At 44.6% G+C, this 130924-nt stretch overlaps 5 protein-coding genes across 8 annotated transcripts; 3 read left to right on the forward strand and 2 right to left on the reverse strand.

Moving 5' to 3' along the window:
- Nucleotides 1-20029: 20029 nt before the first annotated feature.
- On the reverse strand, nucleotides 20030-40884 carry si:ch211-194b1.1 (protein Wiz). Its single transcript, XM_038991485.1, has 17 exons — nucleotides 40709-40884; nucleotides 39866-40063; nucleotides 39530-39713; nucleotides 39123-39198; nucleotides 37180-37328; nucleotides 35430-37082; nucleotides 33500-33943; nucleotides 32946-33323; nucleotides 29803-29922; nucleotides 27417-27926; nucleotides 26876-27319; nucleotides 26246-26737; nucleotides 25569-26111; nucleotides 25147-25361; nucleotides 24053-24344; nucleotides 23792-23957; nucleotides 20030-23475 (listed from the first exon to the last, which is right to left on the reverse strand). Exons 2-17 carry the CDS (start codon nucleotides 39989-39991, stop codon nucleotides 23100-23102), a joined length of 6168 nt encoding a protein of 2055 aa, XP_038847413.1. The 5' UTR covers nucleotides 39992-40063; nucleotides 40709-40884; the 3' UTR covers nucleotides 20030-23099.
- An 895-nt stretch (nucleotides 40885-41779) lies between these two features.
- Nucleotides 41780-46786, reverse strand: LOC120046335 (N-acetylmuramoyl-L-alanine amidase-like). Its single transcript, XM_038991487.1, has 5 exons — nucleotides 46489-46786; nucleotides 45383-46228; nucleotides 44946-45162; nucleotides 42252-42546; nucleotides 41780-41831 (listed from the first exon to the last, which is right to left on the reverse strand). The coding sequence occupies exons 1-5, from the start codon at nucleotides 46598-46600 to the stop codon at nucleotides 41817-41819; spliced, it is 1485 nt and encodes a 494-aa protein (XP_038847415.1). The 5' UTR covers nucleotides 46601-46786; the 3' UTR covers nucleotides 41780-41816.
- A 481-nt stretch (nucleotides 46787-47267) lies between these two features.
- Nucleotides 47268-49366, forward strand: LOC120046336 (trafficking protein particle complex subunit 5-like). Of its 4 annotated transcripts, none has more exons than XM_038991489.1 (4): nucleotides 47281-47336; nucleotides 47647-47780; nucleotides 48034-48321; nucleotides 48446-49366. In XM_038991489.1, the coding sequence occupies exons 3-4, from the start codon at nucleotides 48052-48054 to the stop codon at nucleotides 48740-48742; spliced, it is 567 nt and encodes a 188-aa protein (XP_038847417.1). In that variant the 5' UTR covers nucleotides 47281-47336; nucleotides 47647-47780; nucleotides 48034-48051; the 3' UTR covers nucleotides 48743-49366. The 4 variants fall into 4 exon arrangements, with proteins under 4 accessions (XP_038847416.1, XP_038847417.1, XP_038847419.1 ...); XM_038991491.1 differs by having other exon boundaries at nucleotides 48049-48321; XM_038991488.1 differs by lacking the exon at nucleotides 47647-47780 and having other exon boundaries at nucleotides 47268-47336.
- A 650-nt stretch (nucleotides 49367-50016) lies between these two features.
- Nucleotides 50017-69242, forward strand: mcoln1b (mucolipin TRP cation channel 1b). Its single transcript, XM_038991492.1, has 14 exons — nucleotides 50017-50172; nucleotides 60969-61207; nucleotides 61302-61463; nucleotides 61663-61819; nucleotides 62782-62863; nucleotides 63127-63223; nucleotides 63771-63870; nucleotides 64020-64126; nucleotides 66046-66195; nucleotides 66328-66429; nucleotides 66579-66701; nucleotides 66835-67041; nucleotides 67275-67413; nucleotides 67508-69242. The coding sequence occupies exons 1-13, from the start codon at nucleotides 50133-50135 to the stop codon at nucleotides 67404-67406; spliced, it is 1698 nt and encodes a 565-aa protein (XP_038847420.1). The 5' UTR covers nucleotides 50017-50132; the 3' UTR covers nucleotides 67407-67413; nucleotides 67508-69242.
- Nucleotides 69243-72786: 3544 nt separating this feature from the next.
- Nucleotides 72787-102415, forward strand: wu:fb95e10 (mucin-19). Its single transcript, XM_038991493.1, has 6 exons — nucleotides 72787-72982; nucleotides 73065-73132; nucleotides 86876-87592; nucleotides 87956-88043; nucleotides 97622-97848; nucleotides 98048-102415. The coding sequence occupies exons 3-6, from the start codon at nucleotides 86971-86973 to the stop codon at nucleotides 101410-101412; spliced, it is 4302 nt and encodes a 1433-aa protein (XP_038847421.1). The 5' UTR covers nucleotides 72787-72982; nucleotides 73065-73132; nucleotides 86876-86970; the 3' UTR covers nucleotides 101413-102415.
- Nucleotides 102416-130924: the final 28509 nt, after the last annotated feature.

A 130924-nucleotide genomic window follows, 5' to 3' on the forward strand; every position in this document is an offset into this window, starting at 1 on the left:
AATCCACTTGAAAGTTGTGGCATATCAAGAAGTTGATTAAACAGCATGATCATTACACAGGTGCACCTTGTGCTGGGGACAATAAAAGGCCACTCTAAAGTGTGTAGTTTTGTCACACAACACAATGCCACAGATGTCTCAAGTTTTGAGGGAGCGTGCAATTGGCATGTTGACTGCAGGAATGTTCACCAGAGCTGTTGCCAGATAATTCAATCTTAATTTCTCTACCATAAGCAGCCTCCAACGTTGTTTTAGAGAATTTGCCAGAACGTCCAACCGGCCTCAAAACCGCAGACCACGTGTAACCACTCCAGACCAGGACCTCCACATCCGGGCTTCTTTACCTGCGGGATCGTCTGAGACCAGCCACCCGGACAGCTGATGAAGCTGAGAGGTATTTTTGTGTGGCAAAATGTATTCTGATTGGCTGGGCCTGGCTCTCAAGTGAGTGGGCCTGCCCAGTCATGTGAAATCCGTAGATCAGGGTCTAATGTATCTATTTCAGTCGACTGATTTCCTTATATGAACTATAACTCAGCAAAATCTTTCAAATTGTTGTATGTTGTGTTTATATTTTTGTTCAGTATACAAGGGAGGCAACATCAATCATATTAAGTCTACTTGTTCACTCTACACTTTTGACCCTATTCATGCCATATTGTTGATGGTGTTCTCAGCAATTGTTTAGATTTTTTTTTTTTTAAACCTGATGAACAGACACAACAGTCAGACATAACATGACCTTGACCTGGCCCCAACTACACCCAGTCTTATATACCCGTGTAACACTCTTCAGATAAAAATGTTTATGTTAGTGTCTGATTTGCTCATCCAAGAGAATGACATTTATCATGCCTCCTCCGACATGCATCCGTGTTCCTTGATTCAGCAGGAATGCAGTGTGAAAGCTGTCTGGCATTTGGAACAGTCTGATATTCATAGTGGGGAAAAGGATGAAAGAGGAGAGGTACTTACAGGGATATTTGTCCATTATACAAAATAATTCACGAGCTGAGAGCTGTGAGAATGGTAAGAAAGCACAGACGTGAAGGGAGAGCTAACTTCAGTCCAGAACTTAATTCCATGTCAGATTCCTATCCTAGAGCTGACATGCATTGGTCAGTAGACTCAGCACGGGAGAGACTGTGTTCCCAGACCCTTTGACCTCAAGAACATTATGTCCTCGTTATCTTATGAAGTACCATATTGAGGAATCCCACTGAGCCGTTCTGTCACGACTTCCACCGAAGGTGGCTCCTCTCCCTGTTCTGGTGGCGCTCGGCGGTCGTCGTCGCCGGTCTACTTGCTGCCACCGATCCCTTTTCTTTTTCGTTTGGTTTTGTCTGTCTTGTTGTGCATCTGTGTATAGTTTAGGTGATTAGTGGGGTACTTAATCTCGCCCTACCCTCTTGTTTTTGTGCGGGATTGTTCGTGTAGCTGTCATTTTGTTTGGGTTGCGTTTTGGTTTGTTCTGTTGAACAGGTGTTTTTTTCCGGGACTGCGTTCCTGTTGTTTTGTGGCTACTGTTGTGGTCCTGTTCCTGTTCTTTGGACTTGTTAATAAAACGCCCTTTTCTTGCAATTCGCTCTCTCCTGCGCCTGACTCCACACCCACCTCTCCTAGGGAGAAATGGACAGAATCCCGCACCCAACCAAGAGGGCAGTGCGAGATTAAGTACCCCACTAATCACCTAAACTATACACAGGTGCACAACAAGACAGACAAAACCAAACGAAAAAGAAAAGGGATCGGTGGCAGCAAGTAGACCGGCGACGACGACCGCCGAGCGCCACCAGAACAGGGAGAGGAGCCACCTTCGGTGGAAGTCGTGACACGTTCCTTGGATGATTATCATCTTTAAGGTATGTTATACAATCATAAGAGAAAACCTCAACTACACAAGAGAGAGGAATATAGAGGGTTATAGAACAGCCTGGATTTGGTTTTGTTTTCTCTTGTTTAAGTGACAGGTGTAATTATAAAGTATAGCTCAATATTAGTTGAGAATAATTAATTCCAAGCTATGTCTCTTTGTAGATCGCACATTTGACATCTTGTGAAATTCACCACTATACATTTTTTTCTCTGTTGATGTGGAACCAATCAGTGTTGTCAGTGTTTCTTTGTACCGTATGCCAGCCTCTCTCTGGTCATGGTACTCAACAATAGGTCCAGTTGGGAACCCAAGAAGTGCCCCAGGGGTCCTAAGATCTGTGATGTCCGGTCAAAGACAAATGCATTTCCTGTTTTTCCCTCACTCCTCTTGGTTGTTTGAAATTACAATGGAAAGTCTTTGCTCCTCGGATTAGAAACAAATGTCATTGTGAGGCCGAGGATCAAGGTAAGGAGGTCCCAAGGCACGAAGCGTGTCCTGAAACGGATTCATTTATTGAAACATTTGGATTATCAGTATAGACATATAATCCCCCTGAACCTTGGTTTAACGGTTGCGTGCGAGAAAATGGGACCGAGGATGAGAAGATTATTCCTTCAAAATGGCTGGAATTGTTAATACATAACAACTTGTTGAATAGCTAGATAAATTGTGTTCAATAATTTTGCATTATTACAATGTCTTGACTTTCATTTTAAAGCAAAATGTCTAGTCTCTTGGATAAAGCCAGTCAGAGGAAAACAGCTATGTTTAGAACAGTTTGGCCAGAGGTTTATTGAAGCAGTACTCCTTCTGCATCTACTGTCATTATTAGTCATTTCAATAATATTATAAGAAAGATTACACAAAAGCTAGGTAAGTCATCATATAAAAAGGGCTCTAGTTAACAACTGTATACTAGTCTGAGATTTGGATTCAGATAACTCAGAAACATTTCATTGATGCAGATGTTCGCAAAATCAATCCGAGTATTTTTTTTAAACAACTCAATAACAATATAAAAACACTTGATAAAGTATTCCTTAGAGAAAGAGGTCTATCTGTCAGCTATCCCAGAGGATCTTCAGTCATAGCAGAGAGAGCTGAAAATACACCTGCAGCCAAGTCATGAAATTAATAAATCACTGTGGATTAAAACATGTCTGGTATCAAATGTCTGATGGCTTGCGTGTGAGAGAAGACACCAGAGACCAGCTTATCCCATGACATCCATCATACAACCCCAGATCCAGCTGAGACCCAGCAAATCATTTTTGTCTTCTCTAGTGGACATCAGTTCTTGGTCCGTATCTTGGAGGCCATACAAGCCACTGTATTAAGTCCTGTTGTCCCTTTGAGAGGACTCTGGGATTCTGGGCTTTTCAATTATATCACATATGTGGGGGTGTGACCTTGACAACTGTATCTTGCTGGTTCTTAAAAAAATGTCTGCAGTCAAAATGTTCACATTTTATGGACATTTTAAAAGAAGTGTGTATAATTATTAATTATAATTTTTGTGAGTTTGATACTCAAATTGTTTCTAGTAAGTGAATATCTCAGGAATAGTTAAGTGAGTTGTCAGGACTCTGTAATAATTTTGTCACATTAAATAAGAGCTAAATAAGAGCTTATCAAGAAATGTCCTCTGTAGTGGACACCCGCATGCCGCAACTATGTATTTCGCCTACTATAGCCATTGACTGTAATGTAGATTTTTATATATTTACGTCCTAATGACCACAACAGAAGACAATTTTGCATTTACAATAAAAGATAAATAACAATATTGTTTTGTTTTTTCTTTCTTGGTAACATGTTTTTTTCCACCCCAAACACTTGTGTTATGTAAAAAAAAATGTTTAAAAAAAACCTCTGTTTCACCTTTTCCTGTGATTGTCTCCACCCCCTCCAGGTGTCGCTTATTTTCCCCAGTGTATTTATCCCTGTGTTTCCTGTCTCTCTGTGCCAGTTCATCTTGTATGTTTAGTTAAGTCAACCAGCATGTTTTTCCCATACTCCTTTAGCTATTCTCTTTTTCTAGTCCTCCTGGTTTTGACCCTTGCCTGTTTCTGGACTATGTACCCGTCTGCCTGACCATTCTGCCTGCCTTGACCACAAGCCTGTCTGCCACTCTGTACCTCCTGGACTCTGATCTGGTTTTGACCTTTTGCCTGTCCACGACCATTCTCTTGCCTACTCCTCTGGATTATTAAACATTGTAAGACTCCAACCATCTGCCTTCTGTGTCTGCATCTAGGTCTCGCCTTGTGTCTTGATACTCGGGAGGGTATAATAACTACATAGTAAGCTCTATTTCATCTAAACTCAGCAAAAAAAGAAACTTTCCTTTTTCAGGACCCTGTCTTTCAAAGACAATTCGTAAAAATCCAAATAACTTCACAGATCTTCATTGTAAAGGGTTTAAACACTGTTTCCTTGCATGTTCAATGAACCATAAACAATTAATGAACATGCACCTGTGGAACGGTCGTTAAGACACTAACAGCTTACAGATGGTAGGCAATTAAGGTCACAGTTATGAAAACTTAGGACACTAAAGAGGCCTTTTTACTGACTCTGAAAAACACCAAAAGAAAGATGCCCAGGGTCCATGCTCATCTGCATGAACGTGCCTTAGGCATGCTGCAAGGAGGCATGAGGACTGCAGATGTGGCCAGGGCAATAAATTGCAATGTCCGTACTGTGAGACGCCTAAGACAGCGCTACAAGGAGGCAGGACGGACAGCTGATCGCCGTCACAGTGGAAGACCACGTGTAACAACACCTACACAGCATCGGTACATCCGAACATCACACCTGCGGGACAAGTACAGGATGGCAACAACAACTGCTCGAGTTACACCAGGAACGCACAATCCCTCCATCAGTGCTCAGACTCTCCGCAATAGGGTGAGAGAGACTGGACTGAGGGCTTGTAGGTCTGTTGTAAGGCAGGTCCTCACCAGACATCACCGGCAACAACATCGCATATGGGCACAAACCCACCGTCGCTGGACCAGACAGGACTGGCAAAAAGTGCTCTTCACTGACAAGTCGCGGTTTTGTCTCACGGATTCGCGTTTACCGTCGAAGGAATGAGCGTTACACTGAGGCCTGTACTCTGGAGTGGGATCGATTTGGAGGTGGAGGGTCCGTCATGGTCTTGGGCGGTGTGTCACAGCATCATCAGACTGAGCTTGTTGTCATTGCAGGCAATCTCAACAATGTGCGTTACAGGGGAGACATAATCCTCCCTCATGTGTTACCCTTCCTGCAGGCTCATCCTGACATGACCCTCCAGCATGAAAATGCCACCAGCCATACTGCTCATTCTGTGCGTGATTTCCTGCAAGACAGGAATGTCAGTGTTCTGCCATGGCCAGCGAAGAGCCCGGATCTCAATCCCATTGAGCACGTCTGGGACCTGTTGGATCAGAGGGTGAGGGCTAGGGCCATTCCCCCCAGAAATATCAGGGAACTTGCAGGTGCCTTGGTGGAAGAGTGGCGTAACATCTCACAGCAAGTACTGGCAAATCTGGTGCAGTCCATAAGGAAGAGATGCACTGCAGTCCTTAATGCAGCTGGTGGCCACACCAGATACTGACTGTTACTTTTGATTTTGACCCCCCCCTTTGTTCAGGGACACATTATTCCTTTTCTGTTAGTCACATGTCTGTGGAACTTGTTCAGTTTATATCTGAGTTGTTGAATCTTATGTTCATACAAATATTTACACGTTAAGTTTGCTGAAAATAAACACAGTTGACAGTGAGAGGACGTTTCTTTTTTTGCTGAGTTTACATGGTTAGCTTAAAGTGGGAATTATAGGTCATATTTAATGAATTGTGTACATTTATAAAACACTGTCTCTGACATGTGCAAACAGATAGCGACCTCAGACAATCTGCTGTGCATTCAGTTCACTGATAGGGTTTGCTATTTTAACAAGGGACAAAGTAGAGTCACAAGCAGACCTTGTGTAGGTATCAGGTAGCAGTCGCGTGCAATGGCATAGGCTAGGCCTTTATAGTTTCTGCTTCAAATGTACCTAGCAGATTGTCTTTTCTTATGTTCTGCCTTTCAAATAGTTCACATCTCTTATCGGAGTTTGAGATGGTATCAGTTTTCTGCCGTTCCTCCATTCACAGTAAACAGGCTATAACATCTCAGATGTCCTCAAACATAATAGGGCTATATTCACATAGCTTGATTCAAGCATTGCTTTGTTCCATCCAGTCAATGGGAAAGTACACATGAGGACAACCCAGCTGGCACATAACGTTCTGAGAAGCATTTCTTAGAGCTTGGTGAGAGTATGGCTGTCCTATAGTTATTTTCCATACAACCTTGCCAGAATTTTCGGGTAATGGTGCAGGATAGTTGCTTGACTTAGGAACAATCTCAGCACATTTAAGGAACTTGACAAAAAAACATTATTTTCTTGGTATTTAATTACTTTAACAGAACATTTCCAAAAAGGTCAAAGATTTTATTTCAATTTTGGTAATGTTCCAGGAATGTTCTCCAACTGGTTTTACGTTGGGAATGTTCTCAATAGTTCAGAGAATGTAAAGAAACAACTTCTGTGGGAATTTCAATTCTTTAGCATAACCTTTCCTACAGGTTTTCTCATGGTTCTATGTAAAGTCATGTTCTCAAACTGTTCCGAGAATGTTAAGAAAACTTTCCATAAAAACTTCAAGAAAATGTTAGTAACATTCAGAGAACGTTCTAAGAATGTTATTTAAAAACATATACATTCCATTCTCAGCATCAACAAAACTCTCTCTATCCTCTAACTTGTTAAATAAAATAAAAAATCTAATCAAATCAAATTTTACTGGTCACATACACATATTTAGCAGATGTTATTGCGGGTGTAGCGAAATGCAATTGGCCACTAATTGGCCACACCTGATCTTAATGAGTGCTTGTTTCGTTTGAAATGGGGTCTGTTTAAATAGACAAAAATGAACAGCTTTTAATGCATAAAAAAACATGACATGCTAGCTCCATCCTAGTGGCCCAGAGGACTAAGTCCATGGAGAGAAAACAGAAGATTATAGGTTTGAACTTCACCGATGCTGTCTCACAATATAAAATGTGTTTGAATGATTAATGTATAAGGAAATGAATTTCTGTATGTCCTATCTGTGCTTGGAATTCAGAAAAGTTCATCCAAAATAAGCTAGCAGTGTTATTGAAAAAAAAACTCCAAATAACCAATAATTTCCTCTCTCAGTGTTAATAAAACCTCCCAGGAAAACTTGTAATTTTACATTTAGCAGACACACTTATCCAAAGCCACTTACAGTAGTGAGAGCATACATTTTCAAGGAACCAGAGTAAAACATTCTCAGAACCTCCCTGCAACCTAAAGAAACGTTCCCAGAACAGGCAAAATTGTAACTTCTGTTCTCAGAACATTTAAAAAAACGTTCTGGTTTACAGGTCAGGAAACCTATGGCTTCGTTCCCACAATCAATGTGAAATCAAAAACATACGTTCCCACAACTTCCAAGGAACCAAATGTGCTAGCTGGGAATGCTGCCTTCTGCACCAACACAGAATGCATTTGTAATTTTCTGGGAGACGCTCTATGAAACATAGAAACAGGAATTGATCTAAAAATAAGTCTGATCACAAGGGCTTTTTACGCATTTGGCATGATTAACATTTAGTTGTTTATGTAGTATCATGCATACAAAAATGTTCTTTACTATGTGTCAACTCACAAATGACATCCTGTAATATATTTATGTATATTTCAACATTTACAAAATGTTATATAATTCTTTGTTTACAAAAATGCTGAATTTTTGATAAATACAATAGAAGACAGATTTATGAGTAAGGTGTGGCGTCAAATACAGAGTAATCTGTCTGACAGATACAGTGACTTCATGTGGTATATGGATGTCAGTCAGATTGATTGATCAGGTTGGTACTGCATTTCCAACAATTCAAAGCAAGGCCCTTGACCTTAGTCACCGTCTGTTTGTGCGGGTGGCTGGATAGCCCTGTTGTTTACCCATCCTGGATATGAAACGTATCCAGGAATGAATCTAAAATAAATCTGATCACATGGGCTTTTTACGCATTTGGCAAGTTGAATTATTCATTGTGTTGTTTATGTATCATGTATACAAACGTTTTCTCTAGTATGTGTCAACTGACAAATTACATCCTGTAATATATTTATTCATAAGTGAACATTTGCGTATGTTAGATAATTGCGTATGCGTATGTTAGATAATTTCCAAGGAAGGCCCCTGACCTTAGTGTCATCATCTGTTTGCGCGGGTGGCTGAGTCCTGTTGTTTACCCATCCTGTCTCCACAGAACGTAGAACAATATTCCTGGTTGTTGTTACACCACCTTGCTGTTTTGGCTGCTTCTTTGTTTGGTTGAACCCATTATATTAATTGCAGGGTTAGTGACCCTTTTATTTTCCTCTGAAACATCTACAGTCCACATCCCATGGGTTCCATCTGTCAGAGTTTCACACTACATCTGGTGGGAAACGCATCCCTCAACACAGAAATTTGAAAGGAAAGTTGACACGAGTGTCACCAAAAAATGGGAGCCTGAAGTAACAAAGCAATATTTCATGTAAACAAAAACCAAGTATGTATAAAAATGCTTTCCATCCTTACTAAATGTTTAGTTTTTCATGACTAAATTAATCTTGACAAAATAATGACTCTATTAAGATGTTGTTATTATAAACACGGAAAACCATATGCCAACAAACTATCTAAGAGACTGGGAAGGAAACCAGAGGGTTGAGATTTAAGTACTTGTTCACACACCATAAAACATGGCCAATAGTAACCAACCAGGGACAGTAGCTACAAGTTTGTGATGTCCACCACTTTCAGCACCACTTTCCACCTCTCCACAGTAACCCCAGCAGTGGATATCAAATCAAATCAAACTTTATTTCTGACATGCGGCGAATACAACAAGTGTAGACAACAAATGTTTACTTACAAGCCCTTAACCAACAGTGCAGTTCAATAAGAGTGAAGGAAATATTTACCAAGTAAACTAGTTAAAAATCCTAAAAAGTAACACTATAACATAACAATAACGAGGCTATATTCAGGGGGTACCGGTACCGAGTCAGTGTGCGGGGGTACAGGTTAGTTGAAGTAATTTGTACATGTAGGTAACAGTGAAATGACTATGCAGATAATAAACAGCGAGTAGCAGCAGTGTACAAAACAAATAAGGGGGGGGGTCAATGTAAAAGTCCAGTTGCCATTTGATTAATTGTTCAGCAGTCTTATGGCTTGGGGGTAGAAGCTGTTAAGGAGCCTTTTGGTCCTAGACTTGGCACTCCGGTATCGCTTGCAGTGCAGTAGCAGAGAAAACAGTCTATGACTTGGGTGACTGGGGTCTCTGACAATTTTATGGGCTTTCCTCTGACACCGCCTATTATATAGGTCCTGGATGGCAGGAAGCTTAGCCCCAGTGATGTACTGGGCCGTACGCACTACCCTTTGTAACGCCTTACGGTCAGATGCCGAGCAGTTGCCACACCAGGCGGTGATGCAACCGGTCAGGATGCTCTCGATTGTGTAGCTGTAGAACTTGGGGACCCATGGGGACCCATGCCAAATCTTTTCAGTCTCCTGAGAGGAAAAGTTTTTGTACTGCCCTCTTCACGACTGTCTTGGTGTGTTTGGACCATAACCTCTAGAAGAGCTTCAATGCCATTCAACTCTCCTTCCGTGGCCTCCAACTGCTCTTAAAAGCAAGTAAAACTAAATGCATGCTCTTCATCCGACCGCTGCCCACACCTGCCCGACCGTCCAGCATCACTACTCTGGACGGTTCTGACTTAGAATATGTGGACAACTACAAATACCTAGGTGTCTGGTTAGACTGTAAACTCTCCTTCCAGACTCACATTAAGCATCTCCAATACAAAATTAAATCTAGAATCAGCTTCCTATTTCACAACAAAGCATCCTTCACTCATGCTGCCAAACATACCTTCGTAAAACTGACTATGCTACCGATCCTTGACTTCCGCGATGTCATTTACAAAATAGCCTCCAACACTCTACTCAACAAATTGGATGCAGTCTATCACAGTGCCATCCGTTTTGTCACCAAAGCCCCATATACTACCCACCACTGCGACCTGTATGCTCTCGTTGGCTGGCCCTCGCTTCATATTCAAACCCACTGGCTCCAGGTCATCTATAAGTCTCTGCTAGGTAAAGCCCTGCCTTATCTCAGCTCACTGGTCACCATAGCAGCACCCACCCAGCAGGTATATTTCACTGGTCACCCCCAAAGCCAATTCCTCCTTTGGCTGCCTTTCCTTCCAATTCCCTGCTGCCAATGACTGGAACGAATTGCAAAAATCAGTGAAGCTGGAGACTCATATCTCCCTCACTAACTTTAAGCACCAGATCAATGCACCTGTACATTGCCCATCTGTAAATAGCCCATCCAACTACCTCATCCTCATACTGTTATTTATTTTTGCTCCTTTGCACCCCAGTATCTCTACTTGCACATTCATGTGTAACTCTGTGTTGTTGTTTGTGTCGAACTGCTTTGCTTTATCCTGACCAGGTCGCAGTTGTAAATGAGAACTTGTTCTCAACTAGCCTACCTGGTTAAATAAAGATGAAATTAAAAAATAAAACAAATAAAAATTGTTTGTTGGTGATGTGGACACCAAGGAACTTGAAACTCCGACCCGCTCCACTACAGCCCTGTTGATGTTAATGAGGGCCTGTTCAGCCCACCTTTTCCTGGAATCCACGACCAGCTCCTTTGTCTTGCTCACATTGAGGGAGAAGTTGTTGTCCTGGCACCACACTGAAAGGTCTCTGTCATCGTTGTTGGTGATCAGAACAACCACTGTTGTGTCGTCAGCAAACATAATGATGGTGTTGGAGTCGTGTTTGGCCATGCAGTCGTGGGTGCACAGGGAGTACAGGAAGGGACAAAGTACACACCCCTGAGGGCCCCAGTGTTGAGGATCAGCATGGCAGACGTGTTGTTGCCTACCCTTACCACCTGGGGGGCGGCCCGTCAGGAAGTCCAAGATCCAGTTGCAGAGGGAGGTGTTTAGTCCCAGGGTCCTTAGCTTAGTGATGAGCTTCGTGGACACTATGGTGTTGAACGCTGAGCTGTAGTCAATGAACAGCATTCTCACATAGGTGTTTGTCCAGGTGGGAAAGGGCAGTGTGGAGTGCGATTGAGATTGCGATTGCGTCATCTCTGGATCTGTTGGGGCGGAATGTGTCGAGGGTATCCGGGAGGATGGTGTTGATGTGCGCCATGACCAGCCTTTCAAAGCACTTCATGGCTACCAACGTGAGTGCTATGGGGCGGTAATCATTTAGGCAGGTTTCCTTCGCTTCCTTGGGCACAGGGACAATGGTGGTCTGTTTGAAACATTTAGGTATTACAGACTCAGTCAGGGAGAGGTTGAAAATGTCAGTGAAGACACTTGCCAGTTGGTCCGCGCATGCTTTGAGTGTACATCCTTGTAATCCATCTGGCCCCGCGACTTTGTGAATGTTGACCTGTTTAAAGGTCTTGCTCACATTGGCTACTGAGAGCGTTATCATACAGTCATCCAGAACAGCTGGTTCTCTCATGCATGCTTCAGTGTTGCTTGCCTCGAAGCAGGCATAAAAGGCATTTAGCTTGTCTGGTAGGCTCGCGTCACTGGGAAGCTTGCGTCTGGGTTTCCCTTTGTAGTCCTTAATAGTTTTCAAGCCATGCCACATCCAACGAGCGTCAGAGCCAGTGTAGTAGGATTCAATCTTAATCCTGTATTGACACTTTGCTTGTTTGATGGTTGGTCTGAGGGCATAGTGGAATTTCTTATAAGCGTCCGGATTAGTGTCCCGCTCATTGAAAGCAGCAGCTCTAGCCTTTAGCTCGATACGGATGTTGCCTGTAATCCATGGCTTCTGGTTGGGATATGTACGTAAGGTCACTGTGGGGACAATTTTGTTGGATGCACTCCACTTAGGTGGTATACTCCTCAGTGCCATTGGATATATCCGGGAACATATTCCAGTCTGTGCTAGCAAAACAGTCCTGTAGCGTAGCATCCGTGTCATCTGTGTCACGTTCTGACCTTAGTTCTTTTGTTATTTCTTTGTTTTAGTATGGTCAGGGAACCGGCGTTTCGAAGGAACATGGCTGGCTAGGAAGCCCGAGAGGCAGCCCCAAAAGTTTCTTGGGGGGGGGCACAGGGGGAGTGTGGCTAAGCCAGGTAGGAGACCTGAGCCAACTCCCCGTGCTTACCTTGGAGATAGAGGGACCGGGCAGGCACCGTGTTATGCCGTGAGGCGCACAGTGTCCCCGGTGAGCAGGCATAGCCCGGTGCGATACATAGCAGCACCTCGTATCGGCCGGGCTAGAGTGGGCATCGAGCCAGGTGCCATGAAGCCGGCTCAACGCATCTGGTCTCCAGTACGTCTCCTCGGGCCGGGGTACATGGCACCAGCCCTACGCATGGTGTCCCCGGTTCGCCAGCACAACCCAGTGTGGCCTATTCCACCTCGCCACACTGGCTTGGCTACGGGGAGCATTCAGCCAGGTAGGGTTGGGCAGGTTCTGTGTTCAAGACCTGCAGTGTGCCTCCATGGTCCGGTCTATCCGGTGCCACCTCCACGCACCAGCCCTCCGGTGGCAGCCCCACGCACCAGGCTGTCTCTCTGTCTCCTCACTACAGGTGCTCCCATCTGTCCAGCGCCACCAGGGTCTCCCGTCTGTCCAGCGCCGCCAGAGCCTCCCATCTGTCCAGCGCCGCCAGAGTCTCCCGTCTGTCCAGCACCGCCAGAGTCTCCCGTCTGTCCAGCGTCGCCTAAGTTTGTTAATTTTTGTTTTTAAAAAGTTTCTAGAAGCGAAGAAGCAGGGTGATCCATGATGTCATATCCTGTGTTTAATCGAATGGTTGCTTACTGTGTAATCTGCATTGCCATTGGCTAGTTATGACGGGTTAATCACTTTGTTTTTGTCATGATTTGTATTTGTTGTTACCACTTACCACTATGGTGGAGTGGGGTCTGTCCAGCGTTGCCTGAGCCGCCCGTCTGTCCAGCGTAGCCTGAGCTGCCCGCCTGTCCAGCGTCGCCTGAGCCGCCCGTCTGTCCAGCGTCGCCTGAGCCGCCCGTCTGTCCAGCGTCGCCTGAGCCGCCCGTCTGTCCAGAGCCGTCTGAGCCGCCCGTCTGTCCAGAGCCGTCTGAGCCGCCCGTCTGTCCAGAGCCATCAGAGCCGCCCGTCTGTCCTGAGCCGCTAGAGCCGCCCGTCTGTCCTAGAGCCGTCCGTCAGTCAGGAGCCGCTAGAGCCGCCCGCCAGTCAGGAGCTGCCAGAGCTGCCCGCCAGTCAGGAGCTGCCAGAGCCGCCCGCCAGTCAGAAGCTACCAGAGCCGCCCGCCAGTCAGGAGCTGCCAGAGCCGCCCGCCAGTCAGAAGCTGCCAGAGCTGCCCTTCAGTCCGGAGCTGCCCTTCAGTCCGGAGCTGCACCTCAGTCCGGAGCTGCCCCTCAGTCCGGAGCTGCCCCTCAGTCCGGAGCTGCCCTTCAGTCCGGAGCTGCCCTTCAGTCCGGAGCTGCCCTTCAGTACGGAGCTGCCCCTCAGTACGGAGCTGCCCTTCAGTCCGGAGCTGCCCCTCAGTCCGGAGCTGCCCCTCAGTCCGGAGCTGCCCCTCAGTCCTGAGCTGCCCCTCAGTCCTGAGCTGCCCCTCAGTCCTGAGCTGCCCCTCAGTCCTGAGCTGCCCCTCAGTCCTGAGCTGCCCCTCAGTCCTGAGCTGCCCCTCAGTCCTGAGCTGCCTTTCAGTCCGGAGCTGCCCTTCAGTCCGGAGCTGCCCTTCAGTCCGGAGCTGCCCTTCAGTCCGGAGCTACCCCTCAGTCCTGAGCTATTCCTCAGTCCTGAGCTGTCCCTCAGTCCTGAGCTGTCCCTCAGTCCTGAGCTGCCCCTCAGTCCGGAGCTGCCTCTCAGTCCAGTGGGGCCCTTTAGTAGGGTTGCCAGTCCTAGGTCGGCGGCGAGGGTCGCCGCTCTAAAGACACAACTGAAGCGGACTAAGACTATGGTGGAGTGGGGTCCACGTCCAGCGCCAGAGCCGCCACCACGGACAGATGCCCACCCAGACCCTCCCCTATAGGTTCAGGTTTTGCGGCCGGAGTCCGCACCTTGGGGGGGGGGGGGGTACTGTCACAATCTGACCTTAGTTCTTTTGTTATTTCTTTGTTTTAGTATGGTCAGGGCATGAGTTGGGTGGGTTATCTATGTTTGTGTTTCTATGTTGGGTTTTTCGTTTGGCCTGATATGGTTCTCAATCAGAGGCAGGTGTTAGTCGTTGTCTCTGATTGGGAACCATATTTAGGGAGCCTGTTGTCTGTTGTGTTTTGTGGGTGGTTGTCTTCCGTGTCGTTGTGTTCCACACGGAACTGTTTCGGTTTTCAGTAGTTCACTTTATTGTTTTGCATCTCAGGGTTCAGTTTGTTCTATTAAAGATTCATCATGAACACTTACCACGCTGCGCTTTGGTCCTCCTCTCTTTCTCCCAACGAAGATCGTTACAATCTGACCACTTCCATATTGAGCGAGTCATTGGTACTTCCTGCTTTAGTTTTTGTTTGTAAGCAGGAATCAGGAGGATAGAATTATGGTCAGATTTGCCAAATGGAAGGCGGGGGAGATCTTTGTATGCATCTCTGTGTGTGGAGTAAAGGTGGTCTAGAGTTTTTTTCCCCTCTGGTTGCACTTTTGACATGCTGGTAAAAATGTTGTAAAACTGTTTTAAGTTTGCATGCATTAAAGTTCCCGGCCACTAGGAGCGCCGCTTCTGGATGGGCATTTTCTTGTTTGCTTATGGCCTTATAGAGTTGGTTGAGTGTGGTCTTAGTGCCAGCATTGGTCTGTGGTGGTAAATAGACGGCAACAAATAATATAGATGAGAACTCGCTTGGTAAATATTGTGGTCTACAGCTTATCATAAGGTACTCTACCTCAGGCGAGCAATACCTCGAGACTTATTTAACTTTTTATGGCTGCAGGGGCAGTATTGAGTAGCTCTGATTAAAGGTGCCCATTTCAAACGGCCTCGTACTCAATTCTTGCTCGTACAATATGCAAATAATAATTATTATTGGATAGAAAACACTCTCTAGTTTCTAAAACCGTTTGAATTATATCTGTGAGTCAAACAGAACTCATTTGGCACAAACTTCCTGACCAGGAAGTGGAAAGTCTGAAATCGAGGCTCTGTTCTTCTTCCTGCCTATACATGGGCATGATACGTAAGAGTCTACGTGCACTTCATAGACCTTCCCCTGGATGTCAAGAGGCTGTGAGAGAAGAAATTTAGTGTTGATCTTGGTCTGAATTGGAATACAAGCTCTTTGTATGACGTGTCCCTCATTTCCGGTACTCTTGGGAGCGCGAGGTGGACAGTGGGATTGCCTTCTGTTTAGCTGCCGTTATGGACGACTACTATCTCCGGCTCTGATTTTATTTGATACATGTGACCATATCATCGTAAAGTATGTTTTTTCAATATAGTTTAATCAGATTATTGAAATTTTTTCGGGAGTTTTGCCGTGTTCCGTTCTCTGACTTTGTTGACGATGGAGAGATCCGTGCCACTTGGCTAGTGCGCGTGCTAAATGAAGAGGGAAAGTTGCCGTTCTAAATCCAAACAACGACTGTTCTGGACAAAGGACACCTTGTCCAACATTCTGATGGAAGATCAGCAAAAGTAAGAAACATTTTATGATGCTATTTCATATATCTGTCGTAGATGTGAACTAGTCGTCGGCGCCCAAGTGTTTCTGGCTATTGTGCTAAGCTAATATAACGCTACATTTTGTTTTCGCTGTAAAACACTTAATAAATCGGAAATATTGGCTGGAATCACAAGATGCCTGTCTTTCATTTGCTGTACACTATGTATTTTTCAGAAATGTTTTATGATGAGTAATTAGGTATTTGACGTTGGTGTCTGTAAGTTTTATGGCTGCTTTCGGTGCAATTTCTGATTGTAGCTGCAATGTAAACTATGATTTATACCTGAAATATGCACATTTTTCTAACAAAACATATGCTATACAATAAATATGTTATCAGACTGTCATCTGATGAAGTTGTTTCTTTGTTAGTGGCTATTTATATCTTTATTTGGTCGAATTTGTGATAGCTACTGATGGAGTAAAAAACTGGTGGAGTAAAAAAAGTGGTGTCTTTTGCTAACGTGGTTAGCTAATAGATTTACATATTGTGTCTTCCCTGTAAAACATTTTAAAAATCGGACATGTTGGCTGGATTCACAAGATGTGTACCTTTCATATGCTGTATTGGACTTGTTAATGTGTGAAAGTTAAATATTTTAAAAAATATATATTTTGAATTTCGCGCCCTGCACTTGAGCTGGCTGTTGTCATAAGTGTACCGACGTCGGGCTTGCAGCCATAAGAAGTTAATATTAGACATCGCGCACCAGCTGTTATTGACAAAAAGACACCTCCCCAGCCCTCGTCTTACCAGACGGAGCATCTCTGTTCTGCCGGTGCATGGAAAATCCCGCCAGCTCTATATTATCTGTGTCGTTGTTCAGCCACGACTCAGTGAAACATAAGATATTACAGTTCTTAATGTCCCGTTGGTAGGATAATCGTAATTGTAGGTCATCAATTTTATTTTCCAATGATTGCATGTTAACAATTAAAACGGAAGGCAGTGGGAGTTTACTCACTCGCCTACGGATTCTCAGAAGGCAGCCCGATCTGCGTACTCTTTTCCTCTCTCTTTTCTTCACGCAAATGACGGGGATTTGGGCCTGTTCCCGGGAGAGCAATATATCCTTCTCGTCGGACTTGTTAAACTTCTTCAGGATTTGTGGGTCCCCTGCGGGACGGTTGAGCTAATGTAGGCTAATGCGATTAGCAAGAACATTTCCCAGGACATAGACATATCTGATATTGGCAGAAAGCTTAAATTCTTGTTAATCTAACTGCACTGTCCAATTTACAGTAGCTACTACAGTGAAATAATACTATGCTATTGTTTGAGGAGAGTGCACAGTTTTGATACACATTTGGGCAGTCTTGTTACAACATTTTGAACAGAAATGCAATGGTTCATTGGATCAGTATAAAACTTTTCACATACACTGCTGCCATCTAGTGGCCAAAATCTAAATTGCACCTGGGCTGGAATAATACATATGGCCTTTCTCTTGCATTTCAAAGATGAGGGTACAAAAAAGGGGCCGATCCATTAGAGGTTAAATGAAAAGGCTGTCCAGATGTCCAGAAGTTATTTTCGGTCATACGAGATGGTAGCAGCAACATTATGTACAAAAAAAGTTAAAAAATAAGATACAAACAACACAAAAAAACGAATAATTGGTCAGGAGCATGTAAAACGTCAGCCATCCTCTTCGGGGCTATCTTGTCTTGCTAGGCATCTACTTGTCTCGCTAGACATAGACACCTACTGTGTGATACACAGTTATTCACCATATCAGGATCCACCTCTGCTAGGATTCCAGAAGGAGAAGTCAGAAACCAATAGAACCTACAGCAGGGTGTCAAACTCGTTCCATGGCGGGCCGAGTGTCTGCTTGTCACACCCTGATCTGTTTCACCTGTCTTTGTGCTTGTCTCCATCCCCCATCTATCCCCATTATCCCCTGTGTATTTATACCAGCATTTTCTTTTTGTCTGTTGCCAGTTTGTCTTGTCCCGTCAAGTCCTACCAGCGTGTTCCCATGTTTCCTGTGTTCTAGTTTCAGTTCTGACCTTTCTGCCTGTCCTGACCCTGATCCTGCCTGACTCTGATTTGGGTTACGACTCCTTGCCTGCCTTGACTTACCATTTGCCTGCCCCTTGTACTATAATAAACTATCAGACTCGTACAGTCGTGGCCAAAAGTTTTGAGAATGACACAAATATACATTTTCACAAAGTCTGCTGCCTCAGTTTGTATGATGGCAATATGCATATACTCCAGAATGTTATGAAGAGTGATCAGATGAATTGCAATTAATTGCAAAGTCCCTCTTTGCCATGCAAATTAACTGAATCCCAAAAAAACATTTCCACTGCACTTCAGCCCTGCCACAAAAGGACCAGTTGACATCATGTCAGTGATTCTCTCATTAACACAGGTTTGTGTGTTGACGCGGACAAGGCTGGAGATCACTCTGTCATGCTGATGGAGTTCGAATAACAGACTGGAAGCTTCAAAAGGAGGGTGGTGCTTGGAAACATTGTTCTTCCTCTGTCAACCATGGTTACCTGCAAGGAAACATGTGCCGTCATCATTGCTTTGCATAAAAAGGGCTTCACAGGCAAAGATGTTTCTGCCAGTAAGATTGCACGTAAATCAACCATTTATCGGATCATCAAGAACTTCAAGGAGAGCGGTTCAATTGTTGTGAAGAAGGCTTCAGGGCGCCCAAGAAAGTCCAGCAAGCGCCAGGACCGTCTCCTAAAGTTGATTCAGCTGCGGGATTGGGGCACCACCAGTACAGAGCTTGCTCAGGAATGGCAGCAGGCAGGTGTGAGTGCATCTGCACGCACAGTGAGGCGAAGACTTTTGGAGGATGGCCTGCTGTCAAGAAGGGCAGCAAAGAAGCCACTTCTCTCCAGGAACAACATCAGGGACAGACTGATATTCTGCAAAAGACACAGGGATTGGATTGCTGAGGACTGGGGTAAAGTCATTTTCTCTGATGAATCCCCTTTCCGATTGTTTGGGACATCCGGAAAAAAGCTTGTCCGGAGAAGACAAGGTGAGCGCTACCATCAGTCCTGTGTCATGCCAACAGTAAAGCATCCTGAGACCATTCATGTTTGGGGTTGCTTCTCAGCCAAGGGAGTGGGCTCACTCACAATTTTGCCTAAGAACACAGCCATGAATAAAGAATGGTACCAACAAATCCTCCGAGAGCAACTTCTCCCAACCATCGAGGAACAGTTTGGTGACGAACAATGCCTTTTCCAGCATGATGGAGCACCTTGCCATAAGGCAAAAGTGATAACTAAGTGGCTCGGGGAACAAAACATCGATATTTTGGGTCCATGGCCAGGAAACTCCCCAGACCTTAATCCCATTGAGAATTTGTGGTCAATCCTCAAGAGACGGGTGCAAACAAAAACCCACAAATTCTGACAAACTCCAAGCATTGATTATGCAAGAATGGGCTGCCATCAGTCAGGATGTGGCCCAGAAGTTAATTGACAGCATGCCAGGGCGGATTTCAGAGGTCTTGAAAAAGAAGGGTCAACACTGCAAATATTGACTCTTTGCATCAACTTCATGTAATTGTCAATAAAAGCCTTTGACATTTATGAAATGCTTGTAATGATACTTCAGTATTCCATAGTAACATCTGACAAAAATATCTAAAGACACTGAAGCAGCAAACTTTGTGGAAATTAATATTTGTGTAATTCTCAAAACTTTTGGCCACGACTGTACTATCCGCCTCCTGTGTCTGCATCTGGGTCTTAGCCTGAGCCGTGATACTGCTGGTTTTTGGTTTCTACTTTTATTGTGTCCAATTAAGATGGATTTGCAGTCAAAGCCAATTTAAGTGCTTTCAACAATTGTACAGTCATTCTATTGTAACTCATTATTCACCTCATTGATTAGCTAGCTACATTAGCTCATTGATTTGAAGACATTGGGTCACAATGTAGGTTAATAGGAATTGATCTAGGAAGTGGCTTCCTGGGTTTCAGGAAGCAAGAATTAGTTCACTAATGTTTTGTTGTCTTTTAAATACTTAATTCCACATAATTCCCCCCCGATTGATTATGACAGTTGTGCAGAATCTCAGCATAATAAATTGGGGTAGTCAAGCCTGATAAATGTGTCACAATACATAACATTTTCTTTCTTGACCTATTTTATAATAGTTTCTGTATTGGATGTTCTTTCTGTTCTGTTCTGTTGATCTTGTATTGTAAAAGCAACTTCTTGATATTCAACAGAGAGCCTCTTCAGGATGACTATGGAGTACAGAACCTGTCTTCTAGCTCCTCCTGCTGGCCCAATACATGTTAGTAAAGTGTTATCCAACATCATTCCCTTTGAAGCATTTTTGTAGGACAGACATTAAATTAACATGATCAAGCATTTAAGAAGACTCAATTCAAAAGTGGCTGAGTTTGAAATCACATTTAATGTTTGTTCAGGAGCTGATTCACATGAACCTCAATCCTTTGTGTACAGTACAATTCTTTAATATTTTTATTATCATCATCAGATCATGGTCTTAGCTCTCCACAGGCACTCACACACTCATTCTCACACACACCAACCCTCTGCAGCCAGTCATACCAGCTGAGGGGTACACACAGGCAATCTTAAAGGGGACTTAGTTGTAACACCAGCGGAAACTCATCTTACACGGTAACACAGTCACAAACCTGCCAGAGGCTAACCCTATCACGATGTGAACACTCACTGGTGGAAAAAAATCTGAACGTGCAAAAGTGGTCCCCTTTAAAGACTGAAGTATTTAGAGTCCTCTGATCTTAGGACACAACAATCACAAATTTTCTCCTGTCTTCAGTCACTCCCCATCCTCACCATCCCATTCTCATGAGCACCAATGTTCAGCTTAGAGAAACTAGCTAACAAAGAAAATAAAAAATACTCATCAAGGTTTCACCTCCTGGACTGCAAATACAGAAATGCACAGAGCAATAAAAAGACATGTCATAGAAGGTTGAAATTAAATCACGATAAAAGGAATCAAGATCCATTTGTTTTGTAACTAGCTGTTAATAGAACTGTTAATAGCTCTAATAGCATCAACAGTTTCATAAGTACATGTAGTTATATATACGTATCTATATTCCATAAAAGGTATGGGGATTGTTAGGGTCAAACAGTCATGTTTTCAACATAGTTTAATGCTTGAACAAACTTGAAAAGTTAATTTCCGTATAGACTCTTCAGTTATTGCTTTACTTGGCAGGCAATATAAACACTTACCTGAAGCAATGTGAAGACACGCTGGAGCGACAGCGTCGCCCCAATTTAGAAGCTGTTCCACCAGAGGCCATACGTAATGCGTCTGGATTTAAGGGCACCAATACTTCACAGAGCTCTGACAGATAGCAACCTCTGTGGGCGTCCGTGTACTGGGTGCAATAATGCAGTAGTGTAACAGTTCCATGAAGCCAAGGCCGCTTATGTATGTCACTGCAACAGTCAGTCAACTCTGTGGTTCACATACTGGGAGACACTGGATCCAGATGTACACCGATACATGTCCCTCGTCCAATGAGGAGCCTTGGTTGCTCCGTAGCTGTGCAGAGCTCCTCCCTATGAACAGGTCCCATGTAAACAGCTTACAGAGGCGAGACCAGGGAGTAAACACACTCTTTGGCACATCCTTAGGAGAATGGCGGATGCAGTCAAGTCCTGATCAGACTAAATAATTGACCAGATCCCATGATTAGCTAGATTTTAGCTACGGAGAGGTCCTGTGTGTTGGCTACGGTTGACCTCTGTCTAGCATTTAAAAGTCATTGAAAGACATACACATCTTGTGCAAAAAAAAACACACACACACACACACACACACACACACACACACACACACACACACACACACACACACACACACACACACACACACACAAACACACATAGCTTATGCACTTAGATAAAAGTGTCACTGACCTAATTTCAAACATTCCAATGTTCTAATTGAGGCTAAAAACAAACTAGTTCACCACATTCAAATGTATAATAAATAACAACCAAGGTTTTGGGTTTCATTGACAAGGCAAGAAAGAAATGGCAACATTTGTATGTGTGTCCACATTGAAACTTGAAATAATGACCTTCAACACTTCTATGGACCCTTTCATCTAAAGAATAGATGAGTTTCATCAAGAGCTTAAATGCCATTAGCTAAACAGTGTTGGGGACATCAAACTATGGAATAACATAATGACCAGTCTAATTTAATATGGCACAGTCATCTCAAAGAATAAGTGCATTAAAAGGGATAGTTCACCCAAATTACAAAATTACACATTGGTTTCCTTACCCTGTAAACAGTCTATAGATAAGGTATGACAGCAATCCATGCTTTGGTTTAGTTTCCCTGCCACTGTTTTCAAATGCTAACGTTTTAGCATTTGTGGCACAAATCCCATGGGACCGATATCAGCATTTATATATAAGTGACTTTGTTGTGCTTTACAATCAATTTTAGACACTTTCCGAATGATTTGGACATGATGTTTGAAAAATGCTAATATCTTGTACCCATGACTTAAATGGGATTTGTGCCACAACATTTGGAAAGGGTGCCAATGAAACTAAACCACAGCATGGATTTCTGTGGTACCTTGTCCATAGACTGCTTACAGGTTAAGGAAACCAATATGTAATTTGGGTGAACTATCCCTTTAACTACATTCAGAAAACATTAAGAGTTACTGTGTGACTGCACCTGTCAGCCTAACACTAAGGTGAATGGGACGTCCCTTCAAGGTGCTGCTTCCTCTACAGGGTCCTTCCTTTTCTCTCAAAGGGGCCTTTTCCTCATCATCACTGCCCTAATCAATGGGGCATTTTAGTTAAGTGCTAGGTGACATTGTCTACATTAAAATTGCCTTATCAAAATGACGTGTAAATGGGCTTTTTAAGTCTGTACCATAGACTAAGCATGAATACAAAACATTATTTAAACTCCTTTTAAAATGTTGTTGAGGGAAGTAAAGCAGGAGGCATGAGTGTGCTCCTCTTAAGTGCTTCAAATATAAATGGGCGGAGCCTATCAGGTCTTTGTAAAGCACTGTTTAGAGCAGGGAGATAGGTAAAAGTTCAATATGGTTTAAGTTAACCTCTCGGTTAACCACTGAGCGGCAGGAAGTGTAACTGTCCACGTTACAAACTGAACATTCAGCTCAAACAAGTCCAAACAAAGAAGAAACAGCAGACTCCAAAGCCCTAGACAGTTGCAATCACCCACTCTGGTCAGGAGAGCTTGGGTTCCCATGGCAATGGGGCTTTGTAACCATCTGCAGAGCTTCCTAGGAGAGGCTGGGGAATGAGAGAGCTCGTCGGGGGAAAGCTTCTCTTTAAAACACTTCAACAACAGGTTCCCAGTGGTGAGGCCGAAGGAACAAGTGGATGGAAAAAAGGCATGGCAAAGACGTGGCAGAACAAAATGGTTAGAAGAATGTGTGGATTGTTATGGACCTGGGGGTTACAATGACGGGGTGGGGATGGGGATCAGGATTGGGGTGAGGGTGGACTCTGCTGAGGCTGTTGCCATTGGAATGGCAGTGACAATTGGAGCAGACTCAGCCATTGGGGGAGGAGAGGGGCTGCAAGGAGGGAGAACAGTAGGAGCTGTGGTGTGGGTGTGGATGGAGGGTGGGGTTGAGGTGGGGGCAGGAGTTGTGGTGAAGCTGGAGGTAGTGGCTGGGACTGAAGTTGAGGTTGGGTTGTGGTCTTGGGCTGGGGGGTCCGTGGCAGAGGGAGAAGGCTTGTTGTAGTTGAGGTTGAGGATATGCTGCTGGAGGTGGCGGATCCAGTCCTCCTGCACAGAGAGAGGACCCTGGAACTCCACCTCACAGAACCTGGCGGAGAGAGGCAGAGAGCACACTGTACTCACACAGAGTCATCATACAACCACAGCAGGTAAACAGGAACGGTACATGGATCATTTAAAAAATGTTGCTTTAATAAATCAACAGATTATAATTATCGTGAATGTTATTTTACAGACTAAAAGCACTCATTCACACAACTTCCAAATCTCAAGTGCCTCCCTATTTCCAAAATAGAGCATAACTTCTGACCAGGGCTATAAAGGAGTGCACTATATTGGGAATATGGCATACTTTGAGATGAGCCGATGAGTTCACTACTGCACAGTTCCCCAGAGAAACTCACCGGCACCTGAGGGAGTAGATCTTTCCCACCACTTTGACCAGGGGGGAGGAAGGGGGTTTGGGCACCAGGGCAGGAATGGTGCCGGTGCGAGGGGGCTTGGGGGTGCCACTGTCCCTCTCTCCTCCCTCTGAGTTTGAGGGGTGTTTAAGAGGTCGCCGCTCAAAGCCTGGACATGAGGAGGAGAGAACACCAGGCTGAGCATGAGATGGACAGGTATGTGTGTATGGCGAATAGTTGTGTGTGTTTGTGTGTCACACTCACCTCTGGGCAGGCGCACGTTGAGCTCGCTGCGGGCCACCTGTGTGTGGGGAGGGAGGGTGTTGGAGAGTCGGGCGGGGCTGGGACTGTGACTGCTGTGGCTGGGTCGGGAGGGGGGAGTGAGACCTGCATCACCCTCTGCTGCCCGGGGTGATGCCAGGGTGAGCTCCCGGCCTACCCGTCTGGCCTGGGCCAGCCCCAGAGCCGCCCACTGGGAGGAGGAGGAATGCTTCTGGGAGGGCATGGGGGGGAGGAGGTCAGAGTCGGACGATGGGGAGAGAGACGAGCTGCTTTTCTGCAACATAAAGGAGAGGGATGAGTGCTTCTCATTAAAATAGCTGTCTCAATGTACTCTAATAGAAGGATATGACAGAGTAAACTTCTAATCTTTATGTGTGTCAACTCATCACAGAGGGAGTAATGGTGACACAAATACACAATGCTAATTCAGGAGGGATGGACAAGTCTATTTTCTAGAACATAATTCATCTGAAGATGAAGAATCTATGTCACCCGGTGCTCTGGTTACTATAGCAACTATTAAGTCAATACCTAACCCTGTTGTGTCCCCCACAGGGGAAATATGCTGATATGAGAATGTTTGTGTTGGAGCTACATGATAGCAGATCTGAGTGAGGCATTTAAATCACAAAATGGCTGGTGGAGGCTGAGGCCAATTCCATCTTTTTACCTTTAAAAGCTTATCTCCTGGCAGGTGTTGTTAGTTTGAGAGAGCTAAAGCATTATGGTAAACAATTCACCTGACCTTTAATGATATGGGTTGTCATGTCAATGCTCTAAACAGCCCTAACAGTGTGCCGACAGCCCTCATAGCGGTCCGAAACCCACAACTTAAATGGACGAGGTCGGCACTAATAAAAAACGACTTTGCAATATTGCAGCTTGATTGTGCATTGTGTGCACGATGTCACACTGTTAACTCTAAGTCGATATAAATAATTGCTGCCTTCGCATGGACATTGGAAAAATAGAACTTTCGAGATAAATCTCACTGCAAGTATTGTGAGTAACATAGTCCTTTTACTATCATCTCTCACCATTAGATAAACTACTAAATAAATGAATTGCTCCCTGACCTTCTTGGAGGTGGAGCGGCTGGAGCCCTGCATGTAGCTGCGGTGCATCTCCACCACCTTGTGGGGCCGGCTGCGCATCCAGGCACTCAGCGTCTCGATGGGCGAACCGTTCACACACCACTCTGTCACGCCAAACTGCCGCAGGTGGGCCCGCGCGTGGCTAGCCAGCGCCTTGCGGTTCTCAAAGTAGAACCCACACAGCTCACAGCTGGCATCTGGGGAGGGGGTGAGAGAAGACAAAGGAGGGGTGTTGTCAGTCAGAGCTGGGCTTAAGTTGATTCATGTTTCATAAAATGAAATGTATATAACATAACATATGTGTCATTCTCTGCTAAATGCAATGAGTATGTACTAAACGACAGTCAGCAAGTTAAAGGATGACTGCAACTCTTCTGAGGATCTTTAGTAAGGTCATGGCTTACCCAGGTGCCCTACCGCATTCTTGTCTGGAGAGGACTTCCCTTTGATGGAGAGGTCATGTGGCAGGGGCGAAAAGGACTGGGGGTGGGATGGTGACCTCTCAACTGGACGGCCCTCCTCCGACATGGGTCTCTTACCCAGCAGGGACACCGCAAAAAACTTCCCGGCGGGAGGGGTGGAGGAGAGGCCCACCGCCCCCAGGCCGTGCTTATGAAGCCGGGAGCCAGAGTGCAGCAGGGTGAGGGGGGATTTGCGGGAGAACTTGGGCGACTGGTAACCCAGGCCCCCCACCAGGCCTTCCCAGGTGGGGCTGGACCCCTGGCTGGTCTCCTTCTTCAGCCCCGGGGCTGGGGACGAGGTGCCCCCATTCTTGTGCATGAGTTCTCTCAGGGTGTCTATGGGGGAGCCGTTGACTGTCCACTCTGTGATGCCCATCTGGCGCAGGTGGGAACGGGCGTGACTAGAGAGACCTTTACGGTTCTCAAAGTACTCCCCACAGAACTCACAGCGGATGTCCCGAGTGGGCTCTACTTCATGGGCTGTGACTGTAGGAGGAACAAAGGGAGGGGGGAGGAGACAGAGAGATGGAAAAAGAGACAGTAGAGAATAACAAAAAGGCATCACTTCAGTATGGATATCACCTTAATAATTGCAAGATGGTCTTTCAACTTGGACTCACCCAAGTTAAGAGGGAGCATATTGTCGGAGCTGCTCCAGCTGCAATTCAGTGGCTCAGAGGAGTATCCCGTTGCTCCCCCCACCGCTCCTGGCATGGTGACTTCCAGCTGCATAGGCTCAGGCTTCAGCTTGACTATCAGGCTAGGGGAGGCCGGTGGAGCTGAGCCCATCTTACGCACTGTGGACTGGTGGCTGGGTGGGTGGGCGAAGGCAAAAGGGAGGCGACTCAGGAGGCTGGGCGAGGCAGAGGAGGACAAGGGGGAGCGAGGGGGTCCGGGGGATGGAGGGGGAGATTTTAGGGGCTTGAGGGGCAGGGCGCATGGTAGACCTCGACGTGTGATCAGCTCTCGCAGGGTGTCTATGGGGGAACCGTTGACTGTCCACTCTGTGATGCCCATCTGGCGCAGGTGGGAACGCGCATGACTGGAGAGGCCTTTACGGTTTTCAAAGTATTCCCCACAGAACTCACAGCCGATCTCCTTCACTGGTTCACCTGCAGGAGAGATGGAGAGTAGAGATGAAGATCAACTTAAAATAAGCACCTCAAGAAACTGTACATCAACAAGCCACTGATGCTGTATTGCATTGAATGGAGAATGAGTTTAGTTTCCATCATATGACAAACACTCACTGTGGGGGATGGGCGTGAGTTCCCCGCCACTCAAACGGAAGACCTGTAATTTGGAGGACTTGGGACGTTTGGAGGGCGGGCCAAACATTGAGGAAGCTGAGGAAGAGGTAGCTTTGGACCCAGATCCACCCCCCATCGTAGTGACCTTGTAGAGGAGAGGTGTGGAGGAGGTGGTGAGGAGGGAGCGTTTGGGGGAGGAGAGGCTGGCTGTGAGGCCCCTGAGCCCTTGGGGCCCCTCAGGCTGCAGGGCGCTGGCTCTGTGCTTGAAGTCATCAGTGTGAATGAGCTGGTTGAGGAGGTCTATGGGGGAACCTTTGGACTCTGAGTACTCCACCCCAAAGTGACGCAAGTGGGCTCGGGCATGGCTGGACAGGCCCTTCCGCGTCTCGAACCAGGCGCCACACAGCTGGCACACTATGTCCTTATTGGGGTCCACCTCCAATGCTGCACAGATGAGGAAAATGGGGTATAAGGAAATGTTTTACTTCAGAAACCTTTACAACCTGTGCATTAATCAGTTGGGGATGAATGACACACTTACTGAGGTTGAGTGGGGCATCTGTCTCTTGTGGAGCCCAGAAGGGTTTGGCAGAGAGGTTAGAGGTGGTGCTCTTCACCCCTACAGGCTTATGGTCCAGACAGCGCAGGGGGGAGGACACAGGCAGCAGAGAAGAGATGGGGGCCTTCCTCACCACAGGAGAAGGGGAGCAGGCCCTGATGAGGGAGGAGGGGGGAGGGGAGGCCACAGGGGAGGGGATGAAGAGAGGGATGGGTTTCTCGTCCATGTCTGTGTCTTGAAATCTCTCCTCTTTCCGTGGGGTTGGCAGGACTTGAAGGGGCTTCTTGGCGACGGGGGGCCGGGGGAGGGGAGGGGGGAAGTGCCCATCCAGACCGCGCTCCTTGGTGATCTGGTAGAGGAGGTCAATGGGTGCCCCGCTGCTCTCCGACATGCCGATGCCCAGCTGGCGCAGGTGGGAACGGGCGTGACTAGATAGGCCCCGCCTCGTCTCGAAGGGGGCACTGCACACCTCACACTTTAACAGGTTGGACACTATAATAGAGAGGACAACAGTGAGAGGGGAAGAGATGCAGCTGACCAGCACACAGCAAAATACACAGAATATGGAAAAATGTCCCTGTGCACATTTTATTTCAGTCATAGTTCAGCACTGGTGTGTGTATTATTACATCATTTATAGCACTTGAATTAACGGATGGTGACAAAAAGAGCAGGAGGCTGTGTAGCTGAGAATTCTCAACTCCATGATACAATGGAGTTGAGTGGCATTGAGTTTGCTGCAATCCGTAGTTTTTGATACAAACAGCATTTTTTCGTGACCTACGCCGTTGTTTGCTAATGAAGACGTTACAGCCCCATCGTTGAAGGACGATTGTTTTTGTTTTGGCAGGAGATGCATAGAATGCAATTGTCATCAAAAACTATGGATACAACTCCCTCGGACAGCTGTACAACAATCTGGACAAGCATAGGTACACAGTAAGTGTTTAAAAAAGTATATATTTTTAAGTATCGAGTGGCAGTGCATGTTTGAAGTCGCTAACTTCATACTCCATTGGAAAACAGTGAATTATGCAGCACAATTTGACAAAGGTCACATTATAGCCCTATTCGGACGGGACTAGTATTCGCAGAGACGCTGGTTATGTAATTAATACCCCAGCATTTGAATTATTCCAGAGGACAATTGGCACGGTATACGTTTTAACAACTTGCCGCCTTTAATTCTTCATTTGTTTTCATTCAATTGACTATGACGGAAGCCTGGAGGGTTTTATTCTAAGCGTGAAGATATGTCAACATCATGTCTAGACGATAAAGGCTACACTGATAACTCATGCTTGGCGGCCAAATGTAAAGGTGTCCCCATAATGTTTAAATTGCGGAAGTGTGATCATAATCATTATTTTAGGGATTGACGGTAGACTGTCCTAATGAAAAGGCCTCCCATCCTGCTGACGTGAGCTGTTGAACAGTGCTCTTGCACTTGAGATGCATTTATGGATGAGAAAGTGAACTTGCCAATTCCAAAAAAGTTAGCTCAGTGGGGAATCAGGGATGCCCTGTTTGCAATCTATTGCCTACATCAACAGCCACGGTTGAATTAAATAGGCCTAGGCACAATATTTTTTTATTGCACATTTAATTAAACTGACGCATTTGGCAATGTTCAACTTCAATTCATTGGCACAAAACATAGCCTATAAGCAAAAGTATTCACTGTGAAACTTGATCAATTTAAGCCATTCATATAAAATATATGCGTAGCACTTTGTTTAAGCATCAATTCATCAAATCAGTTCTTGTTTCCTTGCTAAAACTGTGCTCAGCACCTGTCAAACTCTTGTAATGTCTTGAAAAACACAGTGATGTCGTTACGCACAGGACTAGCATTATCAGAAGACCTTGGAGTTTGCCAAAAAACATTAGGTTAATCTGGCTGGAATTGTTACTCTCCTGCCATGTAAAACTGACTGACATTGCAAATTCGGACGGGACTAAAATGATGGATGTGGTGTTTTGTGTTTGTGCGTAAAATTACATTACCCGACCTCCCCCAATAAAACTAATCCCGTCCGAATAAGGATATCGAATTAAGTTTTAATCATAAACTATGGAATTCAGCACCCAAATAAAAGAACGCCTTTACACAGAACAAACATAGGTACAAGGTACGCATTAAAGAATTGCAATTTGTATTGTCTGATATCGACTCCATGTAGGTACACCCCGACAAAACTAATCGCCACTCAACTCCATTGAGACGTGATGTACATATCGTGGTTGAAAATTCTCAGCTAGGGGCTGTGGTAACCTCAGCCACATCTGTCTGCCACCTAACAAAGCCTCCAGATCCCAGGGGAGCTTTATGTCTCATCTCATCTTGCCCCATGTTGTTCAGTCTCACCCTTGATGTCAGCTTCATCCCTCGGGGAGGGGCTCTCTGGGTCCAGGGAAAACAGACCCTTCCTCCCTGGGCTGGAGGTCAAGCTGTCCAGTGCTGGCATCTGCTCTTCCTCCTCCCCGCCTGAAACACAATACACAACCAAATGAATGAGTCATTAATTAAAGAGTCATTAACCTGGGAGGATGTGAATTAAACATGGAGCCTAATGTCACCAGGAAAATTACATAAGTACTAATTTTGGTAACTAGTAATGCATGAAAATACACAACATGACGAAAGGTATGTGGACACCTGCTCGTCAAAGATCTCATTCCAAAATCATGGGCATTAATATGGAGTTGGTCCCCCCTTTGCTGATATAACAGCCTCCACTCTTCTGGGAAAGCTTTCCACTAGATGTTGGAACATTGCTGTGGGGACTAATTATTTGGCAAAGGTGCTTGATGGAGTTGATGTCAGGGCTCTGTGCAGGCCAGTCAAGTTCTTCCACACCGATCTCGACAAACCATTTCTGTATGGCCCTCGCTTTGTGAACGGGAGTATTGTCATGCTGAAACAGGAAAGGGCCTTTACCCTAACTGTTGCCACAAAGTTGGAAGCACAGAATTGTCTAGAATGTCATTGTATGCTGTAGCGTTAAGATTTCCCTTCACTGGAACTAAGGGGTCTAGACTGAACAATGAAAAACAGCCCCAGACCATTATTCCTCCTCCACCAAACTGTACAGTTGGCACTATGCACTGGGGCAGGTAGCGTTCTCCTGGAATCGACCAAGTCCAGATTCGCTTGTCGGACTGCCAGATGGTGGAGCGTGATTCATTACTCCAGAGAATGCGTTTCCACTCCTCCAATGCAGCGAGCTTTACAACACTCCAGCCAATGATTGGCATTATGCATGGTGATCTTAGGCGTGTGTGCGGCTACTCGGCCATGGAAACCCATTTCATGAAGCTCCCGACGAACAGTTCTTGTGCTGACATTGCTTCCAGAGGCAGTTTGGAACTTGGTAGTGAGAGTTGCAATCGAGGACAGACATTTTTTATGCGCTACGCGCTTCAGTATTTGGCGGCCCCGTTCAGTAGCTTGTGTGGCCTACCACTTCATGGCTGAGCCGTTGTTGCTCCTAGACGTTTCCACTTCCCAATAACAGCACTTACAGTTGACCGGGGCAGCTCCAGCAGGGCAGAAATTTGACGAACTGACTTGTTGGAAAGGTGGCATCCTATGACGGTGCCACGTTGAAAGTCACTGCGCTCTTCAGTAAGGCCATTCTAATGCCAATGTTTGTAGGGGGATTGCATGGCTGTGTGCTGGTTTTATACACCTGTCAGACATGGGTGTGGCTGTAATAACCGAATTCACTAACTTGAAGGGGTGTCCACATACTTTGTATATATAGTGTATGCATAGGCAAATTAAATAGTTTTTAAATAATACAATGTATTATGTTTCTGTATGAATAACAAAAAATACATAAAACCTTTACAATGGAGCAGCTAATAATAATAATAATACGATATTCATTAAAATAACTGCAATTTGCAGCGCTCAACAATTATTGGCGCTTCAAACATAGTCTGTCTAATAAATCCCTTCTTCAAGTGTGTAGACCTGTGATAATGGCAAAACGCTGTTCGTTTTCTTGCTGTTGTACATTTCGTAACAGACACATGCCTTTCATTGCGATGGTGTATTTCTGGGACAAAACTACCATTTTCTGCGACAAAACGGTAAATCATAAGCGACGTGAGTAGACAATGCTTTTTGTCTGGTGGGCGGCTCTGCGCTTGTCAGTTGATCTCGTCTCAGGGTGCTCGCAGAGCAAATGACACCTTTGATTTTTCTCGCTTTATTTGCAGCATCAAAAATGTGATCACTGCAGCAAAATGATACCCTGATTTGATAAAACTATTAAAAGTAACAAAGTTACAAAATCCGGACTTCAGTTTTCATTATATAGCAGTAGTAGGCCTACAGTAACATCAAGTAACCCGACACTTAATAAAGTGACACTTAAATGTATTTTTAAGATCTAAATAAGTTTTGATACGATTACAGATTTGTAGTCCGTTATTCCTGTATTATAAGCATGAAGCAATGCATTCATAAAGAATGACACCAGAGCGACCACATTCAAGAAATCAAAGGAAAGTAAAATGGCGAGGATTTGGGAACTGTAGGTAATTTTAGAAATCCTGCAGTATTGGAAATAGTGAACGTCATCCGAGACGCACAAAATATATCACACAGAAAATGACAGTCCGCATCAAATGTTGCAAAACACATTCCTGCGCGCGTAGCTACAGTGATACAAGCAACTCGAACAATGACAAGAATGACACATTTGTAGCCAATGCCTTGACTTTGTCTATCTCACCTTTAGCGCGCGACAGTGATTTTAAATGGTCTAATATTATTACATTTTTTTGACGGATAATGTGTCTTGAAACAATTTTGACGTACAGCAAACAATACGGGCTACGACGCGACGTGCAACAATGAAGCCGATTAATGATTAAAGGGCACGGGCGTTACGGTGCGTGGTACTCACCGGTCAGTAGCTGCGGTGCATCGGACTCCAAGCAGCTAAAGCCAGACAGTTTTTCCGCTATTGTTTGTGTCTGCAGGGAGGTGGAAGCAGCCATTTTGCCCCCATACACATGCACCGCTAAACTAAGGCGTGACCAATCGAGCAGAGGCTGGGACAAACGCGCTGAGCACCACATCTCCCTCTAATATGCTTGATTTACAGTAACACTTTGTCCCAAATACTGCAGTTCATCATAGACAAGAAATCTGCTACATCACACAAGTCTCACAACTAGGGACTGATGTTACAACACCAACAGGCAAAGTGCCACATCAGGAGAGTAGTTCTATAATACAAAATAGTTGCAAAACTATTGCACAGAATCGTTTTCATCATTCAATATCCCTTGTGCATTGCATTGCCACTGTAGTTACCGTTGAGTTACCACATTGAGCACTGAGACATTTCTTTGGAAGTCTTATTCACGCTGATCAACCATCATGTAATCTACCAACAACCTATAACACAGTCAGACCACAGCGTGTTGTATTCATAAACCACAATGCCAGCTCAAAAAGGCATCCTACAGTATACACACCAGGTACACACACACCTTCAGGCTCACCAACGCTGTGGTCTTTCTCCCAAGGCTGAGAAGGCGACGATGGCAGTAGGTTGGAGACTGTAGCACCTGTTGCCTCTTCACTCCCCTCCCCTCCCCCTGGTTCTTCCTCCTCCGTCTCCAGGTCTTCCTCCTCCTCCTCGTCTGAGGCTGGGCTGCGTGGGGGGGCTGTGGGGAGGACCAGGTCTGGGCGGCTGGAGAAGAGCTCCCGGAGGATATGGATGGGCGAGACAGTCACCTCCCAGTTAGTAATCCCAAAGTCCCGCAGGTGCGCCCTGGCGTGGCTGGACAGACCAGCCCGGGTGTCAAAGCCAGCATTGCAGAACTCACAGCGCATCACACTGAACGTATCCGGGTCAAAGTTGGCAACTGGAGAGAGAGAAGGGCACATAAAAGGTCAGCAGTTTACAAACCGACTTGGAAGTTGTACACATCCTCTACCCTGACTGATACTTGTTACGTTGTTACATTATAGTTTATTACAAATATACCGCATCATACACCCGACAAGGTCCTAACAATGTAATAACAAAGATTCCAGATACCTTTTTTCTTCTTCTTCTGGTAGGAGAACTTCTTCTCAATGGCATTGACCTCCTCAGGGGATATGAAGTGGCGCACGTTGTAGCTGACGCCCACTCGGTTGAGGTGGCCCCTCACGTGATTGGCCAGCCCGATGCCGTTGTGGAAGCGATCAGGGCAGTAGGGGCATTTCCTCTCCACGCTCTTCAGTGTCCCCGTTTCCTCATCAATCTCCTCATAATCCTCATCTGATATGCCCTCCGCTAGGAAACGCCGGATATTCTCCTCTTCCTCTTCTTCGTCATGATCATCGTTGTCATCATCATCGTCATTTTCAGCAGCAAAAACCTTGTTACTCTTCTTTTCAAAAGCAACCTTTGTCTCCCCGTCCTCTTCCTCTTCCTTCACGGGCTTCCCTTCAGTAGAGCATGAGGCTGTGAGGCTCTGTTGTTTTAGAGAGGAGTCATCTAGCACAGGAAGGAAAGGGATATAGTATGAGGCTGAGCTGAGACAGCCATTTAGTACACAGTATTATAATAGAGAAGTGTTCAATCCCAGTCCTGGAGAGCCAACGTGCCGCTGGGTTTTTGCTGTGTCAGTAACTGCCTCAATCAATCTTCAACAGCAGATGAGATAACTTTATATCACATCAATTTACTACGTGCTATAGTGGCACATCAAGAATAGACATCATATACAGAGACCCTTCAGGACAGCGATGGAACAAACACTACAGAGGCCATTCAAACAGACGTAACATGAAGAACACAGTGATAAGATGCAATGGGGTGAAATTAGAAACAGACATCTATTCACCTAGCAACTGAGCCTTTATATTGATTAGGGGAGAGCGCAAGGAAGATAAGGCTGACTATATTGTATTTGGTGAGGGGAGCCATGCATCACTGCATGCCAGGTGGCTACTTCACAACTCAGCCTGTCACTCACCTATCGCCTTGCCTCCCTCCCAACAGCCAAGGTAAGAGAGGAGAGTTTGAGGGTCAAAGCAGTTGGGCTCATTGAGGACAAGGGACAGCATGTGTCTTAGCTGGGCCTGCTGGCCCTCAGTCAGCCCCTGGCACTCTGCTGCCCCCCGCAGGCTAGCTAAGAAAATGTGTTTCAGCTGCATGGCCGTGGCAGGCACCTCCATAGGGCATGGCGGGGAAGCAACTGGCAACCCAGGTTCAGTTATGGGCCAGGCAGGGACTGCTGGGCATTTTCAGTTACGGCCAACCCAGTGACTGATCTGCAGGCTTGTGATGTTATTTGATAGCACTGTCCAACAGTACACATGCATGAAGCACAAGTTATGCATTCTAGGTGAATATAATTTCAATATTGAAGGACAAATATCACAGGTTACCCAACTATGCAGGTCCAAGTTGAAAATAAAGAGAGAAAATATTGAATTGGAATTCGGAGTAGCCTCAGGAGTTTTGCTTATGGATATGCATATATTGTGGCCATTCTCTAGTGCAGTGGTTCCCAACTCCAGTCCACAAGTACCCCAAACAGTATTGAAGCCCCAGACAAGCACACTTGATTCAACATGTCAACTAATCATCAGGCCCTTATAAGGTGTTTTTTGTCCGGGGCTACAACAAAAAAGTGTACTGTTAGGGGTACATGAGGACTGGAGTTGGGAACCACTGCTCTAGTATATCAGACCATTAACGGTGAAAGGTTTGTCTCAGAATTAGCATGAGAGCAGTTTAATAGGCGAGACTATAAAGAAAGTCTAAGGTATTGGCGTCTTTCAAATCAAATCAAATTTATTTATATAGCCCTTCTTACATCAGCTGATATCTCAAAGTGCTGTACAGAAACCCAGCCTAAAACCCCAAACAGCAAGCAATGCAGGTGTAGAAGCACGGTGGCTAGGAAAAACTCCCTAGAAAGGCCAAAACCTATTCGAGAAGGCTTGAGGGGATAGGTTCTACAACTTAGTCTCACCTCGGAGGGATCGAGCCCTGGTGAGCGGTTTGGATCCAACAAGTGATTCAGTCTCTTTTTGGTTCATATCGGGGCTCTGGCCCTGGCTTTGTGCATCATCGGTCTCAGGTGGCCCGCTGTCCAGTCTGGGATTTGGCTGGAGGAGTTCTGTCCCCGCCTTCCCTCTCCTATTTGCCCTCTTGTTCCCGATGGTCTTAAAGGCTATCTCTCTACGCTGGGGAGCTGTAGTAGTGTTTGATGGTTGGGGCTGTGTGTCACTGTCCTCCATAGCAGAGATCCAACTAGAGGAAGACTTACTGGCCTTTGACTGGCTTTGGCCCTCTGGTGGAGAGACAGGCTTAGAAAGCTTATCAGAACATGGTGGAGAGGAGGCATCAATTCTGGACCCTGGACGGTTAATCTCTTCAGGCCCTTCCCCACAGATGGATGTCTGCGCGGGGTGAGCCACGTGTTGGTGCTCCTTCAGAGCAGTTTGACTGGAGGCCTGGAAGGCACACTGATCACAAGTGAGAGAGATGGAGGTCAGGCCAGAGGCAGATCCAGGTGACACGGGCAGCTCCATAGGAGTGAGCTTTGGCTGAAAGCGCGGAGAGGCTCGCTGCAGACCAGTAGGTTTTCTGTTGTGGGTCTTGGCATGGTTGGCCAATGCCTGTGAGGTGCGTGTACTGAAGTCACACTTGAGGCAGAGATAGCGACGATTGGCTGGGCCTTTGACCTTTGCTTTGACTGGGGTTTTGGCTCGAGCTTTGACTGGGGCCCGGACTGGAACTGGGACTGGCTCTGTGAATGGAGCTGGATCTGGCTCTGTGAATGGAGCTGGGACTGGCTCTGTGAATGGGACTGGAGCTGGAGTTGTGACTGGAGCTACAAATGGTTCTAGGACTGGGCTTGCAGGTTTGGTCACCTTGCCTGGCTCACCCTGCGTAGTCTCTCCTTTCCCACTGTCACTCAGCTTCCCAATCTCCTCCAGGATCTTCTGACGAGACTCCTGGTGTCGTCTGTGGTGGTCTGCCAGAGCCAGCCTGTTTGACAGGTTCCATCCACACTCCACGCACCGAAATCGCGCGCCCTTCACTCCGCGCTCCCTCCTGACAGCCCCCGGCCTGCTCTGACTGTGCTCTTGCATGTGATCCTGCAGGTAGACCTGCTTCTTGAAGTAAATGCTACATTCCACACAGGTGAAAATCTCTTCACCAAGCTCTCCCTCTCCTCCTCCTTCTTCTTCACCACCTTTTTCCTCTTCTACCTTCTCCAGATCCTCTGTTGCCTTTTCCAAGTCCTCCTTAAAGTCATAGGCCCCTCCACTCACCTTCACTTGCCCCAAGCTCTTTTCTCTTGAGGAAGCACCCCTTGCCTTCTTCCCAGCTCCTGTTGATGTGCGTTCCCAGGAGCCCTGGCCAGAGAAGGGTCTGAGCAGGGCCCTCTTCTTCTTCCGACGCTGGATGAAGGTGCAGTGTGCCCAGGGTGCTGGTGGGGGGCTCTCTGTGTCTGAGTCCCCAGGAAAGGTGTACACATCCAGCTCATGTTCCTTGTCCTTCCCTGTCAGGTCCTCTTCCTCTCCTTCCTCCTCAATTTTGCACCCCTCCTTTGATGTCACTTTGGACTGAAACAGTTCAGCTTTCTCCGATATTTTCCAGACTCTGTCATCTACCACTGTGGATGGTTAAGAGACAAAAGGAAATTAGAGAGGAGTTTATTTTCGAAATAACTATGTTATCTGGTGTTTTACCTTGCTCCCCATCATGCTTACATTCTTTTGAACTGGGTTGGACCTTTATTGGCTCCTCTCTGTGTGTGTTAGGCTTGTCTTGGTCCCGCTCCTCCACAGGGCTGAGTAGGTTTGTCTCAGTGGGTAAGTTCTGCAGTTGTTCAGGTGCTTGGTCATCCTCACTGTCAGGTCTGGACAAAATTATACAGAAAGAGACAGTTGTATGAGTGGGTCAGAAAGAGCAATGAGTCCCTATCTGTCTATCTGACAACTAACCTGTTAGTGTGTCCGATTGTCACTTTATTTGACCTCTCTGCTTTACTGTCTGTCTGCCTTGTAGTGTCGTGTCCTATCACACATACAGTTGAAGTCGGAAGATTACATACACTTAGGTTGGAGTCATTAAAACTCGTTTTTCAACCTCTCCACAAATTTCTTGTTAACAAACTATAGTTTTGGAAAGTCGGTTAGGACATCTATTTTGTGCATGACACAAGTAATTTTTCCAACAATTGTTTACAGACAGATTATTTCACTTATAATTCACTGTATCACAATTCCAGTGGGTCAGAAGTTTACATATACTAAGTTGACTGTGCCTTTAAACAGCTTGGAAAATTCCAGAAAATTATGTCATGGCTTTAGACGCTTCTGATAGGCTAATTGACATCATTGTCAATGCGGATGTATTTCAAAGCCTACCTTCAAACTCAGTGCCTCTGCTTGACATCATGGGAAAATCAAAATAAATCAGCCAAGACCTCAGAAAAATTGTAGACCTCCACAAGTCTGGTTCATCCTTGGGAGCAATTTTCAAATGCCTGAAGATACCATATTCATCTGTACAAACAATAGTACGCAAGTATAAACACCATGGGACCACGCAGCCGTCATAGCGCTCAGGAAGGAGACGCATTCTGTCTCCTAGAGATGAACGTACTTTGGTGCGAAAAGTGCAAATCAATCCCAGAACAACAGCAAAGGACCTTGTGAAGATGCTGGAGGAAACAGGTACAAAAGTATCTATATCCACAGTAAAACGAGTCCTATATCGACATACCCTGAAAGGCCGCTCAGCAAGGAAGAAGCCACTGCTCCAAAACCGCCATAAAAAAGCCAGACTACGATTTGCAACTGGACATGGGGACAAAGATCGTACTTTTTGGAGAAATGTCCTCTGGTCTAATGAAACAAAAATAGAACTGTTTGGCCATAATGACCATCGTTATGTTTGGAGGAAAAAGGGGGAGGCTTGCAAGCCGAAGAACAGCATCCCAACCGTGGCAGCATCATGTTGTGGGGGTGCTTTGCTGCAGGAGGGACTGGTGCACTTCACAAAATAGATGGCTTCATGAGGAAATAAAATGATGTGGATATATTGAAGCAACATCTCAAGACATTAGTCAGGAAGTTAAAGCTTGGTCGCAAATGGGTCTTCCAAATGGACAATGACCCCAAGCATACTTCCAAAGTTGTGGCAGAATGGCTTAAGGACAACAAAGTCAAGGTATTGGAGTGGCCATCACAAAGCCCTGACCTCAATCCTATAGAAAATTTGTGGGCAGAACTGAAAAAGCGTGTGCGAGCAAGGAGGCCTACAAACCTGATTCAGTTACACCAGCTCTGTCAGGAGGAATGGGCCAAAATTCCCCCAACTTATTGTGGGAAGCTTGTGGAAGGCTACCCGAAACGTTTGACCCAAGTTAAACAATTTAAAGGCAATGCTACCAAATACTAATTGAGTGTGTGTACACTTCTGACCCACTGGGAATGTGATGAAAGACATAAAAGCTGAAATAAATAATTCCCTCTACTATTATTCTGACATTCCAATTCTTAAAATAAAGTGGTGAACCTAACTGACCTAAGACAGGGAAGTTTTACTAGAATTGAATGTCAAATGTATTTGGCTAAGGTGTATGTAACCTTCCGACTTCAACTGTAACTATCTTCCTGCTGGCTGCCCTTCTATTCCTCCATCTCACCTGAGTCCAGAGGAGGGGGATCCTGGGCTGTGAGCGGCCAGACCATGAGGGTTAGAAAAGTGCTGTAGCTCCTCCTCTGACAGACAGCGCAACCCACAAAACAGACAACAGGAACGTCACTTCACATGTCGGCCACCCACAGGTAAATTCACAGGCAAAGATTTACAGTAGTCATTCCAAGTAAGAGACACAGTTCTGACTACAAGCAGATGGAGGAACATTGAAACATTCCCGGAAGTGTCAACAAATATAGCTGTGGGTGATAGCAACAAGTTTAACTGATAGCATCACATTTAGGAAAGCCCATAACTGCACTACTGACATAGACGGGACACACTTAAAATTTCAATAAAATGATTCATATTGTGTTCATACAAAGCTCAGTAATAAACCAGTGTGGTAACTACCGTCTAGTGTCTCTTTCTCAGAGTCAGAGTCCCAGGTCAGGGAGGAGGGAAAGGCTGAGGGCCTGATGCTCCTCTGTGCACTCCTCCCTGATTCCACCTGGGATAGGAGGCCTGCGGTCCTCTCAAAGTCCCCATTGCCACCACTGGACCATGGGCTCCCACTGAAGGTGAGCTCGTCTGGAACCTGTTGATGACATTGACACAATCTCACAGCAAGAGACAGCATACTGAATGCAACTGACATTGATTCTGAAGTCTGTGATTTTCACTTATGTAAAAGCCTATGTTTCAGCAAATGCAGAATGTGGTGGTCGACCATGAAAGGATTATCTTTACCTGTAAGGTGTGATTTAGGAAGTTGTGTGTTGCGGTGTCCTGTGTTGAGAATGGTGGTGGTGGCCCATAGCTGCTCACTGAGGTGAAGGAATCCCTGGGGGAAAGAGAGTCCCCCTCTAGCTCCATGGTCCCCAGAGCACAGTATGGCGTCCCACTACTGACCACTACAGTCTACATTGTGTGTGGTCTTCTCTTCCACTGTTTTCATATACACAAACAACACACACACACACACACACACACACACACACACACACACACACACACACACACACACACACACACACATACATACACACGGGGTACACTTCAGTAATACTGTCATAACAGAGAGATAAGCAGCACTCCAGAAAATATGTTCTGATGCACACAAAACAACCAATTTAAAGTAATTGGAAAATCATATCACTAATTTGGGGGTCTGGGTTGGCCACTTGATATTCTGCTTCAAATGCTGCATTGTCAGTGAGCCACAATATCACACCAAGACCTTGATGAATTTGACAAATCGTAAATGCAAGAGATAGTAACAAGCATAGCGCAGTGGCGTCACAGGTTCAGCCCACTGCAATTTTGGGACTGTCTGACCCATTTTCACAATGTCTGGTGATATTGTGAGAATATAACAGATTTCCCAAATGGCCACGTACAAAAGTATACTTTTATTCAGGCCCTGTCTCGCGTGTTAGATAAAAATAAACGCAAATGCAGGTAGCTAACACATCAAGGTGGGGGGGAAATGCTATATACCTGCAAGGGCATTGTGGATGGATGTAGCAAGCATTATATAAATATGTGAAGAAAAAAAGTATAATGTAATAATGCCCGTTATTAAGTACTCACGGAAAACGGCCTGGCTTGTGGTCTGAGGAAAGGAGTTGTTTACGCACCGTTCTCCATGCTTTATATGGAACAAAGCTACGGATATCCTCAGTCCATGAATGCATGTAGAGTGTGTTGCTATATTTTTGTCACATCGGTGCTACATTTTTTCCATGAATCCGCTTGTAGACCACACACTCGACTCCATATTATTTGCCTGCAGGCACGCCACGGCTACGTGAGTGACGTCGATTCAGAACTGCGGTCATGCTATCCCTCTCAAATCCATGTTCCAATTTATATGCGCCACTACACTGACAATACGGTATAATGCTGATAGTTTGACACCGGATAGCTTGATCGCAGTGATGGACAGCGGAAAAGAGTTTAGAGCAAACGTTCAAGTTCAACTTCTGCGGTCAAGTTCAAGTTGATTGCATTGCACTGGAAAAGTAAAATGTGTGTGTGTGATGTTATGCACTAGTATTTTTTGGCATTTATGATTCAACATGATAAACAGAACAATATCACAAATAGTGTACTAAAATGTGTAAATCTTTGTTTGTGTCTTTAACATTTTTTTTTTTACAGTAGGTGACACTAGTGAGCTGCCTGTGACCAACAATCAGATTATGTACTAAACCTATGACTATGTAGATTTATGAAGACCTAGCTTTCAGCCCATTTACTGAACTATATAATTTCTCATATCACAAACTGCATCAAATTTTGTATTATGCCCAAAGGGGCAGGGTTAGAGCGTTGATGGTTCAAATACCAGCACAGACAAGGTGAAATAATCTGTTGCTATGCCCTTGAGCAAGGCACTTAATCCTAACTGCTCCAGGTGCGCTGTACAATGGCGCCCCTGGCCGTGACCCCACTCTCTGCGTGTGTCTCACCAAGATGACTAGGTGTACGCAATGAAAAGCAATAAAAGCTGTCAATTGACTGATTGGTGCCGACGCAAAACTGACAACATAATTTCCTGACCTATTCAGATCAGCTTTATCAGAAAGTCATATATAACATTTGTTGTTAAAAAAAAGGCAAACACTGGCATTTTAGAAATTAAATATTTATTCTGTGATACTGGTCAAGATTAATCACTCCACTTTTCACCATATCTTCAGTTTTGAACCTCCTGGGGAAAATGGAAAGAATGAAAGTAAGTTTGTGGAGAGATAAGACCATTAGACATGAAATAACAAAAACACATAGGCCTATTCATTGTTAATAACTGCCTTATAACCCCCACATATACATATACACACAGATGTAGGCTCTTAATTTGAGTCAGTTTGCTACAGCAGGAAAATAATCCAGCAGCAACAGGAAATTTGAATTATTATGTGGATTATAATTAATGAATATTTTTTTAGGGGTTGATACATTTTTTGCAATGAAAAATCAAGTCTGAGATTTCAAAGTGGAAATTGCAAACTTCAGAAGCATTTTTAAACCTCAAATACACTACAAGTTTTAAATGTCCAGGAAAGTTATCCTCCAATGGGGTGATCAAATTAAGATCCTACATCTGTACATACTGCACACACTCTCTTACCCCAAAGTGCTCCCAGCCTGTGATCTCTGAGTAGAAGGCGTCTCCAGGACAGGAAGTCTTAACCAGCTGTCTGTGGCCATACAGGGTGAAGTTACCGACCAGTTGCCCGCCTCCCACAGCACAGGATGCCAGACGATCTCTCACCAGTTCCATGGTCTGCTGCGATGGCAAGCTGGAGGTGTAGTCACCGATGAATGACACCCCGTAACCCTTGGAGTTGTAACCTTTAGTGTGGGCCCCTTGCCAGTGCCACCCAAGCCCTTCATAGAGGTACCCGTCAGAGCCTGCCACAAAGCTGGAGGCAAACATCGGAAAGGGATGAGTCATTCATCATGAGTGATTCATCATCAAGTCACATTTTGCTTGGTAAACAACAATTCCCAGAATTGGACAGCTAATTTCTAACCTCTAATTATGAGAGCGACACACACACACACACACACACATACACACATACTGTATACTCAAACTTGACACATTACATAAGCATTGTGGTTTGCGGGGAGGCTGTGTAGTGTCCTACTGTGCAGCGCCTTCAGAAGGTATTCACATCCCTTTACTTTTTCCACATTGTTGTGTTACATGTATTTTACATGTATTAAATTTTGATTTTGTGTCACTTGTCTACACACAATACCCTATAATGTCAAAGTGAAATTATGTTTTTAGACATTTTCTAAAATTCATTAATAATGAAAAGCTGAAATGTCTTGAGTCAATAAATATCAAACCCCTTTGTTATGGCAAGCCTAAATAAATTCAGGAGTAAAAATTTGCTTAACAAGTCATATAATAAGGTGCATGGACTCACTCCGTGTGCAATAATAGTGTCTTAAGGATCTGCCCATTTTTTCCCAATTTTTGCCGAAAAATTCAAACTTTCTGTAACTCAGGCACTGAAGCAAGGATATGCATATTCTTTGTACCATTTGAAAGGAAACACTTTGAAGTTTGTGGAAATGTGAAAGGGATGTAGGATAATATAACACAATAGATCTGGTAAAAGATAATACAAAGAAAAAAACAACCGTTTTTAACCATCATCTTCGAAATGCAAGAGAAAGGCCATAATGTATTATTCCAGCCCAGGTGCAATTTAGATTTTGGCCACTAGATGGCAGAGGTGTACGTGCAAAGTTTTAGACTGATCCAATGAACAATTGCATTTCTGTTCAAAATGTTGTATCAAGACTGCCAAAATGTGCCTAATTTGTTTATTAATAACTTTTCATGTTCAAAATTGTGCACTCTCCTCAAACAATAGCATGGTATTCTTTCACTGTAATAGCTGCTGTAAATTGGACAGTGCAGTTAGATTAACAAGAATTTAAGCTTTCTGCCAATATCAGATTTGTCTATGTCCTGGGAAATGTTCTTGTTACTTACAACCTCATGCTAATCGCATTAGCCTGCTGTACATTAGCTAAACCATCCCATGGACAGGACACCGATCCCAAAGAAGTTTTAACATATTTTTGAATGACTACCTCATCTCTGTAACCCGGCCTACACATACAATTATCTACTGTATAAGGTCCCTAAGTCGAGCAGTGAATTTCAAAAACAGATTCAACCACAAACACCAGGGAGGTTTTCCAATGCCACGCAAAGAAGGGCATATATTGGTAGATGGATAAAACAAAACAAAAAAGCAGACATTAAATATCCCTTTGAGCATGGTTAAGTTATTAATACACGTTGGATGGTGTGTCAATACACCCAGTCATTACAAAGATACAGCCGTCCTTCTTAACTTAGTTGCCAGAGAGGAAGGAAACCATTCAGGGATTTCACCATGAGGCCACTGGTGATTTTAAAACAGTTGCAGAGTTTAATGGCTGTGATAGGAGAAAACTGAGAATGGATCAACAACATTGTAGTTACTCCACAATACCAAAATAAATGACAGAGTGAAAAGAAGGAAGCCTGTACAGAATAAAAAATATTAGAAAACATGCATCCTGTTTGCAATAAGGCTGCCAAAAATGTGGAAAATAAATTTACTTCATGTCCTGAAAACAAAGCGTTATGTTTGGGGCAAATCCCTCACAACACATTACTGAGTAACACTCTTCATATTTTCAAGCATGGTCGGTGGCTGCATCATATTATGGGTATGCTTGTCATTGGCAAGGACTGAGGAGTTTTTTTAGGATAAAAAGTAATGGAATAGATCCTAGAGGAAAACCTGGTTCAGTCTCCTGATAGGCTACTGAGACACTGGGAGACAAATTCACCATTCAGCTGGACAATAACCTAAAACACAAGGCCAAATATACACTTGAGTTGCTTACTAAGACGACACTGAATGTTCCTGAGTGACCTAGTTACAGTTTTGACTTAAATTAGCTTGAAAAGCTATGCCATTACTTAAAAATGACTGTCTAGCAATGATCAACAACCAACTTGACAGAGCTTGAAGATTTAAAAAAAGAATAATGTGCAAATATTGTACAATCCAGTTGTGCAAAGCTCTTAGTGTCACACCTGCTCCCGCTCCCCCTCCCTGGCGCTCGAAGGTACCAGGCTCCCCAGCATTACGCACTCCTGCCACCATCATTACGCACACCTGCCTTCACCCCCGTCACACGCATCAGCGGTTATTGGACTCACCTGGACTCAATCACCTAAGTCAAGGGGTATTAATACTTTCTGATGGCACTGTATATCCTAAGATCTGTGTACTACACATACCTGTATCCAATATCGTCCCAGCCCCGGTCATCCTGGTGAAAGCGTTGCATGGACCTCATGTCTGCAGAACACTGCTGAAAGGTGAGACAAGGCTGGCCAGGCTGGTAGGTGTGGTGGATGTACATGAACGAGAGGGGGGGGGGGGGGGACAGGGGGGTGGGGGTGCCCCGGTATGGTGCAGCCCCCCACTGACACCGCAGAATAATAGCTGGACAGTCTAGAGGTAGGGCGATCCAGAGAGATATTGAGTTTTAACATGTTTATCCACTCCTTTTTTCAACAATAACACCATGTCTCAATTATTGTTACTATTTGTGCTTTCTTGGATCAAAGTCAAAATTATTCCAATAAATGTTGACCTATCCTTTTTAGCTTTCCCTGCACTACAGTAACCATCTCTATCTCCACTGTCTCCCTCTGCAGTGTGGTTTACTTACCCATGTATCTGTGGACAAAGTCCTTTATTCCTTCCCTCACCACAGCTGTCAGCTCTTCCTTTTCCTGTGCCAACATCGTGGAGTGGTCGATCAGTCTCCTCTGTAGGACCAGGGATCTCACCACCTGCCTCTGCAGGAGGGGGGGCCTGGCCAGTTCTCTGAAGTTCTCCCTGCGTAGGCGGCTGATCAGACGAGGAGCAGCGTCCAGCCCTTCCCCCTCAAGACGATGACAGTAGTACCTCCTCAGTAGGCTGCTCAGCTTCAGAGGATGCTGGGACCGAGCTGAGACCTCCATCCCTAAAATCACACCATCCATACCGCCGTTAACCAGGGCATCGGTGGCGAGGGAGGGCTTGTCGGAGAGGGTGAAGACCTGAGGCGAGGTCACATCATCCCAGCAGCCATCAGGGCCCAAGCGTTGGGAGAGGAGAGAGCTGTGGAAGTGTTGGAAGGACAGGCCCAAGTTCCTAGCCAGAGTGAGGGGGTACAGGCCAAGGACACGACACCTCGTCTTAGACACTAGCCCAGCTTCAATACCCAGAAGGACTGGGCTCATAGCAACCGTGGTGCCATCAGCAGTAAGGACAACCCCTTCCTCTCTACCTCTCTCTGTCACCTGATGGCGCACAGCCCTGCCAAGGAAATCTGAGAGATTGGAGTCCATAACTGGTGCCTCTGAGGTGTTGTCCTCCCTGATAGTGCCCAAGAAGTGCTGCATGAACTCATCTCTGAGACCGGCTGTCCTGCGCAGGCCTCTCAACACATTTACAGGCAACAGTCCAGGGTTACTGTCTTCTACCTGCTCCAACACTCTGATGAAGTCGTCCATATGCTGGGAGGATGTGACTGAAATCAGAAAACACACTTGTTTACATTTGATAATATTCAGCATCGCTTTTCTATAAACGGAAACTACATACTGTTCTGTAATGTGTATTAATAACTGCACCCTATATTGCCTAAAATAGCATTTTCTTGCAACTTCTTCCTCTAAGTAGCTGTAATGCATTTCCTTGCTGACTTTCTTGCTCTCTCTCGAAAAGAGTTTAACTGGTCACGACCTCTAAATAAATTGGAAAAATGTGAACACAAACAGATTGAGTTACCTTTGGTATCAGTGTGAGCACTGACCAAGACCACAAGAAGGATCAGACACCATTTCCAGTGCAGTTCCATTGGGGAAATCATTGAGTCTTCAACACCCTGTGCTCCTGACATGTATTATGCATTGCATTGCCTACCTTGAAACATTTATAGGAAGGAAAACACATCAAGTGAATTATGCAACCACTGTACAAACAGACACGGTGCTGATTAATTTGAGCCATTTGAGGGACATGGTGTGGGAAATTGGCAAGTGTTAGGTAAGTGTGTGTGGACATGTGTGTTTGTCCTTATGGCTCAAGGTCTTTCTGAATTTAAATGTTTCATTGTTTACATTATTTCATTACACCACTGTCACAATTACAACCTTTAGGTCTGCAATTTATTTCCCCCTTCTCCTCGAGTACTTTGCATAGACTGTTGTTTCATAATATCTCAATATTAAACAAAATTCTGTTTAAAACTAGTGTACAGCAGCATCACATTGTGTGTTGTGTTTAGGTAACAGTCTCTTTTAAATCACTGAAAGGTCTGTGACGCATGAGAATGCAAGCTTGTTCTTGTTCCTTTTCCAAATGGCCCTGGAAATACACAGCAAGAACTCACAAAGGAAATTCCCATGCATTATTTTACAGGAATATTTTTTTTAAACCATGCAATTGACATTAGGACATCTTGCATTTTTTAGAACTTTTTCAAAGCATGTAATTTAGATTACACATGTGGCAACCGCTATATGTCAGATGAGCACATGCACTGCTGATCATAGATCAGTGCATTACTAGAACAAGACACGTGACCAGAACAGGAAGTCACCAACACAACAGCAGGCTGAAAACATTGAAACACGGTAAGGGGTTTTAGGTCCTTGTATAAGAATAAGTTACGAACTAAATAAGTATGTTTAGTGTTAGCTTGTTAACATTGTGAATGACTGAGTTTTGGCCTTTCTGTCGTCGAGTGAGTTCGCTAGCTTGCTTGCCAATTCTAACTAGCTAAATTAGCACTAGCTAGCAGCTACATTAGCTGGCTAGCATCCAATATACTTTATCTTCCCCTTTCGTCTGCACTAGCAGCCACTTTGTTGTTTCTTCAACGCAGTTAGGTCCTCCTAATTCACGGAATCGTCGTTGGCTAATCTCTTTGCATATGTACTGCAGGTAAAGATTGCCACAGCCCGCGCATGCGCCGATGCTGGCCCTCTTGAGGCGCGGCTAAAGGAATCCCAAAAAACCCACATAGGTCCTACCCCTTTCACCTGATTTACGCGCAAGCTACGTGACGAATTCGAGAGGTGTGAGCCAGACTACTACCGCCCTAGGCACTTGTTAATATCTACAAAATAAATAACTAATAAAATACTAACTTGTTAAAACGGATAGGTAAACATTGTGGTTGAAGATCATGCCCTCTAGGCTAGTTGAAAGTTATCTAGCTATAGCTAATCCTCTCAGATCTTCACGTGCCTAGGGTAGTGGTGAGGGGTTGATTTGGAATTGAGATGGCTATCATATTATCAGTTCAGGCTATTTTACTTCTATTTACAGATCATCCTCTTTCAGAAAATGGACACTCGGTTCACGAGAGGAAAGTCAAACATCCTGGAACGGCCTCTAACCCGTCCCAAGACTGAAGTCAGTGTGAGTGCCTTTGCACTGCTCTTCTCTGAGATGGTGCAGTACTGCCAGAGCCGCGTGTACTCTGTGTCCGAGCTGCAGCAACGCTTGGCAGACATGGGTCAGAGCGTTGGCGCCAGTATGCTGGACGTGCTGGTGCTGAGGGAGAAGAATGGGAAGAGGGAGACCAAGGTGCTTAACATACTGCTCTTCGTCAAGGTACGTGCTTGCATGGGCTCAAGGTAGATAAGTTCATATGTAACAGTCTAATAAGGTGTAACACCACTTGTCATTATGCCAATGCATAAGTACATGTCTATAATTTTCAATTTGCTTCATATAGGTGTCAGTATGGAAAGCCATGTTCGGTAAGGAGGCAGACAAGCTGGAGCAGGCCAACGATGATGACAAGACCTACTACATCATAGAGAAGGAGCCACTGATCAACGCTTACATCTCTGTGCCCAAGGAGAACAGCACACTAAACTGTGCTGCATTCACCGCTGGCATCGTAGAGGCCATTCTCACACACAGTGGCTTCCCTGCCAAGGTCACAGCCCACTGGCACAAGGGCACCACACTCATGATCAAGTTTGATGAAGCTGTGATAGCCAGAGACAAGGCCCTGGATAGCAGATAGAGGAGAGAGTGTTGGTGTACACATGATAGAATGATGAAGTTGATCGTCATTATCACTATTAGGTCTCAATATGCTCTGGTGAGTTAATGAGCCAGTAATGTGAGATATGGACTGAGTGAATGATTGGTCTGTCTGTAGGCAAGTCTGCATAGGAGTAGTTGAGTTGTGAATATACAGTATATTGAGAAGTGAAACAGGATGTCTTTTTATCACCACATGAGAGAGAGTAAATATGAATGAATGATTAGAATGTTAATCCCAATTCTGAGCTATTATATTTATTTGGTCCAAGAAGAGTCCATATGAGACGACGTTTATAAAGGTCTATGTTTCTTGTGAATCTCCTCAGTCAGTCAGCCCTTATCTAATGACTTTGACATTCTCACTGACGTATCTTTAACCATCTCTCAAGACTGCATAGGACGTATGTGAATGTCATCTCTTTTGTTTTTGATATCTCAAGACATTTCGGATTCACACAAAGGACAAACATTGAAGATATGGGCTGCAGTATAATACACTAATATGTGCAATGGTTTACCCTCCAACTGAGTTCAACATGGTGAAATTAAAGACTGTCATTGTGTTCCCTAAACAAATGACATTTTAAGCTATTATTCAAAATATGTGAAAGTTATCAGTGGTCATTTCCACAGAGCATTATGTTGGCAAAAATGTCATGACTCAGGGGTTTGTAGGTGTAGTTTAATTTTACACCTTTATTTGTTTCTATCTAGACATGTTTGAAATACTTTTACTGTTTATCACCGTGTGTAAGCATTGTAGCGACTAACTGATATTAAGACTTGCTGAGTAATTCTAAAGATCAGGTGATCATATGTAGAAAATCGATGAACTACGGTCAGCAATTTGTACTTAACACATACATTTGAGTCATTTAGCAAACGCTATATCTACACGTTTTCCCTAAACTTCCATGTACGTTTTTGAACAGAGTGTGACGTACATTTGCTCCGTACGGTGGGTGTGCCGGGGTGTAGCTTGGAAGAAATTAGTGGCATTTAAAGGGCAGCGGATACATTTTGAACCCATAACCCCTCCCCGTTTTTCAACTAGTCGTTCATTATGGCACCGTTTCCGTTGTATTGAACGCAGCCTAGCTTTGATCGTTTGACTATCAATACAATGGGTGGGGCTAATGGGGGGGTCACAAACACTATCACGAATTAGATATTTTGAGACCAATGACCATCAAGGCATTTTTCCAGACATGTCACATGGTGATTGTCATGTGACCATTGGAAGCTGCGGCTTTGTGATTGTAGAGCGCAGCGTCCCTATTCTCTTGTAATTTGTCCTAAACGATCATTTCTATTAATTTCTTAAATTGTATTCTTATGAATTCATTCATGTCCTGCAAAGCATCGTCATGTCATCATCGAACTGTAACTGCATCCAAGACGGTACAGGTTGGTCATGTACTTCAATTTATCAGTCTAAGCCTCATTTTTAAAGTTAACCACCATTTACCAAACTCGGTCCTCAGGACCCCAAAGGGTGCACGTTTTGTTTATTTGCCCAAACACTACAAAATGATCGAAGCTTGATGTTTGGTTATTGATGATTTAAATCAGCTGTGTAGTGTTAAGGGAAAAACAAAACATGCACAACCCTTGGGGTCCCGAGGGCCGAGTGTGGTAAACCTAAAGGTGTATAAAAGAACAATTTTCATAAGGATAATATATTTGTTGTATAGGGTTAAATGAGAGAGCTGCATGTCATCTGTGAGTGCCCAGCATCGCAATATGATCATAATAGGCTAATTGTATGTCAATAATGCTTCCATTGCTGTATCGTACCTAGCCCAAGAATATACTAAATGTTATTTTCAGAGGCGAATTGACTCTGGCAGCCAAATAATCTATCTAAACGTGAATCGATCCTCAATTGTGGTACGGTTCTAGAAACATTAAGCGTTCTACTTTAATATCACCAAAATTATTTCACAAATGCACAATATACACTTATTGTACCCTGTTTTAACAGTTGCAGCCGGCAGTATTTTTCAGTTACAACTGTTGGAGCTGAGCGTTAAATATAAATAGGTCTAGTTGCCAGGCTGAAGAAGCAAGGACATGCACATTAAGAAAAGATGACACCCAGGCTATACGTACATTTATGACAGCTGGACGTACTATGGTCAGAAGGATGGAAGCAAAATAACTGATGACTGACACGTGAAACATAAGCATGTGAAAAGGGTTCTACCATCATTATAACCTAACCAAAAGCAGATATGAGCGTTAGTGGGCGTGAACAAGCAAGCTCTGAGATGAAAAGAAAATAATGGAGAAAGGTCAAGGGAAGCTATTTTCCTATAGAGGGAGGGGACTCTATAGGATTCTGTCTTTGCATAACGTATAAAGGCAGGACTCTGTAATATGAGAATTTAGTCTCTTTCCATGGAGGGGTTCGGCTCTGTTACGTTTGTGATATGGTCCTGGTCAGTTTTGCTACTATTAAAGTGTATATTGAATTCACAAGTTCTTGTAAGAGTATTATATTTCTGAAACAATTCTCCACGACACAACACGTTTGTGGCGTCCTTGTTCCCACACATGTGTTGGGAGACGCAGATAGCTAATTAGCACAGGTAGTCGCCTCCCACTTCCGTAAACAAACCGAGGTAAAAGTGGTTTTAGATTCAACAGACAGTCAACAGATATTCGCCAATAGCCATTTACAAATGTAAAAATCAATAACAAATTCGCCGTTGTCACAGAATCATCAAACTGGATATGATGTATTCTATAAATGTCTAGCATACTTTTACAACCTTTGTAAGAAATACATAACATCTATAAAATGCCATTTAAAGTTATATACATCAATAACGTTTTCACTGATTATGACATAATCATCAAACTAGGTATGATTTATTCTATAAATGTCTAGTATACTTTTTCAAACTTTGCTTTGAGTAGAAATTCCAGTTTGGATTTGATAGAAATACATGAAATCTCAAATATTGCATTTAAAGATGAAAAAATTGGTAACTAATTCAGTGATTGTCGCAGAAAAGTGAAAATATGCATTTATTTGCAATAACTTTAAAGAAATGTTAATTTCAAGGACAATTTGTTCTGTATAAAGTTAGACAATGTAAACATTGTACAACTTTATGTACAACTTTATGTAAATAATCTTAAATTGTATGCCAAATCAATGTTTGCATTTTTAGTGCAACAGTTCCACATTTTAAAGTAGTTACAAGGCACAACAGTCATTTATTTATAAGTCTTTAATTTAACAGCTGAGAGGCCCCTTCCAATAATTTTCTATTTTGGCTTTGTTGAAGTCCTTCTTTGTCATCCCCAGACAAGCTGAATGGTACCATCTCCTGAGGTAATAGATTCAACTATTGAACACTTACAGGCAAATGTTTAATACCCCGGTTATTCCCAGAACACATTCCGGAAAGTCTATAGAGTCAGTGGTCACTTTATTAGGTACAACTCCCTTTGCATCTGGAACAGCGTAAATTCAAAACAGTTGATGAAACTGGGAAAGGAGATAGACTGTTCAAGTTTTTAAGTCCAGTTGGAGTTTATTACAGTCATTACAAGTTTTGGAACTTTTCTGATTTACAAAATACCATGACAGACTGTGCTGTCATCTTGCACATTCTAAAGTTCAAACAAACAGTAACAGAATACCTGAATACTTCTCTGCATGCTTTAGTGTCTAGCAAGCCAAGACCACGGGACTTGGTGATGTAGGAGCAATTTATTTTCTTGAATAGGGTGGTGAACCTAATAAAGTGGCTACTGAGTGTAGATATCACAAACAATTCCTTTTGAGCAGTGTCTGTCTGTTATACATTTGATCAAAGGGTATAATGGTAAATCTGATCCATAAGTTCCTCATAGGCTCACTTGTGTATATATATAGAGTTGGAGGTAAAGGAAAAAAATATGAAACGAGGACATTAAAACACTGGCAGAATTCGTTCATCTACATCCATTCACATAAAATATGTATTTTAAAGTATAAATACCCTTCTAGGGTAGATTTTCTTGAGTACTTTTAACAGAGGTGATATTTACTTCAAATTGCATTCGCCCTATTGCTTAAGCCTATCAAGTTGTTTCATCTATATAAATGCTAGATGGAGGGGTTATGGTTTCTTCTGGACAGGGCCTATTGGTCTAACTATACTGGCCCATTAAGCACATGCCCAAGAGATATTATTATTTGGACAGTGGTTAGGGCATTCGTCATTGTTAATGGAGACCTGGGTTCCAGACCTGCTAGGAGAGTCACCCTACTTTCTCATTCTTAGCAATATACACTGAGTGTACAAAACATTAGGAACACCTTCCTCATTCATTTACACCTGCTTCTGCCCTCGGAACAGTCTCAGTTTGTTGGGGCATGGGCTCTACAAGGTATCAATTGTTCCACAGGGATGCTGGAACATTTTGACTCCAATGCTTCCCACAGTTGTGTCAAGTTGACTGGATGTCCTTTGGGTGGTGGACCATTTTTGATGCACAAGGGAAACTGTTGAGCTTAGAAAAACCCAGCAGCGTTGCAGTTCTTGACACACTCAAACCGGTGCACCTGGCACCTACTACCATAACGTGGTTAAAAAGGATCTTAAATCTTTTGTCTTGCCCATTCACCCTCAATGTCAGAAATACAATCCATGTCTCAAGGCTTAAAAATCCTTCTTTAACCTCTATTCGGCACATGTGACATAAAATTTGATTTGAGATGTAGGTGAGGAGACAAGTGTTGACCTGAAAGTGAAAGGCTTACAAGCCCTTAACCAACAATGCTTTAAGAAGTTAAGAAAATAAAAAGTGTTAAGTAAAAAATGTAAAATAGAAAATAAAAGTAAGAAATAATTAAACAGCAGCAGTAAAATAACAAGCGAGACTATATACAGGGGGTAACGGTACAGAGTCAATGTGCGGGGGCACCAGTTAGTCAGGCTAATTGAGGTAATATGTACATGTAGGTAGAGTTTATTTAACCAGGTAGGATAGTTGAGAACAAGTTCTCATTTACAATTGCGACCTGGCCAAGATAAAGCAAAAGCAGTTCGACACATACAACAACACAGAGTTACACATGGAATAAACAAACATACAGTACATCCTACCATACCTTTGTCTGTACATTATACCTTGAAGCTATTTTATCCCCCCCAGAAACCTCCTTTTACTCTCTGTTCCGGACATTCTAGACGACCAATTCTCATAGCTTTTAGCCGTACCCTTATCCTACTCCTCCTCTGTTCCTCTGGTGATGTAGAGGTGAATCCAGGCCCTGCAGTGCCTAGCTCCACTCCTATTCCCCAGGCTCTCTTTTTGATGACTTCTGTAACCATAATAGCCTTGGTTTCATGCATGTTAACATTAGAAGCCTCCTCCCTAAGTTTGTTTTATTCACTGCTTTAGCACACACTGCCAACCCGGATGTTCTAGCCGTGTCTGAATCCTGGCTTAGGAAGACCACCAAAAATTCTGAGATCTCCTTTCCTAACTACAACATTTTCAGACAAGATAAAACGGCCAAAGGGGCGGTGTTGCAATCTACTGCAAAGATAGCCCGCAGAGTTCTGTCGTACTATCCAGGTCTGTACCCAATCAAATCAAATCAAGTTTATTTTATATAGCCCTTCGTACATCAGCTAATATCTCGAAGTGCTGTACAGAAACCCAGCCTAAAACCCCAAACAGCAAGCAATGCAGGTGTAGAAGCACGGTGGCTAGGAAAAACTCCCTAGAAAGGCCAAAACCTAGGAAGAAACCTAGAGAGGAACCAGGCTATGAGGGGTGGCCAGTCCTCTTCTGGCTGTGCCAGGTGGAGATTATAACAGAACTATGCCAAGATGTTCAAAATGTTCATAAGTGACAAGCATGGTCAAATAATAATCATGAATAATTTTCAGTTGGCTTTTCATAGCCGATCATTAAGAGTTGAAAACAGCAGGTCTGGGACAGGTGCCGGTTCCATAACCGCAGGCAGAACAGTTGAAACTGGAATAGCAGCAAGGCCAGGTGGACTGGGGACAGCAAGGAGTCATCATGCCCGGTAGTCCTGACGTATGGTCCTAGGGCTCAGGTCCTCCGAGAGAGAGAAAGAAAGAGAGAAGGAGAGAATTAGAGAGAGCCAAGATTTTCAAAATGTTCATAAATGACAAGCATGGTCAAATAATAATCAGGAATAAATGTCAGTTGGCTTTTCATAGCCGATCATTAAGAGTTGAAAACAGCAGGTCTGGGACAGGTAGGGGTTCCGTAACCGCAGGCAGAACAGTTGAAACTGGAATAGCAGCAAGGCCAGGCGGACTGGGGACCCAAGCAATTAGAACTTCTACTTTTAAAAATTCACCTCTCTAAAAGCAAGTCTCTCACCGTTGCCGCCTGCTATAGACCACCCTCTGCCCCCAGCTGTGCTCTGGACACCATATGTGAACTGATTGCCCCCCATCTATCTTCAGAGCTCGTGCTGCTAGGCGACCTAAACTGGAACATGCTTAACACCCCAGCCATCCTACAATCTAAGCTTGATGCCCTCAATCTCACACAAATTATCAATGAACCTACCAGGTACCACCACAAAGCCGCAAACACGGGCACCCTCATAGATATCATCCTAACCAACTTGCCCTCTAAATACACCTCTGATGTTTTCAACCAAGATCTCAGCGATCACTGCCTCATTGCCTGCATCCGTAATGGGTCAGCGGTCAAACAACCTCCACTCATCACTGTCAAACGCTCCCTGAAACACTTCAGCGAGCAGGCCTTTCTAATCGACCTGGCCGGGGTATCCTGGAAGGATATTGATCTCATCCCGTCAGTAGAGGATGCCTGGTTATTTTTTTTAAATTCCTTCCTCACCATCTTAAATAAGCATGCCCCATTCAAGAAATTTAGAACCAGGAACAGATATAGCCCTTTGTTCTCTCCAGACCTGACTGCCCTTAACCAACACAAAAACATCCTATGGCGTTCTGCATTAGCATCGAACAGCCCCCGTGATATGCAACTTTTCAGGGAAGCTAGAAACCAATATACACAGGCAGTTAGAAAAGCCAAGGCTAGCTTTTTCAAGCAGAAATTTGCTTCCTGCAACACAAACTCAAAAACGTTCTAAGACAATGTAAAGTCCATGGAGAATAAGAACACCTCCTCCCAGCTGCCCACTGCACTGAGGACAGGAAACTCTGTCACCACCGATAAATCCACTATAATTGAGAATTTCAATAAGCATTTTTCTACGGCTGGCCATGCTTTCCACCTGGCTACCCCTACCCCGGTCAACAGCACTGCACCCCCCACAGCAACTCGCCCAAACCTTCCCCATTTCTCCTTCTCCCAAATCCAGTCAGCTGATGTTCTGAAAGAGCGGCAAAATCTGGACCCCTACAAATCAGCCGGGCTAGAGAATCTGGACCCTTTCTTTCTAAAATTATCTGCCGAAATTGTTGCAACCCCTATTACTAGCCTGTTCAACCTCTCTTTCGTGTCGTCTGAGATTCCCAAAGATTGGAAAGCAGCTGCGGTCATCCCCCTCTTCAAAGGGGGGGACACTTTTGACCCAAACTGCTACCGACCTATATCTATCCTACCCTGCCTTTCTAAGGTCTTCGAAAGCCAAGTCAACAAACAGATTACCGACCATTTCGAATCCCACCGCACCTTCTCCGCTATGCAATCTGGTTTCAGAGCTGGTCATGGGTGCACCTCAGCCACGCTCAAGGTCCTAAACGATATCCTAACCCGCCATCGATAAGAAAAAATACTGTGCAGCCGTATTCATTGACCTGGCCAAGGCTTTCGACTCTGTCAATCACCACATCCTCATCGGCACACTCGATAGCCTTGGTTTCTCAAATGATTGCCTCGCCTGGTTCACCAACTACTTCTCTGATAGAGTTCAGTGTGTCAAATTGGAGGCCTGTTGTCCGGGCCTCTGGCAGTCTCTATGGGGGTGCCACAGGGTTCAATTCTTGGACCTCATTTGCTCACATTGTATATACTTATTGTTTTCTACTGTATTATTGACTGTATGTTTGTTTTACTCCATGTGTAACTCTGTGTTGTTGTATGTGTCGAACTGCTTTGCTTTATCTTGGCCAGGTCGCAATTGTAAATGAGAACTTGTTCTCAACTTGCCTACCTGGTTAAATAAAGGTGAAAAAAATAAATAATAATAATACAGTAGAAAAATAAGTCTATATACAATGTGAGCAAATGAGGTGAGATAAGGGAGGCAAAGGCCAAAAAAAAAGCCCATGGTGGCGAAGTAAATACAATATAGCAAGTAAAACACCGCAATTGTAGATTTGCAGTGGAAGAATGTGCAAAGTAGAAATAATGGGGTGCAAAGGAGCTAAATAAATAAACAAATAAATACAGTAGGGGAAGGGGTAGTTGTTTGGGCTAAATTATAGATGGGCTATGTACAGGTGCAGTAATCTGAGCTGCTCTGACAGCTGGTGCTTAAAGCTAGTGAGGGAGATAAGTGTTTCCAGTTTCCGAGATTTTTGTAGTTCGTTCCAGTCATTGGCAGCAGAGAACTGGAAGGAGAGGCGGCCAAAGGAGGAATTGGTTTTGGGGGTGACCAGAGAGACATACCTGCTGGAGCGCGTGCTACAGGTGGGTGCTGCTATGGTGACCAGCGAGCTGAGATAAGGGGGGACTTTACCTAGCAGGGTCTTGTCAATGAGCCAGTGGGTTTGGCGACAAGTATGAAGCGAGGGCCAGCCAACGAGAGTGTACAGGTCGCAGTGGTGGGTAGTATATGGGGCTTTGGTGACAGAGCGGATGGCACTGTGATAGACTGCATCCAACTTGTTGAGTAGAGTGTTGGAGGCTATTTTGTAAATGACATCGCCGAAGTCGAGGACCGGTAGGATGGTCAGTTTTACGAGGGTATGTTTGGCAGCATGAGGGAAGGATGCTTTGTTGTGAAATAGGAAGCCGATTCTAGATTTAACTTTAGATTGGAGATGTTTGATGTGAGTCTGGAAGGAGAGTTTACAGTCTAACCAGACACCTAGCTATTTGTAGTTGTCCACATATTCTAAGTCAGAACCGTCCAGAGTAGTGATGCTGGACGGGCGGGCAGGTGCAGGCAGCGATCGGTTGAATAGCATGCATTTAGTTTTACTAGTATTTAAGAGCAGTTGGAGGCCACGGAAGGAGAGTTGTATGGCATTGAAGCTCGTCTGGAGGGTGGTTAACACAGCCAGAAGTATACAGAATGGTGGCGTCTGCGTAGAGGTGGATCAGAGACTCACCAGCAGCAAGAGCGACATCAATGATGTTTACAGAGACGAGAGTCGGCCCAAGAATTGAACCCTGTGGTACCCCCATAGAGACTGCCAGAGGCCCGGACAACAGGCCTCCGATTTGACACACTGAACTCTATCAGAGAAGTAGTTGGTGAACCAGGCGAGGCAATCATTTGAGAAACCAAGGCTATCGAGTGTGCCGATGAGGATGTGGTGATTGACAGAGTCGAAAGCCTTGGCCAGGTCAATGAATACGGCTGCACAGTATTGTTTCTTATCGATGGCGGTTAAGATATCGTTTAGGACTTTGAGCGTGGCTGAGGTGCACCCATGACCAGCTCAGAAACCAGATTGCATAGCGGAGAAGGTGCGGTGGGATTCGAAATGGTCGGTAATCTGTTTGTTGACTTGGCTTTCGAAGACCTTAGAAAGGCAGGGTAGGATAGATATAGGTCTGTAGCAGTTTGGGTCAATAGTGTCCCCCCCTTTGAAGAGGGGGATGACCGCAGCTGCTTTCCAATCCTTGGGAATCTCAGACGACACGAAAGAGAGTTTGAACAGGCTAGTAATAGGGGTTGCAACAATTTCGGCAGATCATTTTAGAAAGAAAGGGTCCAGATTGTCTAGCCCGGCTGATTTTTAGGGGTCCAGATTTTGCAGCTCTTTCAGAACATCATCTGACTGGATTTGGGAGAAGGAGAAATGGGGAAGGCTTGGGCGAGTTGCTGTGGGGGGTGCAGTGCTGTTGACCGGGGTAGGGGTAGCCAGGTGGAGAGCATGGCCAGCCGTAGAGAAATGCTTATTGAAGTTCTCAATTATAGTGGATTTATCGGTGGTGACAGTTTCCTGTCCTCAGTGCAGTGGGCAGCTGGGAGGAGGTGTTCTTATTCTCCATGGACTTTACAGTGTCCCAGACCTTTTTTGAGTTTGTGTTGTAGGAGGCAAATTTCTGCTTGAAAAAGCTAGCCTTGGCTTTTCTAACTGCCTGTGTATATTGGTTTCTAACTTCCCTGAAAGGTTGTTAAAGTGACTATGCCTAGATTATAAACAGAGAGTAGCAGCAGCGTAAATAGAGGGGTCTGGGTAGCCCATCTACACTGATTTGAAGTAGATTTAACAGGTGACATCAATAATGGATCATAACTTTCACCTTGTCAGTCTGTCATGAAAAGAGAAGGTGTTCCTAATGTTTTTCATGCTCAGTGTATGTTAATGTCATTATTTAGCAAGTTACAACACACCTACAGTATAGTTGGGCCCTGTCCTGTCCAGAAGAAACCATACCCCCTCCTCCCTAGGCACTTGTGTAGATCTGAAACAACTTGATAGGTGACAGGCTGTAAGTAATTGGGTGAATGCACTGAGGTATATCTCAGCTCTGTTAAAAGTACATTCAGGAAAAACTTTTATTGATCATAGAGATTCAGGAAAACAGGTTAACATGCCTAACCAACATTAGACAACTACACTGAAAACCATTAAAATGCCTAAATAAGTAGCCCTAAATCAAATCAATGATGAGACTAGTCAGATTAACCAATAAAGGTATTTCAGTTCATTAAAAATACCTTATTTACATAACTATTCAAACAAACCCTTTGCTATGAGTCTTGAAATTGAGCTCAGGTGCATCCTGTTTCCATTGATCATCCTTAAGATGTTTCTACAACTTGATTGGAGTCCAGCTATGGTAAATTCAATTGATTGGACATGATTTGGAAAGGCACACACCTGTCTATGTAAGGTCCCACAGTTGGCAGTTCATGTCAGAGCAAAAATCAAGCAATGAGGCTGAAGGAATCGTCCATATAGCTCCGCGACAGGTTTGTGTCGATTCACAGATCTGGGAAGGGTACCAAAACATTTCTGCAGCATTGAAGGTCCCCAAGAACACAGTGGCCTCCATCATTCTTAAATTGAGAATGAGCGGCCAGCTCTCTTCCTAGAGCTGCCCGCCCAGCCAAACTGAGCAATCGGGGGAGAAGGGCCTTGGTCAGGGGGAGCAGAGCTGACACAGCTCCAGAGTTCCTCTGTGGAGATGGGAGAACCTTCCAGAAGGACAACAATCTCTGCAGCACTCCACCAATCAAGCCGTTATGGTAGAGTGGCCAGACAGAAGCCACTCCTCAGTAAAAGGCACATGACAGCCCACTTGGAGTTTGCCAAAAGGCACCTAAATGACTCTCAGACCATGAGAAAAAGGATTCTGTGGTCTGATGAAACCAAGATTCAACTCTTTGGCCTGAATGCCAAGCGTCACGTCTGGAGGAAACCTGGCACCTCCCTACTGTGAAGCATGGTGGTGGCAGCATCATGTTGTGGGGATGTTTTTTAGCGTCAGGGACTGGGAGATTAGTCCAGATTGAGTGAAAGATGAATGGAGCAAAGTACAGCGAAATCCCTTGATGAAAACCTGATCCAGACCTCAGACTTGGGGTCGTTGTCAACAGGACAACGACCCCAAGCACACGGCCAAGACAACGCAGGAGTGGCTTCTGAACAAATACAGGTGTGCCAAGCTTGTAGCGTCATACCCAAGAAGACTCAGATGTAATTGCTGCCAAAGGTGCTTCAACAAAGTACTGAGTAAGGGGTCTGAATACTTATGTAAATTTGATATTTTGTTTTTTTTGTTTTAATACATTTACAAAATGTCTAAACCTTTTTTTGCTTTGTTATTTTGGGTCGATTGAGGGGGGGAAAAAATTATCAATTTTAGAATAAGGCTAACATAACAATGTGGAAAACTTTACTTTTTTATGAAATAGGCTATATCATACCTAGTGATCCAATGCATGCTTGAATTATATAATTATAGTAAAATTATAATACCACATCACTTTCCCACTTCCTCTTTTTCAGCAGCAATATCAAGCTTATGAATGCTCTTTTCAAATATGCCTTCCCTATGTTGTATGTAGAAACCCATGTCTGCCATTGATTCTCTCGCAGAGAAGGATGAGCCGTTCTCACCTGTGAGCAGCTACAGGTCCGATGACCTCAGTGGCGGGAACCCCCGGCTCACCGGTCTGGTAGGCTCAGAGCTCAGGCAGCAGCAGCAGGAGGAGGAGGCACTGCGGAGAAAGCTCAAGTACTTCTTCATGAGCCCCTGTGACAAGTACCACGCCAAAGGCCGCAAGCCCTTTAAACTGGTCCTGCAGCTGCTCAAGATCCTCATCGTCACTGTACAGGTGGGCCTTTACTGAACTGAAGAATTGGTATTCATGGGGCTTCTGTTGATTTTCATTGTTTTAACCTTTAATCCCCTGTCACTCCCTTCTCTAGTTAGTCCTGTTTGGCTTGAGTAACCAGATGGCGGTGACATTCAAGGAAGAGAACACAGCATCCTTCAAACACCTCTTCCTTAAAGACTACCGGGATGGCTCTTCAATGGCTATCCACACACAGAGTGAACTCTATAGCCATATTTATTATGCTGTAGATCAGGTACTAGTATCTCAGTACGCAACACTAAACAGAGACCCACAGATGAGTGACTTCTCAATCCTCTCATTTTGTTCTATGTAATGCCTTGTGTTATTAAATTATATTTTGTCTTCCTTGTCTGTCTATATGATGTCTCGCTATTAGTATAACTGTATGTTACCTATTCCATTCATCATCCTTTCTATTTTCTTTTCCTCAGTACCTGGCTCTACCACAGACATCAGTGGGGCGGTATGCATATGTGTGGGGTGAGGGTGTGAATGGGAGTGCCCTCTCTCTGTGCCAGCGGTACTACAAGAGGGGCATCATCGACCCCATCAACGACACCTTTGACATCGACCCCGAAGTGATCACCGGTACCCTGGCGGCATTATCCTTTTTTCTGTTCAATAAGTTGTCTATCAAATTCCCCCTCCATGTATTTCACATCAGTCTGTTGGTCTTGTTTTTTTTTTATCCACCGCCAGTTGTCTTTGGCCCGTTAGGAAGTAACTGTTAGTGAGTCAAAGCTCCACATATGTCAAGAGTTGCCCTCTAACCGTGCCCTACTTTCAGTGCTGAGAATAGATCCTGTCCATAAAAGCATTAACCATATAAGTGCTATTTCCACTAATATCAGCAAAATAATAGAGAGCTGGCCAAATGGACGTCTTCTATTCGATTCACCTGCTGATTTCACAAAGATAGTTCATTGGCACAGTTTTTTTTAATGTGTTTTGGCAACGGACCATTGTTTGAAATGTTATCAAAGCGGTTGAGTCAAGGTTGGCAACTAAACAGAAGTAGTTAAGATAAACTTGTATTTCAAAATGTTGAAGTTGTGAAAGTATTTTCCATTGGCTTTGGAAAGAAAGTGAATAACAGAATACTTGCACGTGTCAAATGTTCACTGAGTGTACAAAGTATTAGGAAGACCTGCTCTTTCCATGATGTAGACTGACCAGGGGAATCCAGGTGAAGCTATGTTCCCTTATTGTAGATGAAGGGGAGGAGACATGGATTGTGTATGTGTGCCATTCAGAGGGTGAATGGGCAAGACAAAAGATTTAAGTGCCTTTGAACGGGGTATGGTAGTAGGTGCCAAGTGCACCGGTTTGTGTCAAGAACTGCAAAGCTGCTGGGATTTTCATGCTCAACAGTTTCCCGTGTGTATCAAGAATGGTCCACCCAAAGGACATCCAGCCAACGTGACACAACTGGGGGGAGGGTGCAACACAATATTAGGAAGGTGTTCCTAATGTTTGGAATACTCTATGTAGATGCTTCTGGAAATAAATCTTCTCAACTTGCTTTTATGCCATCCTTCGGTCTTTTTCAGATTGCATTGGTGTGGACCCACTACCAGACCCCCCTCCTCCTGATTACAGTGACTACAAGAACTTCACTCTCCAGTTTCACAAGTGAGACACACAATGGTCTCCCTTGCTCCCTCTCCCCTTTTATTCTTGCATGCAATTCGTCATGGGGTTTTGAATCCCATTTTTGTAATTTTGTCAGTCCTTATGTTAATATTGCTTATGGTAATGCTTATATAACTCGAGTCGTTTCAACATTACATATCAACATGGAACATTACTGGGTAACATCACTTCTCTATTGAGATTACATGCATGCATTCCTCTTACTGGATCTTGTCTCTCGTCTTCTTCTGCTTGGTCTCCAGGCTGATCAATGTGACCATTCAGTTCCAGCTGAAGGCCATCAACATCCAGACCATCATCAACAATGAGATCCCTGACTGCTACACCTTTGCTATTATGGTGAGATTACCTACCAATTTCCCCTGAACAGCCCAGTTTCCCCTATATGCATTTAAATTGTGGCCGCCACAAATGTTTTAAAATGTTTTTAGTGTAAACTTCAGCGACTAAATACAGATATAATGTATGTAGAAAATATAGGATGGCGCAATATATTTTAAAATAAGATCATATTTGAGAACTAACAATCACCAAAAAGAAACTAGGTAGTCATGGCATGTGGCCCCCACTGATTTTGTTATAATTTGAGTCACTCCGATGGCATAAGAACACGGCGTAAACCATGGCGAAATGTGTAGAAGTGCAGGAAATTAGCTTTAAAACAGCAAAATTGTCTCCGCGGCCAAGAGGTGGGCCTCTAAAACCGTGTCATTGGCCATGCCCACTAGCACGCCACACCCCTTCGCCCAACTTTGCCACCGCAGCTGAAAAAATTCATAAGGGAAACACTGCAGCTCCATACAGCCCACTGTATCTTAGACAGCTGTTATAAAGCCAGGGTTTGTGTTGTAGCTGAGTTTAGTGTGTGTATTGTGGCTGCTGTCAGGTTGTCCTGGATAACAAGGCTCACAGCGGCAGAGTGAAGATCAGCCTGCTCAACCATGCCTCCATCAAGAAGTGCAAAGACCCCAACGTGTGGGGACATGGTGAGAGAGCGAGGATGGGGGGGGGGGGGGGGTACTGCTTGAGATTGATTCACTTCTTTCCTTCTGTTCCTTACTAGCTGTTTGTCTCTTCCTTCCCTTCACTCCCTGACTTAATTAATTCAAACACCCCTCTCTTCTTCCTCCTATAGCGGAGAACTATGCACGGGAGGCTTTTGACGTGCTGGTGGCCATAGTGTGTCTGCTGTCCCTGCTGCTGTGTGGTCGTTCCATCCTCAGAGGAGTCATCCTACAACATGTAAGCCCAAGGCTGAGCCCCAAAAGTCTAAAATGTTGTTACATTGTAATTTATATGAACAAAAATATAAATGCAACAATTTTAAAATATTTTACTTATAGTTCATAGAAGGAAATCAGTCAATTTAAATTCATTAGGCCCTAATCTATGGATTTCACAAAACTAACAAACAAATGATAGTCCCACTAAGCGCAAACCATATGGGATGGCGTATCGCTGCAGAATGCTGTGGAGCCATGCTGGTTAAGTGTGCCTTGAATTCTAAATAAATCACAGACAGTGTCACCAGCAAAGCATCCCCACACCGCTTCCTCCATGCTTCACGGTTGGAACCACACATGCGGAGATCATCCGTTCACCTACTCTGCGTCTCACAAAGACACGGCGGTTGGAACCAAAAATCTCAAATTTGTACTCATCAGATCAAAGGACAGATTTCCACCGGTCTAATGTCCATTGCTTGTTTCTTGGCCCAAGCAAGTCGCTTCTTCTTATTCATGTCCTTCAGTAGTGGTTTCTTCGCAGCAATTCGACCATGAAGGTCTGATTTCATGGAGTCTACACTGAACAGTTGATGTTGAGATGTCTCTTACTTGACCTATGTGAAGCATTTATTTGGGTTGCAATTTTTAAGGTGCAGTTAACTGCAGAGGAATTTATCCTCTGCAGCAGAGGTAACTCTGGTTCTTCTTTTCCTTTGGCGGTACTCATGAGAGCCAGTTTCATCATAGCGCTTGATGGTTTTTGCGACTGCACTTGAAGAAACGTTTAAAGTTCTTGAAATTTTCCAGCATTGACTGACCTTCATGTCTTAAGTAATGATAGACTGTTTCTCTTTGCTTATTTGATCTGTTCTTGCCATAATATGGACTTGGTCTTTTACCAAATAGGGCTATCTTCTGTATACCACCCTACCTTGTCACCACATAACTGATTGGCTCAACCGCAATAAGAAGGTTAAGAAATTCCACAAATTAACTTTTAACAATGCACACCTGTTCATTGAAATGCATTCCAGGTGACTACCTCGTGAAGCTGCTTGAGAGAATGCCAAGAGTGTTCAAAGCTGTCATCAAGGCAAAGGGTGGTTACTTTGAAGAATTTCAAATCTAAAATATATTTTGGTTTGTTTAACACTTTTTTTTTTTTTGGTTACTACATGATTCCATATGTGTTATTTCATAGTTTTGATGTCGTCAATATTATTCTACAATGTAGAAAATAGTAAAAATAAAGAAACCCTTTAATGAGTAGGTGTCAACTTGCTACCCCATTTTCAAATCAATCAAATTTCATATCAATTTCATATCAATCAAATTCATATCAAATGTATTTATAAAGCCCTTTTTATATCAGCCGATGTCACAAAGTGCTATACAGAAACCCAGCCTAAAAGCCCAAACAGCAAGCAATACAGATGTAGAAGCACGGTGGCTAGGAAAAACTCCCTTGAAAGGCAGGAACCTAGGAAGAAACCTAGAGAGGAACCAGGCTCTGAGGTGTGGCCAGTCCTCTTCTGGCTGTGCCGGGTCAAGATTTATAACAGTACATGGCCAAGATGTTCAAACGTTCATAGATGACCAGCAGGATCAAATAATAATAATCATAGTGGTTGTAGAGGTTGTAACAGGTCAGCACCTCCGGAGTAAATGTCAGTTGGCTTTTCATAGCTGATCATTCTGAGTTAGAGACAGCAGGTGTGGTAGAGCGAGAATCGAAAACAGCAGGTCCGAGACAAGATAGCACGTCAGGTGAACAGGTCAGGGTTCCTTAACCGCAGGCAGAACAGTTGAAACTGGAGCAGCAGCACGACCAGGTGGACTGGGGACAGCAAGGCCATATCAGGCGACACCTAGTTTGGGAACCGCTGGTTTATTCTGTTCATTTGTCTGTCCCGTCTCTCTGTGTGTTTCTGACAGGAGTATGTCCAGTTCTTCAGACACAGACTGAATCACAGTGTGTGCTGGGCAGACAGGTTGGAGTTCATTAACGGCTGGTTCATCCTGCTCATCATCAGTGACCTGCTCACCATCACCGGCAGCTTCATCAAGATTGGCATAGAGTCCAAGGTAATACAGAACAATGCATTGCTTTTAGTTTCATATCTTTCCAGGCCTGCGCCAGTCCCCCCACCATTGGAATTAGACAGAGCAAATAATATAATTATTAATACAAATAATTGAATTGACTCTGTCCTTCAGAACATGTCGTTGTATGATGTGTGTGGGATTCTGCTCGGTACCTCCACTCTGCTGGTGTGGGTGGGAGTCCTCCGCTACCTCAGTTTCTTCCAGAAGTACAATGTGAGTGACATAATCAGTCACACAAAAATGCACACATTGACATTTAAGTTGAATGGCTTTCTGAGGAGGTTTTGTGTCACTTCCCACCTCTTTTTTTTCTTTTTCCATGTGTAAATTAGTCTTACGTTTTCTCTCTTCCTCATTCTCAGATCCTGATTGTGACGCTGCGGGCTGCCTTCCCTAATGTAATCCGCTTCTGCCTCTGTGTAGCTGCCATATACCTGGGTTATTGCTTCTGTGGCTGGATCGTGCTGGGTCCTTACCATACCAAGGTATTTGGGCATGGACAGGACGCACACACATGTATTTGTGTATTTTTATTATTCATTAAAAAATCCCAAATTGCTGAAACTGTGAAAAATAAATGTGTTCTAATACACCAACTCATCCTCTCTGTCCCCGCAGTTCCGCTCTCTGTCCATGGTGTCAGAGTGCCTGTTTTCTCTGATCAACGGGGATGATATGTTTGTGACGTTTGCTGAGATGCAGAAGAGTGGCACGCTGGTGTGGGTGTTCAGCCAGGTCTACCTCTACACCTTCATCTCCCTCTTCATCTACATGGTGCTCTCCCTCTTCATTGCTCTCATCACCGGAGCCTACGATGCCATCATGGTACTGTGGGAGGGGAGGGATGAAGGATGAGGGAAGCGATAGAAGGGGAGGATGAGCGATGGCGGGTGGAATGAGTGAATGGAGAAATGCAGGACAGATGATTTAGTGACATTAAAATAAAAGATGAAGTGTTGATGAGTGCCATATGGAAAAAAAGGGTGCAATGGACATGAAGTAGGATGGAAGAGGATTCTTTACAATAGTTTTTATCGAAGCACTCTGTCTCTCTACAGGCCCAAACCCAGGAGCCGATGCACATCACAGACCTGCATGCTTTCATAGCAGAGTGTACTGATACACCTTGCTCTGGAAAGTTCCGTGGCCCAGAGGCATCCTCCTGTTCATTCTTCTGCTGCTGTGACTGAAGAGAGAGTGAGTATGTTTGTGTGTCATTCAGGGTTTGATGTTTTTGTCTTTGAAGTAATCTCAATTCCATTGACATAGATTGGTTATTTCTCCATTTCAGATCCACCAGTGGGAGGATGTCTTCTTGGTGATCAGACCAACACTGTCCTATGTAGGATGTGGCACGTCGGTGCATTTAAATTCAGACGGGTACAGTACAACGTACATGTTACTAACTGCTGTAGATCGCACATTAATATTTAATATGCCAGTTCATTGGGTTTTTATAGCTAACAAGTTACATTCATATGGCTAGCACGTTCTGCTAGCTAATTCATGACTGTAATACTGCAATATAGCTAGCTGTCCTTTCAGAGAGGAAACTGATTTTGCACAACATACTGTATATCTGAATATGTTTTACTAAATAGGAGTTTTATTTATGGTGCAGTTTTGATTTATATTGTTGATAAGCCTTTGTTGAATTGGGACTGCATGACCCTATGACTGAGGGACGGCAATGGTTTAATTATGCTTTACTGTGCCTGGGGGCCCTGAACATTATGATTGTCCTTTTGAATCATGTTTGACAGAGACACACACTAACAGACAGGCTGAAACATGCACACCATTATGTACTGTATTTTTAGTGAAGGCTACTCACACTTTGGTCCTTTGTTCCCTTCTCCTCCTCTGGATGATATGACTACATGTTCAAGGACAGGACCTGCAGCCATAGTTAGTCATCAATATGTATGAAGCCTTTGGTGTAAAGAGACAGGTGACTCTGACCTGAACACCAATGCACTGCAAGACCGCAATAGTGGGTTTTATAGTGCACTGTACAGACTCCATTTTGCTGAAGAAAAGACACATTTTTTATTTTTAACAATGCTAAATGTTTTAACCACCCTTATTAATTATTTTGTTGGATGACTGTTGCACCTGACTGAAATACAAGGCCAGTAAAGGATTATTTTATGAGATATATCTGACATTGTTATATTGAATTCAGTGTTAATTTATTCAATCTCTCTCCGGGCAAATTAATTCTGCAAACCAGTATGTGGTCCAAATCATGATTCACTGAAAGGAAAGGGACTGAATTATCATATTTTATCTGTTTTATTTGAAAAACCTTTTTAAGTGATAATCTAATTTCATTGTATGAAATGTTATGAAAGCTTATAGTGATGTTCATTAGGAGAAAAAAGGACTCTCATTGCACAAGATTCGTAAGCGATCAAAAGGAAGGGAAGAGTTGTCAGTATAGGACAAATAGAGAAATCATTGATGTGTACCCAGAATGGGCTGTTTCTGGTGACGGTGCTTTTCCATGACATGTTTTCAAAAGTGATTTATTCAAGTATGTGTTGATGACCAGAATTATTTTATTTTTTTTCCTTCCCATTCTTTGAATGTTTTTACTTAGTACATTTATCTTGCTTGAGATTATCAGGTACGCATATACGATGAGCCGTGAGGACAGAACTTGAAGCGGTGCTAAATGTCTCATGGCATGCAGCACAGTGGCGTAGCAGATTACTTGTAAGGATTGTTGTAGTAGTAGTGTATTTCTTAACTACATGTGTTTTATACTCTGCTAACGTGATAATTTCTGATGTTTTACTTTTTGTTTTAAAAATGTTATGGACTGATACTAATAATTTTAGTATGGCCAAATTGCTCAACATCAAAGTTTTGGATGAGAATCTCACTTGTACATATTGATTTACTTTTTTTTATTTTTTAAGCTGTTTTTTCATTACATTGCATTTCTGTGCCACCTCTCTGGCTAATGCCAGTAAACCACCTCCAATAAAAACTATTGAAAGCGTACTGCTTATTTCTACCAAGCAGAGTCCTAATTTCTGGTGATGTGGTCCATGTTGTCGCTTTTCTGCTCTCTCTCGTCAAGGACATTTTACATTTAGTACTCTTCATGGTCAATGAGGCAGAACAACCATTTACTTTTGTCAGTTATGTCGGTTGAGTGCTCAACCTGTTATGAACTTTTAAAGGGTAATGTAACAAACTTGCTTGAAGACAGTTTTCTATGTATATGGATTCATGGTGAATTGTACTTGATCAGATCATCATTGCTTCTCATCTTCATGCCAGGGCCTGCCCAGTACAGTGCCCCTGTGACTGTGGTGGTATGATAGCACCACTAGAGGGAGAAAGGAGCCTCTTGTCTGACTCTACATAACCTCTACCAGCCAGCAAGTCAAAGAAAATCAATAGCTGTCTGAGGCCATAGAGAAAACAGGAACAAAGGGGATGAGAGGTAAATGGTTTAAAGTACCTTGTTAAGGGGCCAAAATTTACCACACGCCAGTACACTTGCACATCGCAAAAACAAAAGATAAGTGAAAGGAGATCATGGCTGACGTGAGTAGATAAATGCACATAATTGAAAAAGTACACATGTCAAGATGGGGAGGGAAGATCAGTGCAGAGATCTGCACAGTCAGTGCTCTTAATGTAGCTTCGTCTGAGTGGTATAGAGGAGAGGGGGCCCATGTCCGATTCCCTTAGTAGCTGCATGCATTATTAACGGCAGGATTCAGCCAGAAAGGGCTGGGAAGCACTTCCACTAACCCATCAACCAGAAACAGGTCTGCCTGGACTTCATCAGGTTTCAGGGTAACAAATCCAATTAAACAGAAAGTTCTCTAAAGCTAGCCACATGAGACATGAGGCCCCCTCTATTTTAGTGTTTAGAGTGAAACTAGGTGATAACATGAGTTGTGGATTTTACTTGGCTGTGTGCATAATGCAATTGTATGATACAGCAATCTTTGTTTATCTGAAATGTTCTATCATGACATTTTGTTTTAACAAACGTTAATGTCGCAGTGAGATTAGGTTATAATTGACTAGTAAGTAAGTATAGTATAGTCAGTGGTGTATGTGTTACACGTTCTTCATGTGTGTTAGTATGCAGCATGTTAATGTAATGCTGTGTTGGCACGTTCTGTTCTCCTGGGAACCCATGCTCACACAGAACAGAAGCAGGTGCACTGCTGGCGTGTGCTAACTTGTGAACATGGTATTCAGAGGCATGTAATGATGAACAGGCTACCATGTACTGTGTGCCGTGTTGTAATGTTTACGTCCTAGATATTCTAAGTCCATTTCTCGACCAGAAACACGTGTCTGTGAATGTCCTTTGAGGATATAGACTATGTCTGAAAAGATGGGTGTCTCCCTTCTTCTTTTTGCACAATACCTGCTTCCTCCTTTGTGTGATTTGACTGATATGAGAACAGCCTGTGTACAGCACTCAAGCTTGTGTGTGTGTCACTCTGTGTGTCTGCTCGCAGGTGTTAGTGTGTATTCCTTGTTAAAGTTAGCGCAACAACATCCAGAGGCTTGGCTTTGTTTGACTGACTGACTGCGCCAGTTATTTTGTACTGCGTTGCCCCAGCTGGGCTGCTGGCCAAGGGGAAACAACAATGAGATAAATAACAGGGGGACTAGGTGGCGAGTACACTGCCCTGCCCCTTCCTGTCTCCACTGCAGCGCACCACAGCCTGTGTGAAAAAAAACTTCCTCTCTTTGTTGTGCCTGTTTCACCAAGCCAATACGTCCATCTCTGGCAGGCCGAACCTAGTATAGGACCCCCAAACTCCCACCCTCTTTTCCTTGCCTTTCTCTGTTTTTCCTCTCCCTCTCTTTACTGTGTGTGATAGTTCTTGTGTGTGTGGGGGTACCTCTGTTTTAGTGTGTTTGCTATGTTTTTACGTCTCTGCTTCCCTCACAATACATTTCCTTCACTACATTTCTACTGTCTGCTTGACGTGTGTGTGTTTATTGAAAGTCATGTTAGTCAAGCATGTGTAAATAATTGTGTAGGTGTGGGCCAGAGGGTTTACCTTTGCTGATAATTTTGAGAGCGAGAGAGAGAAGTGCGAGGAGCTGTTGGGGTTATTGCATGATAGAATACCAAACAAGCCATATCAACAAAGGCGTAGCAGCACTAGGCTACTTTACATTGCCTAGTGACAGTGTAACCATAACACAACCACACAGGTCAGCGCACCATTGAGCAACTGTTCACCGAGGTAAACACCCTGGGGAAATGAAGTGTGTGTGTTATGATGAATTCCATAGGGTGAGAGCTGAAAGGAACACAATGTGAAGCACAATGCTGCCTAGCCAGTGCAGACCCCGGCACAAAAGCCTGGCTCATGTAGACAGCTCTGGCTTCACTGGGAGAGCTGAACAGCAGCAGTGCAGACGGACAGGCAGCATGCCCACCGAGACTGTCTCAGAAGTCTGGTGTGAAGACAGGAGCGGCATACACAGACAAAGCCTATGAAAAAACGCCCACAATCAGTAGAGGGAGACAATTGTGTCTGGGGGGAAAACACTGTACAGACAGCGGCAGCTCTTTCAACCTTCCTCTGTTTCTATTCCCTCTTCATCTTGTTTCTGCCTCCTTTGATTCCACCATGTCTCTGACTCTGTTACAATCTGACATAAAATTGTGTCTTTATGCACTGGTGATTCTCCTGACAGCCTCTTTGACAGGTCAAACATGTTTGGTCTCGTCAGTGTGGGGGCTTGTCTACAACCATTCAATATCTTGTCCTTACAATTAAGAATGTGCCACTGCAATAAACCTAGTGTTATCAATATCTCTGTGAAGATGTTTATGGATATGATTATATTACCTGATTCTTTAACTTTGAAACATTTTAGCATGAGTGGTAATCAATATTCATTATGTATGTGTGTAACAGTATAACTTTAAACCGTCCCCTCGCCCCGACGCGAACCAGGGACCCTCTGCACACATCAACAACAGTCACCCACGAAGCGTCGTTACCCATCGCTCCACAAAAGCCGCGGCCCTTGCAGAGCAAGGGGAAACCCTACTTCAGGTCTCAGAGCAAGTGACGTAACCGATTGAAATGCTATTAGCGCGTACCCGCTAACTAGCTAGCCATTTCACATCCGTTACATGTGCAGCAGGACATTTTTAGTCCTTGTAGAACTAATAAAGATGTTTGTTTCATTACCATATTAGAATAATATGGTAGTACCTAAATGGCAGTAGACCTGTAGAAAATCTAAATATGACAGACTATGCTGTGGTACCCTTTGTGGCTGAAATCTCAGCATCCAGTGATCCAGAACCAATGGAGAATTCTAACATGCCACCATTGTGTGGAGAGAATGCACCGTTGAAAAGAAACTGCAGGAGGTGTGTGCAGGATGAGCGTGGAGTCGGGCATGGAGGGAGGGGACGCGGGAAAACTGGTAGAGGGATACGGGAAGGGGGAGACAACCGGTGCAACTTGGGAAGGATGGGAAGAAAGAAAGTAGGGTGACTTGAGAGATGACATCATTCCTCATTTGAATAAATCCCAGCCGGGGTAGTGATTGGTCGTGAGATGGAGAAAGTCGAGTTACTTGGCTATTCATCCCTTTCAATTTCACCCCCGCGCGCAATGCCGTGGTAAAACCCTCTCCGCCTGTCCATCGGTCCCGGCCAGTAGAGAGTGTGTGCGTGGACTGCAAATCGTTTTTCTTTCTTTGGAAGGGACGTGCATCACTTCTGGAAACGGCAGTCGACAGAAGTTTATTGGTAATCTGGCTGCTGTACTTTGGCCTGTTTCTCATCTTGTTCGGTTTCATTTTCTAATTTGTTACACTTTGTATTCTGAAAGGATTCGGAGGATATTGTCAAACACTGGGCATAGCTGGATATCAAGCTATAGCTAGCTACACTGCGTTGGTAAGTCTAGAGACTGGTTGAGCGTTAGCATGCTAGCTAGCTGTGCAACTAAACTTACTTAAATCACAAAATATAAAATGCAAGTTACGATGTGATGCTTTAACAAATGTTTCGTCTCCTAAAATATTAGATATGTATATTTAGTGTTTGGTAGTTAGAATGGGTGAAAAATCATATAGATAACGGGTGAATGTCTTTGTCGACATTGCGAGTGCAATTCACGAATTCCTATTGGAAACGCAGGTTAGCGTTTTTCGTCATGAATCTTGTTCTAGAGGCAGGTCTGCAGAGTGGTCACTAGCTGGCACAACCACAGTCATAACATCTGATTTTAAACCTAACCTTAACCACGCTGCTAACCCTAATGCCCAACTTTAATTTAAGACCAAAGCACGTTTTTTTTGTTTTCGTGATTGTTTAAAATAAGGCCAATTTTGACTTTGTAGCTGGTTCATCTAGCGGAAATCGCCCAGTTATGCCTCGAGGGCAAGATTCATGACATGAACGTCAACTTGAATTGGAAACCGCGCCATACAAATAAGCCTTGTTGAAATGCTAGCTAACTAAATAGGCTACTTGCTAACTGAACTATCCACGCGAGTCTGTTGGGTCGCACAAGAACGAGTATAGGAGCAAGGGAATCGTTGCATTTTCCTTCTGCCAGTGAGTGGCTCACGCGGCTCGCCATAGAGGATGTCTAGATTCTGAATTCGATTGCAATTGGGAGGGGGGTGATGGGGCGGTGGCAGCCCTGTGTGGTGGCTGAAATTGATCACCAGCTATTTAGCTAACCGACGAATGAACTGGCTTAAATAACAGCCTTCCTTTTGTGAAGGGATCGGTGTGTAATCATTTGGATTATTTGCCGTTTCAAAAGCAATTCGACGTATTCACTTCATTATATTTACTTTAGTTCTCTCAGGCTCTTCATCCTTCATGACTGACGCCTATTGTTCTGTGCGGCCAAGTGCTCTCTAGTGAGAACGGCTTCGTTCTTTGCCCCCAGGCGATATGTTGGGTAATTTAGGCTATTTCTGTTAGTCTTTTGCATCAATCAGCGAACATGGCATAGGGTACTTTTGTAGGATGGCGTAAGTGCTATACTTTATTAGGTTGAGAGGTCTTTGAAGGCTCACCCAATTCTCAGGATTATTAGAACGTGAGTCATGACAAGTACTGTACTCTCAATTCAATAAAACACTTTGTTCAAACTGTATCATATAGGCTAACATTGTGGCTTCAGGCAATGAACTCGGAGCTATTTTTTGCTTGTGTTAATGTTATGCAACTAGACGACACTCTTCTCTCCAAAATAACAAGGGTGAATAACGTTAGTCTCCAAAACCCTCAACGTGCAGGTACCATATACAGTTACAACTAATCATTATAGATGGCCCACAGGCCTAACCTCTGCCCCTGATGTTCGGCTGACAATGAGCGATATAGGGTGGGGTAGTGGGCATGGGTAGGTAAATATTCTGCAATGATCTGCCATGAGATATTGATGCCACTCGGGAATAAATTGCATCCCAGGGTGATTAATGTGAGCACTTTTCAGGCATGGCCTTGTCTGGCTTAGAGAGGCTCCAACATGTTAGTCAACCCTCTGGTGCATTAATGAGCGATGGCTGACTCACAAAGCAAGCAAGTGAATGAGGCAGAGGGATAGAGACACGCTCAGACATGGGACTAATGCATTCATGTGAAATTAAATAAAGATCCTGTTTTATCATTTTACATTTAAAAAAAAAAATCTGTCATATCTAATGATAAGACAGATTTTGTGTTAAATATCCGTTATCTTGTTTTAGCAAAAGTGTTCGCTTTGTACTTTCAACCAATGTGCCAGCATTGTGACATTTGGTACCAAATTCCCCTTGCCCACCTCACTTTTACAATAGGCTGAATATGGATTCCTCCTCCACTCATATGTCTCCGATGGCATTTTGGTTATTACATTGTCTGTCACGCCTATTTTAAGTCTCTCCTATAATGCCATGCACATGTTTTAGTAAGCCTGCTGAAACAGTTGGCCAAAGAAGGGCTTAGATGTCTACGATCAGAAGAGGTGGAATTCATACCGTAGCATTCTGGGGTGATTTTATGACCGACAGTTCTCTTTGCTCTGCCCTTCCTCTGACCTATGCAATGGGCTGTCGGGGAGATCGCCTACAGTAATTTGTGCCTTGGCTTGCCCTCAGGCGTAGTAGGCTTAATAGGTTGATTCAGTGACGTCCCTAACTGTAAATATTCAAATTGGTGTGTCCTCTGCCTGCCCTGGACTGGTCTCCTACTCACCAGATCCCTCTCAGGCTGAACCAAGGGCCAGGGTTCCGGTCTGGAAGCATGCTTTCGACTGCACCTACCTTGCGTCGGTACTGCAGTTTAACTGATGTCCGGCCCAGAAAGACAATTCCCATAGACGGCCCCATATAGAAGTCAGATTAAACCGGATGCATCTTGGACGCTGTCGCTAGTGCTTTTATTGATCAGTGGGCTGAACAGTTCAGCCTGAACTGTATGACCTTTGGCACTTTGTCACCATCGCTTATGAATAAAGTCAGCTGGCAACTGGCCTGCAGTCGTGAGATTATTTTATCCACAGACTTGGGACTGTAGTAGTGGTTTCTGTAGTGCCACTCCATTGTTTGCAATGGTCGTCACAATAATTCTCCAACGGACATTGGTCCAGCCAAGATAGCTGCCTCAGTGGTATCACAGTTGTCAGTCCTGACAGTTGCTGCGCAGTTTTGAGGGTATATATGCCAGCAGCTGCAGTAATTAATTTTCTATGTTGAGGCTCTGAATTCTTCCAGCGGGACGCTGGATAATGGACATGGTTCAGAGCCCTGTTGCTATGCCTACCTCGCCACTTTCAGAATTTTGCCTGGATTGCTGTGGTCGCTGCAAGGCTGTGATTATGGCATCACGTCTACTCAATGTAACAGTATAACTTTAAACCGTCCCCTCGCGCGAACCAGGGACCCTCTGCACACATCAACAACTGACACCCACGAAGCATCGTTACCCATCGCTCCACAAAAGCCGCGGCCCTTGCAGAGCAAGGTGCAACCCTACTTCTAGGTTTCAGAGCAAGTGACGTAACTGATTGAAACGCTACTAGCGCGTACCCGCTAACTAGCTAGCCATTTCACATCCGTTACATCAACATGGAAATTATTTTTAATACTGTCAGAAACTAAAGGCTTGCTGGTTTCTAGAAGGGATGCATGATATATAGGTAAACTTATCGGAATCGGCCGATATTAGCTGAAAGTGCCAACATCGGTATCGGCCCGATGTCTAGTTTAACGGCTATGTGCAAAATCGATGTCCAAGCTGACGTGCATACGCCACATAAAATTTTGCGCTACACTTGCAACACAGCATTCCTAACCTAGCCCACAATGTATGCTGTGTGGATCGAGCAGTCATTTGAAAGAGTAAACTCAAAGGCCAAATCCATTAACACCAGGATAATGGAATTCATTGCCCATGACAATCAACCGTTCTCTGTCGTGGGTGATGTTGGCTTTCACTGACTGGTTGAGCACCGGTACACACTACCAAGTGCGCTATTTTTTAGATGTTGCCCTATCGGAGTTACACAGTAAACGCGTCACTGGTATTAGCTTCACGACATACTATGGAACGCCATTTGGGTCTTTGCGTGTCAAAAAAAGATGCAGGTCAAATAACACAGTTCTATTATAGAATGTTGCGTGTTCTGAATTTGCACGTGCAAGCCAAGCGCCACCACTACTATCAGTAGCACTGTCAAAGCTGAACAAGAAAGTATACCGACCCTGAACGATGTATTTACAATACTGCGTTGGTAATAAAGCATTATTTGTTAGACCACAACTTCTGGGGTAGCTAGCTTTGGCTTGGTACCTAGCACCAATACAACCAGCTTGAAAACAATGACCATTAGAAACTGCAGTCATTTTCATTGTTCTTAACAAGGATTTAGGAATCCTTGTAAGTATTAGCTAGGTAGCCACTTGTTGGTCGCATATTGAACTTCAGTTCATGAAAATAAATAGCTAGCCAGCTACTTAACGTTAGCTTTGGGCAACAGGGTTATAAACGGCCAGCTAGCTTCATCTGGCTAGTGAGGCTAGACCGGACCGGGTTATGTGTTGTGAAGATAGCCACAATATGGATTAGGCACAATAGTTGCATTTGCGGGTTGCCTTCAAAATAAAAGTGCCTATTTTAAAAGTGATGCATGAGGTTACAATTGGTGGAATCATGCCATATTTAGACTACATAATGTTAAACAAGGTTGGAATGTGAATCAATGAAATAGGTTATCAGTCTACTCGGTGACACCCACAGAACACAACTGTGAAGAGTTTACGCAAATGTTAGCATTGTATCTCTTATCGCGGGACTGTGAGAAATCACCTCCCCAGTCAGCCTATTGTGTGTATTGACATTCATGTTGCACTGTACAGCTTTACCTAAGGATTGGGGATCAATGGAATGGGGTATCAGTCTACTCAACACCCAAGATACTTTTTCCCAAAGTCGTCCTCAGAGTTATCAGACTCAAACATCCACACAGTATTGTTTTTCCACAGAAATAGTGTTTAATACACATAGGTTGACAATGAATGTGGCTCAATTCAGTTTTTTCAGAGTCCCACAATAAGAGCTAATATTCTCTCGGTGTCACTGGGTAGGCTGATACCTATGGATTGTGAATCAATGACATGGGGTAAGGCTGTACAGTGAAATAAGTATGCTCCCAATGCAATTCTAAAGTATAATGCATCCAGTGTGATTTCAACAGATTTGTCAAATTAACGTTGTCTTTTGTTGAACTTATATAACATTCCAACCTCATTTAGCATGATCTATTCAATAATGGCATAATTCTACTATTTGTATTCATTTGCATCACTGTCAATGACACTTTTATTTTGACGGCTAACGCAAAGTTTACTGTTGTGGCTAGTCCTTATTGTGGCTAGCTTCACATAGATATGTCGGACCCCCATTAATCAAATAAGAACTGTCTTATAAATTAGGGTTATTTTAGATGATGACATCTAGCTATATAGTTAGCTAGCTAACTATAGCTACTGAAACATTGTCGTTTTGCTATGTTTTTGGGGAAGAACATGTTTGCATCCATTAGTTAGTTAGCTTTTTTTAATGCCAGCACTGTACGTGTGCGAGACAACTTTACCAGCATCGTAGCATACGTATCGATGAATCGTTGTGACATATGAAATACGAGAGATGTTGTAATAATTACAACAACAAAAAATATTCACACGTTAATTTATGTGACGTGCAGTCATATTTAGGTCCTGATTGGTCAACAAGCTTATTTGACACGTCAAATAGTGTTATTTGACATATCTTTTTTGACACGCAAAGACCTAAACGGCGTTCCATAGGAATCCTGGTTGAGAATGAATAACGAAACAGCACAGCAAGTTAGTGAAAGAAATAGGTTTTGATTATGTTTTACTGGTAATCGGGACTTGTGTAAATGCCAACAAAATAACTTTTTGGTGTGTGTGTAACCTTTTATTTAACTAGGAAAGTCCGTTAAGAACACATTATTATTTACAATGACGGCCTACCCTGTCCAAACCCGGACGATGCTGGGCCAATTGTGTGCCGCCCTATGGGACTCCCAATCACGACCAGATGCGATACAGCCTGGATTTGAACCAGGGACTGTAGTGACGCCTCTTGCACTGAGATGCAGTGCCTTCAGACCGCTGTGTGTGTTAACTATTTAACTGTACTAGAATGCTTAAAAGGCCGCAGAAATTTTTTGTATCGTTTTCTTTTGTCAAGGAAAATATTGGATATCGGTCAGAAATGTCATCGGTGCATCACTAGTTTCTAGTGATTGAGCATCATTCTGCCACCTGTAGCTGATATAGTGCATTTGGAAACTATTCAGACCCCTTGACTTTTTCCACTTTTCTTTTACATTACAGCCTTATTCTAATATGGATTAAATCTTTATTTCCCCCCCTCAATTTACACACAATACCCCATAATGACAAAGCAAAAACAGGTTTATAGAAATGTTTGCTAATCTATTAAATATCACATATACATAAGTATTTAGACCCTTTACTCAGTACTTTGTTGAAGCACCTTTGGCAGCAATTACAGCCTCGAGTCTTCTTGCGTATGACGCTACAAACTTGGCACACCTGTATTTGGGTAGTTTCTCCCATTTCTTCTCTGCAGATCCTTTCAAGCTCTCAGGTTGGACAGCTATTTTCAGGTGTCTCCAGAAATGTTCAATCTCGTTCAAGGCTGTGTGCTTAGGGTTGTTGTCCTGTTGGAAGGTGAACCTTCGCCCCAGTCTGAGGTCCTGAGAGCTCTGTAGCATGTATTCATCAAGGATCTCTCTGTACTTTGCTCCATCTTTCCCTCGATACTGACAAGTCTCCCAGTCCCTGCCGCTGAGAAACATCCCCACAGCATGCTGCTGCCACCACCATGCTTCACCATAGGGGTGGTCCCAGGTTTCCTCCAGATGTGACGCTTGGCGTTCAGGCCAAAGAGTTCAATCTTGGTTTCATCAGACCAGAGAATCTTGTTTCACTGGTCTGAGTGTCCTTTAGGTGCCTTCTGGCAAACTCCAAGCGGGCTGTCGTGCCTTTTACTGAGGAGTGGCTTCTGTCTGGCCACTGTACCATAACAGTGTGATTGGTGGAGTGCTGCAGAAATGGGAGAACCTTCCAGAAGCGCAACCATCTCCACAGAGTAACTCTGGAACTCTGTCAGAGCGACCATTGGGTTCTTCCTGACCAAGGCCCTTCTCTCCCTATTGCTCAGTTTGGTGGTTCCAAACTTTTTCTATTTAAGAATGATTGAGGCCACTGTTCTTGGACCTTCAATGCTTCAGACATTTTCTGGTACCCTCCCGCAGATCTGTTTCTCGACAGAATCCTGTCTCGGACCTCAACGGACAATTCCTCCGGTTTTTGCTCTGACCTTATATAGACAGGTGTGCCTTTCCAAATCATGTCCAATCAATTACAGAAGTCAGAAGTTTACATACACTTAGGTTGGAGTCATTAACTCATTTTTCAACCACTCCACACATTTCTTGTTAACAAACTATAATTTTGGCAAGTCTGTTAGGATATCTACTTTGTGCATGACAAAAGTAAATGCCCAATGCATTCAGCATTATGTCAGTGCTGTGGCAGCCTGTCTACACCATGGGCCAGTCTGGCATGACATGCATGCCAAAAGTTCCCGATGACAGAATTATGGCTACATTTATGAGAGTTGACAGGGGGGAGATTTGTCAGATGTTTTGAGTCATTTGAAATGCTATTGTTCTGTAATTTCTATTTAAGAAGCCTTTTGACCCCAGCCCCAAATGCCATGTCAATTTCTGGGTAAAGGCTAGGTACAGTTTTATGTGGTGTTAGCCCAGCTGTTATTTTGTTGAAAAGCCCTGGTTAGCCCTGGTGGTGTTGACAACCTGCGAGGGATCAGATTCCATCTGGAACGTGCCTGCTCCGCTTCAAACAGGAGGGCATAATCCTCTTTTGGCCAGAGTCAGTTCCAGTAGTGAGTGGCTGCTAGAGAGCTGGAGCCTCAAGGGTATGTTTTGCTGTCCCATCCAGATGCCTGCCTTGTTCCTCTCCGTCCTATCTGGTGTCATCGATCCAACCCACCAGCTGGCTCTATCTGGCCTAATGTCATTTACCCCCTGAGTGGAGTCTGTCAGTGGGCACACTGCCCATTATGGAGAAGGACCTGCTCTTCAAGTTACACATTACCCTCTCCTTCAGTCCCTCCACACCAGCCTCATTGGTGGCTAACCCCCAGGCAAGGGACCCCATCAGTGGAACAGGTCCCTGTCTGCCTCTCTAATGCACTGACGCTTCTCACCTATGAGTAGCCCACATCCTCACTTTCTCCCCCACGATCAATATCGGCATGGTCAAGATCACACCCACCCCGCTGTTCCTCTCAGCGGTCTACTGTAGCTAGACCGTGCACTGTTGGGACCTTGTTTGTTGTCGGCTCCATCTCTCCATTGTTGTGATGGAGCCAGGTCTTTTTGTTTGGTTTCTGGGACACACTAGGCCTCTGTCCTGGGCGCTCTCTGTCTCTGTGGGTAGTCGGGGCCGGCGCTGGAGGACAGTCGGCCTGATCGTACAAGATTAGCAAATCTCTTTGTCCAGGGTTAACAAGCTCTGTCGTGTTAAACTCCCTGTCCCCGGGGGGCCGACTCTCCTGAGGCTGGGAGATGGGTGACACATGCTGGTAAAGTGGGGGTAGTGTGTGTTTGGGGCCAGCATATTCACCGGATGGGTCCGGGAGTAAAGGCATGTGATGTAGATAGTACCCTTCTCTCACTTGAAATCTCTACCAGTCGTGCCATGGCGGTACAGACTCTAAATCTGCTTTTGGCTTCTTTAGAGCACAGGGATTACAGTCTGTCACATCACATGGTTCTGTGATTCAGGTGTCTGTCACACAAGATGTTGCCTTGACTGACACAGGCAGCAGACCAGTGAACAAGAGAAAAGCATATTCCTGAACTGAGTTTACTGTGTCCAATGTCTGTTGCCAAGACCATTGAGTTGTCAATGGAAATCATAAGGTTGAAACCATGCTGCATTGTAGGCTATAGCCCAGGAGACCGAGCAGAAAGCAACTGATTTGGATCCTGTCTGGGGAGTTAAGTGTCCATAGCCTCATTTGTCGGGCATGTCCTGACGTCACCATCCGAGAAGGGCCTCACAATCCCTTCTCGTCTCCCTCCTACACCGTGTCCAGGGAAGGAATTCCGTGGAGAGGAGTCAACTTTGTTTGAAGAGGTTTGTTTGTGTGTGGGGCAGGGGCGGCTTCCTGACCTTTGGCCGGGCCTGTTTGGGAATGTGCGAGCCGCGATTAGTGTCAGGGTGATGAAGGCAGCACACTGACTCAGCTGGGACGGTGTCATGCGTCTTTTGTGCTCCCCTTTCTTAGCTGGGCAGCGCACAGCAACAATCAGGCTCTTGGGTTCTGTTGTAGATAGCTGCCCCAAGGCTACAGAAGTGTATAATGGTTTCTATTAAAGCAGAGTGAGGGACGGTACCATGCAGGGAAAGCTTCCTGCTAATTGAGTGGAGAGATGAACTGGTGTGTACGGTAGTCGCTGAAAGGGACTATGATGATGAGTATGGTGTTATGTAATGCTTTTATGATGATGATGATGCTCATGAGGTCTCTTGAAGCCTCGGATAGCATGTTTTTGGATGTGATCTATTGTAAGTTCCTGAATGACATTTAATCACACTTGCAGATTTGTAATTTTCCACAATGTATTAATTGTACTTTGAAATGAATTATATTAGTAATGCACAGCAGCTGTTCAGGGTTTAGTGCCAAGATTTCCCTCTGAGATGATACATGATGGAGTGTATTAATGGGGGGGAATTTTAGCTTTTGGGGGCGGTGCTGTAAGTTTCTGTTTTAGGCCCTCTTTGTAGCGCCCTCTAGCACTCCTCTGTTTCCCTTCTCTTCTTTTGTATCAGAACCATCTGCACCAACCCCAAATTAAATTGTTGACATGGGTCTAACCTTTTATTCTTTGTATCTTGTCTAAGACTGGTAGTACCACCAATTCTGGTTTCAGCTGCTACTGTTTCAATTCCCCAGACTTGCTTGTGGACTCAATGCTGCATCATTCAACAGAATGTTTCATGTGTTCTGATCCTCAACGCACCATGTCTGGTGTGTATGCCTGTCCTCCCTCAGAGGAATAGTGGAATGCTGCAGGGTGTCTGTTTTAGAGTTTACCTCTGGCCCTATGCCAGCGCGTGGTGCCTCAAACATTAATGTTCACTGTAACATATTGGAATGTTCATTTCAAATCTTAACTGAAATGAACATGTTTGCTTCGAACAGAAACCTTGTGGAACTTACCTCAGCAGTGTTGAATAAGAGCAGTGGTTTCTAGATGACGACGCCACACAGTCTCAACATTAAACTGAGAGATGTACCGTCAACACAGGCACCAGGGAGTCTTAACACTGGCCGAGGAGTAAAGACACCGGATCCCAGTGTTTGCAGCATGTGGTGATGAATGTGTGTTGATGGGTTCAGAGGCCGTTAAACTGGCCTCTTCAAACCAGACTCCCGACCGTTAACTCTTGAATCCTCTCTCTGGTGCCACGGTTATCAATTCTATCGTTAGGCATTAAGGGAAGGTTACGGGAGCGTTAGGAAAAGCACACTAAACTGATCTCCTGTTCGCTTGCCCCGGCTTCCTTCTGCTACAATCCTCCCATTGAAGGCTATTTACAGCTGACCCTGGGGGACATGCAGGCACAGAGAATGTATGTACACACAGCAGTGTACTAGGAAAGCGGTGGCGGTTGCCATTGCTAGCTATTCATAAGTGCCGTTGACCGCTGTGATTTTCAGTAGCCAGGCTCTTGTTCCTGGCAAAGGGAGGCCCTGATTAGACTTGCACACACAGGCCACCAGGAGAGATGACATTAAGTTAGCATTTAGCCCACCCACTCCTGCTGGGGACATTAATTGGGAATTGAACATGTATCATTTACGCCAATAGGTTTTTGTTGATCGTTTTATCAAACAAATTGACCTAATGCCCCAAAACACAGCCATACACACGCAAAGGCTTGTATAGGTGTACACACTGAGACTCTGCACAGTTTTTTAAAAGGAGGTCAAAGTGACGATTACCATTAGAATATGCTCATGACCTGATTATCGTCCGTGATCGGGAGTCCCATATAGCGGTGCACAATTGGCCCAGCGTCATCCGGGTTTGGCCGGTGTAGGCTGTCATTGTGCTGTTGGAGGCCTGCCAGATATCAGTATAGGCCTGTAAGTGTCTGAGACACACGGGGGCAGGTTAGTTTACATTGAATATGGCTCTTGGAGGATGATCATACTTTGCCCAGCTGATTTTCTATCGTCAGCTGCTGAAGTGCATTAAGCGTCTTGTCCATGATTGATGAACAATAATGAGATAAAGGTGTGTGTGTGTTCATCCTATTGTTTGGTTTGTCCTTGACATGACAGTGAACCCCTGCCCTTGGTGGTGTGTGTGCGTAGTATTTCATGACCTGTGTGTTTGTTCTCTGTATCTGTGTTGCTCATCGGTGAGGCTTGTAGAGAATGTTATGTGAGATGCAGTTTGATAAGAGGGAGCGGCTGTTTGGGAAGATATCGAAACCATCACTGTCCAAAGGACATTTATTTATAAAAAAATATATATAAAAAAAAAAACGATACCGTATTTATCTTTCTGAACCTCAGCTAAGGATGTATAAATAAAAACATGCAACTCTACATGACAGTAACAACATATGTCTGGACTCCTCTTCTTCTCTTTATTGCTTCCCTAAATAACGATGAGTCCTCCAGACAACATGGACAGGAAGTTGTTCCTCTCTTGGGGGGTGGCGAGCGTCCTTGGGGTTGTGATGCAGCTGGTTGACCCTTGTCATCTTCTATCTAGGCTACAACTCACATCCTCTAGCCGTTTAGCAGCCGACAGCTTCTGATATCCCACTCCAATGAACAAAGTATATCTAACACACTACCATCTGTGGAGATTCAGCTTGAGATGTTTTACGAACAGGGAATCCTAACGTCATCCATCTCTAATCAAGCATATGACTGCAAAGAGGATCCAAAGACAACTACAACATTGCAGGGTTGTCCAAAGTCAGTCAAAATATTGCCAGTGCCAACACATGTATCATTGGGCGTGGTTGTATGTTCCCTACTACATAGGGTGATGTAGACGGGGCGAGGGCCTTAGACTAGAGCTGTGTAATCTCCCAACTGGAGGAAAAAGAGCAGAGCAGTGCGCCTCTGGCTGAGGGCTGGAGATTTATCACCACAACAGAGCAGAGCTGGGAAAAGCACAGTCTGGCTGTTCAGAAACTGCAGGAATAGAACCGTTCAGAACACAGGAAGGGGAGGTAGAGGGAGCAAGGCACCGATTGGATTTGACTTTATTTTTTCTAGTTGAGTTGTCAGGGCTATTGACGTGTGAGTCCCTGGTGTCAATCTGGAGTTAGATTTTGTTGTTGGTTTTCTTTTTGAAGGGTTGGAGTCAGGGCAGGCGTCTGTTAGTGTAGAGCTCTGTTATAGGCAGAGCAGCATGGCGTGAGGACTTGGTGCTCTTGAACAGAGCATCTCTGTTGGACTGAGCCTAACATGTACATGTGTGAAGCACGGTTGCTGTTGCTTTCACTTGCATCCAACAGACACCTCACTCCAAATGTGACTGGTGTGTCACTCAATTAATCTGATTGCCCTGTGTGCTCTGGCAGGGCTCTCTCCTCCCCCTCTCACTGCCACTGTGTTGTCTGAGGTCTGTCACTGTGTGTGTGTGTGTGTGTGTGTGTGTGCTACTTGCGGTATGGATTTTCTCCCCGAGGGCTTTTCCCTTTCCCTCTCTCTCTCTTCCCCTCTGGCCTTGCTCAGCTGCTCAGGCCATCTGTGTGAACGCAAACAGAGAACAGAGGGGTAGAGAGAGTGCGAGGGTGGGGGAAGTTGATGAAAAGGCTTGGAGAAAATGGGAGGTTTGGCAGGGGAACGAAGGAAGGCACAGTAACGTATTTAGTTTTAGAGGATGAGTAAGAGATGAGAGCAGAGAGAAAGGGGGGCTGTGTGGGGAGTGGTTCCAGGAAGCTGACCGTATAAAGACTCTCCTCTAGAAAGGAGGGGGAGCAGCAGCATCTGTGTATGGGGGAGAGAGGGGCTGAGCGGAAGTGGAGAGGCCTTCTGGAGTCTGAGCAGCGCACTGTCGTTCCAAGCTTTGCAGACTGTATCCCCTCCTGTTCCCATGCTCCTCAGGCCAAGCCACTTCCTCTACGTCAGTGTTGCTTCACCGTGGAGCCAAGTCTCCTGTCCTGTCAGACAACTGACTCTTTACGTTTCCCTGTTATTAGGCCTCTGCTCCACACTGCAGGCCTTACCTCCACCCTGACAGCAAAGCATCTGTGTTTATGGTACTTCCCCAGCGAGACTGCCTGCTAGTCAGTGCTTATGGCATTGTTTACATGCTTGACATGCATGTCTTTTCCCCCCAGCGTGACCTTTACATCTCCATTGTAAGTGGTTTGGTTCACCACATCTGAGTGGCGTGTGGTTCCTTAGCTTTGCGGTCTTGTCTGATGAACTAGAGCATGTTGTAGAGAGAGCGCCTTCTGACTCGGTTTGTTAGGAGTGGAAGGGATTTTTGCTATTCCCCTCGCTTCAGTTGAAGGAAGGCTTGTGTTCCAGACTAGTGGGTCTGATGCCTATTCTGTATGTAGACCTAGGATATAATGCACTCAAGTGGATTCTCTGGCTTGTTAATGTTTAAAAACAAGATTTGCTAGCTCTCTGTTTTTCCTTGAGTTTGTACTTAGATTAGAATGTGTCTACATCATTTTTTTATAGTTGTCCCCTATCTCTTCCCCCAGAATATATTGTCACACATGTATCATGTGTGAGAGAGAGTTCCCTCCAGGGTTTTTTAGCAATGAAGCTCTCTGCAGAATGGCACATCCTGTTCTGCCTGCTCCTAATCTGTTCAGATCATTGACCTTAAACACATTTTCTCTACTTTCAAAACAATATTTCTGCATACGCCGTATGTAGTGTTTGTCTGTAGGAAAGCCTTTATCTGATCCCTCTGTGGCCTGTCTGCTGATCTGAAGGCTCAGTGTCATGCATGTCCAGTCTTGTTACAGCCTGACGATACTATTCTCTTCTCTTTGCCAGATCAGACTCCACCATCGCCTGAGTGCAGTCACCATCTTCAGTCTCAAGCTCTCCAGCCCTCCTCTGTAGAGACGGACAGCCAGGACTGAGGGGAGATGAAACCGGATGGGGTTGCCACGGCAGCGATGGAGCCAATGGAAGCACTGGACGCCGATCCGGTAAACGAGCCAGTTGCGATGGGAGAGGAGCCTAACCAGGCTGCGCCGGCACCTCAGACGGAGGGAGTTGGCCAGCAGGGAGAGATGGGGCAGGGAGAGCCTCATCCAGAGCCAGCCCAGGTGGCCCCCACCAAGACGGGGAACAGCAAGGCTGCAGCAGACCCGAAAGCCAAGACCAAGGCCCCCGCTGCTAAGGCGAAGCCTGGGACCACCGCCACAATTAAGACCACGACCGGACCAGGGTCTCGACCCAACACTGCCCAGAGTCGACTGACCAATGGGGTTTCCAAGCCACATGCCAACGGAGTGGCCAAGAAGACGACCACTGGAGCCCCAGAGAAGACCACGCCCAAGAGTCCCGTAGGCAAAGCTGTTTCCCCTACCACTAAGACCACCGCCAAGGTTGGTGAGAAGAAGCCAGCGGGCACCACCCGCCCTACGTCGGCTCCTGCTGCCACCAACGGGGTGAAGGCCACCACAGGAACAGCAGCAAAGAAGACACCTGCGGCGCCAACTAATGGTGTCAAAGCCACCACCACCGCTGCTAAGAAGCCCACAGGTAGGCAAACATTTAGGACCAGTAATTTTCAGTCACTGAAAGCTACCCAAAGCCTTGCATTTGTCATCAGTTGCCAATTGTCTTCTGTACACAGCAAATGTACATTTTCCCTGAGGCAAAGTATGACTTTGTACTGTGAAGGTTGGCATACAGCACATCCAGATGGATTCAGTTGAAGATGTATGACACGCTGGAATGACTGCAATAAATATAGAAATACATTGGCCTGGTTCCTCAGGAAATAAATGTTATGACATATATCATTGGCTGCGTCTTACAAATGAAATAAATCTTACTCATGTTGTATATCTATCTCTTTGTCCTTCCCTCTCTTCCTCACCTTCCCATATCTCATCTCCCCAGCTCCCCGGCCTGTCTCTGCAGCTACCACCAAGCCCAGCACTGCCGCTGCTCCCAAGCCTGATAGGCCTCCTGTTTCCAAGACAACCAGGTAGGCCAACCATTGGCGTAGAGCTCGTAGCCCCTCCCCTGGGGAGTGTGTAGATAACAACATAGTAGGCAGTTGTACGTAATTGGTCCTCACTTCAGGCTTCCTGCAGGCAAAAGCTGATTGTCTGTCTACCTAGCTGGGCAGCCTTTTGTTTGATGCCGACTTCAATTCACTGTGCAATACATGTGCAACTACAACAGCAGTAATTAATTGTTTTAATAAATTCAGCGTAACGCTCCAGTTGCGACTGAGAAGCCAGTTGCTTCATTTGGGAATGTTGCAGGCTGAAAGGGACTGGTTAAAAACACACTGGAGAAACGGGCACAATGTCCCTACACAGAGAGGGGCTTTAAGAAGTCCTCAGAAGTAGGCCAGCAGTCACTCTGAGCCAGGTCTCACAGCGCTGTTTTGGGTTTGCAAATCGCATCCAGAGATTAGTCTGCACCCCTCAGAATAAATAATAACCAACTCCAGCAGACAGAACAGGCTGTTTTGGACCTCTGTTTGGCAGTGAGTAGAATCAGGTCAGATTAGGCCCAGACAGTACCTGAGTCACGCTGTGTGGCGTTCCAGCAGAGACGAGCGTAACCCCAGGGAGGAACTCCAGAGAGTCATGGGCTCCTGCGAGGTGGCTCAACAAGCCTGTTGTCTGTGAAGCGGGGAGGATGATCAGGGATGTCCTAAGGTGTTTGGCTGTTCTTTGAATAGGCCCTCACTCCCCCTGCCCAACCCCCCTTTCCCCTTCTGGGTTGTTTGTGTACCAAGGGAACTGTGGTCTCTTACTTTTCATAGCTCCCCCTCCAACAATCTAGTAGGATCTAGCGAGTACATACTAGTCAACAGATAGCGATTTTAGCATTTTTTGCGAGTGCGACAATCTCTGTTGAAGTTAAACTATGAGGTAAGCGGGAAATTTAATCCATTCATTACGGAACAAAACAGTTCATTTTGCGTTGTGCAACATATGGCTGAGGGAGATAGCTTGGAGGCTGATGGGTGCAGTGAGCGTTGTGTACCCAGCCAGCCTGCATTGGGGGGGTAATAGACTGTGACAGGGTCATAAATCTCTGCTGTAATTAGATTTAGCCCCTTCCCTTCCTGCTCCCTCTTTAATGCATGTCTGTATCAGATGAGCGTATGAGTGCAGAGTGGATACGTTCTGGCATATCAGACACCGCCTGTCTCCCTGCTCACGGAGACCGCTGACTCTCTCACACACAATACTCATTTTGTCCCTCAATTTATTCAAGTTCACTCTTTAGGAGATTTTGTTATCAGACAGAAAAGTTTGGAAAGCAAATATATATATTTTTTTACGATCCTACAGCTACAAATGGCCTAAATCTAATTTGACTGAATCACATCATTATGGCTGTGACAATTCTAGAATAACCACTAGGCTAAATGTCATGCAAATGGCCATGGTTGTCTTAATTGTGATTTTTATAGAACAAATGTTTGGCGCTTGTAATGTATTTTTGAAAATGTCCTACGAGATACTTAATGAATACGACACAGCTTTGGTGACACTCCCGTCTCACAAACAAATGGTTTTTAACAGAGCCATATATTTGAAACGTTTGGACATTGAAGTTTATGCATATTATTATGCATTTACATGACCCTGCGTTCCATGGCAGCGATAATAGCTCCCCGTGTGCAATGTTGACCAATAGCAATTCACAGAATTTCTGAATTTTAAACAATGCTATGTACAAGATTCCAAATTCTCATCATGAATGGGTAAATTAAATGCTCAAAGGCATTAACATGGTGTCCATTCTAAAAGTTATAAATATAGGACTCTGGTTTTGACCGCTTGGAACTTCTCTCCCAACCATGCTGTTTTGCTCGTAAAATGATTAAGCTACCAACTTGACCCAATTCATGTAAAAATAACAAACTGCTATAGGGTACAAAACATTAGGAACACCTTTCCATGACATTGTCCAGGTGAAAGCTGTGATCCCTTATTGAGGTCACCTGTCTCCTCCCTTTCAATCTGTGTAGATGAAAGGGAGGAGACAGGTTAAAGATGGATTCTTAAGTCTTGATATGATTGAGACATGGATTGTCTATGTGTTCCATTCAGAGGGTGAATGGGCAAGACTGTGGGAAGCTTTCGACAGTCCATGCCCGACGAATTGAGGCTGTTCTTAGCGCAAAAGGAATGGTGTTCCGGATATTTTGTACACGCCGTGTATACTTTGATATGAACTTGAATCCCCCGTCGCCTAAAATGAAGATATTAAGACGATTATGATGATTATTTTGTTCCTGGATATTGCTCATAATTGTTGGTTACACAATTATACAATAGTTGTACCAGCCCTACGCATCATGGCTGTTTTGTTTTGGTTCCGTTGACATTTAGCAAGTCCGGTCTGTGTTCTGTTTGTCCTGAAACTGTTCCACTTTTTGTTCTGTTTTAGTCTCACTCCTCTGACCCCTCAACACTAGATCCAGTCTGCTGGTGACACATCTGATTGATTCTGAAGTTCAACCTCAGACTTTGTCGGCGGCAGCTGAAAATATGTGTGTGAAATGACTAGTCTGCAGCAGCACACGATATCTCAGTTTTCCACCTCTCCTTTTACAGTAGCGCTTAATACCTGTCACTACATCCTGGTTGGTGGGTGTAGTAGAGGTGTGAACACTATTTGGCCGCGATGTTTGTGTGTGCCGTTTGTTTTTGCAGTACCAATTAGAGGTCGACCGAATATGATTTTTCAACACCGATACCAATTATTGGAGGACCCAAAAAAAAGCCGATGCCGATTTTTATTTATTTGTAATAATGACAATTACAACAATACTGAATGAACACTTATTTTAACTTAATATAATACATCAATAAAATCAATTTAGCCTCAAATAAATAATGAAACATTTTCAATTTGGTTTAAATTATGCAAAAACAAAGTGTTGGAGAAGAAAGTAAAAGGGCAATATGTGCCATGTAAGAAAGCTAACGTTTAAGTTCCTTGCTCAGAACATGAGAATATATGAAAGCTGGTGGTTCCTTTTAACCTTTCTAGGACACACGTTCCGCTAGCGGATGCCCCCCCCCCCAACATTCCGCTGAAAAGGCATTAGGAACACAAAATTCAAAAATATTTTTTTGAAATTTTTAACTTTCACACATTAACAAGTCCAATACAGCAAATGAAAGATAAACATCTTGTGAATCCAGCCAACATGTCTGGTTTTTAAAATGTTTTACAGCGAAAACACAACATATATTTATGTTAGCTCACCACCATATCCAAAAAACACACAGCCATTTTTTAACCAGCAAAGATAGCTTTCACAAAACCCAGAAATAGAGATAAAATTAATCACTAACCTTTGAACATCTTCATCAGAAGACACTCATATGACATCATGTTACACAATACATTTATGTTTTGTTCGAAGATGTGCATAGCCACAAATCTTGGTTTACATTGGCGCCATGTTCAGAAATGGCTCCAAAATGTCCGGAGACATTTTAGAGCCCTGTCATCTAACATAAATACTCATCATAAACTTTGATGAAAGATACATGTTTTACATATAATTAAAGATACACTGGTTCTTAATGCAACCGCTGTGTCAGATTTAAAAAAAAAAAAAAAAAAAAAACTTCAGTAAAAAGCACACCATGCAATAATCTGAGACGGCGCTCAAAAATACAAAACATTACTCCTCCATGTTGGAGTCAACAGAAATACGAAATTACATCATAAATATTCCCTTACCTTTGAATATCTTCATCAGAATGCAATGCCAGGAATCCTAGTTCCACAATAAATAGTTTTTTTTTTGTTCGACGTCCATTACTTATGTCATATTAGCAACTTTATCTAGCATGTGTAGTACACGTGTCCAAACACCGGCGCATTGAAGGCAAACGTCGGATGAAATCTTCACAAAGTTATATTACTAGTCGAATAAACTGGTCAAAATTAGTAGAGAATCAATCTTTAGGGTGTTATCATATATATCCAATAACGTCCCAACCGGAGCATTTCTTCATGTCTATATAACTCATGGCAAACATGGACATCACATGCCTAGCGTGCGTGGCCAGGAACTGGCAATCTGCCAGACCAGTCACTCCAATAGCTCCCATCTGGCCCCACACCACACTATAGGCTTCATTCCACGTTCTACCGACTGTTGACATCTAGTGGAAGGCGTATGAAGTGCATACAGATCCATAAATGACAGAGATTTGAATAGGCGATGCCTTTCCCATCGACCCATTTCAGATTTTTCACTTCCTGTTTGGAAGTTTGCCTGCCAAATGAGTTCTGTTATACTCACAGACATGATTCAAACGGTTTTAGAAACTTCAGAGTGTTTTCTATCCAATAGTAATAATAATATGCATATATTATCATCTGGGACAGAGTAGGAGGCCGTTCAATTTGGGCACCAATTCATCCAAAAGTGAAAATGCTGCCCCCTATCCCAAAGAAGTTTTTAACATGAGTCTTCAATATTCCCAGTTAAGAAGTTTTAGGTTGTAGTTATTATAGGAATTATAGGACTATTTCTCTCTCTACGATTTGTATTTCATATACCTTTGACTATTGGATGTTCTTATAGGCACTTTAGTATTGCCAGTGTAACAGTATAGCTTCCATCCCTCTCCTCGCCGCTACCTGGGCTCAAACCAGGAACACATCGACAACAGCCACCCTCGAAGCAGCGATACCCATGCAGAGCAAGGGGAACAACTACTCCAAGTCTCAGAGCGAGTGACGTTTGAAACGCTATTAGCGCTCACCCCGCTAACTAGCTAGCCGTTTCACATCGGTTACACCAGCCTAATCTCAGGAGTTGATAAGCTTGAAGTCATAAACAGCACAATGCTTGAAGCATTGCGAAGAGCTACTGACAAAACGCACAAAAGTTCTGTTTGAATGAATTCGCTCCTCGTATTCGCTCCTCGTATTGTGTATTCGCTCCTCGTGAGGCAGGTGGTTAGAGCGTTGGACTAGTTAACCATAAGGTTGCAAGATTGAATCCCTGAGCTGACAAGGTAAAAATCTGTCGTTCTGCCCCTGAACAAGGCAGTTAACCCACTGTTCTTAGGCCGTCATTGAAAATAAGAATATGTTCTTAACTGACTTGCCTAGTTAAATAAAGGTGTAAAAAAAAAAAGTATGTAGCTGAACATGTTGCACGTCATGGCTTCAGTAGAGTATGTAGCTGAACATGTTGCACGTCATGGCTTCAGTAGAGTATGTAGCTGAACATGTTGCACGTCATGGCTTCAGTAGAGTATGTAGCTGAACATGTTGCACGTCATGGCTTCAGTAGAGTATGTAGCTGAACATGTTGCACGTCATGGCTTCAGTAGAGTATGTAGCTGAACATGTTGCACGTCATGGCTTCAGTAGAGTATGTAGCTGAACATGTTGCACGTCATGGCTTCAGTAGAGTATGTAGCTGAACATGTTGCACGTCATGGCTTCAGTAGAGTATGTAGCTGAACATGTTGCACGTCATGGCTTCAGTAGAGTATGTAGCTGAACATGTTGCACGTCATGGCTTCAGTAGAGTATGTAGCTGAACATGTTGCACGTCATGGCTTCAGTAGAGTATGTAGCTGAACATGTTGCACGTCATGGCTTCAGTAGAGTATGTAGCTGAACATGTTGCACGTCATGGCTTCAGTAGAGTATGTAGCTGAACATATTGCACGTCATGGCTTCAGTAGAGTGAACCACATAAATGGCTGAGGAGGATGGATGCTACACATATGAATAAGTCATATGTCCCTGCTGGGCCCCGTCACTGCTAGAAGGGCATATGGACTGAGAGGAGTGAACGCAGCGAGGTGGTGGGGGGGGGTCTAAATAGAACAGCAAAGGATGTGTGAGAGGGAGATGTACCCAATTCACACTATACAGGACCCCATGCACACTATACAGGACCCCATGCACACTATACAGGACCCCATAAACAGTGCATTGTTGGGCCTATATTGAGTAAGGAGCGTCGGTCTATGAATTTGGAGGAAGCCATGAAAGGCTAGGAGAAGAGAACGGATGGTGGTTCGCTCTCCCTTGTCCTGCTGTAATAGAGCAGTAGGCTGCCAGTCATGTACAGTGTAATATAGCTGTGCCAGTCGTGTACAGTGTCAAATAGCTGTGCCAGTCGTGTACAGTGTAAAATAGCTGTGCCAGTCGTGTACAGTGTAAAATAGCTGTGCCAGTCGTGTACAGTGTAAAATAGCTGTGCCAGTCGTGTACAGTGTAAAATAGCTGTGCCAGTCGTGTACAGTGTAAAATAGCTGTGCCAGTCGTGTACTATATGACGCAGGCCAGTTGAGCAGGCTGTAAATCTCCTCTCTTGCTGGGCTATCGGGTGTGACAGTGAGACCACTCTGTGACGCAGTCTCCCATAGCCATAGTTTTATGGGAGGTGCAACAGCAGACCTAATCACCTAAAGTGTGTGTGAGCTCATGCTCTAGAAGTGTGGCAGACGTGATGGATGTTGCAGAGTGCTCTCTGGGAAGGCAGTGGTTCTATAGGCCTCTGCTTCACCACACTCATACAGCCCTGTTCTGTTATACAGGGATCTGCATCGTCACCCACCAGGCTCTACCTGCTCTTTGTTCTCTCACTGGGTTCCTCTTTGTCCCTCTACTGCTAGGAGATGGAAACCATTTTACTTTTACTCGACACGTCAGCTCCATCTTCAGTAGGTTGACTGTCCTTTTGATATCTTGTTATTTATTTTTAAACGTTATTTTCCTCAAGCAGAACCAACCAAGAAGCCAGCTAAAGCTGGCGGCACCCTGTGTAATGTCTTATCCTTTCACTCAAAGCCCCTTTTGAGTGCTGCTGCGGCAGTATAAGGATCTCTCTAGCTCCAAGGCAACTAACTACCTGGTGAATTTCTCTGGGAAATTGCAAGTGAAGAACTGATACCTTTTTGTTCCTGGGTTAGAGTGAGATTTCTGTGGTGTTCCCATATATCTGAAGCCTTGTGTGGATGTCCTGGAGGTACAATCCCCTCCTTTTAACCAGGGTAACGTGTCCCTCCCAGCCTTTCTGCTGAATTAAAATGGCATCATCTCTAATATGCCAGCTGTCTCCCTGGGAGGAGGTCCGTCCCCATGGTAGCTGGCTCTTTGCTGTTAGCTCTGCTGCAGGGGAGGCACTAGCCTTGCTTATGCATCTCATTGACTTAATCGTAGCCCCACTTTGATTTGCCACGCGACGGCACACGAGCAACCTGATTTTTATGTTAATCACCGCAAAGTTCCACATCGTTCCAGAATGCGTAATGAAACTAAAATGTTATATTTTAAAAACCCCAGGCGACTTTGGTGGACTTTAATTGTCTCTGCGCTAATTTTTTAAGCTTCAGTGAATTTCTAGGCTTTATCCCTACATTTTCTTTAACCCCAATTTGTGATGATGTTCCTAATGGCAAGGCCTTTGGCAAGTTTGAGAAACAATGCACAGCAGTTTTCCTTCATTGTGTGCAAGCCATTAGACTCTGATCAGGAGTCTAACATGATCAACACTGCCTCAGTTATTTGGGTGACAGTGATCTTAATTAGAGAATACATTTATTTTATTTTTTTGCTGAAAACAATTCAAGTATCATTGCACTGTAATGCCTCAGTGGAGCCTTTTCATTGTGCCTAACTGCCGAGAAGCATGTATTAATTTTGTAACACATCCTGCCTGTCTTTTTATTATTGTTCGACCATGCCCCGTTATTCTATAACGGCCGCACTGGCTCCTACAACAGTGACCGGACCTATTTGAGAAGCGACAATGATAGAAGGGTAATGACGTGTAATCGGATGAGCACTTTCTCTCGCTCCCTCTCTCCTACTGCCTTTGACGATGGCCCGCTAATCTGCCTTGCTTCCCTACCTAAACGGAGTCATTTTGGATTAGCCATATTCCTTTCGTCACACAGATTAAGATAAATGCTCTGTCATCATCTCTCCTGCATTCTCTGTACCCTCTATTCACTTCGTCCTGTAATTATTTTCTAATCTTTAATTCAATTTTTTCTGTCAGAACACACTTTTACAAATCTCCTAAACTTTGAATTTTACCACGTTACTTTTCTTTTTAGTGTGTCCTCATTTATGTCTAGACCTGTCAGATTGATACCCGAGGAAACCACACTGAATGTCACGTTCTGCTCGCTGGGAGGTAATCAGCTGAAGGGTCATCAAAGCTCTTCTCCTGGACTAGGTTATCATGCATTCTATTAGAGAAAAGGGCAAGGTTTTGTGAATCAACTCTGGATAGAAACAATGGCCTTTTTTGTACCATGACCTAGGCTGTTAATGCTTCATAAGAAGCCTTAGTCTAGACGTCACCACACCAAACAATATCATTAACTTGAGCTTGTAATCCCTCTCATCGTTAGAGTAATAACAGGCGGTCTCTTGTTTTGGTACAACAGGATCATCAGCTGCTTCCCTCCCTCTTCAGCGCTCTTCATTCTCTACCTGTGACAACTCTGTACAGGGAAGGAAGCTGTGCATGGTTGTAATCCATTGCTGGTGTCCAGTGGACATGTCGAGGCTAGATGTTACCAGATAGGCAGTGTGTTCCATCGGGCCTACACTTGACAGGGTGTGCGTGGCACACTGGGTTTCCTTGCCGTGTAAAAACTGGCGGCGTTTGCTCTTGTACAATGAAATATGCTTTTAACTCCATCCATAGTTCCAACAGGGATTTGAACAAGTTATTTCTGTGCTCCGTCTAAATTAAAGATCAACATGACCCCAGCGATCTTCCCTCTCCCCGCCGCCGATGCTAACTCTGTTCTTTATTTAGAGGCGGTGGTGCAGTGCAGCGTAGGCTAACGAGATCTCACGACTGTGTCACTGCATGTCGGTTACTTTGCACTGGCCTGACGTGGAAGCTACTTGACCAGAGTGCACATTACCCTCATGTCAGGAGAGGTGGGCTGGATGTAGCAGGGAGGAGGATGGGGGTGGGCTTGGCAGTGGGGGGGCTCCACTCTGTATGTGTGGTGTGACTCATCTCCCAGACTGCACTGTTTCAGATGCCTCAGGGTGTTGTGATGACTGGGTGAGTTACTGTATTAGTGCCCTGTCGGGGCCAGCCACTCCAGGCATTGAAGAGACAAGGAGTGAATGGAAGTTGACTCCTCTTCGTCCTCTCATGTTCTTGTTGTGTTTTCTCCGTCATCACTTGGTTTATGACCTCTCTGTGCTGTGTTCCTGAGGAAGTCTAGTGTCTGGCAGGGCTGTAGAAGTGACTAACAGAATGACTTGTGAATACAGTCGACAGGGCCTCTTGCTCTGTGATTTTATCGCCCAGGGGTTACCAGCATGTGGAACTCGAGGGACATAATGTTCGCTTGCCTATGTGAATGAGTCTGTTTACACATTGGTGTTTGTCACTTTATTTTTATTTAAATATATAGCACTAGCAGTCATGTCTCCATTTCAATATTTTATCACATCTATAAAAATACTGATTCATGGTGTCTGGTAGATGACCACAAAACTGATGTCCCCCCCTGGTTTGAAAGCCGTGCTAAGTGATTCTGACCCCACCGCTCTGCTGTTCTCCCTCAGGCCTGCCACTGCTGCTCCAGGATCTCGCCCTGCCTCTGCTGCAGCCAGGCCAGCCACAGCCAGCACAGCCAAGAGCTCCACATCCACAGCCAAGCCTGGCACCCCCACGGCTAAAACCACCTCCACCACCCCCAGACCAGCTTCTGCCAAAGCCAGCTCTACAACACCCTCTGCTGGACGGACCCCGATATCACAGCCCTCAAAAACCGCAACTCCCATCAAGAAAGGTAAGAGGGGACATCAGTTTTGGTTAAATTCTTCTTCTTTTTTCTCCAAAGGTTTTAACTTTTTATTACTAGCATTACACATTGTTACATTTTTCAAAATATATCTTTATTGGATAATTTGTTCATCATAATTAAGTTTCCATCCAACCCCTGTCCTTTTCCTCTTCACAAACATCTACTTGTTATACTCTTCCTCTAGATGTTACCAAATCAGCCACCAAGAAGCCTGCAGCTGCACCTCTAACTCGCACCTCACCAGCCAAGACCACCAAACCTGAGACTCCCAAATCAGCCTCCGCATCCAAGCCAGACTCCACCCCCAAGAAGCCGGCTGCCAGCAGCAAGGCCGCAGACACCAAGAAGACGCCAAGCAGGCCCACGCCTTCAAAGGATGTCAGTGCTGGCCCCAAGACCCCTAGTACCAAGCCAGCAGGGAAGGCTTCCACCCCTAAGAGGACTGTGGGCAGCAACACTCCCATGGCAGTGAAGCGTGGCCCCAAGCCCATGACGGCGGCAGAGCCCGCGACTAAAGCGAGTGAGACCAAGGACGCCGCTGTTGCTGCCGCCCTAGCTGCAGCTGCCTTGGCTGCTGTGGTCTCTGTGGCAACCTCGGAAGAAGCAGTGGTGGCTGCAGTCCCAGAGGAGAAGGAGACTGTGCCCCCTCAGGCCAGCCAGCCAGAGGAGGCCCCAATCGCTCAGCTGGAACTGGTCCCCCTGGAAGAGCCAGCAGACACAGTGTCTCCCCTGGGGACCACGGTCATGTCCCCTCCATGCTCCCCCACTGGGCCCATGTCCCCGGTCAGGGAGCCCCAGAATGCCTCTGCTCTGCTGGACATGTACGTCCAGCCAGACCCCAGGTCCCAGAATCAGTCTGCCATGGCTCCACAGAGCCCAGTCCAGGAGGAGGTGATATTCCAGCCAGACCCCTGGGCCCAGAATCAGTCTGCCATGGCTCCACAGAGCCCAGTCCAGGAGGAGGTGATATTCCAGCCAGACCCCTGGGCCCAGAACCAGTCTGCCATGGCTCCACAGAGCCCTTTCCAGGAAGAGGTGAAGATCCAGCCAGATGAGCAGCAGGAGGACCTCCTCATGCCCGCCTCTTCAGCCCCTCCTGCATTCAGCATGTCTCAGCCCATGGATGAGTTGACCTCAGAGGTCCTGGTCTCTCCCTCTCAGGACCAGGAAGAGGCAGTGGAGAAGGCAGATGAGGAGATCAACGAAGATGACGATGAGGAGGAAGAGGAGAGGACAGTGGGCAAGCCGACATTACTGTTTGACATGAGTAGCTCTCAACCCTCAGAAGAGACCAAGCCTGTAGGCTTCGGTGGTGCCACCGGTTGGCATGGGGATGACCTTTTGTCAGGGATGGACTCTGAGGATGTGAGCAGCCGCCTGCAGGGGTCGTCAGAGATTAGCAGCACCCAGCATACGGGCCTGCTGCAAGGTACCCAGAGCTCCGACGCCCTGGTAGACTCCAGCCTCAAGGGCTCTGAGGGAGAAGGCTCCCCCGATGTGGAGACCCTGCTCAACGTGGAGGATGATGAGGAGTATAGGAAGGTGGGCAAGCCGACATCACTGTTTGACATGGGTAGCTCTCAGCCCTCAGAGGAGGCCAAGCCTGCAGGCTTCAGTGGTTCCACCGGTTGGCATGGGGATGACCTTTTGTCAGGGATGGACTCTGAGGATGTGAGCAGCCACCTGCAGGGGTCGTCAGAGATTAGCAGCACCCAGCATACGGGCCTGCTGCAGGGTACCCAGAGCTCCGACGCCCTGGTAGATTCCAGCCTCAAGGGCTCCGAGGGAGAAGGGGCCTTCATGGGCTCCCCCAATGTGGAGACCCTGTCCGACGATGAGGAGGAAGATGAAGAGGAATATGAGGATAGGAAAGTGTGCAAGCCGACATCACTGTTTGACATGAGTAGCTCTCAGCTCTCTGTGGAGGACAAGCCTGCAGGCTTTAGTGGTTCCACCGGTTGGCATGGGGATGACCTTTTGTCAGGGATGGACTCTGAGGATGTGAGCAGCCGCCTGCAGGGGTCGTCAGAGATTAGCAGCACCCAGCATACGGGCCTGCTGCAGGGTACCCAGAGCTCTGACGCCCTGGTAGATTCCAGCCTCAAGGGCTCCGAGGGAGAAGGGGCCGTCATGGGCTCCCCCAATGTGGAGACCCTGCTCAACGAGGAGGAGCGAGTTGATGTTAATATGGATGTGAGCTCAGAGCGGGCAGTGGACCACCGGATGGTGTGTCAGCAAGAGGATGAGGAGGATGATGATGATGTGGAGATGCCCAGCGAAGGGGTGACGGAGAGTGGACTGGAGAGCTGTGGGAATGCAGATGAGGATGACTACACAGAGGAGAACCGCTTGGATAACCTCAACCGTTCACCCATCCCACCTTCCTCAGCCTGGGGTCAGACAAACCCCTTCACTGACCCCTGGGCCCAGCCCCACCTCTCCTCCCCCCACACCGCCTCCAGCCCCCTGTCTGACCACGGGGCTGCCGACCCTGAGACGCCCACCCAGTCCTCTGCCCAGGCCTGGTTGGATCTCAGCGCACCCTCTCTGACGCTCCATTCAGAGCAGCCTTCAGAGCCCCAGTCTGCCCCTGAGGAGATGGAGAACTCCTCCCCAGCCCCCCCAGGGCCCCCTGCTGTGGGCATGTCTCAGTCCAGCACCCTGAGTGGCACGGCCCTGGCCATCCATAGCAGCAGTGAAACCAGCACTCCCGAGGAGCTCCGTGACTATGACAGCAGCTCCGGGGTGGAGTCACGCTCTGACAAGCAGCAGACCCCTGTGCCATCCAATGTGCAGCCTGACCTGGAGCAGGACTTGGGCATCCATCTGGAGCGAGGTGACGAGGAGGAGGAGGCTGAGACGCTCCCTGCTGACGAGGTCCTGGGAGCAGGCCCTCCTACTGCCCCCGCCTCTGCCCCCTCCTCCCCCTCCACCTCGGGAGACGAGGCCAGCGACACGGAGGGTGAGATGCAGATCAATGACCCAGATGTCCCCATCACCATGGATGACAGTGCTGAGTTCGACAGCCCACCGTCCGCCCGTATCCTGCCTGCCCTGGAAGAGGATGAGGAGGTGGTGGAGGCGCCGGCCGGAGAAGGAGAGGAGGACGGGGGTGGCGGCACACCCCAGTCTGCCAACTCAGTGGCGTCTTACGGCTTCGACTGCACCATGTCCAACTCCAACGCCCACTCCACTGCAGAGAGCTGCGGTAAGAGCCCCGGCATCTTCTCCCTGGAGAACGAGGACCAGTTGCCCGAGGAGGCCAAGGACCCCTCCCTCATCAAGGAGCTGACCCTGCCAGCAGCGGCCGCCCAGTCAGAGGAGCTGCTGGGAGGCCCTGTAGACCTGCTGCCCCTGGGCCAGCCTGGGGACCAGCACCACTACATGCTTGGGGGGAAGATGGATGCTGACGACCTGGAGGAGGCCAACACCCTGGAGGAAGCCCTCCGCCTGGGGCCCCAGCATGCCGGGCAGGCCAGCGAGGGCCAGCCACCCTACTACTCTGCTATATGCGATAAGACTGATGGCTTTCTGGCAGGTAACGTATAAGTCCCTACCCCTGGAATGCACCTTCTCCCTCGCACCCCTCCCCCCTTGTTGTTCTTAGTTTTTCTCTCGAGGTCGGTTAGATGGTTTAGAAAAACAAGCAAATGATGGTAGGAAACAAAATAAAGCAAGGGGAACGAAAAAGACTGTAGATCAGTGAAGCCTCCCTCTTTCATACTACTATTATGGTTATGACTGTATGGCACTACTTTATGTACACTAGCTACCATTTTCTATTAGAATGTTCTTTTTAAGTAACACTGCGTACTCCATAACCCCTGAGGGGGCGTTGACTGACTGGTCCGTTGGGACAAAGCTCTTAAAAGAGAAGGAGTAAAATGAGAATGGACTCTACCTACATGTGTATTTATCCTACTGTTTTTACCAAACAAATGTCAATTATTTTTTTTCTACTTTTGTTGGAACCCGGTCCTGCCTCCCCTATGTTACACGTGCCATTTTATCCTGCACCATAGAGATAGTCCTACTCTCTCTTTTTACACGTTTGTCTTCTTGTTTTCAACACTATTTTAGTATTGAGTAAAGACTAGATATTTAACATGGCTTTCCTCCCCTTACACTTTTGTTGAGGTCGGTATGAGAGTGTTCAATTTGAAGTTTGTCTAGTTTTAATTTGCGCTACAGGAAGTTTGCCTCTCCCTGCATAGATTATTATGGCAGGTAAAGTTGTCATGTACGGTGTGTTTTTTGAGGCATCTGTTTTAAGTGGTCATGCTTCATGCCTCTCTTAGTTGATCATTTGTGCTTCAGAACCAACTAACAACTATTTGTGGGGAAAAACGTGCATTCCTCTGCATTTTAGAATGACTCTCACTGAAAATGCTTTTCTCACTGAAACACTTGTAGTGGTATTGGATATTTCAACTTGCATGTACTAACATTGAAATTGTATCTGATTAAACCATTATACAGTAGGGATGTTCATAAATGAATGGTTCACACTAAGTAGGTTTTTCAAAATTCCATTAAACATCATTGCAAGGCACGTTGTTCCTGTTTCTTGTTATTTCCCATTAGCGTAGCATGTCTCAATTGTTGTCTAGGTCAGTTTTATGTACTGTATTTAAATGACATCACTGTCCTCACCATGGGAATCACTTCCCACCAGGAAGTGAAGTTTTATCTGTGGAATGGTGTTGATGCGCAATGGAATTTTGGTTAGGAGGCAATCCACCTGGTGTCCCATACCCTGTCTTCCAGCATGTATATGTTTCTCTCTAACCTCCGTGGATTCAACACAGACCAACACCACATTTTGTAAACGTCCTTGGTAGGTGGTACTCCCCAAACAGACACCAGGGAAGACTCCTGCTCCTGGGTCCCTTTACTGTATGTCCTGAAGGTTTTACATCCTCTGCGATGTGAAGCCTGCTCAAACCTGCCTGTATCCTCCCGAATGCTCCACCCAACACACACACAAACATACATACTGGCATTACCCCACACCTACCTGAATGTGTCTTAAGAAGAAGCTGAAGTGGATGAGAGATCTGACTCCATCCTGCCTGCTCCTGCTCAACCCAGACAAGGAGAACCCTTGGATCCCTATGTTTGTCGGTACTGAAATCAGAGCTTCCCTTGTTCCTCCTCTCCTTCCTTTCTGCACCATTATGGTTTTCCTATAATAAAAAAATGCCAGATTTGGCATTTTGCCCAGTAGGCCTATCATGAGCATACAGGCGTCTCATGAAGTTGCTTTGGGAACGCTCTGTTGCATGTATAGTACTGTACGTGTCTGTTGGGACACCATGGCTGCCCTTGAGTAAGGCATGGTCAGTGTTGAGGTACACGTTTTTGTAATTAGCTGAGCTTGTCCCAGGGGCATCCTTGTATTGGCTGAGTTGATTTTTGATGTGGGATAGAATGCGTTTCAAAGCAGTCAGGTGTACATATGAAGAAGCTATATGGTTGGTCAAAAACTTTTTCATCAGAGTAGTTTATGATTTAGTTCTTAAGTAAAATGGTTAATCCCTTGTTCCCCATTGTCTTTGCCTAATCCCCGGTTTGTGAGGTCTTGCATGTTAATTCTCATGTTATCAAAATCTAGCCTTTATGTGGGGATATTTCCTTGGGACATTTTTAAATGTGTCAATTCATTTTTGCATTAATGGTAGTTAAATGCCAGACCATAGAGGCAAAGGAGATGAATTGCTCCTAGTCATGTGATCTTTATCCCTTATTATGGCTACATATAGTTCTGAGTTTCAGGCCAGCATCTTGAGGGCAAAGACTTAAAACAAAATTATTACCAACAATGTGGCGCACCACTTTATTACATTGTATGAATGGGTTGCAAATTGATCTAAATTACCTAAACTCTGATGCAATTACGTGAGCTTTTAGTTCTGGGTTTCCGAGGTTACAATTACCAGACGAATGTGGGAAAGCGAAAGCGATTACATTTAAGATGTGATTGGCCACTGCTGCTACATCTGTTTAGATAATGTCCCATGTCAGGAACTGTCTGAAATGTCATATCATATTAAATGTATAGACATGTACTGTAGTAGCTGTTGATGAATCCATGAAGTGTCTCCACAATTTAACAATTGTAGTTCAAACTCAACTCAATGTCATCTTCATAACCTTTATTCCAAATTATTTGAGAGCAAACTCTAGACCTCATTTGACTGTAATACTGCGTCTATATAGTAGATGGGTTATGTAATATGTATTAGATTAGGTCAAAAATGTTAAGTACTCGAATCAGACAGATGTCATGTTAATAATGAGTCATTGCATGTTCCAATAAGATAAGGGATGAGTCCAGGATGCATGCCATTCTCCACTCTTTTTCCACTACTCAGTCACTATTACCCTCGGGGACATTTGAAGCCAGACCACAAAGATTCGATGTGACGGTTTGATCAGTAAGAATTTGGTATGTCCTCCCACATCACAAATGTATACCCAAAAATAACAGAATACAACGACTGTTTGGTTTGTTATAATACTTAGATGAGCCAATATATAACAGAATAGTAAACTGGTCAAACTTCATTTATTTGTCCTTTTCAACTGATCGAGACAGGTTTCTGTTTGTATTTGCTTTATTCCTTTGTGTAAAGACGTCAATCCCTGAGCACTTCCCCCTCATTTTGCTTTACGTCTTCCCTCCACTCCTTTTGATTCTTCTCCTTGAATCCTCTGGCCCTGGATGCTGTCCTACCCCTCCTTTTTGGTGCATGTGTCTCTAACGCACATCCCAAGTTATCTTGACTGTCTAGCACACAGGTGTCAAACTCATTCCACGGGGGGCCGAGTGTCTGCGGGTTTTCGCTCCTCCCTTGTACTTGATTGATGAATTAACATCACTAATTAGTTAGGAACTCCCCACACCTGGTTGTCTAGGGCTTTATTGAAAGGAAAAACCAAAAACCTGCAGACACTAGGCCCTCCGTGGAATGAGTTTGACACCCCTGGTCTAGCAGGAGGGCCCAAGAGTGACGAAGCAGAGACCGAAGAGTCCCACCAGTCACAACAGAAGCAGAGCGAGCCACCCGTGGGCCTACGGGAGGAGGAAAAACAGGATGAGCCAACCATGGGCCTACAGGAAGAGGACCACATACAGCTTCCTCATCTTGTAGTGAATGCCCACTACCTCGCAGAGCAGCAGTGCAACAGGAGACCCACCGACACCACCTCCAGGTCCCTCCAGTCTGCAGCTGCAGCCAACGGTCAGCTGCGCAGGCTGGAGCAGCACCAGAAGCACCTGAGAGAGCAGGAGAGGCAGAAGAGGCAGTGGCTGGAGGAGGAGTGTCTGAGGCAGGAGCAGCAGATGCAGCTGGAGAGGCAGCGTCGGGAGCTCCTCCAGCTCCAACTCCAGCAGCAGCAGCAGGAGCACAGACACCGCCGCCAGGTGCTGCAGTGGCAGCTAGAGCTGGAGCAACAGCTCAAACAACAGCTCAGACAGCAACAGAAACAACAGCAGCAGTTGAGGAGTCCGTCTGCAGTCATGCTCTCCCCATCCTCCGGGCTCTGCACCATCTATGAGGCCATGGAAACCAGCGAAGAGGAGGACGAGGGTGAGGAAAGGGAGCAGAACAGAGAGAGGGAAACAAGGATGCAGCAGGAGAAGTGTACATCCAAGCAGACCTGGCCAGAGTCACGCCAGCAGGGGCCGCGTCCCATTCCTCCAACAGACCTGGACTGGAGCAAGAAGGTGGACATCGTCCAGCAGCTCATCAACCAAACCCTGCTGCTGTCCGGGGACAGGGGTTGCCCCCCTCTGCTCCTGCTGCCTGTGGGGAGCGGGGGCACTCTGAGCCCCCTGGAGAGCAGCATGTGGCCCAACCTGCTGTCCCCGCTCAGTTCCCCCTCTGCCACTGTCACCTCTGTTAGCAGCTACTCCCCAGACAGCCAGGGCAGCTCCCCCCAGGGAGACTGGACCGTGGTGGAGCTGGAGACACAGCACTGAAAGCCAGGAGAGGAGGACACACCACTCATCACTGTCATATCTATGCACTGCATACTGTATTCACACGACACAAGTTGGCACTGCATCTCCACACTACAAATTCATGACATGGACCAACATAACAGAGAGGTACACCGATTAAACCACACAACCTCACAAAAAGAGCATGCTATACATTCTAACTTGATATCTACATAGAAATCCACATTCACTGTATTGTCAAACTAATCTTCAGAGAATGGTATATATTATTACTCATCCATGGAGAATTAAGAATGGCACATCCCCCATTGGTACTGCATCTAATATACTTTAATAATACACAGGAATACTGTTATATATATATATATATACACTGCTCAAAATAAAGGGAACACTAAAATAACACATCCTAGATCTGAATGAATGAATTATTCTTATTAAATACTTTATTCTTTACATAGTTGAATGTGCTGACAACAAAATCACACAAAAATGATCAATGGAAATCAAATTTATCAACCCATGGACGTCTGGATTTGGAGTCACACTCAAAATTAAAGTGGAAAACCACACTACAGGCTGATCCAACTTTGATGTAATGTCCTTAAAACAAGTCAAAATGAGGCTCAGTAGTGTGTGGCATCCACGTGCCTGTATGACCTCCCTACAACGCCTGGGCATGCTCCTGATGAGGTAGCGGATGGTCTCCTGAGGCATCTCCTCCCAGACCTGGACTAAAGCATCCGCCAACTCCTGGACAGTCTGTGGTGCAACGTGGCGTTGGTGGATGGAGCGAGACATGATGTCCCAGATGTGCTCAATTGGATTCAGGTCTGGGGAACGGGCGGGCCAGTCCATAGCATCAATGCCTTCCTCTTGCAGGAACTGCTGACACACTCCAGCCACATGAGGTCTAGCATTGTCTTGCATTAGGAGGAACCCAGGGCCAACCGCACCAGCATATGGTCTCACAAGGGGTCTGAGGATCTCATCTCGGTACCTAATGGCAGTCAGGCTACCTCTGGCGAGCACATGGAGGGCTGTGCGGCCCCCCAAAGAAATGCCACCCCACACCATGACTGACCCACCGCCAAACCGGTCATGCTGGAGGATGTTGCAGGCAGCAGAACGTTCTCCACGGCGTCTCCAGACTGTCACAACTGTCACGTGCTCAGTGTGAACCTGCTTTCATCTGTGAAGAGCACAGGGCGCCAGTGGCGAATTTGCCAATCTTGGTGTTCTCTGGCAAATACCAAATGTCCTGCACGGTGTTGGGCTGTAAGCACAACCCCCACCTGTGGACGTCGGGCCCTCATACCACCCTCATGGAGTCTGTTTCTGACTGTTTGAGCAGACACATGCACATTTGTGGCCTGCTGGAGGTCATTTTGCAGGGCTCTGGCAGTGCTCCTCCTGCTCAAAGGCGGAGGTAGCGGTCCTGCTGCTGGGTTGTTGCCCTCCTACGGCCTCCTCCACATCTCCTGATGTACTGGCCTGTCTCCTGGTAGCGCCTCCATGCTCTGGACACTACGCTGACAGACACAGCAAACCTTCTTGCCACAGCTCGCATTGATGTGCCATCCTGGATGAGCTGCACTACCTGAGCCACTTGTGTGGGTTGTAGACGCCGTCTCATGCTACCACTAGAGTGAAAGCACCGCCAGCATTCAAAAGTGACCAAAACATCAGCCAGGAAGCATAGGAACTGAGAAGTGGTCTGTGGTCACCACCTGCAGAACCACTCCTTTATTGGGGGTGTCTTGCTAATTGCCTATAATTTCCACCTGTTGTCTATTCCATTTGCACAACAGCATGTGAAATTTATTGTCAATCAGTGTTGCTTCCTAAGTGGACAGTTTGATTTCACAGAAGTGTGATTGACTTGGAGTTACATTGTGTTGTTTAAGTGTTCCCTTTATTTTTTTGAGCAGTGTATATATATATATATATATGAGAGAGTATTTTATCTATGTGTATTGCTTTGAACCAAAACCCAAATTTGATTAACTGTACAGTATGAACCTTATTCTGAGTGATAGTTATGACAGTGCACTTGTTGATTAATTTAAATGTTACAGGTAAGTGAGACTAGATTAGACTTGGTTGTGTTAAATTATCATCAGTTTCAAATCCTCAGAGAATCTGTTTTGTTTGTGGAGAAAATACTGCTGCTAGCTGCGGTCTGGACCAAATGGACTGCTTTGAATTGACACAATCCTTTGTCTGTAGAAGAACACCCTTTTAAGGAGAGCGCAATGTCTCAAAATAATTGGGCTGTCAATCACACAGGAAAAGAGGGAGGGTGAGAGTAGGATGTCCTTGTTCTGCTCTGCCTTTCACATAGTGGTGGTGAGGGGATTGGTGGAAGCAGGGGGGTGGGGTCTCACCCTGCATTCCAAAGCTATAACCTCATTTCTTGGGTCGGCCTTTATTCAATGGGTTTCCGAGGTTACAAATGATGTCATGATAGGAGAGAAACAGAAGTCTGAGACAGCGACACTACCACACAGAGAGAGCACAACACTCGGAGCACTGATAAAAATGTAACTAACTGTTCAGAGAATTACATCAACATACATTGCCATTTATTAAATACGCCCCAGGAGAGGGAGTTATTTGCAGTAGTGATGAGGCAATGTTGTGAGATGGGAAACTGGATATGAAGTGTTGGAAGGACTTTAACATGGTACTAAAGAAGTGCTGTGTATGACCAATGCCATAATGGCTTAACAGAGGGGGAAACTAGGTTCCTAAAGCCTCAAAATTGAATACATGTAGGCCAAATTTGTCAAATGAATATCCTTCATCTATCTCCATGTCAACAGTTGATCTATCATCAAATTGATTTAAACTGTGAGCCACCGGTCTCTGTTTTGGAGTTCTGAATAGTCAGAAGTTTTGATTCCTGCTTGTACTACTTTGGTGTCAGGTCTACTATAGTATGTCATGTATGTACATCCTATTTGGGAAGGCTGCACAATGGCTGGGTAGGGTTTCAGTCGGGATGTAAAATTTAAAGCAATTTCTATATAATTCTACTGTTATGTGCAATCAGAAATGTATGGTGAATTGTGCAATATTAGACATCAGTTGCACATCATTTAGTTTAGACTTAATGAGAATTGTAGTTTATTTATGCAAATTCGTTCTAATTTTAGCATCTATACAGGTATATGTAGTATCCATAAAAAATGTGCATTAATTATTAAAGTCTATTATACTGTATGTCCTCTTTTAGTTCTGTATGTAAATAGAGGTAGATGAACACTGCCACCTAATGGTTGAGTTAGACTACTGTAAACAAATACTGTAACCCATGTAATCTGTCTTTTATCCATTATCAGTACAGTAGGATATAAAATGTTAGTATTGTGCAAGCACATCTATGAAACTATTTTGACAGGTAGGCTAATATTTTTTAAAGTATATCTGTATGTATCCACATGGTGATATTATAAATGTATGTGATGCTGTGTATGACAACTTATTGCAGTTTGAATGCAGCATTTGTGAAAAGGATATTTATGTAATACATTCAGTTCTTTAAACCAGGGGTGTCCGACTCATTTTGCCCGTGGGCCGCATTCAGTCTTCACCGAGTCCGGAGGGACGCATTAAACATGTATTATTTTCTTGCAAAAAATAGTCCAGTGTCCATAAATGTTTGAATTTTTCGCTGTCTAGCTTTCGTTTAAATTACTGTTATCAAGCTGGACAGAGTGAAGAGCCTATACATGTACATCCATTATCATTTCTACACAGTTTTGATTTATGTTTAGACTTTTTCAAAAAACTATTTTCCCCCACCCAAAACAAACTCAAACAACCCGTGGGTTGGATTGAATGGGCTCACTAATGTTGTGTAAACAGCTGTGTCAGGGACAGGGTGAACCCCATGATGCAATCCTGACTCAATCAAACTATGCGTGTGGTTAGATGTGGGTGGTGAGTGTGTTTTTGATGTTGGACAACAGTTCATAAATACATCCCAAATTATACTATGTGAAGATGAATGCTATGGATACAACGCATTTAATGCACCAATACATTTTAGAAAAGAAATAAATCAAGTAGCTGTAGTACTGTATTCCTAGTACGACATGTAATGATATGCAATAATCTAGTCCAGACAGTAGCTACAGGTGTATGGTCTTAATTTAATCACCCTGTTGCAGGAGAACTTTCCTGCTATGCAGGACATTTAAAACATGTAGTGTATTTGAGGTTTATAAAGACTTCTGAAGTTTGTAATTTCCACTTTTAAATGTCAGATTAGATGTTCCCTTATGATGTGAAATGTCAATTTAATTATAATCCACATAATTCACATTTCCTGTTGCCGCAGAATTATTTTCTCAAATTAAGATCCTACATCTGTATAGACATGACTGTCCATCATCAAACATTTATAGTTCAAATAATCACCAGAGGCATACTATTAAGTACATTATAAGCCTAATCAGAGTTTGGAAAATCTAATATTATTTTCAAGCTTAGTCATTGACTCTTGATCAATTTTGCTAAAAGGATTTGATTATTAAACTTTTGCTATTAAGGTGGTTTATATTTGAGTAGTGTTTGTAGACTGTGATAGGCCTCCTGTATAGTCATTTACTATTTTAAGATCATGTTTAGGCTTGTGTCTGATACATGTATAATTGTTAAGTACGTTAATATAACCATTTAGAAATAAAATTACTTTCAACTAGCTCTTCTTTCTATTTTTTGCTATTTTGTAACCAGGTTGGCAATGGCAACAAACACATTGAAATGCTGACAGAATAACCTACTGTGAAAGACTGATGCCATGTAGTCCCTCTTGTCTAGACAGAGGGGTTTCCTCCACTGAAGTAGGCTTTATGTGATCGGTTGCCTCTCACAATGTACCAATGTTCAGGTTTCCTCATACTAGAAGTAACATAGTAAAGGAACACTTAAATTAGGGAAAGGGGGATACCTAGTCAGTTGTACACCTGAATGCCTTCAACTGAAATGTGTCTTCCGTATTTAACCCAATCTCTGAATCAGAGAGGTGCGGGGGGGCTGCCTTAATCGACATCCACGTCTTCAGCGCCTGGGGAACAGCCCGGGGAACTGCCTTACTCGGGCAGAACAACAGATTTTGCCATTGTCGGCTCAGGGATTCGATCCAGCAACCTTTTGGTTACTGGCCCAACGCTCTAACCACTAGGCTAAAAGTATTATATGTTACATTTGGTATGGTTACTAAAGGCAACAATAAAAGGAAGGTGGATCGGTGGGTGTATAATGCAAATTTCTAGCAATCCAAAGGTTGCGTATTCAAATCTCATCACAGACAACTGTAGCATTTTAGCAACTTTGCAACTACTTACTACTTTGCAACTACTTTTCCCTTTAACCTAACTCCTAACCTTAACCCCTAGCCTAGCTAATGTTAGCATTTGCCACCTAGCTAACTTTAGTGACAACAAATTGGAATTTGTAACATATCATACATATTTCAAATTCGTAACATATCATACGAATGGTAATTCGTAGCATATCATACGAAATGGATGACGGACACCCACACATGAATACATAATGTAACATATCATACCAATTTGAGATTCACCGATTTTCGTTTACTATGTTACGTCTACCCCTGATTCCAGGTTGCAACCTTTCCGAGACGAAATGTCATGTACAGTTTGAGCTACAGTTTGGCCAGCTAACCACTAGGCTTCGCTAGTCTCATTCAGTGATGGCCATAGTCGGACAAAGAGTCGCTTAGCCTAAGCCTACCCTGTACAATATTAAGTCCATACCATTAAGTATTTCTCAATCCGTTTAGTTCCACTACAACAAATGAACAATGGTAAGGTAGGCAGACTCGGCCCATATGAATAACGCGATATCACCAATAAGTCGTTTTTAGATTTGCCAAGTGGTGAAGGAGGGCTCGCTCTATGAAATTACTAAAGGCGCGAAATTGTGATTTATCGTCAACAGGTTTATTGCAATTGTAGTGATCACATGACCAATACGACGCGCGCCCCTCACTTGCGCTCAGCTACCCTCACTGGTTAGTTGCCCCCTCGAGCAACGAGCGTCAGACCGTTTTTATACTGTTGATTGACTACCAGGCACGCACAAAAGAGCTCTCAGCAAGGGAGGAGTGGCGTAGGATAGCATTAATTTTCTCACAGTAAGAAAATGTCAGGTCTTTTTTTGTGGTTTATAGATATTTCGCCTGGATTTAAATTGGAAAGGATAAGGTGAGCGGTAGGCTACGTAAGCGGGAGGCTATGTTATGTAGACATAACGGTTTTTGTTCATAAACCGATTATAGGCTTGACGATGCAATGCATGGAAATAATAGCCTAATAATAATGTAGATTTTCGAGAGTGAGTGAACAATTGAATGATGTCCATTTAGTATTATTTATGTAGCTGTCATGTTCTCCAATTACATGGGGTAGAATGCCAGATTAACCAGTCAACGTCAGCCTTCAAACCACACAACATAGTTGAAAGGTGGACACGGTGATACGTAACTTCTTGCTCTTTTGGAACATGGACTAAAGAAGAGAATGATAGGCCTACAATGTTTATTTTGTCGATGCTCTCGCTCACCTGGGCAAAGACAGACGCCCGTTAACTCTCCGTACAGTTCACTGTCGTTTTAAAGTGCTGAGGATATTCGCCAATGTTGGCCTGCTCTTTGACTGCAAATAACTCCAAACGGACAGGAACTGATTTGATGGTGTCGTAGATCACTAAAATGATTTTATAATAAAAATTCATCAGCTATATTGAAGAAGACTTTGTCATCCCACCGCTGTGGTAGCCTGTGTGATACACAAGACACCAGATGGCTAACAACGACTCGATGCAAGTAAGTTTTCCAAGTTAGCATTGGACAGTGGTTTTACTTGATTTAACATATTATGTTAGCCTGTGTTTGTCCTATTCGAAGAGATGCGTGCAGGTCATATTTGTAGGCTATTTCTTCTAATTGGGTTCGTGGTGACGTCTTTGCACGACAGGGACTGATGGTGGACAGGTACCCTACTAGTACATCGGGCCAAAGTACTATGGTGGTTTTAGACAGGTAGTAAGTAGCCCACTATAACCTACTGAGCCTTTAGTCCACACCATCACCTTGAAACTTTAGGTCTGTGTTTTCTGTCCCCCATGTTTGCAATGGTCTAACAGGGCATAATAATGGCAGGTGCTTATTGTGTGTGTTACCAAAGCAGTCTACACCCGCACAAATATGTCAGACAAAAGTAATGACGTATTGATGATGTGTAGACCAACAAATACTGTACACACATATATTTACTTGTTATACCTCACCCACCACATGGAAGAGAAATTACCTGTATGGAGCATTAGAGGGCTATTTCTTGTGGTACATAGTTGTTCCACTCAGGTGAGTTACAGTGGAGGGTGTCAGAGTCAAGGACCTAATTAAACAGGTCATGTTACCATATGCTGCTTACACAGGTGTTATCTCAGTTCAGGAAATTGCATAGGAGGGAATTGTTACAAATTAAAGGCCAGGTTGAACTTAAGCCAGAACCCAACACATTCATATCTGTCTGCTGCAGCCTTGCAGGTAACCCACTGAGTTTGGGTCAGACCAAAGTCAGTGGTCCAGTACAAAGTTCAAATAATAAGATAAATAAAACTACACATTCTATTTTAAGTTAGTGTATTATATGTAATCGACTTTCAGTGTACAGATGTGGTCAAATATACATGTTTACACAGGCAGCCCAATTCTGATATTTTTTCCACTAATTGTTCTTTTGACCAATCACATCAGATCTTTTCATATCAACTCTTTTTCAGACCTGATCTGATTGGTCAAACTACTAATTAATGACCAAAAGATCAGAATTGGGCTGCCTGTGTAGATGCAGCCTTTTTTCTTCTAAAATAAGTTGAAATAGAAAAAACTTTGTGTTAAATCTTGTGTATTTGTTTGACTTAGAACTGCACAGAACCAAGAAAAAAAAACAAAGTAAAAAAAAAATCCTGAATTAAATCATTCAGAATTCTAATTAATTTGGTTGGAGGCAGTGATTCTCATTTACTGTGTAATTTATTTAACCTTTGGTAAGTTGCAGGTGCCTACAGGGTAAAAATAGCTGTTCAACCAGTTTTGAGAAGAAAAAACTGAACATTCTGCTCCATTGCACTTCATTGTAAAGTACAAGGGTGCCAATATATTTGACCTCATCTGATACTACAAGGCATTTGTGCCTTTTGAGGGCCTTAACCAAAATGTTGTTGGGGGCCCCACCTCACGGAAAAAACATTTTAGTGGCCCCCCTTTTGACAGTGGAAAGAAAAAAGTTTTAGAGATACTTTCCTGCAATTTCAGAAATGTTGCCATGGGGTGCAGAGAAAATGTTGCAGTTTTAAAGCCTCTTTACATTTTGCCATGAAGAGGAGAGAACATTTGGCAATTTTCTAACAAATTTCATGCAATTCTACTAATTTGCCTTGGGGCGGAGGGAAAAATGTGCAGTTTTGCAGCTAATTTCTTGAAATTCTATTTTTTTTTTGCCATAGGGTGGAAGGACATTTTTGCAGTTTTTAAGCTAATATCCTGCAATTCTGCACATTTTCCATGACTTATACCATGTTGATATGACATCTGAGTGAGAGTGCCCTTTGTGCCTGGTCTATAATTTGACCATGATTAATACAAGTTTAGATAGCTGGCTAGACATGGGCTAATTGAGTGAGAGAAAAACTGCTGATGCACAACAACATTTCCAAATTGCACCTAGTGAATTCTACTATTCTAACTCTCAACAATAAGTTGAGACCCCGACTGAGTTCTTAAAAAAACAAAATGTTTTTGGTCGCGGCCCCCTATCGGCTGGAGGCCCTAAGCGACCACTTATGTCGCTTATGCCCAGGGCGGGCCGGTGTAACATCATGTGAAGTATGACCTACTGAACACTGGGTCAGCAAGTAGCCTAAGCCTATATCACTAGGTGTCAGTGTCAGGTAAGCATCCGGTATCAAGGACACATGTAGGCTACAGTAAGTTCCTTCCAGTGGTGCCACTGTCAGATTTCTTCCCCCAGGGATTTCCCCCCCGAAACTTGAGGTCAATCATTTGTTTTAAATGTACTCAATAAAATGGCCTGTACATAATAATGCTTATGACTATGAAATTGGGGGTGGCCTCTTGACTGACGTAAGTAGGCCTAGTTAGTGTTTCCATGAAAGAGAAGGTTTCCTGATTCCTGGAAAGCTAGCACTGTGACTGTGGGCAACACACATCAGAGGAGGGTAACAGGGCCTAAATGTTTGTTGTTCATGTTTTGTATTCTCTTGTTCTACCTCTAGGACTAGGTTCTTCTCTTCTTTTTCAGTTATGTTTTGCTCGTTTTGCAATGAGAGAGATTTGGATGGAAAAGATACATGCATTGACTTTGTGGAAATAATAATAGGCCTTGCAGGACATTCATATATTTTAGGGATCTTTACTACCCTTTCAGCTTATTGAAAAACACCCAGCACACAAGCATTTCAATGGGGTTTAATTTATCCTGCAAACAATCCCCAATTTCTGTTTTTACACTGGTCAAAAATATTAATGCAATATTCAACAATTTCAAAGATTTTACTGAGTTACAGTTCATACAAGGAAATCAGTCAATTGAAAAAAAATGTATTAGGCCCTAATCTATGGATTTCACATGACTGGGAATACAGATATGCATCTGTTGGTCACAGATACCTTTAAAAAAGTAGGGGCGTGGATCAGAAAACCAGTCAGTATCTGGTGTGACCACCATTTGCCCCATGCAGCGCGACACATTTCATTGGCATAGAGTTGATCAGGCTGTTGATTGTGGCCTGTGGAATGTTGTCCCACTCCTATTCAATGACTGTGTGAAGTTGCTGGATATTGGCGGGAACTGGAAAACACTGTTGTACATGTTGATCCAGAGCATCTCAAACATGCTCAATGGGTGACATGTCTGGTGAGTATGCAGGCCATAGAAGAACTGTGACATTTTAAGCTGTGTACAGATCCTTGCGACATGAGGTGATTGCGGCAGATGAATGGCACAACAATGAGCCTAAGGATCTCGTCACCGTGTGTCTGTGCATTCAAATTGCCATCGATAAAATGCAATTGTGTTCGTTGTCCATAGCTTATGCCTGCCCATACCATAACCCCACTGCCACCATGGGGAACTCTGTTCACAACGTTGAAATCAGCAAACCGCTCGCCCACACGACGTCATGTCTGCCCTCTGCCCAGTACAGTTGAAACTGGGATTCATCTGTGAAGAGCACACTTTTCCGTGCCAGTGGCCATAAAAAGATGACAATTTGCCCATGTTACGACGCTGAACTGCAATCAGGTCAAGACCCTGGTGAGGACGACAAGCACGCAGATGAGCTTCCCTGAGATGTTTTCTGACAGTTTGTGCAGAAATTCTTCAGTTGTGCAAACCCACAGTTTCATCAGCTGTCCTGGTGGCTGGTCTCAGACGATCCCGCAGGTGAAGAAGCCGGATGTGGAGGTCCTGGGCTGGCCTGGTTACACGTGGTCTACGGTTGTGAGGCCGGTTGAACGTACTGCCAAATTATCTAAAACAACGTTGGAGGCGGCATATGGTAGAGAAATTAACATAAAATTCTCTGGCAACAGCTCTGGTGGACATTCCTGCAGTCGACATGCCAATTGCATGCTCCCTCAAAACTGGAGACATCTGTGGTATTGTGTTGTGTGACAAAACTGCACATTTGTAATGATCATGCTGTTTAATCAGATTCTTGATATGTCGAACCTGTCAGATGGATGGATTATCTTGGCAAAGGAAAAATGCTCACTAACAGGGACGTTAACAAATTAGTGCACAACATTTGAGAGAAATAAGCTTTTTGTGCGTATGGAACATTTCTGGGATCTTTTATTTCAGCTCATTAAACATGGGACTAACACTTTACATGTAGTGTTTATATTTTTGTTCAGTGTAGATTGTAGCATGGAGAAGAATGTTATCTCCAGGAGCAGTAGATTGGCTACACATAGATACTGAGAGATTGCTGATTGAGATCAAGCAGGCACGATGGCAATGATAGACGTCCCTGTTGGAGCAGACCTATACTCTGCATAGTGATTGGGCTTGATTGTTCTATTTCCCCTCAATACCTCATCAAGGCTTTACTGGGGGGCAGAATGTTTTTTTTTGGAAGGGATGGGGGTCACAAATGAGCAGAGCTACAGCACATTACTCAGTCCTTACAAGACCTCTCTCTTTCTTTCAGTCCATAAGACTGATCTCACTCTTTCTCTTTCCCTCAGTTTCCCCCTCTCACACATTATCCATATTATCCAGTGCATATAATAGGGCTTAGTCCATCAGGGTGTATTGGTCTCTCTCTCTCTCTCTCTCTCTCTCTCTCTCTCTCTCTATCTCTCTCTCTCTCTCTCTCTCTCTCTCTCTCTCTCTCTCTCTCTCTCTCTCTCTCTCTCTCTCTCTCTCTCTCTCTCTCTCTCTCTCTCTCTCTCTCCCACTTAGTCGTCCTCCGTCTCTTTCTCTCTCTCATGTATTGATTTGATGTTTGTTTATTTGCTTACTCCCTGCTCCCCAGACAGCTTCACTGAGTGTAAAACAAGAATCCCCCTGGGTATTTGGGTCTTGTGCATTGATAACACACCACCCTTATAAACTTACATTGCAGCCATCCTCTCATGCATTTTTTATATCTTGTGGTTTTCTGCTGTCCTTATCAATGCTCTAGAAGATCTCTGTGAACTGGTTGCAGCCAGCTGGTCATTATGTATGTTCAACGATTCTCTGCCTTTTTTTGCTTTTTGCCAAATGGCTTTTTATTGATCGTGCAGGAGAGTGGAAACATTTCCTCTGTCAGTACATTTCTTTAATGGCATCAAAGACTTCCTCCACGCTTAGGCCGACTAAGCCCCAGACACCTGTTGCGCTGTATATTAAAAAGAGAAAAAAAACACTATGGTTCTTCTTTAGAAGGGCCAGCTCCTCATCACGCAAACAAAAACTGTTTTGGCTCCAGCTGTCGTTGCTGATAGCTCCATTGATAATAGGATTAGGAGACCCTGGACATTTCTGTCTTGACCCACTCCCATGGTGGCATTACACCCAAAACCCACCCTCACCCCCAGTCCCAGCCCTTCACTCCAGGATTAAACTGGCTCTGTGGAAATATATCCTTTCCTCCCTTAGACCTGGCTGCACCCTGCCCAGCTGTAGAGATGGCGTGTACATTTTTTTATGAATCAAAATCGGGCTTAGGTGGTGGGCGTGGTCAATGGCGCGATCTCCGACTGAACATTTTAGAGGCTCTCTTGACTGCAGAGACAGAATTTTGCCATGGGGTGGAGAGCCATTTTTGCCATTTTAAAGCTAGTTTCTTACATTTCTACACATTTTGTCATGGCTTAGGCCGTGTTCTTATGGTATCTGAGTGACTCAAACATTATAAAAAAAATCAATGGGGGCCCAATGCCCTGACATTTTAGGAATTTTATATTCCATCTGTCTAGTTTTTCATTTTGCTTATTGTTAGTTCTCAAAGATGATCTTATTTAAGATATATAGGTCCATTATCTTTTTTACATACATTATATCTGGTTTTAGTTGTTGAATTTTACACTGAACATTTTTTACCATTCCGAAAATTATTATTTTATATAAATACTGAACAAAAATATAAACGCAACATTCAACAATTTAAACGATTTTACTGAGTTACAGTTCATATAAGGAAATCAGACAATTGAAATATATTCATCAGCCCCTAATCTATGTATTTCACATGAATGGGCAGGGGCGCAGACATGCATGGGCCTGGGAGCCAATCAGAATTCGTTTTTCCCCACAAAAGGGCTTTATTACAGACAGAAATACTCCTCAGTTTCATCAGCTATCCAGGTGGCTGGCCTCAGACGATCCCGCAGGTGAAGAAGCCGGATGTGCAGGTCCTGGGCTGGCGTGGCTACACTTTGTCAGCGGTTGTGAGGACGGTTAGACGTACTACCAAATTCTTTAAAACAACGTTGGAGGCGGCGTATGGTAGAGAATTAAATATTAAATTATCTGGCAACCTCTCTGGTGGACATTCCTGCAGTCAGCATGCCAATTGCACGCTCCCTCAAAACTTCAGACATCTGTGGCATTGTGTGACACAACTGCACATTTTAGAGTGGCCTTTTATTGTCCCTAGCCCAAGGTGCACCTGTGTAAAAACCATGCTGTTTAATCACCTTCTTGATATGTCACACCTGTCAGGTGGATGGATTATCTTGGCAAAGGAGAAATGCTCACTAACAGGGATGTTAACAAATTTGTGCACAGAATTTAAGAGAAATAAGCTTTTGTGCGTATGGAACATTTCTGGGATCTTTTATTTCAGCTCATGAAACATGGGACCAACACTTTACATGTTGCGTTTATATTTTTGTTCAGTATATATATATATATTGACTGTTTGGACTTAGGCGGCCCGTAAAAAAACCCTGGAGTGGTTATGTTAAGCTAGTATGCATGATCCCAACCCATGTCCCCATGGGCATGTCACAAAGCCAAACCTACCTTGCCCATCCAGTCAGTCTTAACAAGAGCTGTTCCTTTGTCAGTCCAGCTATAGTTCTGCTCTGTTCTGCCATGCTGGCTAAACACCCACTGGCTTGCCTCACAGGATTAGTTATGTTTACTGTCTACCCACCCTGATCATGGATGGATCATGAAAGGCTGTCCTCCACGGTGGCATGGGGCAGCCAGACCTGTTGTTTGTGACTATACTGCTCAGTGCAGTTGTGATGGATGTTGTGTAGGTTATTGTGAGTGACGTTTTGAGGCCTGGGGTATCATGGGATTGTGGTGGTGTTATAGGATTGAGGAATTTTTTATTTAACCTTTATTTAACCAGGTAGGCTAGTTGAGAACAAGTTCTCATTTACAACTGCGACCTGGCCAAGATGAAGCAAAGCAGTTCGACACATACAACAACACAGAGTTACACATGGAGTAAAACAAACATACAGTCGTGGAATGTGTTACAACAAAGAAATGCCTGAAACAATGTTATGTGGGGGCACCATATTTTACTCCAATTGGCCAAGCATAAGCACCATTTTAGAGTGAGTAGGAAAGGAGGTTGCTGATTGGAGTCGTGAAGGAGCCAATGTTTTATCTCTGCAGAAATGGGTAGTAATCAGTGCCTTTGTAATCACAGCCAGAGACAGCATTCTGACTGACTGACTGACTGGCCCAGCTGTGGTGCTGAAATCGCAAACGGATAGCTTTCGTCATTCAGTAATCTTTTTCTGTAATACTTTATTTTAGTAAATACAAGGTAAACAAAATAGCTTTTTGACTTACCTTGGAAGTTTTCCATGGGTCAAGGGGCACTACCAACCTACAAAAATGCTTCCATTATTTGGGTACAGCCACCACAGGCTGTCACAGATCAACGCCAAATAATGTTGCTAAAGGACTTTGTTTGAATTTAGTTGATTTTGACATTCAATGCTTAAAGATGGAATCCGCAGTGGGGGGAAACAGCGCCACTGGCTGCCCCACCACCGTTGTTATTGATTTTGTTTGCGAACTGAGGAGAGTTGCCCAGCATGATAAAAATTGCAGTACATATTGTGCTCTTCTGGAAAAACAGTTTGCAGGAACGTCTTTACTGTTGTAATATCGCAAACGGAGGTGGCTGCTTCACCATTAAGGATTCCAGCTTTAAGTGGAAGCTATGCTGAGCAGCATTGTTTTGGTGTGCTCTTTGGCTGGGAGGGAGGCACCATTTTGAGGTGTGAAGGTGAGACATTCCCCAGTGCTGTGACCACTGAGACCTGTGAGGAAGTTAGTCTGTTCTAGGAAGATAAGAGCAAGGCCAGGTCATGCCCATGCAGTGACCTGATTGTGGTTACCTAGGGAAATGGTGATGAGGTAGCCTCCCAGTGAGGTCATGTGATAGCGTCTGCTCTGTGGGAATGGTGTAGGGTGTAAGAGGAGCACAGACGCAGTGCTTGATGGGTGCAGCGACAGCCCTGCCATCCCAACAGTAGACTGTCTGTTCTGTCTACCCAGGGGCCGTTAATGTGAGCTGAGGAAGAAAAACGTCTATTATCAGTCTCGGTCTAAAAGTAGAGAGAGAGACATGACCTGGCTGGCTGTAAAACAACAGAAGAGCACAAGACCAACTGTACCTCTCATAATTCTCTTAAAACACAGACTTTCAGACTGGGTCAGGTAGAAATGGTGAGGATCAAACAGCAGTCCTTTTCACATGCCATGAAACATGGTGCTTAGAATAAGTCACTGCCTGGAGAGACAGAGAGAGAGAGGGGGGGGGGAGTGAAAGTGGAGAGAGGGGAAATACATGACAGTTGGAGGGTACAGTAAATGACTGTTTGGTTGTGAGTTAGATTCCTAATTGAGCTGATGTTGCAACTTGTCATCTTGATAATTGCTGTGATTTCCCATCGGTGGTATGGCAGTTGTAACCACCCTCCAGCTCTCCTTCCTGCTGCTCCTGTGGTGTCTCAACCACACTATTGCTCTGATTAGATCGGTTTACTCCTTCACTTATTTTACCTCCTCAATTGTACCCCACCTTGCATTAATCACGCTAGGGGAACTTAGGGTATTTTGAAGTGGTGTTCCTGTTCCCACTGTTGACTAGGCATCCGTCTTAGTGTACTGTGAGTAAGGAATGATGCACTTTGCTATACTTTACTATTTTATTGTTTTATAGAACACACAACAGTACTGTGCTCATTAATCAGTTGGGAACATTAGTCAACAACATACAGCCACACATATTGGTGCTGTCTTTGCCTTCCTGTTTGCGGACGCTTGCCGTAATCGTCAGCAGAACTAAAGATGGATAATCATCAGCTTTATAGGACGCGCCCTTATCCCCTTTGCCATAATCATTTTTAATCTGCTCTCGGTGTCCATTAAAATCTGTTTCCAATTCATTCTTTTCTCAGAGCTTTCGGTGCAGTGTGCAGCGCCTTTCCCTGACCCCTCTAGGTGAGGGAGCTGTAACATTAAGCTCCTATAAAGCATGTCAGTGAAGCCCTTATCGGTGGAGTCAAGAGCCAGGCAGAGAGACAGGGAGATGAGGACAGAGGGCTGGATATGGAGAGAACCAATACTGTTGCTGCTCAGACCTTAGACCAACAAAGTGTTCAAAGAAGATTTGCCACAACACAAAAATCTAAGTAGATCTTAGCGCTGCATTGCTTCTCTCTCTCTCTCTCTCTCTCTCTCTAACAAACACACAAACATAGATTTAGTTATTTCCGTGGTATTCGGGCGCAGTCACAGGCAGACGCCCTGAGTGGGGCATTAGTCACGGCTGAGCTGTGGCAGATTTGAATCGGTCTGCTGGAAAATCACTCCCTTCACTGTTTTTTTTCATGCACCACTGTCCTGAGGCTGTGTTTGTGGAGTGGAGCTCACAGTCTAACACAGCATGGTTCTCAGTCAGTCATTCAGACCTCCTTTCTCTCTCTCTCTCTCTCTCTCTCTCTCTCTCTCTCTCTCTCTCTCTCTCTCTCTCTCTCTCTCTCTCTCTCTCTCTCTCTCTCTCTCTCTCTCTCTCTCTCTCTCTCTCTCTCTCTCTCTCTCTCTCTCTCTCTCTCTCTCTCTCTCTCTCTCCCTACCCACCCCCCCCCCACTGGGCCTTAGTGAGTGGGAGGATGTAGCTATCGACCCTGGACAGGCTCGCTGCGGAAATCCCCACGCCAGACCATCTGAGTCAGAGCCAGAAGTCACACAGCTTGGAGCCCCAATTTCCCTGGAGTCAAAGCACAGAGACATACACAGCCCCATGGGCCAGGAGTTTGTCTCTCGCTCTCTGTGTCTCTCGCTCTCTGTCTCTGTCTCTGTGTCTCTCGCTCTCTGTCTCTGTGTCTCTCGCTCTCTGTCTCTGTGTCTCTCACTCTCTGTCTCTGCGTCTCTCGCTCTCTGTCTCTGTGTCTCTCGCTCTCTGTCTCTGTCTCTGTCTCTCGCTCTCTGTCTCTGTGTCTCTCGCTCTCTGTCTCTGTGTCTCTCGCTCTCTGTCTCTGTCTCTGTGTCTCTCCCTCTCTGTCTCTGTGTCTCTCGCTCTCTGTCTCTGTGTCTCTCGCTCTCTGTCTCTGTGTCTCTCGCTCTCTGTCTCTGTGTCTCTCGCTCTCTGTCTCTGTGTCTCTCGCTCTCTGTCTCTGTCTCTGTGTCTCTTGCTCTCTGTCTCTGTGTCTCTCGCTCTCTGTCTATGTCTCTGTGTCTCTTGCTCTCTGTCTCTGTCTCTGTGTCTCTCATTCTCTGTCTCTGTGTCTCTCGTTCTCTGTCTATGTCTCTGTGTCTCTCACCATGTTCTAAGCTGCTGACTAGATACGATCAAAGGAATGGCATCAGTTAACATGGCTGTGAATCTATCGTCCCATAAAGCACCTCAGTAATTCTCCCTCTGCTCTGTGTCATGACCATATTCAGGATGACTGTTGTAGGTCACCAACTGTGTTTGCAATGTGCTGCTTTATGCAGGTGGGTTCAGTAGAGCATTGATAACAAAGTAGTCTACTTTAATAAATGATTCCCTGGTAACGTCAGAATTCTCCATCCACTGCTCTACATGAGTGGGACACAGAGAGACACATTTGTACTTCCCTTTGGATGTTGTTTGGAAATGCAGTCTTCAACCCTCTGAGGCCTGAACAGAGAGACTGATTGTGGTGTTGCTCACAATGGACAGAGTCAGCAACACAAACACATTAGCATTTATTGAAGTCTCTTGAGAAGATGGACCCCTCCACAATGCTGCTTTTCATGGGGATAGACTCTTTCCCAGCTGTGAACCGGGCACTCCTGGCATACACACACACACACATACACAGTCTTGTACAACTAAACTTGTGGGGACACAAAATTCAATCCCATTCAAAATCCTATTTTCCCTAACCCCTAAATCTAACTCTTACTCTAACCTTAACCGTAACCTTAACCCCAAAACCTAACCATAACCATAACTCTAAACCTAACCCTAGCTCTTAACCCTAACCCTAGCTCTTAACCCTAAACCTAATTGTAACCCTAACACTAAACCCCATAGAAATAGCATTTGACCTAGTGGGGACTAACAAAATGTCCCCAGTTGGTTAGCTTTTTGTTCGTTTACTATACTTGTGGGGACTTCTGGTCCCCATAAGTATAGTTAAACATGCCCACACGCACACACACATAATCTCCCGTCATACTTACAGGTTAAAGTTCACTATTGACTCAGAGTTTGGACATCCTCTATTATACAGTATTTTTTATACAAAGCACACAGAAAAAGTCCAAAACATACAAAGTTCAATATGCTTATTCGGAGGCTTAATTATACAATCTCACCTAAACCTTCCAATCAAATCAACTCAAATGTTATTAGTCACATGCGCCGAATACAACAGTGAAATGTTTACTTACGGGTCCCTAACCAACAATGCAGTTAAAAAAATAAATACGGATAAGAAATAAAATAACAAGTAATTAAAGAGCAGCTGTAAAATAACAATAAGAATACAGGGGGGTACCGGTACAGAGTCAATGTGTGGGGGCACCGGTTAGTTGAGGTAATATGTACATGTAGGTAGAGTTATTACAGTGACCATGCATAGATGTTAACAACAGAGAGTAGCAGAGGTGTAAAATAGGGGAGGAGGGGGGCAATGCAAATAGTCTGGATAGACATTTGATTAGATGTACAGGAGTCTTATGGCTTGGGGGTAGAAGCTGTTTAGAAGCCTCTTGGACCTACACTTGGCGCTCCGCTACCACTTGCCGTGCGGTAGCAAAGAGAACAGTCTATGACTAGGGTGGCTGGAGTCTTGGACAATTTCTTAGGGCAACTTTCCACTGGTATCTGGTATTGTAGGATTAGGAGGCCACTTTCATAAATACAGTGCGCGAGCATAGCCTTTCTGTACACTACAGTAATGACACCTCTCTAACTGTTTTGTACACTGTACTCCAACTCTGCCCCTGGGAGCGTGTTGTCACAATTAGGAGCATTGGTTCTCCACTCTCAGCCTCTCTACTCTCTACGTTTCCACTGACATGGACTTCCATGCTGTTTTATTCATAACTCTTCAGTTGGTGTGTATATTAATTATCTGAGTGGTAGCTCTCTCAATGTGATGTGTTTGTCTGCTGTGAACAGTGGTTAAGCAGCACATAAAGGGGAGGAGGGAGGAGGGGAGTGAGTGGTAATTGGAATTCACTGTTGCTCCCCACCAGGCCCTCTTAACCCAAATCCCAGCCACTGCTGCCTGCTGAATGGGGCTGTGTGGAGATGAGAGGATGTGAGGAGAATTCAGACAACCTCACATATCTCTCCTGTTTCCCTGGAACCTCTCTCTCTCTCTCTCTCTCTCTCTCTCTCTCTCTCTCTCTCTCTCTCTCTCTCTCTCTCTCTCTCTCTCCCTCATTCTGTCACTGTCTGGGTCTCTAGATGACAGTGCAAAGGGAGAACACACTATTAGACATAATACCTCACTGATATAACTTTGGCAACAAAATCACTTGTGATTACACGACAAAGTGTAGTCATTAGGCCATGAAATTGATGGATAATAGTGATATTGAGAGAGTTCTGTACTGTTTTAAACACTCTTTCTCTCCTCACCTTTACTTTCTCGCTATCTCTTTCGCTTCGTTTTTTAGGAACTTGTGGTGATGTTCATGATTGCCGATGTTCTCTGCTGACCCCAGAGGTCACTGTTTCTCATCCTCTGACACTTATAGCACAACACCATGTTCATTCCCTTTCCTTCAGGGGCAATCACTATCAGCACACCTGACCCTTGTGGCACACCTCTCTGTGCTTTTGGCACACCTTGATGGGTCATCTACAGGTCACTGTCTGTCACCTGTCTGAACATTCACTCCGAAACAGTGGCTTCACATTGCTTCTAGGTTAATCCATGACCCCAACTCCAAAACATGTCATCGTCATCATCCAGCTTGTTCCTGGAACTGCCAATCCCCCAGCAGTTCCCCCATCCCTCATTATTCTTCCCCCAAAATATCCCATCAGCGCATACATGACTGAGCTGGAAAGGACATTGTTATTAAATGATAATGACTTATACATTAGTGCCTCATAGCCTATCAATTAAGCAGCAGCACTATGCTTTCTCATTTCCCTGTCATTGTCATTATTGATATTTGCTTATGCATCACCAAGCATCACAGGTGTGAGGGAGGGAGTTGGGAGGGAAGTGGCGCAGATAGACAAGAGTGCTTCCCTTAAAGTCAATGAGATGGGCGTTATGTTTATTTATAGAGGCAGGCGAGGCAAACCAGCAGTCAGGCCATTAACTTCATCAAAGGGATGGCTTTCAGTCAATGGCTACATCGAGCTGAGAGGAGCTACTACACACTGGGGCCCAGCCACAGCATGGCAGATAGACTGACTGAGGGATGACGGGAGAGAGGAAGAGGGTGAGAGAGAAGAGGGAGAGGGATGAGGGTGACTCCCATTTTCTTGTTTCTTTCTCTCTATGGCTGTCTTGTGTGTTGCATGTCACATACATACATACATACATACATACATACATACATACATACATACATACATACATACACACACACACACACACACACACACACACACACACACACACACACACACACACACACACACACACACACACACACACACACATACATACATACATACATACATACATACATACATACATACTTGACTTCTCTATAGGAAGTCATTCTATGGGACACTTTCACTTCCTCCGTGGTGATGGGCAACATTTGCCCTGTTACTGTGTGTGTGTGTGTGTGTGTGTGTGTGTGTGTGTGTGTGTGTGTGTGTGTGTGTGTGTGTGTGTGTGTGTGTGTGTGTGTGTGTGTGTGTGTGTGTGTGTGTGTGTGTGTGTGTGTGTGTGTGTGTGTGCCTACCTGTATGTTTGTGTACATCTGTGTGTTTATGAGAGAGAAAGTGTTTTGACAGTGTGTGCCTGGTCTGACATGGCTGTGAGCAATTCTGAATGTGACCTAGGGTAGCCTCTGAGTCAGGGCTTCAGACTGACACAACCTCACTGAATCAGTCACTGACAGGAAGAGGCTGGAGGCAACATGGACGCTGCGGCTGTTCTGCTGGGTCCCTCCTCTCACTGCTCTTTGTCTATAAACTTGCCCTGTTTGTTATGGTTATTCAGCCTCTCTAGTAGGGCCGGGCGATATATAACATTTATTTTATTCATTCAAATGTATGTTTTTGCATGATATTCCAAATGCCTGTATCTCAAGAATGGAGTTTTTTTGTATTTTTCATTTTTATGAGTGTTTAAGTCCGCTTGTTCTCATGTTGTGTTTTTGATCTTGTCTCCTTTGCGCCTTCTGTGCTGTGTGCACCTTCCCATTTACACGCATTGGGCTTATTTTGGACAGATTTTGCAGAGAGTGAAACCTCTCGCGTCGCCTCTTCCTCTCTGTTTACACACACCAAGCCCCTCCCCTGCCACTCACACCAACAACGTTGAGAGATCACTTCTTCCTCTCTGTTTACACACACCAAGCCCCTCCCCTGCCACTCACACCAACAAAGTTGAGAGATCACTTCTTCCTCTCTGACAAGTGGTTTCAACTCGCTATTTGCATTTGAGGTTTGGTCCAACAGAGTTGGTCATATGGACACATTGAGACATTATTTTATTGTAATAGGGGATAAGTTAACCTTTAACGATACCATTTTTATGTCTCATCTATTCAAATTGCGCACAGAGCAGACACTTCTAACATTGATTCTGGAAAATTCATGCTCAGTTTGTCATTACCACGTACCGCTATCAGCATTTTAGCCAAATAATGTTATACTAGCTATCTAGTCTGTGTTTTATAAATGTGCAATAATCATAAAACACAATTATATAAGCAATTGGAAAAATATTGAGATATAATTTTTAGCCCATATCGCCCAGCCTTACTCCATAGGGTTGCAAAATTCCCGTGAACTTTCAATAAATTCCCTGGTTTTCCAGAAATCCTGTTAGGAGGATTCTGGATTTCCTACTTATTCCCTCCTGATTCCAGAATCCTCTAACTGGGATTTTGTGAAAACCAGGGAATTTATTGTAAGTTCCCATTTTGCATCCCTAATCCTCCCTCCCTCTCACTCTCATGATACAAAGCCTGTGACATAGTTCATTTCCACTTCCTGTCCCCTGTTCTGTGAAGCAGCTGTGCCTCTGTTTCTCTCCATGGGTGTTCTTCTCCATGTGGCCTGATGCTATTTATGACCAACATGCTTCTGTTGTAACATGATACATACAACGACTGCTGTGCATCAATGTTTCCCTGTTTAGGACAAAAGACAAGAATAGCTATTGATTCCTTTAGCTTTTGTTATTAGGTGTAATTAACTATGTATGACTGCTTTTTCAGTTACTGATTTGAAAGCTTTTTGTGGTTTCCTGGTTGTGATATCTTGGCCTTTGACCGTTTTCACTCAGCTGTGCTCTCTACATCCTCCTGTGCCTCTCACCTCTCCCCAAATGAACACACACACCGGTTGCATCACGGCCTGTTACGGGAAATGCTCCATCCATGACTGCAAGGCCCTTCAGCGGGTGGTGAAGATGGCCCAGTACAGGGCATTCGGGAAGTATTCAGAACCCTTGACTTTTTACACATTTTGTTATGTTACAGCCTTATTCTAAAATGTATTAAATCATTTTTTCCCCTCATTAATCATCTACACACATTACCCCATAATGACAAAGCAAAAGCAGGTTTTTAGAAATGTTTGCAAATTTATTACAAAAACGGAAATATTACATTTACATAAGTATTCAGACCCTTTACTCAGTACTTTGGCAGCGATTACAGCCTCGAGTCTTCTTGCGTATGACGCTACATGCTTGGCACACCTGTATTTGGGGAGTTTCTCCCATTCTTCTCTGCAGATTCTCTCAAGCTCTGTCAGGTTGGATGGGGAGCGTCGCTGCACAGCTATTTTCAGGTCTCTCCAAAGATTGTTTGATTGGGTTCAAGTCAAGCTCTGGCTGGGCCACTCAAGGACATTCAGAGACTCAAAGCCACTCCTGCGTTGTCTTGGCTGTGTCCTTGGGGTCGTTGTCTGGTTGGAAGGTGAACCTTCCCCTCAGTCTGAGGTCCTGAGCGCTCTGAAGCAGGTTTTCATCAAGGATCTCTCTGTACTTTGCTCCGTTCATCTTTCACTCGATCCTGACTAGTATCCCAGTCCCTGCCACTGAAAAACATCCCCACAGCATGATGCTGCCACCACCATGCTTCACCATAGGGATGGTGCCAGGTTTCCTCCAGACGTGTTGCTTGGCGTTCAGGCCAAAGAGTTCAATCTTGGTTTCATCAGACCAGAGAATCTTGTTTCTCATGGTCTGTGTCACGCCCTGACCATAGAGAGCTTTTTATTCTCTATGTTGGTTAGGTCGGGGTGTGACTAGGGTGGGTCATCTAGGTATTATATTTCTATGTTGGCCTGGTATGGTTCCCAATCAGAGGCAGCTGTTTATCGTTGTCTCTGATTGGGGATCATATTTAGGCAGCCATTTCCCATTTGTGCTTTGTGGGATCTTGTTTTTGTGTAGTGCCTGTGAGCACTGCATTTTCTTCACGTTTCGTTTGTTCGTTTATTGTTTTGTTTTGCTTTGCTTTGAGTTTCACATAGTAATAAAAGATGTGGAACCCAGATCACGCTGCGCTTTGGTCCAGTTATTATGACGAACGTGACAGAAGATCCCACCTTAGCATGACAAGTGCGAGGAACTGTCACAGAACGCACCGGGCTGTGAATGCGCACTGGAGACACAGTGCGTATCACCGCAGAACATGGTGCCTGACCGGTCACACGCTCCCCACGGTGAGTACGGGGAGTTGGCTCTGGTTCAACCCCTGGCTCCGCCAACCACCCTGTGTGCCTCCCCCAATTTATTTTTTGAGGCTGCCTCTTGGGCTTCCGTCGTGGCCGCGACCCCCGGTGTCGTCGTTGTTGCTCCCTCGCTGCTTCCGCCTGCTTCCATGGCAGGCTTCTGTCTCCGGCCATAATCTCTTCCCACGTCCAGGATGTCCTCCACTCCTGGCTTTCCTCCTGGGCATGCTGCTTGGTCCGTTGTTGGTGGGATCTTCTGTCACGATCGTCATAACTGGACCAAAGCGCAGCGTGATCTGAGTTTCACATAGTAAATAATGATGTGGAATCCAGATCACGCTGCGCTTTGGTCCAGTTATTATGACGATCGTGACAGTCTGAGAGTCTTTAGGTTCCTTTTGGCACCAGTGACTTCCGTCTGGCCACTCTACCATAAAGGCCTGATTGGTGGAGGGCTGCAGAGATGGTTGTCCTTCTGGAAGGTTCTCCCATCTCCACAGAGAAACACCTCCCTGACCAAGGCCCTTCTCCCCCAATTGCTCAGTTTAGCTGGGCTGCCAGCTCTAGGAAGAGTCTTGGTGGTTCCTAACTTCTTCCATTTTAGAATGATGGAGGCCACTGTGTTCTTGGGGACCTTCAATCCTGCAGAAATGTTTTGGTACCCTTCCCCAGATCTGTGCCTCGACACAATTCTGTCTTGGAGTTCTACGGACAAATCCTTTGACCTCATCAAGTTGTAGAAACATCTCAAGTAGGATAAATGGAAACTGGATGCACCTGAGCTCAATTTTGAGTCTCATAGAGTCTCAAAGGGTCTGAATACTTATGTAAATAAGGTATTAAAAAAATCTAAAAACCTGTTTTCGTTTTGTCATTATGGGGTATTGTGTGTAGATTGATGAGGAAAAAATAAATATAATCCATTTTAGAATAAGGCTGTAACAAAATGTGGAAAAAGTCAAGGGGTCTGAAAACTTTCCGAATGCACTGTACATCACCATGCTCCCACCCATCCAGGATATCTACTCGAAACAGTGCCTGAGGAAAACCCGCAGCATCATCAAGGACCCCACACACCCCAGTCATGAGCTGTTCACTCCCTTACCGTGTGGCAGACATACCGGAGCATGAGATCTGATACCAACAGGCTCAGAGACCGTTTCTATCTACAAGCCATCAGACTATTGAACACTTGAACTGGACCTG

Source organism: Salvelinus namaycush, chromosome 4, assembly GCF_016432855.1.
Source record: "Salvelinus namaycush isolate Seneca chromosome 4, SaNama_1.0, whole genome shotgun sequence".
Taxonomy (NCBI): Eukaryota; Metazoa; Chordata; class Actinopteri; order Salmoniformes; family Salmonidae; genus Salvelinus; species Salvelinus namaycush.

Coding starts and splice junctions, on each gene's coding strand:
- si:ch211-194b1.1 (XM_038991485.1), bottom strand. CDS start 39,991: ATGGAGCTAGAGGGGGACTCTCTTTCCCCCAGGGATTCCTTCACCTCA. Junction 33,324..33,499: donor CCAGAAGAAGAAGAAAAAAG/GTATCTGGAATC, acceptor CTCTCTCTCCAG/TTGCCAACTTTGACCCGGAT. Junction 24,345..25,146: donor GCCGCTCCACCTCCAAGAAG/GTCAGGGAGCAA, acceptor TTTATGTTGCAG/AAAAGCAGCTCGTCTCTCTC.
- LOC120046335 (XM_038991487.1), bottom strand. CDS start 46,600: ATGTCAGGAGCACAGGGTGTTGAAGACTCAATGATTTCCCCAATGGAA. Junction 46,229..46,488: donor TGCTCACACTGATACCAAAG/GTAACTCAATCT, acceptor TTCTGATTTCAG/TCACATCCTCCCAGCATATG. Junction 42,547..44,945: donor TGGGACGATATTGGATACAG/GTATGTGTAGTA, acceptor GTTTGCCTCCAG/CTTTGTGGCAGGCTCTGACG.
- LOC120046336 (XM_038991488.1), top strand. CDS start 48,052: ATGGACACTCGGTTCACGAGAGGAAAGTCAAACATCCTGGAACGGCCT. Junction 48,322..48,445: donor ACATACTGCTCTTCGTCAAG/GTACGTGCTTGC, acceptor TGCTTCATATAG/GTGTCAGTATGGAAAGCCAT.
- mcoln1b (XM_038991492.1), top strand. CDS start 50,133: ATGTCATCATCGAACTGTAACTGCATCCAAGACGGTACAG. Junction 61,208..61,301: donor TCCTCATCGTCACTGTACAG/GTGGGCCTTTAC, acceptor TCCCTTCTCTAG/TTAGTCCTGTTTGGCTTGAG. Junction 63,871..64,019: donor CCCCAACGTGTGGGGACATG/GTGAGAGAGCGA, acceptor TTCCTCCTATAG/CGGAGAACTATGCACGGGAG.
- wu:fb95e10 (XM_038991493.1), top strand. CDS start 86,971: ATGAAACCGGATGGGGTTGCCACGGCAGCGATGGAGCCAATGGAAGCA. Junction 88,044..97,621: donor CCTGTTTCCAAGACAACCAG/GTAGGCCAACCA, acceptor GTTCTCCCTCAG/GCCTGCCACTGCTGCTCCAG. Junction 97,849..98,047: donor CGCAACTCCCATCAAGAAAG/GTAAGAGGGGAC, acceptor CTCTTCCTCTAG/ATGTTACCAAATCAGCCACC.